Genomic DNA, 109,523 nt, shown 5'->3' on the forward strand with positions numbered 1-109,523 from the left:
TTCTCCCAGAATTCAAAACAGAGCAAACTGCTTGATTGTCACAAAAAAATGGATATTTTCAACCCCTGCCATTTCACAGACCACAACTTTAAAGCGACTACAACACTGATACACTCAAACTGAGCTATATTTGAGCACGCTTCAAGCACACATTTGGGAAACGTTTTATGAAAGAATTCACCACACTGATTGATAGCTCCACATCCAGAAAGACAAGCATCTGATGAGAACACTTGATCAACAGTAGACCATTGACTGGTTTTAATCATGGACACACCATTATAGATATGAACAAAACTGATCCACCACTTGATATCTTTCCTAAATTCATTACCCAACTTCACTTTTTGATCATTATTTTTCAAACCACGTAGCAGCACTAATATACGCGATATGAACACACGGCTTGGTTTCACACATTTGCCAATAAACTGAAGTTTTCCAAGAAGTAACTGCAAATCCCTTTTTGAGGCCGATCTCTTCTTCATCCATCTTGAAAGTAGAGAACGAATTTCCTCCAAGCGCTCCGGAGTAATCCGTAACTCCAAACGATCTGAATCCAGAAGTACACCGAGAAAAACCATGATGGGCGAGGGTTCACAGGCCTTCTTAACGTTCTCCTGCACACCAACACGGTGCAACGTATCCGACAAAGCACGGAAAGAGTGATGCGCACGAGAGGGTACGTCAGCACCACCGAAATCATCTAAATAATTAACACACAGTACATTTTGCAAAGATACAATATAACAGATCATGGATGTTACTCGCTGACATATAAAAGCTGCAGAACGTAATCCAAACGGAAGTGCACAGTCAATGTAAATCTTACCGCGCCAACTTATAGATAGAAAATGAATATCACCGGGGTCAACGCGAATCTGGCGATATGCACGTGATAAGTCTGTTTTAAACATCAAAGCACCAGGGCCCTGACACAAAATGATATCCACTAAGGAATCAACGGTTGGAAATGTAAGTTTTATGTCCTCTCCTAAGTACATGTTTTTTAATATTCCACTGTTTACTGAAGTAAATTCTGGCCAGCTCAAATCAACAATCACTCTGCGGCTCGATTCATCTTTCTCAACAGTATTCAACGGCGAAAAAGCAAAGTCACAGCAAAGAGGATTCTTTTGAAATGGACCAACCATAGCAAAATGGCCTAATTCAGTGTCAATGAATTTATCAACATCCAGCGGGAAATTGGTAGCTCCTTTGTGATTTATACTGTCCGATACTGGTGAAATGTCCTTACAATATCCAATAGGAAACCCATATTCAAGAAAATCACATATTTCATAATCATGATAATCTATTAGAACTGACTGCAAAAAGGAAATATTCCAGTTTGTCTTCAACAGTATCCTAACACCCTTGTAATTCGGTACACCTGAATTAAACACAATATCATGAAGCTTTAAAATATCTTGAAATTTATGGTTCACTGAACAATTGATATCGCCACGAACATTAAGATCACAAGCAACATTTACGTGAGAGTGCATAGACGAACATGATCTCTCAGGGACGCACGACGAAGACGTCGAAGACATACAATCGCTAGACGCAATGCGATTTGACTGTTCAACACACATATAATCCGGATATGACGAAAACGTATATGACGAAGCTGAGGACGGTTCACAACCCTGAACACGAAAAGGATTATGACATAGCTCAATACATTCAGTTCTTGATGTTTGATGAAACGGTAGTCAGGCTTGTTTATGGGGACATGACGCAGAGCTCTCTGGATGGTCTCGTAGTTCCCGATCCTTCAAAAAGCACGTGGCGCAAACGTGCTTCACTGTACGTATCTCCGAACCTATCCGCGCAGAGTGTGGGGATGTCTTGGAGCACTCGCCCTTTTGGAACTTAGAGCAAAACCATGTGCGTTTACCTGGCGTTACGTTCGAGGTTGATGATGATCCAGCCGTTGTTCGAAGACTAGCACTGGTACTACTTCGATCTAACAGGAGATTTAAGCTCTCTATGTCCGAAAAACTGTCATTCCAAGATCTATTGCCACGTTCTATATCAATAAGCACCTCTTGGTGAATGTTCAAAATACATGTCCACTGATACACATGAGCAAAACACATTAGAGATTTCAAATGTACCACTCTACGCTTGATTTCCGCGAGCGAATCCCTCGTGCCCGTGGTGAATAAATGTGAGATTATCGCACAATAGCCGGCTACAAACTGGGTCATAGAGAGATCATTATATTCAATTTCTGATTGTTGGCAAAGTTGACTCGGAACAAAGGAATGAGGCCAGAGTTGAGTTTTTTTAACTTGAATGTCTGCACATTTATTGACTTTACCAGACTTAATTATCTGAGTACTTTGCGTGTAGTTTGAAAGTATTAAAACGGAAACATAACAATTTTACAAAAACTGAAATTATACCCAAGTCAATGACTGTTATTTTTAATGTCGAGTCAAAGCTACTTTATTCTTCAAAATATGCTTTCATACACGAAATGAAATTGAGAAGTTATATTACTTATAACATTTAAACACGCACTGAAATTATGATATTAAAGTTGAAGTCACCGCTATATAATAAGCAAAAAAATACATCCAATAAAAAGTATATATAGAAGGGTTTGTCTCACCATTTGTCCCAGTCCTCGAGGTCCTCCAGCACCATGGTAACCCCGGGATCGGACCCCGTCATAAAACTCACGTTGTTCTTCATCGCTCAACGTGCATTCTAGCGCGCAAAAATACAAGAACATGCGCCACGTGCATGCTGGCAACAATGTCAATGGTCGTCCTCCAACTATTTATCAATCTCGACCGGCGTTTGCTTTCTTCCAGAAAAATGATAGATTTGGCATGAGGTTAATTAGACGAAGAAATTCTGCTCGTCTATTGTTATAGGCAATCTTGAACCCTTACATTCTCACTGTGGTTTGAAATTCAACGACTGCGATACTTTTAACTGTGTCTTCAATATAACCGAATGATAAATATTTGCATCACAAATGATCGTGGTCCCGGAGGCATCATGCCTTATTAAAAACATAGCACTTCGCCTAGCTCGACCAATACAACGTCTTATCCATTTCTAGAAAATTTTAACAGTAACTTGTGAATCTGTGTGTAACCCCTCTTCTATGAGGTTGTCCTATGTTCCGATGCGCCGCGATTTCTCCCACAAGTTATTGATAAGGCTGCCCCGCTCTCAAGCAACTGTTTACTACCGTCGAGTCTTTCAATTAAAACAGCTCTCGGGAGCAACACGTAGCCTTTGCCTTTGCTTTGTAGATCTCTGTAGGCATTTTTATATCCGCCTTCCGGTTAAGCACAACAGAAGCTCGCAGATCATGAATTGTGTCGGGGCCTCTCGGGCCAAACTCTGGGAAGGCTGACTTGCTGCTATCTGCTATGTCGACGTCATCAAGTTGGCGTCGTAGCTCCTCGATCTCTTTACGCAGTCTTCGAGTCTCAGCCGACTGACGACGGTCTTCAACCAGCTGTTGAAGCCGCGCACGCTCACGCAAAAGTTCATCACGTAAATTAACATCAGGAGAGGGTTTCTTTGGCGTCAGCTTTTGTAAGTCTGATTTCAAACGCACCTCTTCATTTTCAAGACCAACCAGCTGATCTTGAATGCTTGCAGTATGCTTTGATACTTTTTCTTTGGGACGAGCCCCAGTATCCGCCATTTTTGGCAACGAACAAAGAAAAATCACGTCCGAACCGGATTTAAACTAGAGAACAAGTCAAAAAACACACGTCCGAACCGGATTAAAACTAGAGAACAAGTGAGAAAGGCGCCAAAATAAAGAAGGGCGGACAATTAAACATTCGGCGCTAAGAAAGAGTTCCCTCCCTTGATAATTATTAAATTTTCTCAAAATTAGTTAAATTATTGCGCTCAGGAAAAACAAAGACAAATGTAAAATATAAATTTAATTTGGCCGAAATAATGGGCTGCTAGATTGTAAATGAAATTAACATAGATATAAAGTTTTGTCAAAAGCAGCCAAAAATCCTCCCAAACAACGGCCAAAACCTGAACTTAAATACCAGAATCTAAGTTAGGAAGCCAAAGCGACAAGCCGTGCCGCGTCAGTCATGCTAGAAAATGAAAATCTAAGGTAGCGTAGCTAACAGTCGGATTTCCAGTTACCAAACAATTGAATAAGTTCCCCCGGCACACCGCATTTAAAATAGAAGGAAGCTCCTCCGCGTCTGAATGAGTGCATGGTGTATTCGTGAGCGTGAGCAATCGGAAGTTGCGTCATAATACGTCGAAACATACGATCAACGCAGCTCGCGTCAAGCGGGATCACCTCCCCAACGGAAACTGTACCAAACAACGGTTCTGAGGGTGCCAAGGGAACTAACCTACACATGTTTTGAAACGCTTTTACTGGACATAAAGAAGAAGAGTCATTTTTACACAAAGGGAATAACTACGTTGTTGTCCCCGAATTGATTAGTTTTAGCATACTTAAGTAAAACAACAATGCCAAAATCTGTCACTGACACATCGTTTCTACACAGGTATTTAGACTTATCAAACTTAACACTAGAATCAGGAACTATGCTTGATTTCCTGCACATCATGTAAAATGCAAACAAAAATAAGCACCATATCGTAGCATGAAATGGAATAGCAAAATCTAGAACATAAATTTGCTTCAAAATATCTGGCGTTATGGGCGGAGCCTGCTTTGGGGAATGAAATAGTAACTTTCCTAGCCCTCTGTAAGTGAGTTGCAAAGAAATGTTGGAAATATCAGGGAAAACTTCTCCTCGCAAGACATGATAAATACGAGCCCCGTTAATATAGTTTTTAATACTTTGGAGAGATTTCATGCTACGGCTTAAAAATTGGGCATATAAACAAAGTGTTTCAATATTTACAGGACAGTCTTGCAAAGAATAAAATACACAAAATAACAGAAATGAGCGAATTTGAGTCTTTAAGTTCTTGTAGGTCCCGTGCGAATAAGCAGACCGTTGGGTATGAACTAACTGTTGGCGAAGAAGATTAAGCCCCATACTATTGTTCGATCCTTCATCTGTTAAAAGAAGAAACGCATCTTAAAAGCACGGCTTATTTATACAAATTTTAACAAACTAAGAGGTACCAAGGACAATTAAACCATTATAAGTCCGTGGAGGTATTAAGAAATAAAAATAAAGATGAATGTCGAAATGATCAAAATTCATGAAATAAACACTATTGAGAACACTTAGGCACATTAAATGTAGAATTACCAATACATGCATTCAAATGGTCAAATGGGTTACACACAGGTTAACAAAATTTACTCAAAAACAAAACCCATGTAGAAATATATGTTAATAATAGTGTATCGACCAATCAATGAATATCACGAAAGTATAACAATATGTTCACCAATCGTTTTCTAAGATAAACACTGAATCATCCACATTTATCTCCGTATATCCATTCAGAAGCGCCTCGTGCGCAAATAGTTCTGCGTAAGAACGATCTAAATGCCAGCGACTGAGTAAGTCTGCAAGTCTGTTGCTGGCCGAGGACAGATGCACTGCTCGAAGCTCGAACTCGCGAGAGCATGCCAAGTATGCTACCTCGCGAAGGCACTTCTGTAAGATTGGATCCTTGGTTCTCCCAGAATTCAAAACAGAGCAAACTGCTTGATTGTCACAAAATATGGATATTTTCAACCCCTGCCATTTCACAGACCACAACTTTAAAGCGACTACAACACTGATACACTCAAACTGAGCTATATTTGAGCACGCTTCAAGCACACATTTGGGAAACGTTTTATGAAAGAATTCACCACACTGATTAATAGCTCCACATCCAGAAAGACAAGCATCTGATGAGAACACTTGATCAACAGTAGACCATTGACTGGTTTTAATCATGGACACACCATTATAGATATGAACAAAACTTATCCACCACTTGATATCTTTCCTAAATTCATTACCCAACTTCACTTTTTGATCATTATTTTTCAAACCACGTAGCAGCACTAATATACGCGATATGAACACACGGCTTGGTTTCACACATTTGCCAATAAACTGAAGTTTTCCAAGAAGTAACTGCAAATCCCTTTTTGAGGCCGATCTCTTCTTCATCCATCTTGAAAGTAGAGAACGAATTTCCTCCAAGCGCTCCGGAGTAATCCGTAACTCCAAACGATCTGAATCCAGAAGTACACCGAGAAAAACCATGATGGGCGAGGGTTCACAGGCCTTCTTAACGTTCTCCTGCACACCAACACGGTGCAACGTATCCGACAAAGCACGGAAAGAGTGATGCGCACGAGAGGGTACGTCAGCACCACCGAAATCATCTAAATAATTTACACACAGTACATTTTGCAAAGATACAATATAACAGATCATGGATGTTACTCGCTGACATATAAAAGCTGCAGAACGTAATCCAAACGGAAGTGCACAGTCAATGTAAATCTTACCGCGCCAACTTATAGATAGAAAATGAATATCACCGGGGTCAACGCGAATCTGGCGATATGCACGTGATAAGTCTGTTTTAAACATCAAAGCACCAGGGCCCTGACACAAAATGATATCCACTAAGGAATCAACGGTTGGAAATGTAAGTTTTATGTCCTCTCCTAAGTACATGTTTTTTTAATATTCCACTGTTTACTGAAGTAAATTCTGGCCAGCTCAAATCAACAATCACTCTGCGGCTCGATTCATCTTTCTCAACAGTATTCAACGGCGAAAAAGCAAAGTCACAGCAAAGAGGATTCTTTTGAAATGGACCAACCATAGCAAAATGGCCTAATTCAGTGTCAATGAATTTATCAACATCCAGCGGGAAATTGGTAGCTCCTTTGTGATTTATACTGTCCGATACTGGTGAAATGTCCTTACAATATCCAATAGGAAACCCATATTCAAGAAAATCACATATTTCATAATCATGATAATCTATAAGAACTGACCGCAAAAAGGAAATATTCCAGTTTGTCTTCAACGGTATCCTAACACCTTTGTAATTCGGTACACCTGAATTAAACACAATATCATGAAGCTTTAAAATATCTTGAAATTTATGGTTCACTGAACAATTGATATCGCCACGAGCATTAAAATCACAAGCAACATTTACGTGAGAGTGCATAGACGAACATGATCTCTCAGGGACGAACGACTAAGACGTCGGAGACATACAATCGCTAGACGCAATGCGATTTGACTGTTCAACACACATATAATCCGGATATGACGAAAACGTATCTGACGAAGCTGAGGACGGTTCACAACCCTGAACACGAAAAGGATTATGACATAGCTCAATACATTCAGTTCTTGATGTTTGATGATACGGTAGTCAGGCTTGTTTATGGGGACATGACGCAGAGCTCTCTGGATGGTCTCGTAGTTCCCGATCCTTCAAAAAGCACGTGGCGCAAACGTGCTTCACTGTACGTATCTCCGAACCTATCCGCGCAGAGTGTGGGGATGTCTTGGAGCACTCGCCCTTTTGGAACTTAGAGCAAAACCATGTGCGTTTACCTGGCGTTACGTTCGAGGTTGATGATGATCCAGCCGTTGTTCGAAGACTAGCACTGGTACTACTTCGATCTAACAGGAGATTTAAGCTCTCTATGTCCGAAAAACTGTCATTCCAAGATCTATTGCCACGTTCTATATCAATAAGCACCTCTTGGTGAATGTTCAAAATACATGTCCACTGATACACATGAGCAAAACACATTAGAGATTTCAAATGTACCACTCTACGCTTGATTTCCGCGAGCGAATCCCTCGTGCCCGTGGTGAATAAATGTGAGATTATCGCACAATAGCCGGCTACAAACTGGGTCATAGAGAGATCATTATATTCAATTTCTGATTGTTGGCAAAGTTGACTCGGAACAAAGGAATGAGGCCAGAGTTGAGTTTTTTTAACTTGAATGTCTGCACATTTATTGACTTTACCAGACTTAATTTTCTGAGAACTTTGCGAATGATGGATACCTTCTAAGGAATCGCTGATCTCTGTAGGCATTTTTATATCCGCCTTCCGGTTAAGCACATCAGAAGCTCGCAGATCATTAATTGTGTCGGGGCCTCTCGGGCCAAACTCTGGGAAGGCTGACTTGCTGCTATCTGCTATGTCGACGTCATCAAGTTGGCGTCGTAGCTTCTCGATCTCTTTACGCAGTCTTCGAGTCTCAGCCGACTGACGACGGTCTTCAACCAGCTGTTGAAGCCGCGCACGCTCACGCAAAAGTTCATCACGTAAATTAACATCAGGAGAGGGTTTCTTTGGCGTCAGCTTTTGTAAGTCTGAGTTCAAACGCACCTCTTCATTTTCAAGACCAACCAGCTGATCTTGAATGCTTGCAGTATGCTTTGATACTTTTTCTTTGGGACGAGCCCCAGTATCCGCCATTTTTGGCAACGAACAAAGAAAACACACGTCCGAACCGGATTAAAACTAGAGAACAAGTGAGAAAGGCGCCAAAATGAAGAAGGGCGGACAATTAAACATTCGGCGCTAAGAAAGAGTTCCCTCCCTTGATAATTATTAAATTTTCTCAAAATTAGTTAAACAAATCATACCAATGAATGACCAACAAATGACAAATGAAGAACTAAGGAAATATTTCATGAATTATAAACAAATCATATCAATTTAATGCACAACAATTTTCATATAACAAATAACTTTCAAATCATACAAATAAATGACTTACAAATCGTATCAATAAATGATTAACAAATCATATCAATGATTACCTACCAAATCATGCAAATAACAGCATCAGGAGCATGTAGAATTAAAATACCAACGAATTAAATTGTAATAAGCTATTATAATTTAATTCGTTGGTATTTTAATTCTACATTAATAACTAATATATTTTTTGCTTATTGGAGACTATCTGGTGTCTAGTCCCTGTAAAGCATTACAACCGTCTAATAGATTTTTATTGTGAAAAATAGTATAAGAATATCAATTAAGGCTTGAAAATACTAATATATGGTCACTTGGTTAGAAATCAAACATGCAGTTTGCAGTTTGATTGCCTTGACAGGTTTATGAAGGTTCAGAAGATAAGATAAGATAAGATAAGATCGTGATAAGAAGGTTCAGCGTCTGTCGCGCGCTGCACATTTTTTTTATTTCAATTTTTATTGAAGAAAGGGGTGTCCGTTTTCAGTGAGTAGATTGCATAACCTAAAATTAAAAGAATTGGAACGCTTTTGTCCCCACTCAATGGTAATCTCTGACGGCTCAAAGAACCCATCCATCATTACAGAAGAGTAAAAATTATGCATCAATCAATTGTAACCTCGCCCCCCCCCCCCCACCCAGATCTCCGGGGGTATACCGGGGATAGCCGGGGAAATGGGCCGTCTTTTTACTTTCCCGGTGGCCCTGCAATGCCGGGTGAATGCGGTTGTTTTGTATTCGCGCCAAATTTAGCGGGGAATGTGCCTTACTTAGGGTACCTAGGGTTCGGGGGCATTTGGCGGGGATTTTACCATCAGTTCGTCCCCGCAGGGCGGGGGTTTTACCCGAGCTTGGCTAGACTGAAAGTCAAAGTCACCGCTATTCCCCGGACCTGGAGGGGCCGTGGTTACAATTCACTGGTGCATTATTAGATTATCTCCATTATTTTAGGAACTATGTTCTATTGATTAGGTCCGTTTGAAATTGATGAATTTTTGCACACGTTCACCTTATATATATATATATATATATATATATATATATATATATATATATATATATATATATATATATATACAAACTTTTTTTCATGAAAAAATGTGGAATATTTTTTTAAAAAGACATACATTCAATATCTTGACCAAAAAAATGTATATTAAAAATAACAACAGTGAAAATATCAATTTGATATTTTCACTCTAAAATAAGGAGTGAATATATCAACTTTCAGAACTACTTTTAAAATCCTTTGTAGTAACTTCCCCTTGATCAAAACAGAACACTTCACGTTGAACCAGAATATGTTTAAAATTTAAAGAAATATATATTTGGAAATTAACAACTTTATGACCGGTTATCCCATTTTTCAAACGTTTTCTTGATCTTGAAGCTGAATGTTTGAACATTTGCTTTCATACCAAACTAATTACGGTCAAAAACAACTGTTCGAACATAAATATAATTTTATATCATCGTTCAAATGTATTTTGAAGTGTTTGTCGTTGTAATACGTAAAACTTGCTTCCCGGAAAATTCAAACATTTTACAGATGATCTGATTTTTTTTACCTCACCCACGCCTCAAAATTTGTCAACAAACTACCGTGGCATTCACTCTATACCTGGAAAACAAACATGTTTTCAAGCGAAACAGACTGGTCTCTGACAGTAAGATGACTGAATATTCATGTATCATGAAACACAGTCTAAAACTAAGAAAAACTGTTTAAAATCCAGTGATTATCCGCATTTGTTTCGCTAACACGTTTGACCTTCCAAATTTTCATTCATTAAATAGCGGCGTAGTAATTTGGTTATATATTCATGCCCGGCTTAAAATATAAGTGTTTTCGTTATTTTTTGGAACATATGTGTACTTATAAAACTCCATTGATTACTGTTCATAAAAGCTTTGCACTAAAAAACGAGCGAATAATAAACTATAGGAATGAATACCAGGGGACTTTTTCTCAACAAACCGGAAATAGAAAAGTTGACAGCTATAATTTTGCGGGAGGGGCGCCCCATGGGTAGCGGCGCAAATAACACCCTTTTCAAAAAGGGGGCAATTAAGAAATAAATTAAAAAAAACTAATAAAACTCCGAAAATAAGCATAAAAGAAACAGAAAATTTGTTTATTTCAGTGTAAGATCGTATTTAATTTCACTCGTGACCATAGAAAAACTATATTTTCACTCGTTGCTTCGTCACTCGTGAAAATATGTGTTTCTATGGCACTCGTGAAATAAAATACAATCTTACACTGAAATAAACAAATATCCTCTATTTATCCAGGCAATGTGACGAGCACCTGAAGACCAACGTACAAAAAGGCTGACCAGGTTGGTCAGCCAAGTATCAGTCCACAATTTTTAGTTACACTTTGTGTTTTACTGGTCAGCAGTGTGCGACTAATGCGAAATTTATGCCAATTAAACAGGAGAACACTACCTTAAAACTATTATATTCTTCAATATAAAAATTATACAGTTTCATCCACCAGGTTGGTCAGTGAAGTATCAATGAATCAATTTATAGTTACACATTTTTTATAATTGAACGCTGAAAACGGCTTTAATTGTCACAATTATACTGCCGGGTGTTAGGGAGGGGTGCAGAATAGGTAAAACAAAACATATTTTGGTAGTTTTAAGTAACCCCGGGTTGACCCTTAAAGGACAGAGACCACTAAAAGTGTCATATATATTCTTTCAGGAGCGTAGCTAGGGCCTAAAAACTTGTAGGTCCGATGATTCCATGGGAGTTTGGGGACTTTAATATGCACATAAAACACACCCAAGTATATTTGCAATGATTACAATAAAATCAAGCAAGTTAAAATCAACAACAAACTGGCTTTGGTTCAAATAAAACAAACGTTTGTGTTGTTCAAAGTGTTTGAGTAGTTAGCTTTTATTGCTTTTTTGGTTATTTAAATTTTGTCATTTTTTCAAAAAAGTTGTAGGCCCAGGCCTACAAGGCCTTTATGTATCTACACCGCTGTATAGTCAATTGACCAATTTGCATGCGAGATAACGCTGTTTTATAGTGCTTCACGATCCCAACACCATGTATGGGAAGAAGGTTACACTTGTGTACTAAACATAAAACAACAATATATATATAGCAGTGACATATCCGGTGTAGGAGTACAAAACATGCGGTGAAATATGGAATGCCGTTAGGGCCATCGCCTATGAATGTGTTGATCTGAAACGCGATACTCGAAAGTACGATGATGAAAACGCGAAATCATGGAACTACGATGGTGAATACGGGACAGTACGATGAAATGCGATTCCTAGTGTTTCACAATCCCAAACATCATATATTGAAAGATAGTTCCACTTGTGTATACATACTAAACAACGTTAGGAAAATAGTTACACTTCTCTTAAAAAAAAATAAAAAAAATGGTTGTACGTAACCACCATGTATTTGATAAAGTGCCTACATCCGCAATTGGAACACCTCGGCCATTTCCATCGAAAGCAATTTCGGAGGTAAATGGACGGTTTACAATGTCAGCATTCTTTACATTTAACTACGCTGCAAGTAGATCGCGTATTAATTTCAATAAAGCAGTTAAACCTAGGAATTGACTCACAGGAAACTTAATTATTTATGCAATATTGCACTTCACTGGCAATCAATTTGAACAAAGTGATATAAATTACTCGTTAAAACACTAAAAAATAATTCATAATAGAATTTAAAATGTTACGAACTTCTTCTTTTGGTGTACTGGCATACACCCACGCAGAGGTCGTTTTCGATTGAAAATGGCCGAGGTGTCCCGAATGTCACATCCGGTTTAGGAGTACAAACAATGCGGTGAAAATATAAAAAAAAGGAAGTCAATGGTCTTAAATTTTATAACCATGCTTTGATTCACTGGCATGTGTTTTAAAAAAATGTAACACTACGTAGTCATCCGATTTTTGTGTAATAAGCCCACAATGGACGTGTTCTGGGAGTTAGAAAAAAACAAAAACAAACTTGTATCTCCAGTGTGGTTTAAGGAGTTTCTGACCTATAAGAAATGTTATTTAGGGCTGAGGGGGACCAGGAGATCCTCTAAATACTTTAAGGGTGTTTGAATATTGGAGAAAACACGTTTGGAAGTAGTTGTGCTGTTCGCGAGATTCGTCATCGTTTGGCCGCAAATCGTCGTCATCCGTAAAAAATTAGGAATTTTTTCAACCATTTTTCTGTTGGTGTAAAATATCAGTGGTGTTGTAGGAATTTTCCTTGTGTTTGGCCTGTTTTTGCTATTGTGTGAAAATGTGGTGAGTGAAAGGCGTTTGGGATTCGAACAATATATATCTCGGTCACCGAGAAAATATATTGATATTATAAATCCAAAAATACTTTTAATTAGCAACTGGAATGAATCTGATTCCTCCCAAAATATCATTGCTGGTGTAACGGCAATTCTATCAATTCATTATGACGGAAGTCTATAGTGTAGACTGTTGTGTACATGTAACTACATTTTCCCGTGCTAAAGAAGTTCAGTACTTTTATTTGGATTATGATAAGTATGATTTACAATGTATACTTCTTTCAATTTCATTTAAAGTTTAAGTCATACTTTGTCATATGATTTTATATTCAGAGTTTACTGTCTGCTGTCTAGTAATAACTGTATATGCAAATCTGGTTAGTTCCATTTTGTTCGTAAATGATTAATTGGGAAGTGTGTTTATTATTAAAATAAATATGAAATAGTTTTCTTTAATTAGCTTGTTTGGAATAAAGTATATCATTAAAATGTTTTATAATTAGCAACCTATAGGCTTGTTATAAAGTTGTTTAGCTTTGTCTTTTGGTTGATTTTATAACCAAATTAAACTATGCTACTTGTATTAATATTCATATTTTATAAACCATACTTGGATTTGTTTTCTTTCTATTTAAAGACTGACTGAATCAGTTTCATTAAGATATCTGTCCTCTGACGGTACCATCACCAGTTTTACATTCTTGGACTCTGTCAAGATAGTGGGTGGTTTCGCTGTGGGCCTCTCACATTTTTCATATAGGTTTTTCAATTTTAAACTTGATTATTGTAACTGAGATGTGAAAGTTCTTTGATTTTTGATAATTAACATAAATTACTTGGAGTTTAGCTCTTTAAACTGTGTTTCTCAATATTTGACACTCGATAGAATTGTTTTAACCTTACAACATAAAGTTGCATTATGGCTTGCCTGAGCAGCTAGGTGTAGCTAGGCATTTGTTAGTTTCATAGTTGTTTTTGTTTTACTGTGTTATTTCCATTTGAATTTAGTTATTACATGAACTTAAGTTCTTGAATAGATTGTATAAAAACATGAAAACATCTCAGTTGTTTTTCACGCCCAACCTCCCTGCCTTTGCCCTGTGTCGAACCTGAGGGTTTTTGTAACCCGTGCGGCTTACTACCACTCGTTGAGGTTCGGTTACACTGGTAAAGATACATTAAAGGTTACCATCCGAAACATGGTAAATGAAATCATATGTCAAGGAGCATCATTCCAAGTAGTCTTAAGTCTCAAGCCTTATCCCTATTTTCAAGAAAGATGACCCCCTTCTGGCGAAAGAATTAAAAAAAATCTTAATGATAACAAATATGTAGATGCAGTTCTAATGGACCTCCCAAAAGCATTTGACTGCCTGTCACAATATCTCATCTTAAACAAGCTGAATGCATAAATTGTTTCTCAACCCCAGAATGTTCACTAATTAAGGTACAGCTATCTTACAAACAGAAAACAACGGGTCAAACTTGGTCAAATTACCAGAGAGTGGGACTCCACCCTGAAGGGTGTGTCACAATTTTCAATATTAAGCGTGTATAATAATGAACATGACACTGCTTTTTCTGTGTGTGTTAATATCCTGATGTTGTTAAGTCTGTTGTAACTAGTTCATAAACAATATTGGAAAGCATGGAATAAAAGAATGTATAATAGCAGTATAATGTGTTCCGAATAAAGCTAGTTCAGCTCGAAAAGCTCCATAAATTAGACCCCACATAACCATAGGTATCAGCGTTTGGACGGTATTTGCTTGCCGATTATTGATGTGTAAACTATAAAGTACGTTCTACATTAAGTTATTACATTTTCTCTTTATTTCAACTAAAATCGTAATACGACTTATTTGCAATCTTTGTAGACCAAAAAAACTTGTAATATTTTGCGAAAAAAAAACTACTAAATGATTAACAAACTAATATGGGGAGACCATGTATCCAAAATTCACATATCGTTGGGCCGGATATCTTAAAAGCTCATCAAAAGTGGTGTTGCTTGTACATCATTTCCACGACGTTTAAACGTATTTCCCTAAAATTAAATTTACATATTCATACCTTAGGCTGGTCTGACGTTTCTTTTTACTGTTCTATAAACTAGTAAAAGTATTCTTAAATTTCAAGATTAGGAAGTAAGTGACTGCAAAATAGGATTAACACTTGATCCCTCTTATCCTTGCGGGTCAGTCGGGTTTATCGCCTTATCGTGTAACATTTCGATAAGCTGATAAGTATCATCTAAGGAAATGGATACCCAGTAAGGCTAAGTCTAATGCACCATGTACTGAAACTGATCAAAGAAAACTTGGAGGAATTTGTTATTTCGACGGACACATTTTAAGTCGAACAAGCAGGAATAGTAGTATCCATCCTAATTAAATCAAAGGAATATATTTAATTAAATTGACAGTTGAAATACAATAGTAAGAGGACAGCGCCGTCGCCGAAATCGTGTATTCATGCATTCAGTTTAAATACAATTTGCCGAGTTGTTACTAAAATTACAACATACTAATAACGAATGCGGTGAGCGGTAAATACATGAAACAGCTCGCCACTGAAACAGTTCACTGGAATCATTGTGGAGTTGTAAACCTGGGCTCCCCACTGAGGCTGGAAACTCCTTGCTTGATTTATCTTTCTCTTATCTCCATGGTTTAAGTTAATTATGACAGTTGTAGTTCAACACCATACAAACGTTGTGGCATTTTAATTGCCCTTTTACTCAGTTTTTGTTACGACTTTCGGTTGGCCAATGTGTTCACGGGAATTATCTTTCATGCTCATAAAACAACAGTGAAGCAGCGTTCTACCTTGATGTGTTAAAGGAAGTAATGCAGTGAGTTCACTAGCTAAGCGATTTGTACCTTGGAGGTTGTGTTGATATTTGGATATAAGTGTTAGGCCTATGGAAGACTCAGGGTCCGTATTTATGTAGCATGAAAAAAAATTGTGTAGTATTTCCACTATTACTTCCTCTTAAATGAAAATGGAACTAAATATATTATGGATTTTTCTTCTTTGTTTAATGCAACGTGGAGCGCATGCAGAATACAAAGTTGTTGGAGAGACCACAGGTAATCTTTGCAATATAATCTTAAAACGTTATGCTATGTATAGATACCTATCAATATACTACTGATACTATTGATGCAATTTATTTAAATAAATTGGTTATAATAGTTAAACCATGCCTTTTTTCAGAACATTTTTATCAGTGCCCTAGCTAGGCCTAAATAGCAGGATGGGGAACCCCGCTGCCCGCTGTCTTTTTACTGCACCCTCTATGCCCTTTTGTTTGACCGAGTCAAATTTCACAAATAAGAATGAAAATAATAAATATACATATATTTGACATTAAAATAAAGGTAAAAGCTCAGGTGTTCATGCTCAATAAGAACATTGCCCCTTGCAAGTGCCCCATTAAGGCTCATTCAATGCGCATTAAAATTGCCCTTTATGACCTAGCACCCTGCTCTTTTCATAAACTGGCTGGAACACTGTGTATACATACGGAACTCTCAATATGTAATGAGTTGTATCTATATGTATATTGTTATGGTAATTGATATTTGTCCAATATGTTGTGTTGATATGTGTTGATGAAGGAAAGTACGACCCACAGCACTCTGCGAATCAGCGTCCCCGTTGACCGTTCGTGTATATGATAATATATGAGTTGCTGGATCTTAAAAGTTTTGAGTCTCAAAAACTACTTGTTAATATTGATATAGATTGATAGGCAAGCTTTCTTTTCCAATGGTTGGCTAAATGAAAATGTTGAAGCTTGCGGGCATATTCATCGAGCATACGGATATTTCATTCTGCACATTCCACGTGTCTGGTCAATCTGTGCACAGGCCTGTGTATTCCTAATTTGATTTCCAGACATCCAAAGATATTCACTTCGAAACTAAACCATATGGCCCAAACGTTGATTAGTTTGGTTTCTATATTCAGATCTTACGAATTGTAGCACACATTGGCTCATGTAACTGACTTATTTTTATTTATTTTTAAAATATTTCTCTGTATTTGGACTCTATTATACTGAAAAATACGTGAAATTTTAAGTACCATCTCAAATTGCTTATAAAATGAAGAATTGAATAGATAATTGATTAAACCGACAACCATGTGTCAGTGAACGTTTAAAATATCAATATTCTATGGGTTGTTTCAGTTTACCATGGACCAGATTTATAGGTCCGTGAGTTTACTAAGTCTAATTTTACTGATCAGGTGACAGTCTAGTATTACGTAGCCTGGAGCAATAAGAGTTATGTACCTTAGTTTAATTTACGCCATAGTTTGACCAGTGTTTCGGTGTTTTGATGACTGATATCACGGACCTATAATATAAGCCATATAAATTTTATATCCCTGCTGTTATCTTAAATTTTAAACACTTCTCCCACATTGATCTTTTATGCCGACCAGGCACTCCTGCCTTTTACTACTGACACCAGTAAGGTTAGCTACAATAATAAGCGATACTTTTTATTCATTTTTTGACATTTCTTATGTATCCTAGTCTAAGATAATAGACGTGTTATACGGGATTCTTCCAATCCATTACGTGTAAACGGGTTTGCGCAAAAACCGGGGGGGGGGGGGAAAGAACATTGTATTTGGTGTGAAGTATTTTATGTTTGAAATGGATAATACTGGATGAGAAGCAGTTTCCGACGGAAAGAAGTTTCCGACAAATCGCTTTATGAAATCGCTTACCACAATGTGGTAACTAGGCAATCAAAAGTTGAAATTCTTACCGAGACACGTAAGTAACTTTATCATTATTTAATGTTTATTTTTCATTTTGTACACAAACTTGCACGTGGGGGATCGGCACGCGCCGCGTATTGCGCATGCGTGTGAACCTAATTTGCATATCTATGAATAGCTAAGGTTTTCCTTAATTGACTTATACAAACGATGATCATTGTGTATATATTTGTGAACACTGGTGTCATGCTTGTTTCGCACCTACATTCACTTAAATGTATACAAACAGGGTTCGAATTTAGACTCGCATACTCGCAAAATGCGAGCGACATTTGCAAATTGCGAGTGACTTTTATTCAAGCTCGCAAAATTCTGCGAGTGGCTTTTTCTAGACCACAAAATGTTAAAAGGAAAGTAAAATAAACATGAACTTAATTCCGCTATGTAGTCAAGTGTAAACAGCATATAAGTGGCATGTTTACACTACCGGTATAAAGAAGACAGTACGGAGTCACGCTCTAGTAGGTTTTCAAAAATAGAACAAATACGGAAAAGGCCGAGTTTTATCTCGAATCTTTCCGGGATGCTCCGAGGCGTGCATAATACAAAGTAAATACGAATGACGTAATCACCTAGCTCAATCATTGGCTAAATTTAGCGCTTTTGCGCACTATATGTAAACCCCATCATCCTTTGAATATAATTCCGCCCAACTGTCAAAATGAATAGACTTCGTTGATCGATATATTTCATGGTCCAAAGTATCCACGCTACATTTACTGTTGCTTTTTTTATTTTAAATTTATTATTTTATTGTTTTTAATACTTATAGACTTAATGAAATCTGTAGCGTGCTTGTCGAATGGGTATTAAATTACCCGATGGCGAGGGTAAATATACAAAGTGAACAATGTCAAATTATTGGACAGCTTTGTTATCAAAAAGCTGCCAGCATCAGACGAGTCTTTCCATACCCCCCAAATAGAATAAGCCATCAACAAGTTCTAGTAGTCGAGTCACTCAAGATTGATACTTTTCAATATTCATAATATGTCTTAGGTGTTAATTTCTACTTTAATTAGACAATATTATAAGGGAATAAAGCAAATAATAAAATTGCAAGTTGATTTGTCATTTTGCGAGTTGCCTCAAAATGCACTCACAAAATTTTGCGAGTGCTCCTCAAAGTTAAATTGGAACCCTGACAACACAAGTTTCCATCAGAAATGAATAAAAAAAATCATTGATATTCAGTCTCTGCCTGATTTCGAGTATGAATTGAATGTCGTCAATTTTAAGGTTTAAATTCTTCGTAAATGCTGAAGAATTAAATAACATTTCTCTTATTACAGTCTTATATCTAGTTTATTAAATAAACGGATAATAAAAACACACAACAGGCACCTTAAATGTGCCCTGCATTCAAATTGTTGGAATCTGCTTCTCATCACAAGCTAATCAGAACAATGTAAGTACCCTCTTTGCGCCCCTATTAGATACACTATATGTGACGTCACACATGTAAGAAATATATCGACAATAGCAGCTTGAGCTGTAGTTATATAAAATGTGAACAATTTTAGTAGATATTTAAACATGTATAAATAATTCAATAAAAACGTTTAAAAACTGTCGGAAACTGCTTCTCAACCAGTAAAGGTTTAAATTCATATTTTACCATGTAAGTGCAAAGCTATTTTGCACAAAACAAGCATTAAATGCATTAAAACACTTGATTTACCTTTCCATTTAAACGAAACTTGACTGACACAGACAACAATTATGCCAAACGGAACAAATAAACCCAATTGTAATAACTAGGCCACCTCCAACAAGCTTCAAGAGAGACCTCGTAAATACTTAACAACCCAGCCATGGCCGAAGTGTTCCTAATGTTGTAAAACTGTGAACTGCAGTCTTGCAAGTGTCCTTTATGTATATATCGTTACGTTTTGACAGAATCAAATGAAGAAAACCCCATCAAACTCATAATTATTCATTGGTTATTTATTTTTTGTGTATGGAACTAATATAAAATAACATTATCTAGTAATATTTCTTTATTTATAATATTTTATGGACCAAATATGCTTTAACCCGGAATCCTGATCGGAATAACTACCCACTTTTGGTACAAAATAATTTGTTTGTGAAGGATTTGCCTTATAAATCCAAAATTGAAATTTTTTTATTGGTGTAGTACAATTATTTGGACTATTATGTATTTCTGTCTCGAGTCTGCCATAGTAAAACAATCGTCAAAGACTCGTTGGCGGCCATTTCGGTGGAGTACCAGTAAGGTATATTTGGTAGAAAAACAGTGCCAGGTGTTTTCAATGTTGAAAATTGACGAGTGTTTCGGTGTTTCAATGACTGATATGATGAACAGTTATGTTGACAGGACCCAATTTAATGGTTAAAATAATCAGCTCAAATTTTTTACAGAAACCATTTTAAAGCTACAGAAAAAGAAACCCACATTAAACAACACTACATCTACATTAGTAGGCCTAATTTGAAAAAATGTACCAACTTTATTCTGACTAGTATCAGAAGAAATCAGCAGAGATATAACCCTAGACTAAGCAAATAATATAGTCATGTGTGTAGCTGACTATACGCAAATATGCACTTGCGTACTGAAATTTGGACAGGTCGAAGTTTTTGTCATACCAATTTGTCATGTCCAAAACCCCGAATTTGAAATAAAAACTGAATGGGGGGGTAAAGGGGGCATTGATCTGCGTAATCCAAAATTGGCCCCAGCTTTGTGCCTCATAGTGTCTAGTGTTTTCCGCTTGTGGCACACAGTTTACTAAAAATATTACTTACAATCCAAAAAAAGTTAATTGGCTGAAATGTACCACATGGTAATAAGATCCTTGCATGGGACTGGTGGGGTCAGTTTTCAAATTTAGGAAATGACCTGACTCAAGTTGGTGGAATCTTCACTATTGGTCTTAATTGGATCTAAGATTGATGTAGCCAATTGGATTGAGTTGTGTAAATAACCTATAACTACATAAAAAATTTAATAAACTTAATTAAGTATGACCATAGGATTGACTAAGTTTGATATTGAATACCACCTATGATCTTTTTCTAAAAGGGTCAAGTTTTCACACACCTGCACGGGCCTGCACAGCTTTTTCAGAAAGGTGTTTGGAATCATGGGTGTACATGTAGATTCACTAATTAACACATACTTTCTTCTTGGACCTGTACATCATTTTAAGAAAAGGTAAGATTTATCCTAGAACGCTTCTTTGGGATATATTTTCCTTAAAGAATAACCCCAAGGTCACGGAAGAATAACCCCCAGATTACATAAGCAGGATGGGCCATAACATCTAATTTGGCTTAGCTACACCCCTTGAAATGTTGGGGATAGTTTCATTAAATGAAAAAATACATGTTGATAAAATATTAGAATAAGCAAAATTCTTGGCAATCTCCCAGTGATCTTGAACACCAGCACCATTGCAAACACTAATGAAATAAAACAAAATGTTTTAGGTCAAGTTGAAAAAAGAATTTCAAAAGTTTAAATATCAAAACTTGATTATAAATATTATGATCAAGTTTATGATTTTTTTATCACTTAAAATGCAAATGGAGCATTTATATTTTAGGGTAATTTACATCATTAACCCAGAAATGATATATTGCATATCCAGTTCAGAGTGATGGCATCAGCTGAGTCTGAAGGGCTACACCTGATAATGTCTGTCATAACACCAATTTTGATAATCTTCTAACGGATAATGATTAACATGAAACATCTTAAGTGGCACTTACATAGCATGTACCTGTCATATTTTATTTATGGGTGATGAAGATTCTGATTTTTTTGTTACAAGCAATCATTCAAACCAATAGCTGAGTTCAAGAAATTTAACCTGTCTTTAAAAAGTATTGTATGATATCCATAACTAGGAAAAAAAACATGCTAGTTTTTTTTTGGTTTAAGGCATACATATGAATTATTGTGTACATAATATTAATGAAATCATTTTTATTTTTTTCAGATGTCGATTTGCTGAAGAAGTCACCTTATTCGCAGAAGGTACACATAAAGAATGGTCTACGATACAAAGTGTGGACATTTGATGAAAACAGTATTGAACCAACAGTGTTCAAAAACTTACATAAAGTATTTAACAAAAGAACTAGAGAATTGACATTAGAAGCTGCCGGCTTCTCAAATAAACAGTCATATTCTACGTTGTTTGGATTTTATTTAACATACAAACAACTGCCATTGCTTGAAGTAAATTTAGACATAAGAAAAAGAAAAGTTATATTACGTTACCAAGGAGCTACGTCTTTTCAACGGGTTACTTTGCCAGTTGAAGAGCTACGAGATTGGCGTTTATTGTCCTTCGCTGTGAACAGAACCCACTTCTCAGTAACTTCAGGGTGTGCAGTAGAAAGATCAGTGAGACTTAATCAGAAAGTTACGAAAATCCCTAAAAGAGCATTTCTAGTAATCGGAAGTGACAAATCTGGAGGGAACAGATTTGGTGTAAGTAAAAATCTTAAACTTTAAAGTTTATGAAACCAGGCAAGGATTGTTGTAGCTTTGATATTGTTGTTGTCATTGGTATCCTCAATCTTTTGTAGAATATGGAGCATTTACGAGAAGACCCCCGGAAATTTATGGGGATTTTTTTATTTATATCTATTCATAAAAACTGTAAAGATTTCTTATCTTTGAGTTTTGAAAGGTAAATCTTTGTAAATGAAGAAAAAAAGACTTTTCGATTTATTTTCTCACAAAACAAAGTTATTATTTTTATATCGACATATGAGATGTATCATCAGTGTTATTTATTGTTGATATCAATCATGCTAGATATATTTATGTCTGTGCACCAGGGATCACTCCTGAAGGCTGTATTGCACCCAAGGTACCTGCAGAAGACAGAACTCAGCTGTTTTAACCAAGGTAATTCATTCCGGTGTCAAGACCTATGAACATAATTAAAATATAATTCTAGACTTTAGTCAATTAATGGTACGATATTACTGTGGTGTCACAGTATTGTTCTAATTTTTAAATTTTATATATTGCGCAACATAAAATTTGTCAAAAGTATCCACTGACAGTTGCTCAATAATAAAACAAGGCTAATGTCATTTAATATACCCGTAATACTACAAAGAATAGGCAATTAAGGATCAGCTTTTTGATAAGTTTCTTGTCAAGTTATTTTTGAACCTAAACGAAATAAGAACACATTAAGGGAAATAATATAAGCACACCAAATGATATGTATGGATGAAGATTTTAATGAAGATTTTGAATTCTAGAAGAAAAAATTATATCAATTAAAAATTAAAACATGCAGTCAAGATCAGTAAAAAAGCTGAACCTACTAAATGAATGTTTCAGCATTTTCTGACATTACTGTAGGAGTCAATCCTGTTTCTCTTGTGTGTTATTAAATCTTGGTCATAAATTCTTACATCTGTTTTAAGTTACACATAAATTTGTAACTGTTACTCAAATATGAGTTAAGTATGCTTCACAAATCATAAAAAACTGCTCCCTGCTTAGTGGAGAATTAGAGGGTAATGATGTGGTTAGCCGCAGACCATTGAAGTAATCATCCTTGCTATAAAGCCAATCTCCAGGTAATACAGAACAGTACACAAACACAGGAAGGAAACAGGAATAAGATAATCAGTTTCTGCAGTCTTGATTTTGTACAGAAATGGCAAATTCGCTGGTTTTGTATTTTAAGCAAATGCTAGGACTTAGATGTTTTTTTATGTACTTGATACTTATTGTCGAAATTCTTGTGTTTCTATTTCCTGTTAAGGGTTGTTTTTGTCTGGCATTTTTTATTATTCAAGAATAACGACATAAGAACTAAATGTTGCTATTCTTTTATTCTAAATGGTAATTGTGCAGTTAAACTAGATTAACAATTCTATTTCCTTTAACAACAATGTTTCAACATTATTAAATGGTTTTTAAAAGTAAACTTTAATAAATAATAGTTTTAATACAAAATCTTGAATCTCTTTATTTCCTTTAAAATTTAAGCTTTCAGAAGAAAAGACAAGAAGCTCTTTAAAGAACCAAAAAAGATGGCTCAGGGATACAAAACCCTTATGCCAAACTGTAAAGGTTTTTTCAATACAATATTCCGAACTCAGTTCATTTGACTTAAATGTTCTTTGTTTCAATGTGCATGTGTATTACAGTTGAGGTGGGAGGTGGTTATGAGACTGGATACGTGAACGATGAGGCTGTACACGCGGACCGAATCCTTCTTCTCGAACAACAAATAACTCTCCTTAACAACCTTGTCAACAAACTCAAGGCACAGGTATACATTTGTCACGGTAACAGTCATGGATTGCAGTAGAAAAGTGATCTTTATCAGTAGATGTCTTCAATGGATCCTGTTTCCCAGAATGATAAAACTATTGATCATTGTTATCAACTATTTAGCACAGGACACATTTTAGAAGGAAATCATACATTGGAAGACCTAGTTAAATTTAGTAAAATATGAAACCATTCTTATCATTGTTGCAAATTACACTGTTAAATTGTCTCTGATGCACAGCACATCTAAAATAACTTAAAAATAAGAGATTAGTATATACACAATGTATTTTATAAAATAAAGGTTTCTTTCTCCCCACAGAATGTTGAGCTCACTGCCCAGGTCGGGGATCTTCAGGAACAGTGTGGAAGCGAAGATCCGTGTAATGGGGAGTGTGAGTGGGGAGGACGCGTATATGACCAAGGAGAAACATGGAGCCCAGACACCTGCACTGTGTGTGTTTGTAAGGTATGTAGGTGTTGAGTGGGTGTGGCAGGGCTGGATATATGACCAAGGAGATACATGGAGCCCAGACACCCGCACTGTCTGTGTTTGTAAGGTAGGTTTGGATGTGTGTGGCTAGGCTGGGTATATGACTTAAGGGAAACATGGAGTCCAGACACCTGCACTGTCTGTGTTTGTAAGGTAGGTTTGGATTTGTGTGGCTGGGCCGGGTATATGACCTAGGGGAAACATGGAGTCCAGACACCTGCACTGCCTGTGTTTGTAAGGTATGTTTGGATTTGTGTGGCTGGGCCGGGTATATGACCTAGGTTACATTTTAGTAGAAATGATGGTGCAGATTTTTACATATGATTGGTTTATGATTACATAATTGTACATTATAACTTTCTTTTCATTTAAAGATTTATCATATTTAAAAAAAAACAAACAGGATAGTTTAACGAGTATTACAACTTCTCTTTTCATTTAAAGATTTATCATATTTAAAATTTAATGAGTAAAGTATTTTATTCTTTTACAGAACCGTTTCCCAGACTGCTTGGTGAGAACTGATGTGCCATCATGTCAAAGTAAGTTTAAAGAGTTAGACCACATTGTAAGTTGTCATTTACTGACTCTATTAACTTTTATTATGTATTATATTGATTTGTATCCAGGGGCAGTTCCATGATTTTGTGTAAGTGGGGGTGCAACTTTGGCCATGTTCCACATCACCCAGAACCAAATAAAATCATTGTAAAACTTTTACACTAAAATATATATGTTTTTGCTACAGCCCTATTTGTGAACAGCATTACTACATATTTAGGTCAAACTAAGTTCATTTACTTCTGACAATGTTCTTAGTGTTAGTTCAGAACCTTCTTCGCTTCAAAATAATGTCTCCAAACATTGATATTAAACTCAAAAACAGCAGGAAACACTTCTGTTATAGTATTATGGGGTTTGTTCATTAGGTTCCAAATGACATATAAAACATAGGTAGAACTTTATGGTCCCTTCGTGTGCTAACCCCACAATTAAATGTTGTACCTTTGCAGCCCCATGTATGACCAGTCCATGTCAGAACTACGGTCAGTGTGTGTCCGTGAACCAGTCCAGTGTTGTTGCTGATGACTTCTTGTGTGTGTGTCCATCTCCGTATGACGGGCAGTACTGTGAGCAAAAGGAGAACCCATGTGTGTGGCCCCAGAACCCGGGTATCTGTGACCAGAACCTTCTCCGCTACTACTATGATATGGACCTGCAGGACTGCCTGCCCTTCAACTACACTGGTTAGTTGATAACTTAATAATTCTAGTGCCAGTTAGGCTTATTTTACGCTTTAAATGACAGACCTTAAAAACTTAATTTCAATATTTAAGACTTCCAATACATGGGGTATAACTTATAAAGGCTGTTGCTAAGTAAGAATAAAGTATATACATGTATGCACATATTGTGCAGAATGGCTGTGTCAAAGATTGGAATCAATGCGGCAATACAGTCCACAATTGAACATACGTCTATGATTCCCCAACAGGTTGTGGAGGTAATGTGAACAATTACGAGAGCCTGGAGGAGTGTCGGGCACTGACCCTGATTGGGGCGTGCTGTTTCCGTAGTTACTCCATCCGGACAGAGGATGTTCTCATCAGCTCTCAACAGGAAGTCTTCGGCTGCAAGGTAATTAAAACTAAATCACCTCATGGCCACTTTCTGTAGCATGTTTTTTATTTTTATTTTTTCTTTGGCATATTATTTAGTCATTTTCAAGCCAGGTTAAGATGTTGAATAGAAACACTTTCAAAAGTGTATGCCTGATAGTCTTTTGCCTATCAGGCAAATGGTTCAAAGTGGCTCCCTGATCATGGTAGTATTTTGCTCCCTCATAATAGACAAAAGTAAATGTAGTGGTTTCAACCCAGACCCATATCAAATAGGAGCTCTATTCACCATGGAGTTAATAGTTAACCACAACTTATTTATGAACTGATATATTTGTGACACTGTTCATTCATCGCTTTCAGGAGATAAGCCTATCCGAGTGTCAGATGACACACAGACAGCTGGTGGGAGACAAGAGGATCGAGGTGATCTCGTTCTTCCCAAACATCACATGCCAGACGGCCGGGTGTGGGCAGCGAGTGAGTGCTGAGTGTCGGATAGATGACCGCACATACAAGGTCGGGGAACGTGCGATTCTTGGCTGTCAGGAGTGCACTTGTGAGCGGTCAGGGCAGTTTGTTTGCAGGTAAGAACCTGACAATCACAAGGTCAATACCTAATAGTAGAATTTATTTTACTTAATTTATGTTAGACAGTGTTTAATAATTCATTTTGCCACTTAGGTGTCCTTTGTTGACTGATTGATCGAGTTTAAATGATTTTTTAGAGAGCCTCTTTTTTCTTTGCAATTATTTTTACCTTAAAGGCTGTCATTTTATGCACATAATTAATATGATACTAGTATCTGTAGAAGGACATGCATTAAATTTTATTTAATTGGTGAGCGTTACTGGAATGTATTTCATTAATTAATAAACGCAATGATTGCAGTCAATTCAGTGAGGTAACCGTTTCTTTTTCCAGCTGTGTACAGCGTGCAGTACGGAAGGAGATTCGATCGATGTCAGCTACAGAATTGGCACAGTTTCAAGCCGCGATCCAGGAGCTTCGTCTTGTTGGCCCTGACAACCCCTGGGACGAATTCCGTGATCTCTATATGCGGCACACCATGCACTCGAATGGTGGGCCTTACTTCCTGCCCTGGCACCGTCTGTTCCTGCGAAAACTTGAACAGAAGCTACAGCAGATTGATTGCAGTATTACTCTCCCGTATTTTGACTTCTCGACAGATGTGGGTAGTTTTGAAGAAGCAATTATTTGGCAACCAAATTACTTTGGAGGGAATGGTGTTATAGACAACTGCGTTCCAGATCATCAGTTTGGGTTGCCCGGTTCATGGAGACCTTGCATCAAGAGAAACTTCAACACAAAGGTCAAGTTACCATCTTTACTAGAGCTATCACTAGCTCTTGCCAGTGAGGATTACACTGAGATGAGCATGTGTCTGGAGTCGTACGTCTCGTACATTCACACATACATTGGAGGGGACATGTCGACAAGAGCCGCTCCTTACGATCCCATCTTCTACTCCATCCATGCATACATTGATATGCTGTACTGGCAGTGGCAGCAAAAGCCAGGAAACAAGTTCAAGTACCCTCCAGCATTTGGGAACATTCCCATGGTGCCCTTCAACGTGCCACCCAGTGCCATCTTTGACCTGGAAAACGACCTTTGTGTCACCTACCTCTGGCCGGGACAAGGTGGGTATAGTTTACCGGGTGCCTGTTCCACAGACATTTTGAAATTTAAATGACTTCAATTTAAAATATTTTATTTTTCCAATAAATAGCCATATTACTGTAGTCACTCAAAAGTTAATGAACATATTTTGTGTCAGTTGGCATCTTCTTTCTCTCTTTCTTGCCTTGTTTCTAATTAAAAAGTCTATTCCATCCAGTATGAAGTTGAATTGGCAATAAAAAAATGTCTGTTATGACAAATCAAAATGTTGAATTGTAAGATTTAGTTTTCAGCAATGATGTTAGGCAATTGTTACTTTTTAATGTTATCAAAATTCCTGACATTTTGTCCTCAACATATTTATCTCAGGTTCCCAGTGCAACTACACGAGTGACAGTGATGATGGGGACCGTGACAGAGGGGACGTTATTCCTGAGGGGGCCACAGACTTCACTGGAGGATTTAACTCCCTTGGTTACGATGCCAAGGGATATGACCGCAGAGAGTTTAATAAATATGGATACAAGAAAAATGGTAACTTATTTCCTTTTATATTCTGTATAAACATGTAGCTTATGTTCTTTTTCAGAAAATTATACTCGATGACAGGTCGTAGTGTAAGTGTTGTGACCAAATATTAATAATCAATGCCATTTTTTTTTAAATGTTACTGGTGGCCAAGAATATCTACATTTCATGCCCTTGTGCCAAATTATTGTAACTTGGTTTGTTTGAATCTAGCTGAACATTTTAAATCCTGCATTGTAATTTGCAAACTTTCCCACTCACGAATTGGTATTGATAATAAAGTATACTTTTTATTTATTTTTTATTCTATGTGTCAATTTTTACGTACTATATTTTATTCATGTATTAATCATCTGCTTCCCTTGCAGGATACAATCGTGATGGATATGATGTTGACGGTTATGACACTGATGGTTACAGCCGGTTTGGTTATGATCGTGATGGTTACAGTCGCTATGGTTACGACATAGAGGGTTGGAATAAGGATAACATGCAGGATTTGTCGGGAAGATATGACGCGTACGGTTACGATGTTGAATGCCTTGATATAAGAGGTAGAGTTGAATTGAATAAAATCAATGCTATAATGCATTGAATTTTAAATATAGAGTCATTCTTAAAAAAAAAAAATGGTTTTACCATCAAATTTCTTACGTTCCCCGGCAAGGGAAAAAATCCATTCAATTTTGATCCATCTCCATCCCCCGAATATTCTTACAACATACAGTCGAAACTCGATGGCTCGATATTCTAGGGACCGGCAAAAGTTTTTCGAGCCTCGAGAATATCGAGCCAAGCAGGATTGCTTACAGAATGTTATTTTTTCATTTGTTACATAAAGTCTTATTTACCTCGTTTGTTATTGGCTACGCAAGAGAAGGAAGAGTATTTATTGGGCATATTTACGCACCCTAAATTTCGTAATATGACTTATTCGATTATTAGAAAATATCATTTTATTTTTTTATTTATAATAAAAATACAGTTATGCGAAATAAGCAATTGGAAACAGTGGGTAACACAAACATAGCTCAAAATGCATAGTAATTTAGGGATGGATAACAATTAGAGACAGAACTTAAAGTGATGGCATGTTTATTCAAACTGTTAAACCATTTAAATTTGATAATAATTATAATATCAGTCAAGCAATTTTAATCGATTAGCGCCTTCTGCTAAATGAAGCCAATCAAACAAATCAAGGTGTGAGATTCTTAACTGAACCCGCGAAAATGACATAAGTAAATAAAAATCGGTCCTTTTGATTTGGTTCGAGCCAACGAGGATATCGAGCCATGAGATATCGAGCCAACGAGTTTCGACTGTATATATATATATATACTTTATACAGCGCTTTCAGACTAGTTTAGATAAAATGCTAAAAAAGTAGAATACTGAAAAAAATGCACACACAGGAGCATTTTATGACAATCTGAAAATCCCCCTGGTTGAGAACAAAATCGTCTGGTTTCCTGGGCCAAATCCCATTGGAAGCCTTCGAGAAATATCGTTTGGCATGTACGAAAAGTGATGAATTAAAATAAACAATTTAGATAGGCAATACTTTTATATTGATTTAGTAAAAACAAGCTCAAATAACAATACAAATCTGAAATAGAAATTGAATTAACATAATATAGACGTTAGAAATGTGTAAAACAGAATTCAAATAAAAATTGTGCTTGATAATAATTCCTGAATTAAAATTGATAACGCAAAAAAAGTGTGTTTAGTCTTTTTATCTGGCAGTACTAATTAACCAAGCCTGGATTATTTTGCAGGCTACACTAGGGCTGGTTATGACAGGTATGGGTTTAACAGTCTAGGGTATGACAGAGAGAGATGTAATATATTCTACAAGGGCCCGTTCGCCCCACTCCAGTCTCGGCAGATATGGGACATCCTGCTACGCCAACCCAAAGCCTTCCTGATGAGCCTGTCCCGCACTTGCCCCGGGCTCGAGCCTCTCCCCGTCAACTGGCTACAACAGTACTGGATCACTGATATCAAGGACGTCTCTGGTAAAAGGAAAAATAAGAATTAATTTAATAGCCCTTGTAATAACATAGATTGCTTTTATTTTACGAGGTTTGTTCTTGGTGATTTTTGGTTTGGGCCAATTTTACAAGGTTTTTAACTTCTTGATGCCATTATTTAATCAACTAGCTAGGTTTTACATTCGAGACGTAATTGATTCACAGAAAATCACTAAAACTAAACCTAAACGAATGTTCAACAATCTCTATTACCTAAAGCTAAAATATTGGCTATAACTTGGTTTAAGATATTTACGAATGGAGTCATATTAGCAAAAGACACAAGTTAAAAATGTTCACAGACAGTAGTCATGTTAGCAACAGACACTTGTTAAAAATGTTCACAGACAGTAGTCATGTTAGCAATAGAAACACATGTTAAAAATGTTCACAGACAGTAGGCATGTTAGCAATAGAAACACATGTTAAAAATGTTCACAGACAGTAGTCATGTAAGCAATAGACACACATGTTAAAAATGTTCACAGACAGTAGGCATGTTAGCAATAGACACACATGTTAAAAATGTTCACAGACAGTAGGCATGTTAGCAATAGACACACATGTTAAAAATGTTCACAAACAGTAGTCATGTAAGCAATAGAAACACATGTTAAAAATGTTCAGAGACAGTAGGCATGTTAGCAATAGAAACACATGTTAAAAATGTTCACAGGCAGTAGGCATGTTAGCAATAGAAACACATGTTAAAAATGTTCACAGACAGTAGGCATGTTAGCAATAGAAACACATGTTAAAAATGTTCACAGACAGTAGTCATGTTAGCAATAGAAACACATGTTAAAAATGTTCACAGGCAGTAGGCATGTTAGCAATAGATACACATGTTAAAAATGTTCACAGACAGTAGTCATGTTAGCAATAGAAACACATGTTAAAAATGTTCACAGACAGTAGTCATGTTAGCAACAGACACTTGTTAAAAATGTTCACAGAAAGTAGTCATGTTAGCAATAGAAACACATGTTAAAAATGTTCACAGACAGTAGGCATGTTAGCAATAGACACTTGTTAAAAATGTTCACAGACAGTAGTCATGTAAGCAATAGACACACATGTTAAAAATGTTCACAGACAGTAGGCATGTTAGCAATAGACACACATGTTAAAAATGTTCACAGACAGTAGTCATGTTAGCAATAGACACATGTTAAAAATGTTCACAGACAGTAGGCATGTTAGCAATAGACACTTGTTAAAAATGTTCACAGACAGTAGTCATGTTAGCAATAGACACACATGTTAAAAATGTTCACAGACAGTAGTCATGTAAGCAATAGACACATGTTAAAAATGTTCACAGACAGTAGTCATGTAAGCAATAGACACATGTTAAAAATGTTCACAGACAGTAGGCATGTTAGCAATAGAAACACATGTTAAAAATGTTCACAGACAGTAGTCATGTAAGCAATAGACACATGTTAAAAATGTTCACAGACAGTAGGCATGTTAGCAATAGAAACACATGTTAAAAATGTTCACAGACAGTAGTCATGTAAGCAATAGACACATGTTAAAAATGTTCACAGACAGTAGTCATGTTAGCAATAGAAACACATGTTAAAAATGTTCACAGACAGTAGTCATGTAAGCAATAGACACACATGTTAAAAATGTTCACAGACAGTAGGCATGTTAGCAATAGACACACATGTTAAAAATGTTCACAGACAGTAGGCATGTTAGCAATAGACACACATGTTAAAAATGTTCACAGACAGTAGTCATGTAAGCAATAGAAACACGTGTTAAAAATGTTCAGAGACAGTAGGCATGTTAGCAATAGAAACACATGTTAAAAATGTTCACAGGCAGTAGGCATGTTAGCAATAGAAACACATGTTAAAAATGTTCACAGACAGTAGGCATGTTAGCAATAGAAACACATGTTAAAAATGTTCACAGACAGTAGTCATGTTAGCAATAGAAACACATGTTAAAAATGTTCACAGGCAGTAGGCATGTTAGCAATAGACACACATGTTAAAAATGTTCACAGACAGTAGTCATGTTAGCGATAGACACACATGTTAAAAATGTTCACAGACAGTAGTCATGTTAGCAATAGAAACACATGTTAAAAATGTTCACAGACAGTAGTCATGTTAGCAATAGAAACACATGTTAAAAATGTTCACAGGCAGTAGGCATGTTAGCAATAGAAACACATGTTAAAAATGTTCACAGACAGTAGTCATGTAAGCAATAGACACATGTTAAAAATGTTCACAGACAGTAGGCATGTTAGCATTAGAAACACATGTTAAAAATGTTCACAGACAGTAGTCATGTTAGCAATAGAAACACATGTTAAAATGTTCACAGGCAGTAGTCATGTAAGCAATAGACACATGTTAAAAATGTTCACAGACAGTAGTCATGTAAGCAATAGACACATGTTAAAATGTTCACAGGCAGTAGGCATGTTAGCAATAGACACACATGTTAAAAATGTTTACAGACAGTAGTCATGTAAGCAATAGAAACACATGTTAAAAATGTTCACAGACAGTAGGCATGTTAGCAATAGAAACACATGTTAAAAATGTTCACAGACAGTAGTCATGTTAGCAATAGAAACACATGTTAAAAATGTTCACAGACAGTAGGCATGTTAGCAATAGAAACACATGTTAAAAATGTTCACAGACAGTAGTCATGTTAGCAATAGAAACACATGTTAAAAATGTTCACAGACAGTAGTCATGTAAGCAATAGACACACATGTTAAAAATGTTCACAGACAGTAGTCATGTTAGCAATAGACACACATGTTAAAAATGTTCACAGACAGTAGGCATGTTAGCAATAGACACACATGTTAAAAATGTTCACAGACAGTAGTCATGTAAGCAATAGAAACACATGTTAAAAATGTTCAGAGACAGTAGGCATGTTAGCAATAGAAACACATGTTAAAAATGTTCACAGGCAGTAGGCATGTTAGCAATAGACACACATGTTAAAAATGTTCACAGACAGTAGGCATGTTAGCAATAGAAACACATGTTAAAAATGTTCACAGACAGTAGTCATGTTAGCAATAGAAACACATGTTAAAAATGTTCACAGGCAGTAGGCATGTTAGCAATAGATACACATGTTAAAAATGTTCACAGACAGTAGTCATGTTAGCAATAGAAACACGTGTTAAAAATGTTCACAGACAGTAGGCATGTTAAAAATAGAAACACGTGTTAAAAATGTTCACAGACAGTAGTCATGTTAGCAATAGAAACACATGTTAAAAATGTTCACAGGCAGTAGGCATGTTAGCAATAGACACACATGTTAAAAATGTTCACAGACAGTAGGCATGTTAGCAATAGACACACATGTTAAAAATGTTCACAGACAGTAGGCATGTTAGCAATAGAAACACATGTTAAAAATGTTCACAGACAGTAGTCATGTTAGCAATAGAAACACATGTTAAAAATGTTCACAGGCAGTAGGCATGTTAGCAATAGACACACATGTTAAAAATGTTCACAGACAGTAGGCATGTTAGCAATAGACACACATGTTAAAAATGTTCACAGACAGTAGGCATGTTAGCAATAGAAACACATGTTAAAAATGTTCACAGACAGTAGTCATGTTAGCAATAGAAACACATGTTAAAAATGTTCACAGGCAGTAGGCATGTTAGCAATAGACACACATGTTAAAAATGTTCACAGACAGTAGTCATGTAAGCAATAGACACATGTTAAAAATGTTTACAGACAGTAGGCATGTTAGCAATAGAAACACATGTTAAAAATGTTCACAGACAGTAGGCATGTTAGCAATAGACACACATGTTAAAAATGTTCACAGACAGTAGGCATGTTAGCAATAGAAACACATGTTAAAAATGTTCACAGACAGTAGTCATGTTAGCAATAGAAACACATGTTAAAAATGTTCACAGGCAGTAGGCATGTTAGCAATAGACACACATGTTAAAAATGTTCACAGACAGTAGGCATGTTAGCAATAGACACACATGTTAAAAATGTTCACAGACAGTAGGCATGTTAGCAATAGAAACACATGTTAAAAATGTTCACAGACAGTAGTCATGTTAGCAATAGAAACACATGTTAAAAATGTTCACAGGCAGTAGGCATGTTAGCAATAGACACACATGTTAAAAATGTTCACAGACAGTAGTCATGTAAGCAATAGACACATGTTAAAAATGTTTACAGACAGTAGGCATGTTAGCAATAGAAACACATGTTAAAAATGTTCACAGACAGTAGTCATGTTAGCAATAGAAACACATGTTAAAAATGTTCACAGACAGTAGTCATGTTAGCAATAGAAACACATGTTAAAAATGTTCACAGACAGTAGTCATGTTAGCAATAGACACATGTTAAAAATGTCCACGGACAGAAGTCATGTTTGCAATGGACATACATTCTAAAAATGTCTCTTCTCTCTGGATACACAATTCTTTATTTATGCACCTTGATTAACAGAGTAAAAGAAATTATCATAATCGTCCATATGAGGTTCTTTTATCAACTGTTTTCTTTTAAACAGCAAATTCATTTCAAAAAACATTACATTGGACGACCTGTAAATAATTCTATGTTTTGCAGATATGGTGACAGAAGATCGTAGCTCCAGTCATGTCAAGAATTCTGCCAGGTTCTGTTTTGACATTGATGACTTTGTCACACCATGTCAGTGTGATGCCGACATAGGTGTGTGCACAGTAAACCCATGTCAGACAGAGACCTGCCCCTCGTACCCTGAAGCCTCGTGTAGACTTGACTTCTGTGGCTCATGCAGTGCTCGCTGGCTCGTCAACGGGAAATATGTGGACTGCTATGAAAAGAGAGGTATACCTTAATGCTGTCTTTAGTAATGCTACATGTAATCTGGTAATGTGTTTATGTTCCAATTTTGGGTTTTGCCTCTAAAATTTACTGAAAATTAACATTTGAAACGCCAATGGCTATAAATAAAACTGTTAAACAATCAGCAAAATGACATCCCACTTTTCATTGATCAGTTGCTGTCTGTGTGTATCGAAGATTTCTTTGTGCAAAGTTTTATGCATACTGTTTGTATTAAGTGACATACAATTCTGTCGGTTTTTTTTAGGTTTCTCTGTGTAAATTGGGGATAAATTCCAGCTGACAGTCAGTTACATGCCATTTGATTTAAATAATATATTTCTTTGATTGTTTTCTTAATGAAGATGAAGTTCACACAATTTAAACGGATTACAGATTTCTGTTTGCCGAACCCATGTGAGAATGGGGGTACATGTCAGCAGTCCATCTGGCCCTCAGAGCCCCAGCTGACTACGTGTCTATGCCCGCCCGGCTTTGACGGTCACTACTGCCAGTATACTGCCCTTGATGTCTGTGAACTGCCCCGCAGTACAGGTGGCCTACTTTAGAATGTTTGTTGTTGATGTTAAGATTTAGATTAGTTTAGTTTAATAAACACCATGAAATTCATACTTAACTAATTGTGATGACGGCAGATGTAAGCCATATATGATACTCAAGCCTCTTTTCTGAACAGTTGAGTCAAGGTCAAGATAGATATTATGAAAGAATACAGAAATTAATCTATGCTAATCTATGCTAAGCTAATTTTATGGTTTTAAGTTGATTTGTTAACATTTCTTTACAAAGATTACATTGTGTGTATTGCTTCAGTTTACAATAAGTTTTGATGAAGATTCCAATGCTAATAGATTTTACCCACTATCAGGGGACTGTTCTAAACAAGAGACCCGCTGGTTCTTTGACCGACAAACCCAGACATGCAAGTCCTTCATATACACGGGTTGCCGTGGCAATGCTAACAACTTCCGATCGAAGGGAGGGTGCGAGGCCCGATGCAGGATTGGGGCTTGTTGTTACCGGTACCCAAAACAAGATGGTGCCCTGATTGGCTATGATCTGGATGGATATGACATGTGAGTTACAATATGCAAAGTTGGTTGATTTTATTTTGAGTAATTTTTTTGTTAAATAGGATTTCTATTAAATAAGGCAGCCTTCCATTTATTCCTTGTGTAAAAATAATGGTATTTTGATAACATGTATGATGTATAAACTCGGTTTTAATTTGACCATCATTTTGTTTCATCTTGCGTTACTGATATTAGGTTAACCCTTAGTATTGGGCAAGTACTGTTGAAAAGCTTTTACTTAAAAATGCACTAAAAAAACGGTTGCTAAATATAAGGTTTTGGGTCAAGCTAGAGAGAAGATTAAATCATACATTTGAACATTTCCAAAGTTGCCTTTCATCTACGTTTTTGCAGGTACGGGTTTGACGTAGATGATCGGAACAGGCGTGGCGATGTGAGGCTTGAGTACACTGGAATCAAAACAGGGACAGGCAGATTTGGGTCTTCCAGATACGACTGGCTTGGTAGCAAACATTCACCTAAACTCTAGATACATTTAGCTTAAATCAGAATTTCTTATGATTGTACCTTATTTAGTTTTGTAGTTTCAATACTTTAGTTTTTCTTGGTACATTTTTACCTTCCTCAACAGAGAATTACACTTTTTGAAGACGAACATGGACTTTTTGTCGAAACTTGTTTCAACTGAACATTTTCCTGAAAAAAAAGATAAATGATTTAAAAGTATTACTGTAAGTCTTTACATATTTGCTCAAACACCACTATAATATATATTTAAAGGAGATTGCGTTGTTTTTCTGTACCAGGATTTGACCGTAATGGCTACGACATAGCAGGTTATGACCGTTGGGGACTAGACAAGGGAGGTTACTCAAGGGACGGGTATAACCTCACGGGGTATGATCAATCTGGGGAATATGACGGCATGGTTGACTATGACAAGAATAACTATGATGCGGAGGGCTACAATAGGTAAATACATGAACTATTTACAAGTTAAGATGGTGTTTTGCAACAGGAACTGTTATACTACTTTTTGCAAATAAGCTAAGCAAAATGTGATCACCATCTATTAAACAAAGCATGGTCTCCATTTGGCACCGAAGAAGTAGTTAACATGTACCTCCTCAATGGCGTCTAGGACAGTCAGTTTCATCTCTTCAAAGAATTTCATTTTTCACCTAGTTATTATTTTGAGTTTATTTAAAAGCCAATTTCTGGATAAATGCAAAGTGTACATGGATTTTTTGGTGGGTAACTGGCCCTTCTCTTCCCATAGTTAATGATTTGTGAAATAATACGCCAAATCCCTTATGGCAGCAGATGGTTTTTCTTTAATGTATGAAATCAATTGAGTGACCACGGTGCTTTTACCAGTAATTCTAAATTTACTTGGTGGTTTTTGGCGATGCAGAAGCCTCGATAAGTGAGCTTTAAATCCTTGAAAACCCAAGTTAATTTGCAGACAGTATTTAAGGCATGATATTCCAATCATTTGTATTAGAGTGACAAATAGTTCTGTTATTTGAGGCCATATTTATACATATATAAAAACATTATAATACGATGATCAGATCTAAGCTTTGTCCAAAGAGTTGGTAATAGAGGTTTTTACTGCACCTTCACTCATTCATTCCTGAGCTGAGCCCTGAGTGGATTTTTTTATGATGGTGACGTATGTTCCAATAGAACGTACCGTAGTTATTTCTTATTTTATTCATCAGTTTATGTATGTATATAATATGTTATATATATATATATATATATGTTATTTTATATTGTATAAAAAATTGTCTTTCATCATACAGGGCAGGTTATTCATGCTCCGGTTCTGACCGTTCAGGCCTGAATGCCTGGGGCGTGTACACAGAGTACACGTACCGGTGTCGGACAGCGACCTTGGCACAGTGCCAGGGTATAGAGGACGGGCGCACTAGAGTCATCAAGTTCTCCCGCGGGCAGCAGTGTGATGATGTAGCTTGTGAAGAGCAATGTGGCTGCTCATATAATGACAAAACATACAGGTAGGCAAAAAACATGCTTGGTTTCACCAAATATAAATCAAATGTGATATTTTATATTTTACATGTGACTATTATTACAGATGATGGGTCTGGACATATTTAATTTATTCATTCAAAGCCTTACGTAAGAAAATCAGGATGCAAAAGATGGTGTGTGCATGTCTTGAACAAAAATATTTGTGACCCTTAATAATCAATGCTTGTTAATCTAAGTTGTTTTTGGTTTGTTTTCTCTAGGTTTGGGGAGACGTTTATGGGCGGTTGCGAGCTTTGTAAATGTACATACTCAGGTAAGATATTCTCCAGATATACTTGTATGTTTGTGAGTTTGATGACCATGAAAGCGGTTCATAAAATTACATCTTTCTGTATAAGATAAAAGAAAATATATATTTTCTTCAGTCTCGAAGATGTGGACGGCAGTGGAGTCAATTTCTTTATTATTCAATCTTAAAGCGGCCACGTTAAAAATGTAAACAATTTTTGGTATGAAACATGTCCAAACTATGAGAAAATGCACATATATACCAAGTTTTATTACCGTATTCTGGCTAAGCTAATTAGTAAAACTGACTTGGAAAAATGATGACGTTAACAAAACAAAAGAATCTTGATTTTTTTTCTATGACTAGAACAAATATTTGCCATGTATCCATAAATTCATAACACTTAATATTGATAGGTGCAGTGGAATGCTCTTGTAGTGTTATAAACCGCAGAAAAGAGATACGGGACATGAGCAAAGAAGAGCTGAAGATGTACCAACACACCATCAGAGAACTGAACAAGATGGAATTACCCTCCAAGTGGTATACGTTCAGCCAGATGTATGCTGACTACAAAGCCCAGGCAGTAGGAAACTCCGCCTCACTTCTCTGGAACCGATTCTTCTTACGAGAGGTTGAGAGGAGGCTACAGGAGAATGGTGAATGTTCCATCAGAATACCGTATTATGATTGGACAGTGAATGCTGGAGATCAACAGAGGGCTCGGGTTTGGTCGGCAGAGATATTTGGCGGGAATGGACAAGGCATTAATGACTGTGTGCAGTACCATCCGTTCAAGGACTATTACCCACCTAGCTGGGTGCCCTGTCTGAGGAGGAAGTTTAACACCGATCAGCCTCTACCAGATACCATAGACATACAGAACGCTCTTAATGAGCCAGATTATGACAAGTTTAGGCTTAATATGGAACTGTTTCTGGCAATGTTTAAATCCTGGGTTGGCGGGCACATGGATTCAGACAGAAGCCCATATGATCCATTGTATTTGTCAGTGGCTGCTTTCATTGACAGATTATTCTGGGACTGGCAAAATAAACATGAAGGTGCGTTCCTTAACTACCCACAAAAGCTGAGGTATATTCCCATGATGCCCTTCAGAGTAACTCCAGATGATGTTATGGACAGTAAGAAACAGCTGTGTGTCACATACTTCCCATTGTCTGAGGGTGGTGCCTGTGAAATTACCCAGCCAAACCTTGGGTACAACTCTATGGGGTATGACAGGCACGGGTTTGATCGTGAAGGATACGATATTGAGGGCTATAATGTGTACGGAGTGAACAGAAATGGTGATCAGGACTCCAGGGGTATTTATAATGTGTATGGATTTGACAGGCAAGGTTACAGGAGAAATGGTTATGACTCAATGGGTCTTGATAAGTTTGGGTTTTCTGAAGATGACTACAACATTGATGGCTATGATTCCAATGGCTATGACAAATTTGGCTATGATAGATATGGATTTGATCGCTCTGGTGTGACTCCCTTTGGTTTTCACAGAAATGGGACACTTCTTGCATATAAACCACCGACAACTTTTGATAGCTATGGCTTCAATAGGTATGGCCTTGACCGATATGGACAGAATCGTTCGAGGTATGACATTTATGGATTTAACACAAGAGGCTATGATGGAAACAACTGTAATCGCTACTTCCTGGGGCCGATGTTGATCCTGATCAAGCGTTGGGCCGAACTGGAAGTGGATAAGGTGGATGATAAAACTATCCGTATAATCACAAGGATCTGTCCTGCACTCCAGAATCTGCCCGAATGGAGGTAAGTCTAAGATTTTCATGATTTCATAAACAATCTCAAAGTAAATCACCATATAAAGCCATTTTCCATGAACTAATCAGTTAAAATTTGCTAAGAAATAAAAATTATTTGTGTTTAGCGAATTCCACATGTATATATATGCATAGAAAATAAACATATAATGAAAACGGCTTTGCCTTACTGAAAGTAAACCAAGGGTTTGGAGTTTAGATATAGTGAAAACAAACCTCTTATATGTCTTGCAGACTTCTACTCTAATGCATATTGTTTGAACTAAAGTTTTAAGGAAGGAGACCAATTATCACACAGTTAAAGCTCCTTAACATTTGTTTTCTTCCAGGTACACTGTTAACTGGTTGCGGCGTGACTCCCAGCTTCCCCTGATTGAGGGGATTGTGGGACGGGCCCAGGAGCGGGCCCAGGGCAAGGTACCGGCCATGAGGGAAACCAGTGTGACCAGTGAAGGGCTCTGGCTGCCTCTTGCACCTGACAGGAGGTGGGTGGATAAGGGAGATTATAAATCAGTTAAAATTGCAAGATTTACTTTAAACAATGTTTGCTTGAAGCCCAATAGAAATGTAAAGATTTATTTCCGTTGCTCATGTTTAAATATTTATCACTGTGTGTTTTGATTGCCTCAATAAAGCAACAATTTTTTATTTTTTTTTTGTGGATGTGATGCCACCATGATGAAGTGTTTAATTAACAGTAAATATATTACGTTATTGCACTTATACTGTTTTAGCCTGTGTTTTGTGACATACTACTACACTGAGTGTCCATTCGGCGTGGCCCCAGTGGAATGTAGTGAGAAGCTCTGTCAGGACCGCAGGTGTCCAGGTATGGAATATACACTTAAAGTTAAGACTATTTATGAAACCATTACATTTTCAAATAGTCAAAAGTAGGGTACCAGGAATATTTTATCACAGATTTTTAATGAAATGCTTGTTACTTCCAAACATAATTTTTTTCATTTCAAACATAATTTTTTTCTTAAATGTATGTATTTACTGAGGCAAAACTATCATAATATATTAAATGGAAACATTGAGCTTAAAAGGTTTAACACTGGGTGAAGTATAAATTCCATATCCAGGTTTTTTCAAATGTTTTATCTTATACAGTATAGACCTATATTGACTATCATTCCCATCTCAGGGTTCCCCGATGCAGTGTGTCGCGTGAACCGATGTGGCGGATGTAAGCATGAGTGGTACAATGGGCTCACGGGAAATCTGGTCCCGTGTACAGGGTGTGTGGATCGTGCGGGTGTGGAGCGGCTCCAGGGAACAAGCTGGGCCTCCTCAGACTGTGAGACTTGCTCGTGCCAGGTATACAGTCATGAAGCTAGGACATGTGCTTATCTAAGGCTTATCATTGTAGAAAACTAATCTTTCTTTTGTACTACCGGTATATTATATGGAATAAGTATCTAGAGATGAGTGTTAAAGTAGTGTGTAATTCGTAAAAAAACTCACATTAGCTGGTGACTTTTTGGGTAAGCAAATTAACAAAAACATATTAATACTGACTTTTTTTTTAAATGATAGACATCAATAAAAGAGTGACTAAAATGGTTACCTTAATTGAAACTGGAAGTGTATGAAACTGTTGGACATTCAATTTTGCCTTACTGAAATTGTTGAGACACACAAATTGTTCATGATTGATGTTTACCTTTCAGGAAGGGCTCGTAACATGTGTGGAGACGAGCTGTCCTCCTGTCACCTGTAGCCACCCGGTCAAAATACCCGGCAGATGCTGTCTCCAGTGCAATGGTAGGCCTGCTTTCTACTGTCTGTAATGTTCCAGTTTATGTTCTTGTGTTAGAAGAGATCAAGTAAAACACTCCAAGAAACCTACCATTTACAAAATGTAGTTCAAAATTTATTCATTTGTCAACAATTGTGATGAAAGTTATATTAATTTATGCTAAGTCACTCTTGTTGGCACTATGTTGCATGAGTATGGTCTTGAGAAGTGGAAGAAATATGAGTGCTCAGAGAAAAATACTTGTTTGGCTTGGTGACCACCAACCAAACTCTCAAACTCCAAGGCTGCATACCTGGGACACCATGGTGAGAGGCTAGTGCACTAACCACTACACTATCAATACAACCTACCATATGATCTGGGACATTTGATCAATTCAACCCCTTATATTCTCTCAAACATTAACAAAATTTCAGCAGTAAAGAATGTTAAGAATGCATAGTATTTCAGGTTTGCACCCTGAATTAGTATTTTAATAATTTTGCTACTAATATTGTTATCTATTATTACTATTTCAGACTGTGAATATGATGGAATCCTTGTGCGAGATGCTCAGACATTCACCCCGAATGAAGCTATGTGTAACCGATGCACGTGCAGTGAGGGGTCAGTGACATGTGCGCACGTGGACTGTCCCAACCTGGGCACATGCTCCTCCCAGACGACCCTGGAGGGGGAGTGCTGCCCGACATGCCTCGACTGTGGGGATCGACAAAATGGGGACTCCTGGCGAGAAACTGCATGTCAGCAGTGCACATGTGTGGTATGTTTAATTTGTGTTTTTAATCAAAAAATATAATTAATTGTCATTCATTATTTGCTATCCAAGCAATAGGTTTATCATTAAATAAAGCTTAGTGTTTTCACATACATGTATTCTAGGATCAAATTTACTGCAATGCCACAATTTCTGACATGCTGTTACATTGACAAAATATTTGACAGGATTTGCCTGGTGACTTGACACAGGCTGTAACATATTAAATTTAAATTTGTTGACTTTTCTACCATTGTCAGTTTGGAAGTGTGGAATGTGAACGTATCCAGTGTATCCCGCCCGACTGCAGCCATCCACGCGTCCCGCCGGGAGAGTGCTGTGCCACATGTGATGGTATGCAGATAAAACAATCTCCTGTTACTTGCATATTGTAATATTGGAGAATACTAATTAAAAACTTTTCATTTATAAACGCAAGAAGATTGAATTATTTTTTTTCCAGGAGTATTATTTCAAAATGATACATTAAACACTAGCCTAATTCATCAAGATAACTGAAGTTTATTTAGTTTCCAAATGTGTCAGAGTCATTATTGTTGATTGTTACATTGAATAAGACCAAGACTTTAGAAATGCATTCATTTTATTTTACAACAGATTGTAGGGTAGATGGCCGTGACTTAATGGAGGATCAATCCTACATGCAGGACCAGTGTACTCAGTGCCTGTGTAGGGACGGAAATGTACGGTGTGACCCGACCCCCTGCCCGCGCTCCACATGTCTTAACCCCATTACACCCCCAGGGGAATGCTGCCCCAGATGTGATAATGGTTAGTGCTGGTAAAAGTGTAGTACTGGGGAAATGGTGTAAACAGTACATGTACTAGTTAAAACCTGGGAAGTTTTATCCCGTGTATCGGTGCTTTATACTGAGCACGTTTAAGAACAAAGCGGTTTCTTTTCAAAAAGCTAGGGTATCCCACCTGACTCTCTTGTATCTTAGTCTGATACCGTCCAGTATTTTTATATCTGGATTTGACAGGGAATTGCAGTCACTTCCATCTTGTGGCATTTAAACACAATTTAAATTGTGATGGCATCATGGCAGGGCCAAGCCATTATTCAGCCAATATGGGTAGGCAGACCTTGATAAACTCAATTAAACTAACAAGTATTGGCATTTTATTCTCTGTGCTTTGGTATCTTACGTGCTTGGATGCTGAAAATGGTGAAACTCCATGATGAAACATGAAATATTGTTTAATCATAGATCGGAATGTGTGCATGTTACTAATTTTAATAGCAATTTTACTGTGTTTTAAAAGCCACCTGTATTATATATTCTGATTCAGCATGCCAGTACCTGGGTAGGGTATACCAGCACAGTCAGTCATTCGAGTCTCCAGAGGATCGATGTATGACTTGCACGTGCGACAATACAGTGGTGCGCTGTGTGCCAGTCGCGTGTCTGCGGATGGACCTGCCCTGTCAACGTCCTATTACCCTCCCTGGCCAGTGCTGCCCCACACAGTGCCCCAGTAAGCAAGCCTCATTTAAAAAAACACCATATTATTAAGGTTTTAAATTCTTAAAGGGACTCATGGTTTGTAAAATGCACTTTATTTATTACGAATAAAGTGTGTCAAATCATTAGGGGTGTTAAAACTAAGATACTGACAGCTGAAACCCTGCAGCAAATGTTCATATTTGCTCAAATATCGTTTTTCAAGACCACAATTTTCAAATGCGTTACTCACAGCTTTCAGTGATTCATTGTTGCCTGATTGGTTGATTGACTTATCGGGATGTTATCAATGTATTGTAAAAAGGTCAAAATATCTTTTGCTGTTGTATTTAAGTCCTTGTAACCTAGTGGTTATGGCATTGGTTTTCTATTTATTCTTGGCATGGGTTCGCACCCCACTAAAACCAAAATATTTTTTTGTACTCTGTTGTATTTTTTCTGCAATTTCAATATCATGCAGTAAAATAATAATAAAATAAGTGTTTTTGAATGAATTATTCTGAAAGCTAACTTTTGGACCAAAAATATGAGCAAGTGCCTTTAAATTACTGTTTTTAAAGTTAAATATTTTACATTTGTTGATGGGTCAAAAACAGCTTTGGATAATAACTACTAGTATTCATGCTTTTAAAGTTTTAAATAAAACAGTTTGTTTGCCTAATTGATTTGCTGGAAATGTATGATACAGGTATTTGACTTTTCGCCACAGTTAATCAGGTCAGTGATGTGCCTTGAAATGTTTATTGCTGTAGTTTTGTACTGGTCACCTTGAGTGTTCCTGTCCTGGGTTTGATTATCAGAGTGTTTTCTCATTGACTCTGAAGAAGAATCAAAACATGTTTTACTTATAATGATAATAAATCCAAAACTTTTAATTCTGTATGTGTTTAAAGCATTAGTATCAGCATACATGTATAAGTATCATCGTAATAAAATTATGTAAGCGCAAAAACGTGTGTTTCTTGCAGCGTGTTTTGCTGAGGGTCGAGAATATGAGACTGGGGAGAGGTGGACATCATTGCTGGACCCGTGTGAGACGTGCTTGTGTGACGAGGGGGTCCCCTCCTGCACCCGCCAGGATCGTTGCCCTAGGGAGTGTCAGCACGGAATCACAATGCCTGGACAGTGCTGCTCTGACTGTACTGGTGAGGGAAATGTGATGTTATTTAACTATACTAAGGGGTTACTTCTTGACATAGATGTTATGATCTACCTACTCAAGCAGGTACTCTGTTAAGGTATTTTTTAAAAGACACATAGATTTGACTTTGCTTTAAGTTAGGAATGAACTGTGTGGTAATATTTCCCTTGTTACAATAAAACTGATAAAAATAAAAGTAATTCATATTCTCTTTTACTTTCAGACTGTATATATCTGGGGTTGAGTGTGCGGGATGGTCAGACATTTGTTCGCCCTGGGGACAACTGCCAGCAGTGCATGTGTAATGGGGGAGAGGTCATTATCTATAAATAATAATACGTTAATTGGCATGATTTTGATGAGAACTAACAGATTTACTGCATAAGAAAGTTTAAAATTAACCCAAACACTATGACTACAAGAAGCTACCACTAAATAGTACTTGGTTTAAATATATTCATGAAAATTTCATATTTCTTTCAATAAAGAATTTGAAAATACATAAAGCATTCACAGTAACAGCTATATCTGTTTGAAAACTATCATTAGTTTGCTTTCAATTTCAAAGAAAACGAGTCAACTCTTTCACAAATATGAAACCTTATAGGTGACATGTCGTTCCTTGGGGCCATGTCCCCGTCTCCCGTGCAGAGTAACAGAGACCCCTCCTGGAGCCTGTTGTGCACAGTGTGTTAGTAAGTACCATTTTCTCTTGTTTATCAGTTGCATGTTGGTATCAGATTCATAAGTTGCAGCTTTAAATAAGATACAGCATTACAGAAACCAGCCCCAAAACCTGTTTATTAACTCACTGATATAGGGAATAACTAAGTTAGTACATTGTATACAAGTTATTAATAAGGCTCTAGTATCCTTTTCAATTTGCTGATAATTACTATAATGATTTTTAGCCTGCAGTTACGAGGGACGTGGCTATCGCCATGGTGATGTTGTGTTCTCTGATGACTGTTCCACCTGTACATGCATGGACGGTGAGTTTTCATATTAAAAAAATTATGAGTATTGTTTCTGGGTGACCCCTATTTTGAAGGTTAAAGGTCAAGGTTATTGACAAATATTTGAGGGAAACCTCAAAAGGTTCTACAAAAGTTGTGTGTAGTTGGCATTATTTTCAAATGTTTGTTGTTTTAAGTTTCTTCCTTATAATATATAATTCAGTTCTTCACTGTTGTTGTTTTTTATAATTTTAATATGAATGTTTATTTTATGTCCGACATTCTAAGTCTCAATTCTTGATTTACGTTTTAAGGTTAGGAACTTCGGAAATATATTACCAAATGAACTTACCATCTTCCGCTAATGAGTTATGTAACACAGAAGAACTTTTAGCTTAGTCACTTATTAAAAATATATTTTCAAAAAAATTGAATGTAAATGTGTTACATATTATTTTAAATAGTTGTTTTATGTAAATGATTCATGTAGGTGAAGTTGACTGTGAACGTGTGCAGTGCCCAGCGGTTTCATGTCGTGCTCCTGTAAGTGTCCCGGGGGAGTGTTGCCCTGTGTGTCGCCAGTGTGACTACCGGGGGCGGAGCTACGAGGATGGAGAGAGGTTCACACCCTTCAGGGAACCATGTCTACAGTGTGTCTGTGAGGTAAATCGATGAAGACATTACAGGGGTGGAGGAAAGGGGGTGGTGCTAAACAGTAATAATTTTTAAATATAAAAATGAATCTAAAATCCATAAAAAAATTTTTTATATAATTTGTTGAAAATAGAGATTATGTGGGGCAAAAAAATTAAACCTTTGCAATGGGGAACAAACTTAACACATTTATAGATGTGGACATTGTTATATGCATAATTATTGCAGTAAAAGAGTCCTTTATGCTTCAAAATTTACTGAAATATCAGATTCTATGGAGTTTTATCCTTTAATGTTTAAATCATATGTTCTTCACTCGGAATAAAATCAGAGGGGTATTATTTGTTCACTTGCTGTGCCATTGTTAAGAGATGTTTTAATCTTTATATCCTTTCATTAATTGAAGGGCGGTGAGGTGAACTGCACCAGTCGAGAAAATGAGTGCCCCCTGTCACGATGCACACACCCACTCCGATCCTACACTGAGTGCTGCCCCAGCTGCAATGGGTGCACATACCTACGTAAACGCTTTCGTAACGGCCAGAAGTTTGTCCCACCAGGGAATGACAACTGTAAAGTGTGCAGATGCTTTGTAAGTCTGAATTTGTAAATCATTAGTCCCATCACTCAGGCTACAAGATTTCTTGAATTTTGTTCCTTTGTCGACTGAGCAAAAACAGACAAGCATTCTCTGTATCCTTCATAGCCAAGTTGAGCTTATCTGTTTTATAAATAATAAGAGTCAGGATATTGTGATAGCCTTGGTTTCATTGATGTCGGCGTCATTGTGCAAAAACAATAACATTGGCCCTATCTAAAAGGCTGTTCAGGATATTCAGCTCAAACTTGGTACACATGTTGCCAGAGATAGTATGCACAGCTTTATCAAGGCCAGTAACTCTAGTTTTAATAATTGTTGACTTATTCATCTTGTTTGAATGGGAAAAAGCACCAGACAAGTGTTGGCATTCACTCTGCAGCCCTTTTGTCAATGCCTACCTCACCAAGATTGTACTTGCAGGCCGGTTCAGTTGAGTGCAGCACAATGGGTTGCCCGCCGGTAAACTGTGATAATGCCGTGCTGGTAAAGGGCCAGTGTTGTCCAGTGTGCCCAATGGGATGTAACGTGATGGGTATCGAGTACAGGGATGGACAGACATTCAACGACTTCATGGACAGGTGTCAAGTCTGTACTTGCATGGTAGGTACTGCTTGTGTTATGTAATTCAACTTTTCATATTGTTAAATTAAACAGTTTAAGAAAATTTAAAATACACATTTACAAAGTATTACATGATTATACAAAATATTTAGATGAATATGATGATATATGGTATACACATAATATTTATGATGAATACAAAAATTATGAAACTGATGAAATTAGATAATTTCAGAGGCCTAAAAGCTCTAATGAATTTAAGGTTATTTATGTCATTCATTCCATGTATTGAATTGCAATAAATTATGTCAATAATTTCCCCATCTTCACCATTTAGATGGGGCAAATCCGGTGTATGGCCATGATGTCTTGTTCCCCTGTCACGTGCACCCATCCGGCCAACCGTCCTGGCAACTGTTGTCCATCCTGTACAATGTGCGAGTTGAACAGCGTGCAGTACAGGAACGGCGAGGTGTTCACGAGCCCACACAGCGTCTGTCAGGAGTGCACATGCAGGGTAAGCCAAACAAGAGGTTCTCTCTATGAATTTTGACATCAAGCATTTTAGATAACTTTAAGATAACTGTTTTTGATTGTCTAGGAAACATAATAAAGCAATTGAATAAAGCTTTTCAAACTGCTGGAACAAATTTTGGTCCAATTTTTATCAGAAAAGGAAACAATAAGAAAATATCATTGGTACCTTGAGGACAAAACATGTATATTTTCGTGCAATGTTGAAACAACTGTTTTTTATCGGTCATAAAATAAACCAGCAATTGATTTGATTTGAGAATCAATAAATGCCGTAAAAAGAAAATCCATCATTCAATACATTTACAGGATGGTTCAATCACAAGTGAGCGTAATCCATCGTTTAATACATTTACAGGATGGTTCAATCACATGTGAGCGTAAGCGTGTTCTGTGTGCAGAAGTGAACTGCCTCGATCCAGTTCTTGACCCGGACACCTGCTGTCCCCGTTGTCAGGCCCAGACCTGCATGTATGCTGGGCGCCAGTACGGGCAGGGGCAGGTGGTGCCCGCCTCCCGGAATGCGTGCGAGGAGTGTAGTTGTAGTGTTGGTGGGATGATTGACTGTGCCCGCAAGGAGTGCCTTCCTGTGACATGTAGAAACCCGGGCCGGGAAGCATGCTGTGAGACCTGCCAGTGTAAGTAGCTGTAAAAACAGTTATTCTTTTAGCATGATGTTGTTAATGTAACTTTATTTATTAACTCTGAGAATATTTCCAGTGACAAGCATTTGTTAACAATTGACAATTTACATGTAGATCTAGTAACATTTTCTTAAAAAACAATGTATATAAGCATAAAAGTGTTTACCCTATTTGGCAAACTAAAAACATGAATAACCCAAAAGTGTCAGGCCATGAGATTAGCACACAGATGTTACCTGGTTGTCTTGTGTTTGAATATGAATTTGTATTACGGTACATATCAGGTAGTTATAGCTAGTTTGTGGCTATGGTTCAAGTCATAAATCCAGCCAAAAAAACTCTGACAGAATTTATTGACTTAATGTTTGCTTTTACTTATTCACAGTCTGTGAGTACAACTCTATGCGGTTTGAGCTGGGTGAGCTGTTCCCGAGTCCGGCTGATGCGTGCGAGGATTGTGTTTGCCAGGCAGGCTCTGTTGAGTGTCTACGACGAGTGTGTGCCATCCCAAACTGTAGTAACCCCACCTACATGCCCGGGGAGTGCTGCCCAGTCTGCTTAGGTATGATTTTGATACATATTGAGCATCTTAATATTGCATGGGTGACATTTTGCATTTTTAAACACCATTTCATCATCATACCTCATCCTGTCAGGGATTGAACGCTTGGCCATCTAAACACCTTTACTGACCCATAACCATACCTTGCCATGTCTGGGATTGGACGCTTCATCATTTTAATACCTGAAGAAAACTCACTTGTCTGGTTTGGTCACACACACCTGGGCCTGGACTCGCACCGGTGACACCCTGGTTAAAAGTGAGTGTGTTGGACACTCATCATTATACCTTGCTCTATTTTCAGATTGCACATACCAGGGTTTGCAGTTTTCTGAGGGAGAAGATTTCTATAATCCCTCGCGACCCTGTGAGCGCTGCAATTGCATGTCGGGAAAAGTGGCCTGTGATGATCGGATGTGTCCATAGGCTAAAAACAATTCATCTGGAATGGTCATGATGCATTCATGCCATGCAGAAATGCAGCTCACTTTAGTAAATATGCACTGGTGGGAAAAATTTAAACTTATTAATTTTTACATGTTTCTTTAAAAAAGAAATCCCACTATAATGTGTTTTGAAATAATTTCTCATGTACATGAAAATATATTAAATATTGATGAAAAAAGACCATGTATTCTTATACCGTGCTCTTTCCATGTTAAAATAAACTATTAGACTTAAAAAGAACTCACATTTGTCAATAATGAATTACAAAATTCATGTATGCTATGTACGTTTTTTGTGTTTTAGATGAGTTTTGCGGATGATGCCTTTATTTTCACTGTTGTTATTATTATAACAAAGCAATGTTATCGAGAGTGAGACGTTTGCATATTAAGGGCCAGTTAACCATCATTACACACACACACAAAGAGGAGAATTCATCTATTATTTTTTATCATTAGTGTATGCAGATATACACCTATGTATTTTCTGTATCACTGTATTTGTATGCCCATATGTGTAACCTTGTGAATACTCATTGTCTGCATGTCATGGTATTGCTGTACATTTATCTAAGTTATGTTGTAAATTGTTGTTTGAACATAGATTCTGATTGTTGTTGTTTTTTTCAATGTAGCATAATTCATAAATGTATATATTAAATCATTTCAAATTTGATTGCAAGTTGCATGTAATTTTGGATTTGGTTCTTAACTTAATTAATATACCCTTGTTCTGTACCATATAGAAATAAACAAATAAATATTATTTGTAATAAAATAATTCATTCAATTTCATTATTTTATAAATCATCTGGCCCCAATTTCTCGAAACTTCTTAAGCTTGACAGGCTTAAGTAGCTTATTTCAATTAGATAAAATATATACTGAAATTGAATTTTGATAAATGAAAAATGGTTCATTAGATCATCATAAATATAACTCCTATGCGAAGAATAAAACCTCTTTAAGAAGTTAATATTATGCAAATTATTAAAGAACAAAAATAGTGAGTTTAGCTTAATCCTGTTATAATGGACTTAAGAAGTTTCGAGAAATTGGGGCCTGATCTGGGAGAAGGGTTGTTATTGGTCCCAGATTTGATTCATAAAAGAAATAAAGAAGTATGTTAGAACAGCACAAGTGCCAAAAAAAAATTGAAATAAATAGTTGATAGACTTCAAAGAGAAGGTATTCCATCCTTCATTAGGATGCCTTGTAGGGTTTCGCTTAAGCAATATGTGCGTTGAAAATAATAAGTACAAATAGTATGTGTATTTTATAAACTTTAGGTTTTTCCATTCCAGAGGAGAAAAAAATGACTTTTAATTGAATATATCAATATGCAGTTGCAATTATTGAGTGTTTAATATAACTTTGAGAATTTATCTACTTCTTTTACTTAAAAGAAGATTGATTTAATCTTAATCAGCAAACTAATCCTATTCCAATGATAACAATATCACATGGGGTTACCTGGCAACAGACTATATCATTGTAGTCAATGGGACTAGGAAAAGCATAGCTTAATGATGGATAGCGTACCTTTTCTTCCAATACAAGTCGTGTAATGTATGCATGAATTGAACTATGATGGAGTGTGACCAGTAACACTTGATACCTCATACATGTTTGTATTCCATATGTTTTGTACTTTTGTATTTTTGTATTCTATGTATTGTACATTTTAAAATAAACCTGTGGGAAGAATGTTGCATTCGTTGTTACATGCGATAAACCCCCACACAAACAGACATACCGACGTACATATTGACAGATGACGGACATACACACCGTCGGTCGGACGCTCTCGTACAGACAGACAGAAAACACTGGCTTGGACAAAAAAATGTCGCAACTGTAGACACATGGCCTGAGGCCCTAATACTCAGAAAAGTTGCAGCCATATACAAGTAGGATTGGCAGTCTGAATAATAATCAATTATTCTTTCCGCAAATCGTTACTAGCTTAATGTGAACACAATGTTTGTTTCAATGAAAAAGCATCATCAAAAGTTAAAATAAAAGCTATCAGATATTAAATCATATTAGGCCTGGATTTTTAAATATCTGTGAATGTGTATCTACCAGTTGCGGTTAGGTATTACTTCATAAAATAACGCAAAATAACTTGATATCAACGTAGTTTGAAAAAAAGTTGCAAACATTTCAAATGTGTTACGCAGTCCCCTTAAAATATATACAAAAAATGCCCAGCTAATGGCATTGCATAATAAATATTAATTGACAATTAGACGTTAAATATATATCAAAGTGCAGAGTAGGAAAAATAATTCCGGGCCTTTGAATTGACACAGTTGGTTGAGCATCTGACTTGCAAGTGTGTGTGTGGGGTTGGGGTGGGGGGGGGGGGGGGGTAGTGGCTTTTCACAGTGTGTGTTATGCACCAGTCAATTGTAACCACGCCCCCTCCCCCGGGAAATGGGCCTTGTTTTTTACCTCCCAGATGGCCCCACAGTCCCGGGTGAATGCGGTGGTTTTGTCGGTCTTCGCGCCAAAAATAGCGGGGAATGGGCTTTACCTAGGGTCGCTTTGGTGCGAGGGCATTTGGCGGGGAGATTTATCAGCAGTTCATTCCCGGGCTGGGCTAGTCCCCGCTATTCCAAGGACCTGGGGGTGGGGCGTGTATAACTGACTGGTGCATTAGGGACTGAGAGTTGGCCGGATGAGTCACATTGGTTATAAATTGTGCAAGGGTTGGGAATTCTTGGACGAATTCTAGTACGCGGGAGTTTATGGCACGGTGCTGATTCGCACACCTCAGATAGTATGTGAGCAATCCAGAGAAGGTTTAATAGCTCATCTGATGGAGCATCTGAGTTGAAAGCAGAGGTGTCCTGGGGTCGTTCATCGGACTGGTCGTAAACTTTTATGAACTGGTAACATAATTGTGTCCAATATGTGAAATGAAAATGAGCTTCAATTTATAACCTATGTTCAACTATTAAATTTAAGTAAGTCATAGGCATCTTCATTCAAGATCATTCCTGAAGAGTCACTCATAGTTGCATATTAAAAAGTTGTATTGTAATACTTTCAACCGGCACAGATAATTGCAATACCGTAATCGTCTTAATTTATGGGGCAAGGCTTAGGGTACTGTACCAGTATACTGTATCTTTATAGTCAGTCTGCGTTATTTTAATAAATGCTAGCAAAATATAATAGCCCAAAATCATTTCAATGGCAAGAATTTCCATTTTTATGTTTCGGTCAGTCTTTTTAAAACTGGTCAGCCTTTTCCCTCTATTTCTAGAGTCCGCCAGCTGGTCAGCCTTTTATAACATTCAACACGACCAAATTGACTGAACATACTGTATAGAATCCAATACAGTGCGTGTGGTTGTATGGAGAAGAACGTCAGAATAACTCGCAACTTTTTGTCGTACTTCAGCGTAATTTAAAACCATTTATTCGCACGATCTAATGATATGCACATCTGATATATGGATTAATTAATTTACGAAAGAATTGGTGCGAATCAGGAGTTACACGCATAAATGGTAATGTACATATATTTCGGAATACCTACTCGTTTCGGATACAGTACAGATGCGAACCGTACTGTAATTAAAATGCGGCGAATCGTTAGTCGTTGGGTCCATGGGCCGACATACCGGTATACACGGTATTTTGGTCTGTAAATAGCTGTTTTGGTCTGAATTATACGTAGCTGGGTATTGTACAAGTGTGTGTGGGTAACATCATTGACGCTTTTTTTTTTTTTTTTTTAGGGAACATAATGAATCTCCAAATGTTAAAAAAGTTATTTAACGTACTTTATTTTTGTCTAGGTAAAAACCAGCGTTTAGCTGTTTGCTCATTTCGTGGCGGTTGCGGGTTAAATTCCCACACGGGACCCACGTTTGCTCCCAAGTTTACTCTGGTGTCTAATTTAAAGTGACTCGCTCATGTTTTGGGACCGTTTTTGTCGGTAATGCATTTGAAAACACTTATTTTATCTATCTATCTTTGGATACTGCCGAACCCCTCTTTCGAGTATTACTGGCAGGTGCGCGTCGGACTGTTAGTAAAGTGAAAGAAAGAAATAAAAGATAACATTGTGAGACATGGAATAGAAAAACAAAATCCAGTCATGGTTAAAACATGTTAGTCGTGAGAACATTTTTAAAAAGTAAAATATGATAGTACGTAAAACTAATATTGTAAGCTTGACACTGCCTGTTTGAACCTATCAAGTTCTGTTGCTGGCAGAGTTGCTACATTGACGGGCAGGCTATTCCAAAGAACTATGCTATGGGGGTAAAAGGACCACTTGTGATAATCGGATTGGACTTGGATTTGCTGAAAGCTATGGGGATGAACGTGCCGGCTAAGTCTGACAGGCTTCTGGATATAGGGTGGAAGGTTAATGGCCACAATGTTGTGTAAGATTTTGAAGAACATGATGAGCCGCATGTCATTTCTGCGATATTCGAGTGACCGCCAGCCAAGGCTGTTTTGCATCTCAGTAACACTTGCAAGAGGGGAATAGTTGTATTTAACCCAGCGGATGGCTCTTCGCTGGACCATTTTGATTTTATTTTTATTTGACTGTGTGTAGGGGCTCCAGACTGTTGATGCATATTCAACTTGCGGGCGAACTAGGGTTTTGTAAGCCATAGCTTTCACAGATTCATTCCTTGTGGTAATGTTACGCTTAAGAAAGCCCAAGGTCTTATTGGCTGTTGCTGTTATTCTTGTAATGTGGGAGTTGTATGAAATATCTGATGAAAGGTCTAAGCCGAGATATTTTGCACAGGGGACAGATTGGAGTGTTTGACCATGGAGTATGTAATTGTGCTTAATGACTTTTTATGTCTCCCCCTCTCTGGGGGAGACATATTGTTTTTGCCCTGTCCGTCAGTCCGGTAGTCCGGTAGTCCGTCAGTCCGTCCGTACGTCACACTTCGTTTCCGATCGATAACTGGAAAACCGCATGACCTAGGATCACCAAACTTGGTAGGGAGGTTGGTCATGAGGTGTAGAAGATCCCTATTGTTTTTGGGGTCACTAGGTCAAAGGTCAAGGTCGCGGCGACCCCCAATGTAAAAAACATTTCCGCTCAATATCTTGACAATGGTTTGACCTAGGTTCACCAAACTTGGTAGGGAGGTTGGTCATGAGGTGTAGAAGATCCCTATTGTTTTTGGGGTCACTAGGTCAAAGGTCAAGGTCGCAGCGACCCCCAATGTAAAAAACATTTCCGCTCAATATCTTGACAATGGTTTGACCTAGGTTCACCAAACTTGGTAGGGAGGTTGGTCATGAGGTGTAGAAGATCCCTATTGTTTTTGGGGTCACTAGGTCAAAGGTCAAGGTCGCGGCGACCCCCAATGTAAAAAACATTTCCGCTCAATATCTTGAGAATGGTTTGACCTAGGTTCACCAAACTTGGTAGGGAGGTTGGTCGTGAGGTGTAAAGGATCCCTATTGTTTTTGGGGTCACTAGGTCAAAGGTCAAGGTCGCGGCGACCCCCAATGTAAAAAACATTTCCGCTCAATATCTTGAGAATGGTTTGACCTAGGTTCACCAAACTTGGTAGGGAGGTTGGTCGTGAGGTGTAGAGGATCCCTTTTGTTTTTGGGGTCACTAGGTCAAAGGTCAAGGTCGCGGCGACCCCCAATGTAAAAAACATTTCCGCTCAATATCTTGACAATGGTTTGACCTAGGTTCACCAAACTTGGTAGGGAGGTTGGTCGTGAGGTGTAGAGGATCCCTATTGTTTTTGGGGTCACTAGGTCAAAGGTCAAGGTCGCGGCGACCCCCAATATAAAAAACATTTCTGCTCAAAATCTTGAGAACGGTTTGACCTAGGTTCACCAAACTTGGTAGGGAGGTTGGTCATGAGGTGTAGAAGATCCCTATTGTTTTTGGGGTCACTAGGTCAAAGGTCAAGGTCGCGGCGACCCCCAATGTAAAAAACATTTCCGCTCAATATCTTGAGAATGGTTTGACCTAGGTTCACCAAACTTGGTAGGGAGGTTGATCATGAGGTTTAGAAAACTCCTATATTTTGGGGGGTCACAAGGTCAAAGGTCAACGTCGCTGTGACCTCTAATGTAAAAAAATATTTCCGTGCAATATCAGGAGAATGCTTTGATCTAGGTTCACCAAACTTTGAAGTGAGGTTGGTCATGATGTCTAGTTGATTTTGCAATCAGTTGGTCAAAGGTCAAGGTCACTGACCTTGAGGTGAAGAACCGGTTTCTGCTCAATAACTCAAGAACGTTTACACCCAGGAACTTCATACTTGGTATGCCAGTTAGTCATGACTAGTTGATGGCCCCTATTGATTTTGGGATCCATCATTGATTATTTCTCACCTACGACCACACAATGGGGGAGACATGCGCTTTTTCAAAAAAGCAATCTCTAGTTTGTTTTTGGTGATGTGGAGTACTTGACATTTAGAGGGGTTGAACTCCATGTCCCAATCTCTCTCCCATTGTTCCATACATGCCAGATCTTCCTGAAGCATTTGAGAGTCAGACAGTGAATTTATTGTAAGATAAACTGCCGTATCATCGGCAAAAAGTCGTATTTGGGATTGTACTGTAAGGGGAAGTGTATTTATATAGATCAGAAAGCAGAGGGGCCCAAGGACAGAGCCTTGGGGCACACCTGAAGTGACTGGTACTGCTCTAGATTGATCGCCCTCTAGGACAACTGTTTGGTTTCTACCAATAAGAAAAGATCTAGTCCAATTAAGAATCTGGGATGAAACACCATGTTCCTGAAGTGTATATAGAAGTTTAAGATGGTTAACTTTATCGAAAGCTTTCGAAAAGTCTAGCAATATCAGATCAGTCTGTTTCCCTTTTGCCAGATTATTAACAAGAAAGTCTGTCAATTGAAGAAGCTGCGTTTCACAAGAACGCCGTTCTCGGAACCCATGCTGGAGGTCGTAAAGAATTTTGTTTTCTGTAAAGTGAGAAGATAGGGCAGACGCAACTATATGTTCGAGAGTTTTGCATAAGATACAGGTCAAAGAAATTGGGCGGTAATTTGCTGGGTCAGTGATGTCTCCTTTCTTAAAAAGAGGGCAAACAAATGCAGAAGTCCAATCAGATGGGATTTTTCCAGAAGACAAGGACTTTTGGAATAAGACTGACACAACATCAGCAATTTCATGGCTTATTTCTTTTAAGACAACAGGTTTAAGGAGGTCAGGGCCAGAGGCCTTCCCAGTGTTATGGTTTTTGAGAAGTTTTAGAACCCCATTTTTGTCAACAACTATGTCCTTCATGGGGGTGTACTTACAAAACTGCAGGGGGTTTAGGCGACGGAGGTTTTGAAGACATAACTGTTTTAGAGTAATGGGGAAGCTGGAGAGAAAACAGATTGGAACTGTTTGTTGAGGATGTTAGCCTTGTCAGTGTTGTCTGTTTTCAAAGTGCCAGTTGTACTATCCATAAGTGGGGAAGATACTTGTGAGTCTTGCTTGGAGTTCTTTATTAGATTGTACAACTTTTTAGTAGAGAATTTGCTCTGAACTCCAGGTTCCAATTTTTCACAGTTTGAGATATCCAATATATTTTCAAGGTATCGGTCATATGACTGCTTAATTTGAATCTTTATAGTACATTTCAATTTCTTAAACTGTTTCCAACATTTTATCATTATTTTACTCTATGATATCGAAATTGTAGAAAAAAAATACAGTTATATATCATAAAAAAAGTATTTTGGTTTTAGTGGGGTTTGAACCCACGCCGGTAAAGTCAAGAATAAAGAAGAAAACATCCGTCTAGACCACACAGCCTGCGGGACTTTAAAGAAAGTGATCGATATGTTGACCTGTTAAGGATACATTGATAACATCACATGATAATGTCAATCAACCAATCACGCAACACCACAGCCGTAATTAATTTTCAATTGCGTTAATAACGCGATTGAAAATTGTGGTCTTCAAAGACAATATTTGAGCAAATATCAACATTTGTTGAAGGGTTCCAGCTTTTTGTATTTTTGTTTTAACACTCCTTATGATTTGCCACACTTTATTTCGTAATTAAAAAAAAATGCAATTTTACAAACCATGAGCGAGTTACTTAAAGTCAATAGTGTCTGGATCAGCCTGAAAGGTTTAGGGTGTCATTAGTGTAGTGTGTGATGGTAAGAACCAGCCACCCAGTTAACTCAGTTGATTAGAGCACTTTGCTAGTGTTCCAGCAGTCATGGTATCAAGCCCCACACCTTCAACACTTTTCATCCCATGTTAACTTAAGTATTGATGAAAAGATTTGGATTTATTAACCTAAAATCAGAATCAATGTTATATCACACATTTGTGCTGTACATGACCATGAGCTCTTTATAAATATTAAATCATTGTTACAGGACTCGACAGATATACCTTCTACCATACCAGTCAATGAAAACATTGTAAATGACAAACCAGTCTGCATCCACTGGTTCAGGCATGGTCTGCGTCTTCACGACAATCCCGCCCTTCTTGATGCAGTAGAGGACTGTGGCGAGTTGTATCCAATCTTCATTTTTGATGGTGAAGTGGCAGGTATAAAGTCTATGTGAAGCATATTTTTATAATAATGTGCATAAATTAGTTTAGTTATAAAAGATTAATTTTTATTTTGATAAACAAAGTAGGTAATTATTGAATGCAGTTGTAATCTGATTTATTTTCCTATCGATTGTCCTTAAATAAAATCAGCCAAATAACCACTTCAATAAGAAAAATGAATGTTTAAGCTAATTGTGAATCTTTTGTTAAGATATCATGAACCAAATGTGTATGGTATTGCGTTTGGTGATTCCAGTTTACTGAATCTTTGTCATGTCTGCAGGCACTCGTACAGCAGGTTATAACCGGATGCGTTTCCTATTGGAGAGCCTGCATGACCTGGATGACCACTTCAGCAATGAGGGTGGACGTCTGTTCGTCTTCACGGGAAATGTGCTAACAACACTATCTAATCTGTTCAAGGTGATTACTCTCTTTTTCTTCTTGAAATTTAACTTCACCTAAAAAAATCTGGATTCTCGCTTGAACTTTACAAAGTCAATTAATAAAGCATTAGTCCAGCCTGCTTTGTAACCAAGATATAAAACAACATGAATACCAACGCTGGTCAGCTTTTCAGGCAAAACAAGGGGCATAACTCTAAAAATTAGTAAAGTCAGAGTTATGGGCCTGGCCTTCCTAAGGTTGTGCATATTGTCTTTAGCAACATGCAACAATTTCATTTGAATTTCTTGAATGGGTTTTGAGCTATGGACAAGGTTAAAAAAATGCACATCGATGATACCACTGACATAGCCTTGGCGGCTATGACAACACCTCAACATTTTTTCTTCCAAAAATGGACAAGCTAAAAATGACAGATGATATCCGATTTGTTAATTTAAAACTTCAATTGAACATTAGCCATTTCCACTGATCAACAACTGACAACTGAATAATCTGATAATTGCCCGTTAAAGCTGAATTGTATTACCAATACTTACAGGAATGGTCAGTTTCAAAGCTGACGTTTGATGCGGACGTGGAAGCGATCTGGCACGAGAGGGACACACAAGTGCGGCGTCTCTGTGAGAAGTACAATGTTGAATGTGTCGAGAAGGTCTCTCATGTACTCTGGGATCCTGAAGAGTAAGCAAAAAGATAAAGTTCCTACCCAGTAAAAAAAATACAGTGAAAGCTACCATTACTCATTACTATATTCAATATCAGTCTGTTTTAGAACTAAACATTTGCCATTTACCCTAGTTTGAATCTTTGTAATGAATATGAAGTATCTGATACTCAGTTATGTATATTTTGGTTGCCTGTTGACCAAATATTATTTTGGTATCATTTAAAAAAATTGCAAATTGAGCCCTTGGAAGTACAGAACTTCCATTGTTTTGTACATAACTACCTAAGGTTCTCTTTTTCATAATCTTAAGAGATTTTTGTCTGACAATTCAGATGTTTCAGAAATTGCCTTTTGTAGTCTATGATATTTACATTTTTTTATCATAAATTAAAGATGGTGAACATTCTGTTAAAATAGTTCTGTTAATTATACATGTATTAAAAACTCTGGAATAACCGGTTATTGCATCTCTTGATATATATTTTTATAAGACTAAATATTCTATTTCTGACATTGAAATATCCATAAAAATGTTAAACTTTTGCATTATGTTTGTATCAGCCTTTGTGGCCATCTTCTCCATCCTAACCTTGAATATCAAAGTAACAGTTTATGAAAAGAAGTGCAAATAATTAGAGACACTGTTGGCTCGGCTATGTCATGGACACACATCAAGGTTTTGCAACAGCATTGTGACATTTCAGGAAAAAAATCTCAATATTTTTGCAAGATGAAAATTTCAAGAGGTTCTTCAGCCCAAAAACGAATTGTTCATTATGAATTGGTTATAGTTTAAAATATGGATGCGTAAATGATGTGTCTCAGACACTACAACAGAACTGTTGGTGATGTTAAAAGATGGATAAATTATAGATATATTTATTGTGTATACACTGACTATATTTTTCCTTTGTACAAATTCATTATAATCTGAAAGAAGTACTATCTTAGAAAGTATATAAAATATATAAGTCTCTACTTGATTTCTCATATTTTCTGAATTTTGTGGTAAACACACTTTTACAATCATTTTTCAGCAAAAAATTTGCTACATAGAAATGTTTATTTTGACTTATTGTCTGATAACCAGAGATATGTTTCTTGCATGAGTTTTTAAACTCTTTTTTTTCGAGCACAACAGCATAATGTTGAAAATACCATCTTTTTTGGGTACTAACCAAGCAGATGGAAACAAATAATATCAGAATGCAATATACCATATTATAAGATAAGTTAGAACATCGCCTGGGCCTATGATCAAAACCATTTAAACATAAACTTGAGATATACTTCTGTAAAACATGATGGAAATCAATAAATGGCTCAAAATACTGTGAAAATGGTGACAAGCATGTTAATATATTTCATGTTATAAGCAGAGTTAACTTGAGTATGAGCATGCTAGAGGTAAACACTTACATAAAGGCGGAAGACTTCATGAGGAATTAAGTACAATTTTTCCTGCAAACTGTGAACTGGACATCTTTATTTCCTCCATCACTGGAGGTATTCATCATTGATTATTTCTCTCGACCACACAGGGAGACTAGAGCTTCAAAAGTACTATCTCAAGTTTTTGATTGAGATGAAGGAAATGAAAAGTATATACAATGTTAATGTTGATCTTTGAGAAATCATAAAATGTTTTTTATTCAGAATTTTAAAGAACAACGGCGGCACTCCCCCACTGACCTACTCCCTGTTCAATCTAGTAGCGACGGCGGTAGGTGACCCCCCGAGGCCGGTAGATGCCCCTGACCTATCAAAAGTCACTTTCAACGTTAAAAGCGACCATGAAAAATTGTTTGGCATTCCTGATTCCGCCTCACTTGGTAAGTAATAAGACAACATGTATAATACAACTGATTTTAATTATGTCTCCGACGGTGGACCTTTTTAAATTGCACCGTCCATCAGTGCGTCCATCTTAATTTTTTGTGTCCGGACTGTAACGCTCTCTTGTATGGTCAGATTTTACAAAAACTTGCTACATGTGTTAACATACCAAGATGATGTGTTGCGTGCAAGACCCGTGTCCCTACCTCTATGGTTAAGGTGTTTGTTATCTATGGAATGTTGCATATAATGACAAAGAGTATAGGGGGTTGTGTCTGTGCTGTAATTTTCTCTTTTATGGACAGATTTTGAAATAACGTACTACATGTGTTCGACATACCAAGACAATGTGTAGGGTGCATGACCCATGTCCTGACCTCTAAAGTCAAGGTCAAATTCGTTCAATTCACTTAACACTTCACACAGTAGTTCATGTCCATCCTGTATCATAAATACAAATTATGGCCCTTATTAATTGCCTTAGGAACTTAGATTTACCCGGTAGTGCACATTGTGTCCGGTTAAAGTTTTGGAGTAAGTTAAGATTTTTATTAATAACTTCTACTAGTATATCTTTTATTCATTTAATACTTCACACAATTATTGACAACCATCTTACAATCATTGAACAATTATTGAACATGACTCCATATTAACACTATATACAAATAATGGCCCTTGATTGACCCCTTTTTTTAGTTTTTTTTTAAACTTTTTTTTGACATGCAATTTTTTATATTTTTAACCAAGTTTTCACAAAGTGAGACCTGCTTATTGGAATGACGTGGGAGAATGACTTATTTGGATGTGCCAGCGGGAGGGCAACGTCAAACACACCTATGGTATCTTTTTTAGTTAGGTTTGACATATAGTGACCAAACTTGGTATATAGGAAGAGTTTATGGATACCTTTCATGGGATGGTGTTTGGGACCCCTGGGGTCAAAGGTCACTATTACTAGAATAAGTTTAACATATTGTGACCAAACTTGGTATATAGGACTAGTTTATGGAGACCTTTCATGGGATTGTATTTGGGGCTCCATATGGACAAGGTCACTGTTCCTAAAAATAGATAACAATTTTGTAATGAATATGTAAAGTTATTGTTGACAAATTGTGAGCAGACTTGGTATGTAGGAAGATTTTATGGGGGACTTTCATGGAATTGCATTTGGGGTCCATAGGGTCAAAATCAGTCTCTGTAGCTAGAAACAGAAAAACAAATGAAACTGAATTTGACAACAAAGGCTTAAGTACTTCTGTCAATTATTGAAAAGATGATAATTGTGCATTGTGGCGTTTCTTGTTTACTTTTTAATTCATTTTTTTTATTGCTTTTGACAGGCACATATTACATCATTATTGTACATATTTCTCAGACAAAGCAGCATAAAGTTGAGTGTGCTGTCCTTCAACAGCTCTTGTTTACTGTAGGCTTGACTGTTTTTGTTATTTCCTGAAGGCCTGACTTTCTAACTTATTTCGTATAGGTGTGTTTGCTGAGAGTGAAGAACAGAATCAGCGCTTTAATATCTGGACAGGTGGTGAGTCAAAGGCTCTGGAACTGTTCCAGTACAGAATGAAGGTTGAGGAGATGGTGAGTGTATACAAAGGTGTGTAAATGATGCATGTGTTCATCTCTGACTCGTGCATTACTGGGGTGGTGGTTACGGGATCTGCTACTTAAGTATGTGAATATTTGATGCCTGGTGACCCCATATTATTTTTAAAGGCCTATTTTTAGGAATGTTTGGCGTGATAATCCTCTGCTGTGCATCTTCTGCTAATTGCACTGGTGTCACAGTAGGGGCCAATTTCCTGTGTATTCGTTTGGCTCACGGCCATTTAGGGTCCATTTTTATAATAAAACCTCCCAAACTGCACAGCAGGATACTCAGATCAGAGATCTGATAAGAGAGATCAAGGCAAGTAGATTAAGATCAATACACAGAGGTCATGTACTGTACACAGATTTGGGTGGGGGGGTGTCACTTATAGAAGGCTTAAACTAGGCATTTAAGTGAAATGCAGTTTTGAGATTTATCTTCTTAGCAGAGCTTATAAATACAAAATTAATTTCTAAAGTGTTATTTCGGATGAATACATGGATGAAAGTGCATTTAATAGCTCAATATGTTTTTCTATAATGATTAGTACTTAACACATTATGAAAAGACATTACAATAGGCAGAACATTTTCCATTGCAGGCGTTCAGTTGTGGTAATGTGATGCCGAATCAGGCATTTCCAAACATTGCAGGGCCTCCACTCAGTATGAGTGCCCATCTGAGGTTCGGATGTCTCTCCATACGTAAATTATACTGGGGCCTCAGGGATGCTTATCTGAAGGTAATTTACCAGTTGATCTATGAATCATTGACAAATGCATATATTTTATATTGTCATTAAAAGTAACTAGTTGTTCAGCAGGGATTCCATTGTCAATTTAATGGTGCAAAATATAGGTCGATACATGAAAAGTAAGACTAATGATAAAAAAAAGTGTATGATTTTGTGTATAGATAAAATAATATTAAAGATAAGATATGTTTGCAATTTTTTTAACTATGGAATTTGTGGCCACGTAGCTGCTAATTTAAAACAAACAAAAAACATTTATAAAGGCTAATATTTTTTATCTGTACACAATCACACACTTTTCTTGAACACAACTGGCCAAAATTCTTAAAATTGTGAATATTTTAATGCTGGTTTGTCATTCTGTATTCAATAGACTAAATATCTGGCATGGAATATATTTATTTAAGTTACCAGAGCAAAAATAAGATAAGTCCATTTAAATTTTGCTCCCCTCTTGTACATAAAAAAAGTTTAAATCACAAAAGTTTGGATGCCAACCATTAGTATCGAACATGAGAAATTTTTTTGGTGTTGACTGCAAATTCATGACCAGCACATATGTTTTATCCTGCATAATTAGCTGCTTATCAGCCACACACTTTCGTTAAGTTAGATAGGCTGCCTTTTTTAGTAATAAGTCTGTTTAATTATTTAATCTATCAGCTAAACCCAGGGAAGGCATTCACAGTATCTGCGATCGGTCAGCTGATGTGGCGGGAGTACTTCTACATGATGTCTGTGAACAACAAGAACTACGACAAGATGGAAAGCAACCCAATCTGCCTGAACATTCCCTGGTATGAGGATAAGGAAAAACTGAGGAGATGGGAACAGGTACATTACTAGCTTGTCTGCTGTTTGCTTTAGGTTTTGCTTTCAAAAAAACAACAACACCCCCATGACTGTCAAAGCCTCAAGTTGAGAAATCTGAGACTTTGTAATTGTGTTAACACTTTGAGGCCATACAAAATCGTTTCTATGTTTAGCCTCCCGATCAAGGCTTTTTGGTTTCCCAATCGAAAAAACCCCATCACATTTTAAATGATCAACGATCTTCCCAAACGTTTTAATTTCCTTTTACTATTATTCTGAGTACAGAACACAAGTGCAAACAACGTGCTTCATATTTTGTACTAGTATTCTTGGCATTTGATATCAGAAAATGATGTGTTCTGTGTGATTCCAATGATCACTACACTTTAATAAAGATTTTTTGGGGCTCATTTTTGCGCAGGAAATCTATCTTACAAATGAGAATGGTCCAAAATGGACGAAAGCATCTTTGGTGTCTATATTTCATGGAGGATGTCCCACAATTTTAACAGGCAAACCAAGGACATCCATGGTTTTTACTAATAGATGTTACCAGGTACTATAACAAAAATAACCAAACACATTCTGTTCCAGGGAGAGACAGGTTACCCATGGATTGATGCGATCATGAAGCAGCTGAAAAACGAGGGCTGGATTCACCATGTGTGTCGTCACGCGACATCCACGTTCCTAACCCGCGGGGATCTCGGACTCTCTTGGGAGGATGGACTAAAGGTGGGTACTACATATGTTATAGAGTTTTTCTGTGCTATGTAGTATTTCCTGTGTTATATGCTGTAAATCACTGTGTCCTGGACACTAGTATAGGTATGACGCAGGCAAAAAAATACAATTAAAATTTGGGGAGAATCGAAGGCAAAAAAAGGCAAAGGTTATTCTAAACCATGCAATTTTAAATAGGTAGTGCTCAAAGCATGTTTCTTGCTTGATTACAGCTAGCTTTTCTTGTTGTGTACATGGAAGGACTTTCTCCATTGTAGGAAACAGGTAAGGTAGGCACTAAAATGTACCTAGAATGACTGTTTTTTCATGGTGTACCATGATAACCTCTTGAGAATGGTATGATTTGTTAAGCAAAATCCTTTTTTTGTACGTGTTTATTCTCAACATGTTAACTCCTTCAGCGAAGTATTAATGATGTGGCAAAAAAGTGTGAAAAAAAACAATCCTATCATTGCAACAGTTTGTGCTATTGGTATGTTTCTCTGCTTTAAAGGCAGAGGGCGTTTTTCACACCATTGACAGTGCACAATGATGCTACTTCACAGTATTCATGTTTATTTATTATTTTAATACTGAATAATATTACATAAATGATCTCATACAATAACAAAACTGTAATATTATTACCATTTTTTGCCAAAACAACTCAATTGAGGCCATGTGAGTTATGTCCCATTATAATTTAAAGTCAACAAACTAATATTTTTTTCCACTTATTTGTCTGAAGAGCCTGAAATAATCATCAAAATAAATTGTCTGAAGCCTCATACTATACCGTAGATCTGACACAGGCATTATTTATGGGAATATTTAGGGAAAAAATGTGTCTTATACACAGTGATTTCCGGTAGTACTTCCTGTGTTGTACATACGTTAGTGTTGACACATGACATACACTTGAGTCATCCTCACTAGCATGGAGCTCTGGGTCTCCTAGGAGGAGTAGGCGTCTTACTCAATTAAATTTTGAAGACAAACTGTCTGGGTTTTGCCACTGCCATAGACAAGCTGTTCATGGCACAGTCTAGCAAAAATGCTTTCATGGCCTAGCTGTCAATAGGCCTGTCCTAACAATTTGTCAGAATTCTGCACAACGTCTGACAAAATGAATTTAAAACAAAATATGCTTTGTTTATGTTCAAACTTATAGAGTATCAGGGGAGCTTTCCACCATTTCTTATGATGGCTTATCCGTATCAATTTGTTGTTACAAATTTATTGTTTTTAATGTACATTTTGAACATATTTTATGCGTTCTGTACATTTAGGTGTTTGACAAGTACCTGATTGATGCTGATTGGTCAGTTAATGCTGGAAACTGGATGTGGATGTCTAGTTCCGCATTTGAGAAAGTTCTCCAGTGTCCAAAGTGTTTTTGCCCTGTGCGGTATGGACGCAAGATGGACTCTAATGGCGTCTATGTCAGGTGGGTGAGTTTTCAAATGCTTGTTTTGATCAGGTCATGCAAGTTTTACAGTCACCTGCTACTGCAATTCATTCATTTTATGTTTGCCACTCTGATAGGATTTGCTTTGTTTTTTAATTCTTTTGCCGGAAAAATGTGTCATCATTTCATCAGTTAAATAAGGCTCTGGGTTATCTTATTAATTGTATGATAAAAATGTGTGTTTTTTTATTATATGATTAAGATCAATTTTCTACTGTTTTCACAACATGTTTATATCAACACATAGCTAACTTCGGGAAAACTTACTTAAAGTTAATTGATGGTGCCGTTTGTTTGGGGGGATAGGGGGGGAGTGTCAGGGTGGACAGGATTGGACAGACTGAGATTTCATAATTTAAGCAACCCTGGCCATTTTGTTTTATGAAAATATCCTCATAATTAAATTTTATTATAATTAAATGACATGGATGGCTGATAAGTCAGCCTTCAGCTTACATGTAAAATAATGGTAATAAAAATCCTCGACATGCTCGTTGTGATGGTTTTGTCCATTTATTACCTTTTTGAGCCTTGGATGGCTTCCAAATCATTTGTAGTATTAAACATTTTAATGATAATAACATTTCCTGCTAGATGTAACTTGCTAGTAGTTAATATCCTAATTTAGTCATATTTCCCTACAGACGTTACCTGCCAGTGTTGAAGGACATGCCCATACGTTACCTTTTTGAGCCTTGGAAGGCCCCAAGGTCGGTCCAGGAGAAGGCTGGCTGTATTATTGGCGTAGACTACCCGGAGCCCATGGTGGACCACAGAAAGGCTTCCAAGGATTGCTACAACATGATGAGCGAGGTCAAGATGAAACTGGCAGCCTCAGGCAAAGGTACTGCTAATTCATACATGCATATCCGCATATCCCCCAGTTGGGTGTGGGGGAAATCCCCATGAATTTCAAACTGTCCCCCTTCCTCCCGGTGGGAGATAAAAATCCCCTGGATATAAACTAAATACGCATATATATAAAAAAAATTAAGAGGCAATAATGACATAGTCACACCACAGTATGTGAGTGCTGCTGAATGTTAACAGACAAAGGAGAAATGACTTTATAAATTCCATTGAATTGTTTATAATAGGTTTGATAAATGCCAAAAGGAAACTTTTACAAGAAGTGATTGTGTAGTAATGATCAAAGGCAAAGAAATATTACAATTTGGGAAATGGAAGAAATTAATCATATTTATTCCATTCTCTTATTGTCTGAACGTCATCATAGCTGTGCAGAGTTTTTTAAGGAAGGAAGGTAAACCAATTAAATTGTCTTGAAAACATAATTTTCTATGAATTTTTTTGTTCTGCAAGTGCATTACAGAATGACATGACCGTGTATGGTAAGAATATGATAAAATATGATATATAAAAATGTTACAGTTTAAGGTTTTCATAGCAATAAATATATGTGAATACATTTCGTATTTACATTTATAATTACTTTTGAAATTTGCCAACTTAGACCAGCAAAAAAAAAATCCGCCTGAATTTTTAGCCTTTTTGAAAAAACAAACAGAATGGTCTCCAGAAATACAGTATATATGCTAATTTCAATATTTTCTGATCATCTACACTGGTTTAAGTCACAAAAAGTAAGTTTACGTTTACATTAAAAGGTGTATTTAAATGAAATATCCAATACAGAATATGAAATATATTAGAGAAAAGGTTCATTATTTTTAGGCAACCATTTATCGTAATTCTATTTGGATAGTCACCCACTTGTCTTTTAACATACGTCTGTCAAGGATGCTATCTTTTGGGCCCTTATCACATAATGTGATGGCTCTACTTGTATTCATCTTTTTAGAACTATTGGAGCCCAACCTCCATCGTAATACTAAGAAGACTGACATTATTGACATCTGAAATACGTTTTGCAGAATTAGAGCACTGTGGTCCAGCCAACTCTGACGAGGTTAGCAAGTTTGTCTGGCTGCCCGGGACACACAAAGGAAACTGCTCCTCGGGCAATGAGGAGCTAAGCGAAGCAATACTCTGTGACGGACTCATGGGAATGAGCCCACAGATGAAACGGGGGCCTGGCAGGTGTGGCGGGGATGATTCCAACTAAATAGAGGTTACCTGTATTGCTACTGCAGTGAGCTCCGGAATGTTGAGAGAGAATTGCTGGGTGTTTAAGGATATGATGGAGGTTGCGATGGAGAGTTTTTAAAAACAGAATTGGATTAAGTTGTGAAATTAGGGTGCAAATATTTTTAAAATGATGTTTAATGCAGACAACATTTCATGATCTCTCTTTAATTATTACTCAGGGAAAATATCTGTACATCTCCTTTAGTTAACTCTTTATTGACATTTCCGTCTTCTGGTGATTGGCAACATATTTGGCTATCTTTTACATTTTCACTTCATTTCCAGTATGACATCATTCCATCATTATACATCTATCCAATGTCTTAACATTTTACATTAGAACTCTTTTATTCGAATTTTGAAAAATCCTCTTTGTTGAAACATTAATTAACTGAGTTAACTGCAGAATTTGGATAAATAATCTATTTTAGTTTATTATAATTTACTTATTCCTAATTGTGATAAACTTAGTGAATGCAATCATGCAAATTTTCTTGGGTTTGAAAGCTAGCCGTATAGTTTTCATACAGCATGAAGCAACGAAAAATGTGATAGTTACATAAGTATTATATCTTCTGTTTAAACGATTATTGCTCTTTTCATTTTTATTTTGTATGTTGTTGTTGTTTTGAATTAAAGTGGAGATATTGTCATGGAAAGGGGATATTGTCACCTTGTCAACATGTGCGCAGCCATAGAATCTCTTGGTCATATTGTTATAGAATTATCATCCCTATGCCTATACTATAGATTTTGTAATTCAATCTTGATTATATTTCAGTTTTTGAAGACACAGCTTCAAAAACAACAATTGTTTCATAAATATGCTTTATGATAATTATGTATCAGTTATCATTAATATTTTGAATTTTATGTGATATTTCATATGCAAGCTTATTAAATTTTTTACAGTTTTACCTATTTTGTCACATAATTATGCAATGCTGCTGAGTTTGGTCAAATGACCACGGGAAAATATAGTAATACGTATTTCTCAATAGCAAGGTGATTTGGCCTTTTATGATCTTTTTTTTTAAATTTCAAACACATGAAATTGGTGAACGGAAGAAAACATAAAATATTATTGCAACAAAATATAATTTCATTTTCTTACATCTTATTAAATCTGATGGGGCATTCTGCAATATTTCATTTCACTGATGATATCACGCTTCTTTACATATTTCGAAAGCATTTATTATTTTTTAACCCATAATGTAGGGTGTAATTTAAAATTATATTGTTATGTACTATATGTATATTCTTTGTTGTACACGTGCCTTGGCCGGTATTGAATAAAATTGAAACTGTTATCTATTATCATATTAGCTTAACTATTCCAAGAATAAGGAGAGCTAAACTACTCACCCTGGCGTCGGCATCACACCTTGGTTAAGGTTTTGCATGTAAGCACCTTTAAGTCATTATCTCAGTAAATACATCAGTTATTGCATTGAAACTTTGGATATGTATTGCCAACTATCTTACATACTAAATTAATGAAGTTAGATAACAATTATTTGAATATAATGCAAATAATATGCCTATTAGACCTAGAAATTCTGGTTAAGGTTTTGCGTGTAAGCACACATCTCAGCAACTACTTGAGGTATTGCATTGATACTTACAATGGTACTCAACCATCCAACCTACTATTAAGTTAGATAACTCAAATTGGCATTTAATGCAAAATAATTGCCCTTTATTATTCGACATAGAAATTCGCAAGTAAATCACATTATAATGTGACTGTGATATCAGCAAGCCATATTGTGATGTAAAATGTTTGCAGCCGCCGGTTGGCCAGGCAACATAGGTGGAGAATTTTACCAGTCGCAGCAATTACAGATACAAATATAAGATCCCACCGACCAAACAAAGTTTTGAACAGTGGTTGAATTTGACCTTTTCTAGCCCAGCATTTGATAGTGCTAGTCAAGTACGACACACCAGCACTGCCGAATACAGGGTGATTTCCAGTCAGATTATCTATTCTTAATTCAAAGTGTTCCAAGCTTCGGAGAACCGATATTTATTTGGCTAGCTGCTACAAACGCTTCACGTCATGAACGGTTAGCAATATGACGAAGGCACTGTTGTTTCTTGCAAGCACAGAATTGTGCTAGCGATCATTCATACCAGCACAACCAAGTACCCACTAGCAACCCCAGCAAAGTTTGAATGCATGTTACATTAGCAAATATGAAAGCGCTATTGTTTCGTGCAAGCACAGTTGGCTAGTATATATACCAACATAACCAAGTACCCGCCGGAAACTCAGCCATGGTGATGTAATGCTTTTTACAGCACGACGACGGTGCTGCTGTTATATGCAAGCACATGATTGTGCTAGTGGTCAAATATACAAGCACAACCAAGTACTCACTAGCAACCGCAGCAAAGATGGCATCGACGATGGCGCTGTCGTTTCTTGCAAGCACATGCTTGTGCTAGTGGTAAATTTCATACCAGCACAACCAAGTACCCACTAGCTACCACAGCCATGATAGAAGTAAGGCTTTTATATAGACTTCGCAACGACGAGGGCGCTGTGGTTTTGTGCAAGCACATGCTTGTGCTAGTGGTAAATTGCATACCAGCACAACCAAGTACCCACTAGCTACCACAGCCATGATAGAAGTAATGTTTGTATATAGACTTTGCAACGACGAGGGCGCTGTGGTTTTGTGCAAGCACATGCTTGTGCTAGTGGTAAATTGCATACCAGCACAACCAAGTACCCACTAGCTACCACAGCCATGATAGAAGTAATGTTTGTATATAGACTTTGCAACGACGAGGGCGCTGTGGTTTTGTGCAAGCACATGAATGTGCTAGTGGTAAATTTCATACCAGCACAACCAAGTACCCACTAGCTACCATAGCCATGATAGAAGTAATGCTTTTATATAGACTTAGCAACGACGAGGGCGCTGTGGTTTTGTGCAAGCACATGCTTGTGCTAGTGGTTAATTGCATACCAGCACAACCAAGTACCCACCAGAAGCCAGAGCCATGATAGGTGTTACGTTTTTTTATGTACTCGACGATGGCGCTGTTGTTTCATGCAAGCACATAATTGTGCTAGTGATAAATTTCATACAAGCACAACCAAGTACAAACTAGAAACTGCAGATATAGCAGCATTAATGTTACTGACTAGGCAACGACGTGGGTGATGTTGATCCTTGCAAGCACAGGATTGTGCTAGTGTTGTTTTTTCATACCAGCACAAACAAGTACCCACAAGTTACACACTAATTACATTCCCTAATTATTTGTCATATTTTGTCATTCATTAATTAAATAGCCTAGTTTAAATATATTTCATTTCATGTACGAGCATTGTACGATATTAAACACATCGCTCTCCATAGGTGATTCGGGATCCTCGGATAAATAGAGCATGTGTTCATACTCATTGCAAGCACTGGATTGTGCTGTTTTAAACACCAGAACAAGCACAACTCGGTACCAGCAACGAAAGTGAACAAAGTTATATATTGCTGTTCTAAAATGCCAATATCCCAGCATCAAAAAGTGCTAGTAGATGAAAAACAGATGCCCATAATAATACTGGTAAATCGGCATTTTCGAATCGACAACCCCCGCGTCCGGAGAAATCTGAAGTATAGAAAGACTTGCTGTACTAAAATACCAATATCCCTGCATCAAAAAGTGCTAGTAGCAGTAATACACTAGCCCATGATGATACCGGGAAATTGGCATTTTATTTTTTACTTCGTTTTGACAATTCCAAATCGGTGTCATGGCATTCTTTAGAGGAGATTTTTGTAAAAAAATGTGTCTATCCCAGCATCAAAAAGTGCTAGTAGCAGTACAACACTAGCCCATGATAATACTGGGAAACCTACATTTTATTTTTATTTTTCTGTTAAAACTTGACCTCATATTTTAAATCAAATCCATTATGTCCTTTGAAGATATAAAATGTCCCTGTCCCAGCATCAAAAAGTGCTAGTAGCAGAGAATACCAGCGCATGATGATACTGGGAAACCGGCATTCTCTTTTTCTGCTACACCGTATTAATAATAAATCCAGGTCCGTATTTTGTTTAATAAATACTTCAGATATAAAATGCCACTCTCCCAGCATCAAAAAGTGCTAGTAACAGATAACACTAGCCCATAATGATACTGGGGGTCTTGCATTTATTTTTTTAAATATTTCTGAAACCGTGGTCTTGAAAATCCCATCTCCATATTTAGATGATAATAGTATCCACATTAGTGTCAGAAAAGACTTGGTGCAGGGACTCTCTCGCCCCGCACCAGGACGTTTCCCGACCAACGAAGGTACTGTTAAAGACAACATTCCTTAAAGATGAATTAAGGCACTTTCCTGCAAGCACATGCTTGTGCTGGTTATAAATCCAACTAGCATCAAACAAGTACCCGCAAAAACGGTGACACATGTTAAAAGATTGTATTTCCTTTAGTCGAATGTTCCTATTCCCTGCAAGCACATGATTGTGCTAGTACAAATTTAAGACCAGCACAACCAAGTACATACAGACAATTAAAACCGAGTTTGAGTCCGCAAACGCAAACAAATAAATGAAACCAGTATAAATATTTTTCTTTCCTTTTTTTAAATCCATTAGATAATCTTTGTATCCCGAAACAACAAGTCCGATAAAGCACGGCAGCTGAGAACTTTACGTTACTTAGATAATATATTATAATCCACTAAAGCAGCCATTTGAGCGATTTGATAAGGTCCGAGATTTCTTGGGTTTATATACACATCTCAAACATGTCGCAGTACTGACAGTTGACAGGTTTCTGAGTTCCTACTCAGACCCAATACCCTTAACACAGGAAAAAGGTAGCAACTGCCAATTTGTGCGCTATTGTTTGCTTGTTAATTGTCAATTAAGGGGCCATTGTCTCCCAATATACATATCGCACACAGCGGACAAACTGTCAAGACCCGGGATGTGAATTCGAAGGGCCTGACCAATTCTCAAGTTAATTGTCACACCATAACGAGTATTAGGGGTCATAAAGGGCCATTTTTGACCCCTGTAAGAGTGGTGTTTATTGTTTTCTCAGGACATGTGGGAAATTGCTTATATGTTAATTGATTGCTTAATTGACATGTAGTTAATTGGTCAGATGAACATTTTAATGGAGAATAAAACTTTTTTAAATCTGTTAAAACCTTCCGGTTTATTTTTTTTCTTACGGTCTTCTTAAACGACATCGAAATATTTTCACTAGAATTATATTTTACTATTAACGCTTAAATTGGTTCTAAATATATCAATTTGATTTTAGCAGGAATATTAAAGTTTCAATAACATCTTTTATTGAAGGTGTTTTATAACTTATTATATTTAAAGAAACAAACATCAAACTATATTCATTCATGCAGTTTTAAAGAAAATGTGCAAGGTATTTCGAATATTATATAATTGTTTAATACACTGCTTATTTGTGTTTAAACATAAAGTTTTGCTATATCTCATTCCTAATTGTTTTAATTTGAATACTTTCTAAAACTGAGGACATCCCTTTGTTGTTGATTTAGTTATAATTATCGTTAAGATGACAAAATATTAGGAAGACGTCAAACCCACAACAAAACCCGCATTGAACAACTTGAAAAGTCCCCCCCATTCAATACGCCCGACGTAAGCAAACTCAGAAAAAAAACTTCAACATAAATTTGAAAATTAAAAATAACAACACTTTTGACGTTTGTGACTTGTATATGAATAACGGATTGTTGATGTAACGACAGAGATAATTTTTACGTTACGGGCCCATTAAGTTTAAATACAGTCGAACCCCGTTGGCTCGAATTTGCTTGGCTCGACTTTCTCGTTGGCTCGAGCTGGATATAAAGGACGGATTTCTTTTTACTCAAACAAAGCATTTCCGCATGGCTCGATTTTTTCTCGAGGTTTCAGGTATTCTCGCCGATCCCTCAGAAGATAATCGTCCAAACCAGGGCCTCGAGCTCTCAGATGAATTAATTTTGGAGTTTCCATCTTTGCAAAACTTGGTAGTGGGTAATTTGTCCTATATTCAAAATATTTCGACCCCGGCAGGACTCGAAACTGCAATTTTCTGATTCGAAGTCTTATCCATTAGGCCACGAGGCCGGTTCATGATATCCGATATCAAGTGAGTTCCTTAACTTTCGGTAGTAAAACACCCAGTCGACACTCGCATGTGATAGCAAATAAAAGGCACACGCTTTTGATATTAAATTAATTCGCGCACAGTAAATGCATGGATAAGTGGTAGCAAATATGCGCGCATGACAGTATTGGTATAGTGTGTCATGTATCGATATCGATTAGATAACAAATTATATTGTCATGTAACGTAAATTGTATCACGAATAAAGTTCAAAATCAAATAGTGCTACAGGTGTTTGAGGCTGAAATCCCCCCCATACGTTTTTTAACCTTTTTTGTCACTTTCGACGGTTATCTATCACAAAGGTCTTATATCTTGTATACTATGCACTTTTACGCTCTAAATTCATCAACCATACAAAAAATAGACTAAATGCGGAAGGAGTTTGTCCATCTTTGCAAAACTTGGTTGTGGGTCATTTGTCCTATATTCAAAATATTTCGACCTAGGCAGGACTCGAACCTGCAATCTTTTGATTCGAAGTCAGACGCCTTATCCATTAGGCCACGAGGCCCGTTCATGATTCGATATCAAGTGAGTTCCTTAACTTTCGGTAGTAAAACACCCAGTCGACACTCGCATGTGATAGCAAATAAAAGGCACACGCTTTTGATATTAAATTAATTCGCGCACAGTAAATGCATGGATAAGTGGTAGCAGATATGCGCGCATGACTGTATTGGTATAGTGTGTCTTGAAAGTATTAGTGGAAAGTAAAGGAACACACAAAACGACCCCAAAAGATTAAGCGCCCAACGAGGGACTCGAACCCTCGACCCTCAGATGTCTGAGTTTAATTCAAACGTAAAAGTCTGATGCTCTACCGACTGAGCTAGCCGGGCTCTATAAAATCGGTATCGATTAGATAACAAATTATATTGTCACGTAACGTAAATTGTATCACGAATAAAGTTCAAAATCAAATAGTGTTACAGGTGTTTGAGGCTGAAATCCCCCCATACGTTTTTTAACCTTTTTTGTCACTTTCGACAGTTATCTAGCACAAAGGTCGTATATCTTGTATACTATGTACTTTTGCGCTCTAAATTCATCAACCATAAAAAAATAGACAAAATGCGCAAGGAGTTTGTCCATCTTTGCAAAACTTGGTTGTGGGTAATTTGTCCTATATTCAAAATATTTCGACCCCGGCAGGACTCGAACCTGCAATCTTCTGATTCGAAGTCAGACGCCTTATCCATTAGCCCACGAGGCCGGTTCATGATATCCGATATCAAGTGAGTTCCTTAACTTTCGGTAGTAAAACACCCCTGTCGACACTCGCATGTGATAGCAAATAAAAGGCACACGCTTTTGATATTAAATTAATTCGCGCACAGTAAATGCATGGATAAGTGGTAGCAAATATGCGCGCATGACTGTATTGGTATAGTGTGTCTTGAAAGTATTAGTGGAAAGTAAAGGAACACACAAAACGACCCCAAAAGATTAAGCGCCCAACGAGGGACTCGAACCCTCGACCCTCAGATGTCTGAGTTTAATTCAAACGCAATAGTCTGATGATCTACCGACTGAGCTAGCCGGGCTCTATAAAATCGGTATCGATTAGATAACAAATTATATTGTCACGTAACGTAAATTGTATCACCAATAAAGTTCAAAATCAAATAGTGTTACAGGTGTTTGAGGCTGAAATCCCCCCATACGTTTTTAAACCTTTTTTGTCACTTTCGACGGTTATCTAGCACAAAGGTCTTATATCTTGTATACTATGCACTTTTACGCTCTAAATTCATCAACCATACAAAAAATAGACTAAATGCGCAAGGAGTTTGTCCATCTTTGCAAAACTTGGTTGTGGATAATTTGTCCTATATTCAAAATATTTCGACTCCGGCAGGACTCGAACCTGCAATCTTCTGATTCGAAGTCAGACGCCTTATCCATTAGGCCACGAGGCCGGTTCATGATATCCGATATCAAGTGAGTTCCTTAACTTTCGGTAGTAAAACACCCAGTCGACACTCGCATGTGATAGCAAATAAAAGGCACACGCTTTTGATATTAAATTAATTCGCGCACAGTAAATGCATGGATAAGTGGTAGCAAATATGCGCGCATGACTGTATTGGTATAGTGTGTCTTGAAAGTATTAGTGGAAAGTAAAGGAACACACAAAACGACCCCAAAAGATTAAGCGCCCAACGAGGGACTCGAACCCTCGACCCTCAGATGTCTGAGTTTAATTCAAACGTAAAAGTCTGATGCTCTACCGACTGAGCTAGCCGGGCTCTATAAAATCGGTATCGATTAGATAACAAATTATATTGTCACGTAACGTAAATTGTATCACGAATAAAGTTCAAAATCAAATAGTGTTACATGTGTTTGAGGCTGAAATCCCCCCATACGTTTTTTAACCTTTTTTGTCACTTTCGACGGTTATCTAGCACAAAGGTCGTATATCTTGTATACTATGTACTTTTGCGCTCTAAATTCATCAACCATAAAAAAATAGACTAAATGCGCAAGGAGTTTGTCCATCTTTGCAAAACTTGGTTGTGGGTAATTTGTCCTATATTCAAAATATTTCGACCCCGGCAGGACTCGAACCTGCAATCTTCTGATTCGAAGTCAGACGCCTTATCCATTAGGCCACGAGGCCGGTTCATGATATCCGATATCAAGTGAGTTCCTTAACTTTCGGTAGTAAAACACCCAGTCGACACTCGCATGTGATAGCAAATAAAAGGCACACGCTTTTGATATTAAATTAATTCGCGCACAGTAAATGCATGGATAAGTGGTAGCAAATATGCGCGCATGACTGTATTGGTATAGTGTGTCTTGAAAGTATTAGTGGAAAGTAAAGGAACACACAAAACGACCCCAAAAGATTAAGCGCCCAACGAGGGACTCGAACCCTCGACCCTCAGATGTCTGAGTTTAATTCAAACGTAAAAGTCTGATGCTCTACCGACTGAGCTAGCCGGGCTCTACAAAATCGGTATCGATTAGATAACAAATTATATTGTCACTTAACGTAAATTGTATCACGAATAAAGTTCAAAATCAAATAGTGTTACAGGTGTTTGAGGCTGAAATCCCCCCATACGTTTTTTAACCTTTTTTTGTCACTTTCGACGGTTATCTAGCACAAAGGTCGTATATCTTGTATACTATGTACTTTTGCGCTCTAAATTCATCAACCATAAAAAAATAGACTAAATGCGCAAGGAGTTTGTCCATCTTTGCAAAACTTGGTTGTGGGTAATTTGTCCTATATTCAAAATATTTCGACCCCGGCAGGACTCGAACATGCAATCTTCTGATTCGAAGTCAGACGCCTTATCCATTAGGCCACGAGGCCGGTTCATGATATCCGATATCAAGTGAGTTCCTTAACTTTCGGTAGTAAAACACCCAGTCGACACTCGCATGTGATAGCAAATAAAAGGCACACGCTTTTGATATTAAATTAATTCGCGCACAGTAAATGCATGGATAAGTGGTAGCAAATATGCGCGCATGACTGTATTGGTATAGTGTGTCTTGAAAGTATTAGTGGAAAGTAAAGGAACACACAAAACGACCCCAAAAGATTAAGCGCCCAACGAGGGACTCGAACCCGCGACCCTCAGATGTCTGAGTTTAATTCAAACGTAAAAGTCTGATGCTCTACCGACTGAGCTAGCCGGGCTCTATAAAATCGGTATCGATTAGATAACAAATTACTAGTATATTGTCACTTAACGTAAATTGTATCACGAATAAAGTTCAAAATCAAACAGTGTTCCAGGTGTTTGAGGCTGAAATCCCCCCATACGTTTGTTAACCTTGTTTGTCACTTTCGACGGTTATCTAGCACAAAGGTCGTATATCTTGTATACTATGTACTTTTGCGCTCTTAATTCATCAACCATAAAAAATAGACTAAATGCGCAAGGAGTTTGTCCATCTTTGCAAAACTTGGTTGTGGGTAATTTGTCCTATATTCAAAATATTTCGACCCCGGCAGGACTCGAACCTGCAATCTTCTGATTCGAAGTCAGACGCCTTATCCATTAGGCCACGAGGCCGGTTCATGATATCCGATATCAAGTGAGTTCCTTAACTTTCGGTAGTAAAACACCCAGTCGACACTCGCATGTGATAGCAAATAAAAGGCACACGCTTTTGATATTAAATTAATTCGCGCACAGTAAATGCATGGATAAGTGGTAGCAAATATGCGCGCATGACTGTATTGGTATAGTGTGTCTTGAAAGTATTAGTGGAAAGTAAAGGAACACACAAAACGACCCCAAAAGATTAAGCGTCCAACGAGGGACTCGAACCCTCGACCCTCAGATGTCTGAGTTTAATTCAAACGTAAAAGTCTGATGCTCTACCGACTGAGCTAGCCGGGATCTATTAAATCGGTATCGATTAGATAACAAATGATATTGTCACGTAACGTAAATTGTATCACGAATAAAGTTCAAAATCAAATAGTGTTACAGGTGTTTGAGGCTGAAATCCCCCCATACGTTTTTTAACCTTTTTTGTCACTTTCGACGGTTATCTAGCACAAAGGTCGTATATCTTGTATACTATGTACTTTTGCGCTCTAAATTCATCAACCATAAAAAAATAGACTAAATGCGCAAGGAGTTTGTCCATCTTTGCAAAACTTGGTTGTGGGTAATTTGTCCTATTTTCAAAATATTTCGACCCCGGCAGGACTCGAACCTGCAATCTTCTGATTCGAAGTCAGACGCCTTATCCATTAGGCCACGAGGCCGGTTCATGATATCCGATATCAAGTGAGTTCCTTAACTTTCGGTAGTAAAACACCCAGTCGACACTCGCATGTGATAGCAAATAAAAGGCACACGCTTTTGATATTAAATTAATTCGCGCACAGTAAATGCATGGATAAGTGGTAGCAATTATGCGCGCATGACTGTATTGGTATAGTGTGTCTTGAAAGTATTAGTGGAAAGTAAAGGAACACACAAAACGACCCCAAAAGATTAAGCGCCCAACGAGGGACTCGAACCCTCGACCCTCAGATGTCTGAGTTTAATTCAAACGTAAAGTCTGAGGCTCTACCGACTGAGTTAGCCGGGCTCTACAAAATCGGTATCGATTAGATAACAAATCATATTGTCACGTAACGTAAATTGTATCACGAATAAAGTTCAAAATCAAATAGTGTTACAGGTGTTTGAGGCTGAAATCCCCCCATACGTTTTTTAACCTTTTTTGTCACTTTCGACGGTTATCTAGCACAAAGGTCTTATATCTTGTATACTATGCACTTTTACGCTCTAAATTCATCAACCATACAAAAAATAGACTAAATGCGCAAGGAGTTTGTCCATCTTTGCAAAACTTGGTTGTGGGTAATTTGTCCTATATTCAAAATATTTCGACCCCGGCAGGACTCGAACCTGCAATCTTCTGATTCGAAGTCAGACGCCTTATCCATTAGGACACGAGGCCGGTTCATGATATCCGATATCAAGTGAGTTCCTTAACATTCGGTAGTAAAACACCCAGTCGACACTCGCATGTGATAGCAAATAAAAGGCACACGCTTTTGATATTAAATTAATTCGCGCACAGTAAATGCATGGATAAGTGGTAGCAAATATGCGCGCATGACTGTATTGGTATAGTGTGTCTTGAAAGTATTAGTGGAAAGTAAAGGAACACACAAAACGACTCCAAAAGATTAAGCGCCCAACGAGGGACTCGAACCCTCGACCCTCAGATGTCTGAGTTTAATTCAAACGTAAAAGTCTGATGCTCTACCGACTGAGCTAGCCGGGCTCTATAAAATCGGTATCGATTAGATAACAAATTATATTGTCACGTAACGTAAATTGTATCACGAATAAAGTTCAAAATCAAATAGTGTTACAGGTGTTTGAGGCTGAAATCCCCCCATACGTTTTTTAACCTTTTTTGTCACTTTCGACGGTTATCTAGCACAAAGGTCTTATATCTTGTATACTATGCACTTTTACGCTCTAAATTCATCAACCATACAAAAAATAGACTAAATGCGCAAGGAGTTTGTCCATCTTTGCAAAACTTGGTTGTGGGTAATTTGTCCTATATTCAAAATATTTCGACCCCGGCAGGACTCGAACCTGCAATCTTCTGATTCGAAGTCAGACGCCTTATCCATTAGGCCACGAGGCCGGTTCATGATATCCGATATTAAGTGAGTTCATTAACTTTCGGTAGTAAAACACCCAGTCGACACTCGCATGTGATAGCAAATAAAAGGCACACGCTTTTGATATTAAATTAATTCGCGCACAGTAAATGCATGGATAAGTGGTAGCAAATATGCGCGCATGACTGTATTGGTATAGTGTGTCTTGAAAGTATTAGTGGAAAGTAAAGGAACACACAAAACGACCCCAAAAGATTGAGCGCCCAACGAGGGACTCGAACCCTCGACCCTCAGATGTCTGAGTTTAATTCAAACGTAAAAGTCTGATGCTCTACCGACTGAGCTAGCCGGGCTCTATAAAATCGGTATCGATTAGATAACAAATTTCTAGTATATTGTCACGTGACGTAAATTGTATCACGAATAAAGTTCAAAATCAAATAGTGTTACAGGTGTTTGAGGCTGAAATCCCCCCATACGTTTTTTAACCTTTTTTGTCACTTTCGACGGTTATCTAGCACAAAGGTCGTATATCTTGTATACTATGTACTTTTGCGCTCTAAATTCATCAACCATAAAAAAATAGACTAAATGCGCAAGGAGTTTGTCCATCTTTGCAAAACTTGGTTGTGGGTAATTTGTCCTATTTTCAAAATATTTCGACCCCGGCAGGACTCGAACCCGCAATCTTCTGATTCGAAGTCAGACGCCTTATCCATAAGGCCACGAGGCCGGTTCATGATATCCGATATCAAGTGAGTTCCTTAACTTTCGGTAGTAAAACACCCAGTCGACACTCGCATGTGATAGCAAATAAAAGGCACACGCTTTTGATATTAAATTAATTCGCGCACAGTAAATGCATGGATAAGTGGTAGCAAATATGCGCGCATGACTGTATTGGTATAGTGTGTCTTGAAAGTATTAGTGGAACGTAAAGGAACACACAAAACGACCCCAAAAGATTGAGCGCCCAACGAGGGACTCGAACCCTCGACCCTCAGATATCTGAGTTTAATTCAAACGTAAAAGTCTGATGCTCTACCGACTGAGCTAGCCGGGCTCTATAAAATCGGTATCGATTAGATAACAAATTATATTGTCACGTAACGTAAATTGTATCACGAATAAAGTTCAAAATCAAAAAGTGTTACAGGTGTTTGAGGCTGAAATCCCCCCATACGTTTTTTAACCTTTTTTTGTCACTTTCGACGGTTATCTAGCACAAAGGTCTTATATCTTGTATACTATGCACTTTTACGCTCTAAATTCATCAACCATACAAAAAATAGACTAAATGCGCAAGGAGTTTGTCCATCTTTGCAAAACTTGGTTGTGGGTAATTTGTCCTATATTCAAAATATTTCAACCCCGGCAGGACTCGAACCTGCAATCTTCTGATTCGAAGTCAGACGCCTTATCCATTAGGCCACGAGGCCGGTTCATGATATACGATATCAAGTGAGTTCCTTAACTTTCGGTAGTAAAACACCCAGTCGACACTCGCATGTGATAGCAAATAAAAGGCACACGCTTTTGATATTAAATTAATTCGCGCACAGTAAATGCATGGATAAGTGGTAGCAAATATGCGCGCATGACTGTATTGGTATAGTATGTCTTGAAAGTATTAGTGGAAAGTAAAGGAACACACAAAACGACCCCAAAAGATTGAGCGCCCAACGAGGGACTCGAACCCTCGACCCTCAGATATCTGAGTTTAATTCAAACGTAAAAGTCTGATGCTCTACCGACTGAGCTAGCCGGGCTCTATAAAATCGGTATCGATTAGATAACAAATTACTAGTATATTGTCACGTAACGTAAATTGTATCACCAATAAAGTTCAAAATCAAATAGTGTTACAGGTGTTTGAGGCTGAAATCCCCCCATACGTTTTTTAACCTTTTTTTGTCACTTTCGACGGTTATCTAGCACAAAGGTCGTAAATCTTGTATACTATGCACTTTTACGCTCTAAATTCATCAACCATACAAAAAATAGACTAAATGCGCAAGGAGTTTGTCCATCTTTGCAAAACTTGGTTGTGGGTAATTTGTCCTATATTCAAAATATTTCGACCCCGGCAGGACTCGAACCTGCAATCTTCTGATTCGAAGTCAGACGCCTTATCCATTAGGCCACGAGGCCGGTTCATGATATCCGATATCAAGTGAGTTCCTTAACTTTCGGTAGTAAAACACCCAGTCGACACTCGCATGTGATAGCAAATAAAAGGCACACGCTTTTGATATTAAATTAATTCGCGCACAGTAAATGCATGGATAAGTGGTAGCAAATATGCGCGCATGACTGTATTGGTATAGTGTGTCTTGAAAGTATTAGTGGAAAGTAAAGGAACACACAAAACGACCCCAAAAGATTGAGCGCCCAACGAGGGACTCGAACCCTCGACCCTCAGATGTCTGAGTTTAATTCAAACGTAAAAGTCTGATGCTCTACCGACTGAGCTAGCCGGGCTCTATAAAATCGGTATCGATTAGATAACAAATTATATTGTCACGTAACGTAAATTGTATCACGAATAAAGTTCAAAATCAAAAAGTGTTACAGGTGTTTGAGGCTGAAATCCCCCCATACGTTTTTTAACCTTTTTTTGTCACTTTCGACGGTTATCTAGCACAAAGGTCTTATATCTTGTATACTATGCACTTTTACGCTCTAAATTCATCAACCATACAAAAAATAGACTAAATGCGCAAGGAGTTTGTCCATCTTTGCAAAACTTGGTTGTGGGTAATTTGTCCTATATTCAAAATATTTCAACCCCGGCAGGACTCGAACCTGCAATCTTCTGATTCGAAGTCAGACGCCTTATCCATTAGGCCACGAGGCCGGTTCATGATATACGATATCAAGTGAGTTCCTTAACTTTCGGTAGTAAAACACCCAGTCGACACTCGCATGTGATAGCAAATAAAAGGCACACGCTTTTGATATTAAATTAATTCGCGCACAGTAAATGCATGGATAAGTGGTAGCAAATATGCGCGCATGACTGTATTGGTATAGTATGTCTTGAAAGTATTAGTGGAAAGTAAAGGAACACACAAAACGACCCCAAAAGATTGAGCGCCCAACGAGGGACTCGAACCCTCGACCCTCAGATATCTGAGTTTAATTCAAACGTAAAAGTCTGATGCTCTACCGACTGAGCTAGCCGGGCTCTATAAAATCGGTATCGATTAGATAACAAATTACTAGTATATTGTCACGTAACGTAAATTGTATCACCAATAAAGTTCAAAATCAAATAGTGTTACAGGTGTTTGAGGCTGAAATCCCCCCATACGTTTTTTAACCTTTTTTTGTCACTTTCGACGGTTATCTAGCACAAAGGTCGTAAATCTTGTATACTATGCACTTTTACGCTCTAAATTCATCAACCATACAAAAAATAGACTAAATGCGCAAGGAGTTTGTCCATCTTTGCAAAACTTGGTTGTGGGTAATTTGTCCTATATTCAAAATATTTCGACCCCGGCAGGACTCGAACCTGCAATCTTCTGATTCGAAGTCAGACGCCTTATCCATTAGGCCACGAGGCCGGTTCATGATATCCGATATCAAGTGAGTTCCTTAACTTTCGGTAGTAAAACACCCAGTCGACACTCGCATGTGATAGCAAATAAAAGGCACACGCTTTTGATATTAAATTAATTCGCGCACAGTAAATGCATGGATAAGTGGTAGCAAATATGCGCGCATGACTGTATTGGTATAGTGTGTCTTGAAAGTATTAGTGGAAAGTAAAGGAACACACAAAACGACCCCAAAAGATTGAGCGCCCAACGAGGGACTCGAACCCTCGACCCTCAGATGTCTGAGTTTAATTCAAACGTAAAAGTCTGATGCTCTACCGACTGAGCTAGCCGGGCTCTATAAAATCGGTATCGATTAGATAACAAATTATATTGTCACGTAACGTAAATTGTATCACGAATAAAGTTCAAAATCAAATAGTGTTACAGGTGTTTGAGGCTGAAATCCCCCCATACGTTTTTTAACCTTTTTTTGTCACTTTCGACGGTTATCTAGCACAAAGGTCGTATATCTTGTATACTATGTACTTTTGCGCTCTAAATTCATCAACCATAAAAAAATACACTAAATGCGCAAGGAGTTTGTCCATCTTTGCAATACTTGGTTGTGGGTAATTTGTCCTATATTCAAAATATTTCGACCCCGGCAGGACTCGAACCTGCAATCTTCTGATTCGAAGTCAGACGCCTTATCCATTAGGCCACGAGGCCGGTTCATGATATCCGATATCAAGTGAGTTCCTTAACTTTCGGTAGTAAAACACCCAGTCGACACTCGCATGTGATAGCAAATAAAAGGCACACGCTTTTGATATTAAATTAATTCGCGCACAGTAAATGCATGGATAAGTGGTAGCAAATATGCGCGCATGACTGTTTTGGTATAGTGTGTCTTGAAAGTATTAGTGGAAAGTAAACGAACACACAAAACGACCCCAAAAGATTAAGCGCCCAACGAGGGACTCGAACCCTCGACCCTCAGATGTCTGAGTTTAATTCAAACGTAAAAGTCTGATGCTCTACCGACTGAGCTAGCCGGGCTCTATTAAGTCGGTATCGATTAGATAACAAATTATATTGTCACGTAACGTAAATTGTATCACGAATAAAGTTCAAAATCAAATAGTGTTACAGGTGTTTGAGGCTGAAATCCCCCCATACGTTTTATAACCTTTTTTTGTCACTTTCGACGGTTATCTAGCACAAAGGTCGTATATCTTGTATACTATGTACTTTTGCGCTCTAAATTCATCAACCATAAAAAAATACACTAAATGCGCAAGGAGTTTGTCCATCTTTGCAATACTTGGTTGTGGGTAATTTGTCCTATATTCAAAATATTTCGACCCCGGCAGGACTCGAACCTGCAATCTTCTGATTCGAAGTCAGACGCCTTATCCATTAGGCCACGAGGCCGGTTCATGATATCCGATAGCAAGTGAGTTCCTTAACTTTCGGTAGTAAAACACCCAGTCGACACTCGCATGTGATAGCAAATAAAAGGCACACGCTTTTGATATTAAATTAATTCGCGCACAGTAAATGCATGGATAAGTGGTAGCAAATATGCGCGCATGACTGTATTGGTATAGTGTGTCTTGAAAGTATTAGTGGAAAGTAAACGAACACACAAAACGACCCCAAAAGATTAAGCGCCCAACGAGGGACTCGAACCCTCGACCCTCAGATGTCTGAGTTTAATTCAAACGTAAAAGTCTGATGCTCTACCGACTGAGCTAGCCGGGCTCTATTATGTCGGTATCGATTAGATAACAAATTATATTGTCACGTAACGTAAATTGTATCACGAATAAAGTTCAAAATCAAATAGTGTTACAGGTGTTTGAGGCTGAAATCCCCCCATACGTTTTTTAACCTTTTTTTGTCACTTTCGACGGTTATCTAGCACAAAGGTCGTATATCTTGTATACTATGTACTTTTGCGCTCTAAATTCATCAACCATAAAAAAATACACTAAATGCGCAAGGAGTTTGTCCATCTTTGCAATACTTGGTTGTGGGTAATTTGTCCTATATTCAAAATATTTCGACCCCGGTAGGACTCGAACCTGCAATCTTCTGATTCGAAGTCAGACGCCTTATCCATTAGGCCACGAGGCCGGTTCATGATATCCGATATCAAGTGAGTTCCTTAACTTTCGGTAGTAAAACACCCAGTCGACACTCGCATGTGATAGCAAATAAAAGGCACACGCTTTTGATATTAAATTAATTCGCGCACAGTAAATGCATGGATAAGTGGTAGCAAATATGCGCGCATGACTGTATTGGTATAGTGTGTCTTGAAAGTATTAGTGGAAAGTAAAGGAGCACACAAAACGACCCCAAAATATTCAGCGCCCAACGAGGGACTCGAACCCTCGACCCTCAGATGTCTGAGTTTAATTCAAACGTAAAAGTCTGATGCTCTACCGACTGAGCTAGCCGGGCTCTATAAAATCGGTATCGATAAGATAACAAATTATATTGTCACGTAACGTAAATTGTATCACGAATAAAGTTCAAAATCAAATAGTGTTACAGGTGTTTGAGGCTGAAATCCCCCCATACGTTTTTTAACCTTTTTTGTCACTTTCGACGGTTATCTAGCACAAAGGTAGTATATCTTGTATACTATGCACTTTTACGCTCTAAATTCATCAACCATACAAAAAATAGACTAAATGCGCAAGGAGTTTGTCCATCTTTGCAAAACTTGGTTGTGGGTAATTTGTCCTATATTCAAAATATTTCAACCCCGGCAGAACTCGAACCTGCAATCTTCTGATTCGAAGTCAGACGCCTTATCCATTAGGCCACGAGGCCGGTTCATGATATCCGATATCAAGTGAGTTCCTTAACTTTCGGTAGTAAAACACCCAGTCGACACTCGCATGTGATAGCAAATAAAAGGCACACGCTTTTGATATTAAATTAATTCGCGCACAGTAAATGCATGGATAAGTGGTAGCAAATATGCGCGCATGACTGTATTGGTTTAGTGTGACTTGAAAGTATTAGTGGAAAGTAAAGGAACACACAAATCGACCCCAACAGATTGAGCGCCCAACGAGGGTCTCGAACCCTCGACCCTCAGATGTCTGAGTTTAATTCAAACGTAAAAGTCTGATGCTCTACCGACTGAGCTAGCCGGGCTCTATAAAATCGGTATCGATTAGATAATAAATTATATTGTCACGTAACGTAAATTGTATCACGAATAAAGTTCAAAATCAAATAGTGTTACAGGTGTTTGAGGCTGAAATCCCCCATTCGTTTTTTAACCTTTTTTGTCACTTTCGACGGTTATCTAGCACAAAGGTCGTATATCTTACTATGTACTATGTACTTTTGCGCTCTAAATTCATCAACCATAAAAAAATAGACTAAATGCGCAAGGAGTTTGTCCATCTTTGCAAAACTTGGTTGTGGGTCATTTGTCCTATATTCAAAATATTTCGACCCCGTCAGGACTCGAACCTGCAATCTTCTGATTCGAAGTCAGACGCCTTATCCATTAGGCCACGAGGCCGGTTCATGATATCCGATATCAAGTGAGTTCCTTAACTTTCGGTAGTAAAACACCCAGTCGACACTCGCATGTGATAGCAAATAAAAGGCACACGCTTTTGATATTAAATCAATTCGCGCACAGTAATTGCATGGATAAGTGGTAGCAAATATGCGCGCATGACTGTATTGGTATAGTGTGTCTTGAAAGTATTAGTGGAAAGTAAAGGAACACACAAAACGACCCCAAAAGATTGAGCGCCCAACGAGGGACTCGAACCCTCGACCCTCAGATGCCTGAGTTTAATTCAAACGTAAAAGTCTGATGCTCTACCGACTGAGCTAGCTGGTCTCTATTAAATCGGTATCGATTAGATAACAAATTATATTGTCACGTAACGTAACTTGTATCACGAATAAAGTTCAAAATCAAATAGTGTTACAGGTGTTTGAGGCTGAAATCCCCCCATACGTTTTTAAACCTTTTTTGTCACTTTCGACGGTTATCTAGCACAAAGGTCGTAAATCTTGTATACTATGTACTTTTGCGCTCTAAATTCATCAACCATAAAAAATAGACTAAATGCGCAAGGAGTTTGTCCATCTTTGCAAAACTTGGTTGTGGGTCATTTGTCCTATATTCAAAATATTTCGACCCCGGCAGGACTCGAACCTGCAATCTTCTGATTCGAAGTCAGACGCCTTATCCATTAGGCCACGAGGCCGGTTCATGATATCCGATATCAAGTGAGTTCTTTAACTTTCGGTAGTAAAACACCCAGTCGACACTCGCATGTGATAGCAAAAAAAGGCACACGCTTTTGATATTGAATTAATTCGCGCACAGTAAATGCATGGATAAGTGGTAGCAAATATGCGCGCATGACTGTATTGGTATAGTGTGTCTTGAAAGTATTAGTGGAAAGTAAAGGAACACACAAAACGACCCCAAAAGATTGAGCGCCCAACGAGGGACTCGAACCCTCGACCCTCAGATGTCTGAGTTTAATTCAAACGTAAAAGTCTGATGCTCTACCGACTGAGCTAGCCGGGCTCTATTAAATCGATATCGATTAGATAACAAATTATATTGTCACGTAACGTAAATTGTATCACCAATAAAGTTCAAAATCAAATAGTGTTACAGGTGTTTGAGGCTGAAATCCCCCCATACGTTTTTTAACCTTTTTTTGTCACTTTCGACGGTTATCTAGCACAAAGGTCTTATATCTTGTATACTATGCACTTTTACGCTCTAAATTCATCAACCATACAAAAAATAGACTAAATGCGCAAGGAGTTTGTCCATCTTTGCAAAACTTGGTAGTGGGTAATTTGTCATATATTCAAAATATTTCGACCCCGGCAGGACTCGAACCTGCAATCTTCTGATTCGAAGTCAGACGCCTTATCCATTAGGCCACGAGGCCGGTTCATGATATCCGATATCAAGTGAGTTCCTTAACTTTCGGTAGTAAAACACCCAGTCGACACTCGCATGTGATAGCAAATAAAAGGCACATGCTTTTGATGTTAAATTAATTCGCGCACAGTAAATGCGTGGATAAGTGCTGTCAAATACGCGCGCATGACAGTATTGGTATAGTGTGTCTTGAAAGTATTAGTGGAAAGTAAACGAACACACAAAACGACCCCAAAATATTCAGCGCCTAACGAGGGACTCGAACCCTCGACCCTCAGATGTCTGAGTTTATTTCAAACGTAAAAGTCTGATGCTCTACCGACTGAGCTAGCCGGGCTCCATAAAATCGGTATCGATTAGATAACAAATTATTTTGTCACGTAAATTGTATCACGAATAAAGTTCAAAATCAAACAGTGTTACAGGTGTTTGATGCTGAAATCACCCCATACGTTATTCAACCTTTTTTTGTCACTTTCGACGGTTATCTAGCACAAAAGTCGTATATCTTGTGTACTATGCACTTTTGCGCTCTAAATTCATCAACCATAAAAAAATAGACTAAATGCGCAAGGAGTTTGTCCATCTTTGCAAAACTTGGTTGTGGGTAATTTGTCATATATTCAAAATATTTCGACCCCGGCAGGACTCGAACCTGCAATCTTCTGATTCGAAGTCAGACGCCTTATCCATTAGACAATGAGGCGGGTTCATCCGATATCAAGTGAGTTCCTTAACTTTCGGTAGTAAAACACCCAGTCGACACTCGCACGTGATAGCAAATAAAAGGCACATGCTTTTGATGTTAAATTAATTCGCGCACAGTAAATGCATGGATAAGTGCTAGCAAATATGCGCGCATGACAGTATTGGTATAGTGTGTCTTGAAAGTATTAGTGGAAAGTAAACGAACACACAAAACGACCCCTAAATATTCAGCGCCCAAAAGGGACTCGAACCCTCGACCCTAAGATGTCTGAGTTTATTTCAAACGTAAAAGTCTGATGCTCTACCGACTGAGCTAGCCGGGCTCCATAAAATCGGGATCGATTAGATAACAAATTATATTGTCACGTCACGTAAATTGTATCACGAATAAAGTTCTAAATCAAATAGTGTTTGAGGCTGAAATCCCCCCATACGTTTGTTAACCTTTTTTTGTCACTTTCGACGGTTATCTAGCACAAAGGTCGTATATCTTGTATACTATGTACTTTTGCGCTCTAAATTCATCAACCATACAAAAAATAGACTAAATGCGCAAGGAGTTTGTCCATCTTTGCAAAACTTGGTAGTGGGTAATTTGTCATATATTCAAAATATTTCGACCCCGGCAGGACTCGAACCTGCAATCTTCTGATTCGAAGTCAGACGCCTTATCCATTAGACAACGAGGCCGGTTCATGATATCCGATATCAAGTGAGTTCCTTAACTTTCGGTAGTAAAACACACAGTCGACACTCGCATGTGATAGCAAATAAAAGGCACATGCTTTTGATGTTAAATTAATTCCCTTCGCGCACAGTAAATGCGTGGATAAGTGCTAGCAAATACGCGCGCATGACAGTATTGGTATAGTGTGTCTTGAAAGTATTAGTGGAAAGTAAAGGAACACACAAAACGACCCCAAAATATTCAGCGCCCAACGAGGGACTCGAACCCTCGACCCTCAGATGTCTGAGTTTATTTCAAACGTAAAAGTCTGATGCTCTACCGACTGAGCTAGCCGGGCTCTATAAAATCGGGATCGATTAGATAACAAATTATATTGTCACGTCACGTAAATTGTATCACGAATAAAGTTCAAAATCAAATAGTGTTGGATGCTGAAATCCCCCTATACGTTATTCAACCTTTTTTGTCACTTTCGACGGTTATCTAGCATAAAGGTAGTATATCTTGTGCACTATGCACTTTTACGCTCTAAATTCATAAACCATACAAAAAATAGACTAAATGCGCAAGGAGTTTGTCTATCTTTGCAAAACTTGGTAGTGGGAAATTTGTCCTATATTCAAAATATTTCGACCCCGGCAGAACTCGAACCTGCAATCTTCTGATTCGAAGTCAGACGCCTTATCCATTAGGCCACGAGGCCGGTTCATGATATCCGATATCAAGTGAGTTCCTTAACTTCGGTAGTAAAACACCCAGTCGACACTCGCATGTGATAGCAAATAAAAGGCACATGCTTTTGATGTTAAATTAATTCGCGCACAGTAAATGCGTGGATAAGTGCTGGCAAATACGCGCGCATGACAGTATTGGTATAGTGTGTCTTGAAAGTATTAGTGGAAAGTAAACGAACACACAAAACAACCCCAAAATATTCAGCGCCCAACGAGGGACTCGAACCCTCGACCCTCAGATGTCTGAGTTTATTTCAAACGTAAAAGTCTGATGCTCTACCGACTGAGCTAGCCGGGCTCCATAAAATCGGTATCGATTAGATAACAAATTATTTTGTCACGTAAATTGTATCACGAATAAAGTTCAAAATCAAACAGTGTTACATGTGTTTGAGGCTGAAATCCCCCCATACGTTATTCAACCTTTTTTGTCACTTTCGACGGTTATCTAGCACAAAGGTCGTATATCTTGTGTACTATGCACTTTTGCGCTCTAAATTCATCAACCATAAAAAAATAGACTAAATGCGCAAGGAGTTTGTCCATCTTTGCAAAACGTGGTAGTGGGTAATTTGTCATATATTCAAAATATTTCGACCCCGGCAGGACTCGAACCTGCAATCTTCTGATTCGAAGTCAGACGCCTTATCCATTAGACAACGAGGCGGGTTTATCCGATATCAAGTGAGTTCCTTAACTTTCGGTAGTAAAACACCCAGCCGACACTCGCATGTGATAGCAAATGAAAGGCACTGTATGCTTTTGATATTAAATAAATTCGCGCACAGTAAATGCATGGATAAGTGCTAGCAAATATGCGCGCATGACAGTTTTGGTATAGTGTGTCTTGAAAGTATTAGTGGAAAGTAAACGAACACACAAAACGACCTCAAAATATTCAGCGCTCAGATGTCTGAGTTTATTTCAAACGTCAAAGTCTGATGCTCTAGCGACTGAGCTAGCCGGGCTCTATAAAATCGGGATCGATTAGATAACAAATTATATTGTCACCGCTATCATGTTATGTACAGATGGACGAAATCCCCTGAGCATTTATCTTTTATATTGTTTGAATATAATGTATTACCGTGATATATCACCCGTGCGTTAGCGTGCCTGAAATGGTAATGCGCGTGCAGGCGATTGTAAGTCATATGGGTACGCGCAGGTCGAAGTAAATATATGCTTATGATTAAACACAGTAAAATATAGTGTGTTAATATAAACTCAGTAGACGCTTTAAAGGGAAGGAACTGTAATACTAGAAGTAAGTTTGTACGGATCAAACAAATATAGCTATTGAACTATCGATTGACTTAAGCAAACTGAACAGCATTATACTGACTCAAACTTATCTGATATCTACATGGAAGTTAAATTAATCACATGTATATATATGTTAAATTTAAAAAAAAAACGGGGATTTTAAAACGGAATTAAGGTATATATAACTTGCTTTTAAGACGAAAGATTATTCAAGATACATGTACAATTTTACCCGTATCTCACGGTAAAACTGTGCTATATATCGGCCTGATAAATGTTCTGTTTAAAAGAATGCATGCAATTAATGTTCTAATTTTCCAAATGAAAACATAAGACATGCCATTTGACAATTTGAAACAGGTTTTTAAAGAAAACAGATATTAATACATGAGATAATATGAAGAAAAACAACAACATTTGCATTGATATTAAATCGTGTTATATGAAGAACAATAAAAAATATATGTTGTGTCATAGTTATATATGAATGTTTTTGCCTTTTTAATACGGCGAGGAGAATAGTTATTCTTTAACTTTTCTCCATGCAGATATAAAGTAACATGCCACCAAAACCAAGCCTAAGGCCGGACAGCGGGAAAACTAATGGGTAAGAGTGACTTTAGCATATTAAAGCAGCATTCCGCCTGGTTCGTTAGCAGTAAACAATTCACAAAATACACAAAATAATCTGGAGGTTGTATACAGTTTTGTTTATATTTAGTTTCAATGCATTTCCTTTTAGCTCGATTGTGACGAAAGCTAAAAGCTTATAGAATCATTTTCGAGTCCGTTTACTTATGTCCATTTCGAGAGGTTATGAAAAATTTACACCCGGTGTCGATCGAACCCACAACCAACACATGAAACACAAAACCACTCCCACCCTGATGGGGATCGAACCAAAAACCTCTTGGGTGAAGGCGGGCACCTATACCACTTGACTACTCTCACACTGATGGGGATTGAACCCATTACATCTTGGGTGAGAGGCGGACACATTTACCACAAGATCACTTTCTCCCTAAGGGGAATCGAACCCACTACATCTTGGGTGAGAGGCTGACACATATACAATAAGACCATTCTCATATCTATTGTTTATATTAAAATCATAACTTTGATATAAGCTCATACATATACATAATACATTTTGTACGCACATTTTTAATGAGTAAACGAACTATGACTAAATTAGAGAGATTTGTTTTAAATATCGACTCGGCTACTTTCTGTTACCAAACTGTTGAGTTAACCACTCATTTAAGATATGTATGTGATGTTTTTTTTCTTCTATTTTTAATGCTGTCAAATACTTCTGAATGAAATAGTTACAAACTATTACTTTGCTTAAAAGATTAACCTATTTATTCATTTCTTAATGCCGGTTAGTATGCTCTTTATGGGCTTAACAGGATTAGTTTACAAATGTTTCGTATAAGTATCTTACATTAATAACTGTCACCGGTTACATTGATGTATGTTAAAGTGGTGTTAAAATTGGCTATTACCCATGATAATTGATCATGATTTCGAAAAGTCAACAGTCTGCCTTTTAATTTAAGACTGCAAGTCTTGATGTAATTATTATTACCCGAAACAGACAATCATCAATATCTATTTATTACAGTCACTGTAAATATCTTAAGCTTATCATAGTTTTTGATAACATGCACAGCGTTTGTTGGTACAGACGACCAGTATCGTGTTATCTATAACCAAATCAGGAGCGTAGCTAGCCCTCTATTCATGTGGATTCATAATTGTGCTGGGGTGTCCGGGGGCATGCCCCCCTCGAAAAGAAATGAAAAAATGGTGCAATCTTGTGCATTCTGTGCGTTCTGATGTGCTTTATTTAGCAGTGGAAAATGGACAGTTTTAAGGTCATGCAGTCAAGAACGCACACTGCAACTTGGGCTGATTGATTTTTAACTTTTGTATTTGTCAGAATCATGTATATTCAGCCGCGTACTCGCTACGCGCCCGCAAATGAGACAAACTATCATGTGAAAAGTACCAGTCAGTATAACCGATTGGTGGACGCAATGCCTATAATCAAGTTTGTATTTGAAAATAACAGTTCAATCCGTTGTAGCTCGAAGCCCCGGGCATTGAAAGGGCCGACCCAGGAAGAGTATGAAGGACTCCGGAAGCAGCTGGTTGCCAGGGACGCCAACATAGAATACCTGCGGAACAACCTGGATCCGTGAGCATTCTATTTTGTTTACGATTTAAGTGATGATTCTTTAATTTAAAGGGTTTTTTTAATATAAAATTAATATCACAGTGATGTTGGTAAGCTTTTATTCGGCACTAATGATATATGGCAAGTTTAACTGGCAACGCGTCGTGCAGTGTGAACGTTTACAAAACCAAGCCCGAAATTGCAGAAAATTTCATCAGCTTTAACTTTCTGGACGCTTTTGTCTATATACTCGATTACTTGATACTATACACTTGATTAAAAAAAATACGGCTGACCACTGATCTACTTAAATAAATGTATTGGAAACTTGAGAAATACTCCCTTCTTACTGCAAAATATAATGGTGACCACTTAAGTAAGAACGTCAAAAAAGGTGTCTTAAAATAATTCTGATTTCAGACAGGCGTTCGCAAGCTGTCCAGGTGTTCAAGACTACACTGTGCAAGTAATAGTTGACGAGAGCATTCGAAAGTACGCACAACTTATGCACGCAGTTATCTTTTTAATAGTTTGGTGCATTTTTGGCTCGGTAGATCCATAACATGGGGTCATTAGCTTTCACAAGAGACTTATCATTGTCTAATATATACGTATTTCTGTGAAAGGCATACTATCTAATGATATTTCGGTTACATTATTGTTGTTAATTTGCGTTCACTTCGGGTGCGAAAATACCCGGGTTCAATCCCCGATCGCGTGATACCAACAGGCGTTAGCACATTTGGTACCAGTATCTTCTTTGCCGGGCATTCGGCTTTAATGGGGTGGCATTGATTTTGGGACAAGTATGAGGTTGTACGCACATTAACTAGATTATACGCCCCAGTGGTCTTGTATTCCAGAGAACACGTCTTTTACTGACCTTTCCAAGGCGGTAACCCCAACAGTTACTGATAATTCTAATGTGGTACATGTGTGGCCTGTCTGTGTAGTATGTACGTTTTGTGTTCCGCGTTCAATGTCTTTTGGGCTCTAACCATGGGCCTCTTAACATCGATTTTGATGAATTATTTCACTAGTGGGCTTCGCTATGTAGTTTAAGATTAAACTTATTAATCACTCTCGTTGGAACGATGTTAAGCAAGAGAGTGGTCTTGTGTGTGTGGGGGGGGGGGGGGGCGAGGTTCCCGAAAGAAACCAAGTTGACCGCCTTGGTGACCACAAACCAAATGCGCCCGGGCCTGGAATCAAACCCGGGACGAGTTAATGAGTAGCGAGTGCGCGAACCTTTGCGCTAACCAGACAACCATAATTGTTCAATTGTTTTCTTTGTATTATTAAATGACATTAATTATTGTTTGTGTTTCAGAGCAGAGGAGGTTATATTCAAACTCAAAAAAGGACTCCCTGTAGACAATAGGTACACAATTACTCCTTTCTATTACGTAAAACAAGTGTCGTTGTTTATAGTTCTGTAGCCCGCATGTCTCGAGCATGACTACACAAACGTTTTCTTTCTTTCTTTTTTATTTAACTCCGCAGTACTAAATTCTTAATGTTTTTTTTTTATTTACAGCAGTGAAGAACTAAAGAAAATGAAAAAAGAGATAGAAAGTTTGCAGAGTAAGATGCAATCAAGGTAACGTTAAATCATCTTACTGATTGGTTTACTTAATTGAGGCTCAATTGTAATACTCATAATATAACACACATATTTCGGTTAGGATTTAAATTGTGTCTACATATGTTTTGCTCTAAATCGACTTCCGTATTTTTTTCTGATCTACATGATATCATTTAACCAAACAACATTATTCCTGTTAAAAGATCTGGCTTAATTCATACACAAGATGCTTGTATTATTTACAGTGAATATCTGCAAGGTTCTCTCCGCAGTAAATGTAAGGAGCAGGCGCACGAGATAGAAGAGCTGAGACAGCGACTGGCAGGCACAGAGGAAGAGCTACGGTAATAGGGACCTTGGGTTTTAATGACAGATTACACACATTGAACACGTCCAAAGAGCATATTAATTGGTTACATCACATTGGCAACCTCACAATAACAAAACAAAATAAATCTTGTATAACATATCTAAATAACAAATTGCTTGCAAACAGCTGTTACTTAGCTCCCTTGAACTTATCCTGCATAAACGTACACTAATGGCCAAAAGTCTTGTCCGGTCTACAAAAACTACAATATCCAAAAGTCTTGTCCGGTCTACAAAAACTACAATATCTGTTTTGTTTTATATCGTACACTCATATATTTGGTATTGATGGAAAGAGGACATTAATATGCATTCAATGAAAAAAAGAATTTTGGAATTTAAGCCAGAACTGCCGGAACAGTAATGTGTTCAAAATTGGCATACCGGACACGACTTTTGGCCATAAGTATATACAAAAGGGAGATAAGCACATTTTTAATCATCAATTTGAGTTGTCTTTGGTGTGATGAAGCTTACATAAAATTAACGTCTTCATCCATCTAATATCTAAAATTTAATCATTTCATTAATAATTGTCCAATCGCAAATTCGTCTGATGGACATAATTGTCTTATAGTTCTGTTGATAGGGTGCTGTGAATTTTAGGTACAGGAGAGTTATTTTTTTGTAGGATGGAACGTTCAACAAAACATGAAGAAATGAAAGCTTTGAAGACTGACGTGCATCTCCTGAGGTACCATGACTATTGAAACATATATGTACATTAGTCTATGTCCGTTGCTGTACGGTTTAGTTATTTGTATTGGACAAGGGCGAGGATAAACAAACACAATCTGTTCAAATCAACATCGGATTCACTCATGGGACTGACTATATAACATCAGCATCATAAATTAGAGAATGATTATTTTTTTTATTTTACCCGTTTTCTTTTACGTTACAGATAGATATATAAAGCTATTAAATTCATTTCAGGGAGGAAAAGTCTGTTCTGGAAGAAAGAAACAAACAGCTTGAAGAGGATATAAAGTAAGAAGATATAGATCATGCAACATTTCAATTGACCGTATGGAAATTGTATTTATGGGTTGTGTATTACGGTTAAATAGAATTTCTTAATATTAAAGGGTAGACGATAACTGTTCATGTAGCTTCTTTATTGCAGGCGGTGGAAATCTGAACTTAATGGACGTGGTGTTGCATTGAAAGCGGAGAATACAAAATTAGAGTAAGGCACATTTTTATTTGCTAACCATTGACCGTTGATTGACACCTCTTGCACGGTGTATGAATCTAATGTAGCAGTACGATTGTTCCTTATCTTTCATCGTTTTACTCATGAGCCTGCCTTATTTTCAGATCAAACTATAGCCAAGCTTTGTCAGAATTAAACGCTGTTGATGAAGAACTAAACGAAATGAGGTCAGTTTTCATTTTTAGTTCGTTGATAATAAAACATAGTCGGATTGTCCAATTTAACTTCAACTAAAGGCCTAGTTTAAGAAATATTAGGTTAGCTATGCATCCCTGTTTATAGACCTGGTGTCACAATAGGTTGCCGAATTTCAAGTGTATTGTGTATGTGCTAACAACCGTTTAGGACTGTACTCAGAGAAAAAGGATGCACAGGTTATTTTTTTACATATAGATATTCATTTGTTCGTATATATGATCGATGATAACAGATATTAGAGTGCAATATACTTTAAGACCAACAAACAACCTTGTGTAAATACCTCGGATTTGGTTTGGGGTCACTAAAAGGAGACGTACACTTAGCCTTTAACACGTTGGCGATCAACTTCAAACATAATTATATTTCAGAAAACAGGCAGAGGAAAATAAAGATCTTGCAAATCGAAACAGATTTGAAACAAAAGAAAGGTACAGTTACAAGTTCGGCAATGCATTGCCTACACAGTGACATTTGAGTTATGTCTTGAATCTTAAATCCGATGCACTATTTTAGTAAGATTGCATAGAATATAATTAAAGACGCACAGAAACACAAGAACGACAAAACTGGTTGTATTTAAAGGTTATTCTAGTTTATTTATAATCATCAAGTTGGTAGTTTTGAAGTGTTGTATTTGATACTGCTTTAGCTAATATTGTTTTGACAGATACGAGTTAGAGATCAAAGTCGAACGAGTTACACTCGAAAATGGTGAATTAAAATGCAGAATAGAGGACTGTAGAAGGTACACCATTATTATATAGGATTTTAGTTTTAAGAGCTCTGGCAGGCCGCTGCACCCTATTCTTTTGGTAGCACCCTACTGCCCTCATGATGACTAGCATGGGCGCCCTTCTGCCTTCGTGTAATTAAATGCTTAAGACGGTGAAATGTTCTTTTTATTTTGATAAAAACTGATAATGTGATAAATGTAAATGTAATAACAAACAAACTTATATTTGAGAGTTGAAACCTTATATTATTTCAGTAAAACACAATCCCTATCATTTTCTGTCAAATTCATAATATTCAAGCTCTTAACAATTTTATACAATGTGCACTTTTTTCACTTAGCACCCTGTCCATCTTCTGCAGCACCCTGTCCATCTTCTGCAGCACCATGTCCATCTTCTGCAGCACCCTGTCCATCTTCTGCAGCACCATGTCCATCTTCTGCAGCACCCTGTCTATCTTCTGCAGCAACCTGTCCATCTTCTGCAGCACCATGTCCATCTTCTACAGCACCCTGTCCATCTTCTGCAGCACCCTGTCCATCTTCTGCAATACCCTGTCCATCTTCTGCAGCACCCTGTCCATCTTCTGCAGCACCCTGTCCATCTTCTGCAGCACCCTGTCCATCTTCTGCAGCTCCCTGTCCATCTTCTGAAGCACCCTGTCCATCTTCTGCAGCACCATGTCCATCTTCTGCAGCACCCTCTCCATCTTCGGTAGCACCCTGTCCATCTTCTGCAGCACCATGTCCATCTTCTGCAGCACTATGTCCTTTTTTAAAAATGGTTAAAACACTAATTATAATTTCATAAAAGGAAACGGCATAAAAAATATTTAAGAAATATCAAATGTTTATGTCCATTATATACATATTATTTGTAATATTACGCTTACAATTTCAGAGAACAAAACAAATTGGAGTGCAAAGTAGCCGAATTGAAAATGTGAGTGGATTTGCCAACATATGATAATCATATTCACTGGTGTAAATTAAGTTTTCGAACTTTAAAACATTCTTTTTATTGAAGTACAGAATAACTTTTTACGATTTCAACTATAGAAATGTCAAATAACCTTCGAAATTGTTATGAACACAATTGGGTGACAATTTTTTCTGCCGATGCAAAACTTGAGAGAGGGGGTGGGAGGGTGGGGGTCACTCGAAGAAGGCTTAAACGTACTCTAAATCTGGCGAGAGGTTCCGTCCCCTTAAGTACACATTTATTTTACAGTAACAACTTTATTTCAGTAATTGTCATGAAGCATTTACAAAGCTAGAAGACAAAGACAGAGAACTGAAGAAGAAGGAATGTGATTACAAGCAGCTTATAGAACGGAAAGAGGAGTAAGTACCTGTCTAAAATGTGTGGAATAGAATCACATTCAATGGACAATGAACAAGACTTCGGTGTCAGATAACGGTTAATCATAACTGTATCCATACAGAACTCATTAGAAACTCACACAGATACTCGTTTTATAGAATTTACTCTCTCCATTAATTCCTCTTGGTTTACTGGGAATCAATTTAAAAAATATAACAACCTTATTAAGGTACGTTTCGATGCGTGTGGTTTTGTAACTCTATGTGTGTTCATAACACACAAGCTTTAGCCGCAGACCAGACACTATGAGATCTTACCAACTACGGTGCACACAGAAGGAAAACTCTGCGAGCGTTCTACAACCATTGAAAAGAGATCAACTAGTGATTGTACTAGTTGTTTATTTCATTCTAGGACAATTAATAAACTACGCCGGGAAAGTAGAACGGTTGATCCAGCTGGTGATGCGGTACAGTTACAGCTAAAGGAGGCACAAAAAGAGATTGCAGAACTGAGAACAAGGCCAGTATAATGACTATTTATACGATATATATAAGGGATGAATCATTTACGAAGACAGATGCAAATACCTGAGTTGCGAGTAGTGACTGGAATTAACTCCTTACACTTATATCCTCTTTTAGCATATATGCATACCAGAATGTGTCTGAAATAGGTTTGTTAGGAGTTGCCAGGGCTTTAGCTTTCTGTAAGTCATGCAAGCCACGGCCTACACGTTCTTTCAGAAAAATCGAAAACATGCGAGACAAGTGGTATGCATGTACTTGAAAATAGATTTTTTTTCCAATAGAAAATATACGAAAAAGGTACCACCAACAATCTAGCTAAAATAAATATAGTAGACAAAGCCACATAGAAATCAGCCTTAACTTTAATTTAGCCGAACTACACTTCTTCTATTCAGTTTAATCTTATTGATATGTTTTTGTTTCAGATTTTCTGGGGTTGTTTCTGCAGCTGTTAAAGATGTTGAAATTGAAGACTTAAAGAGTAAACTGGAAAATATGAAAAGGTAATTAAGGTCTTGTTACTAAATTAAATTAAATGATGAATACACCAACATTCTCGTCAATAAAATATTTCATAAAGAATATTTACCTTTAATTTTTCTTTTATATTAACAGGGAAAAGGACAGATTAGAAGACAAGGTAGCAGATTTAAGACAGTAAGTTTCGTTTTTAAACACGGGAATCACAACTACTAGTATCTGAAATAGTAAATATGTCAAAGTTTGCTGATACCAGTGATGTGTGTATCCTTTAACGACTGAACATACAAATATATAGTTAAAGAGTGTCAGTTGAGCGAACTCGATTCTCACCAAGGCATTCTGGGTTCGAGTCTTGGCCCGGGCGTAAAAGTGTTTGGTGTTTGATCACCAAGTCTTAAAATACAAGTGGAGTTTAACGCAGGGTATTCGGTTCCCCCACACAACAAAATCACAGTATTGCGCAGTATCGTGCCAACAAGACTAACTTAGTAGTATAAATGAATGTAACTTTCTTTTGTCACTGTGAAATAAATAAAGCTTGACCTGAACAAGAGTATCTCCATTCTCTGTAATAGTGAAAACTAGTATTTCGTTTTGGGTTTGATTGCAGTACCTGCCATGAAGCGTTTACAAAGCTGGAGGCGAAAGACAAAGAAACGAAGAAGAAGGAGGAGGAATACAAGAAGCTCATTGAACGGAAGGAAGAGTAAGTGAATACTCGTGCCATATAAGATGCGGTGTATATTTGTGCTGCAATGGGTTGAATTTGACTGTTGATATACTTTGAATTGTTAAAAACATAAATATTCCATTGCCCTAGTCTTTTTCTACATGTTAGCATTACGACGTAAAAATCGCGCCCGAGCGATCGTACTGCATGACCGAATTAAACATGAGGATCAAATCTTAAATGAATATTTCTGGTGAAAACTTCCAGGTGCAGATCCAAGATTTGTCGTTAGATGATTTTTAACTTAAAGGGCATAACCTTTCGACTTGTGCCCCTCCCTCGCAATCGAATTTGTATTTGGTTTAAAGTGTTGGCATGGTGTTGGGGGGTCCTGTCCCAAGAAAAATTATCAAGTTGTAGTCCAAAAGGGTGAATTTTGGGCGTATTTTATTACTTATTTCTCCTATATTGAAACAAAAAGTAATTTAGACAACTTTAGAGGTCGCCATGTTCGCCCCCTCACACCCCTCCTGGGTCCGCTAGTAGTTACTAACGTGTGGCAAGGAAACACGTTTTTTTTTATCTTACATCTACTTAAATGCCGAAGTCAATAAGATAATTATGGAAAACGTTATCATTATGAGGAATGCAACAGTGCTATGGAGGTAATTGTCTCATCCCTCTCTCTCTCTCTCTCTCTCTCTCTCTCAACATTTCAGGACAATCAACAAGCTGCGGAGGGAAAATAGGATGGCAAATGTGTCCTAGATGGAGGAAATGGATTCTATGGATTGTACTTAAACTGTGCTGTTTAATAAAACGATCTTACAAGACAGTCACTGATGTATCGATATCTGGGTGTGAAAATAAACTCATTTGGCAAATCGAAGTAACAAAATGCCACATATTTGTGGGTGTCTCGTGTAAGGTGCATGACTGTCGGTCATAGGCAAAGGTCACAAACGAAGGTCACTCTTCTATATTGCTAGGACTTTGGTTTGTCTGAGCTGTAATGTTACTAGGGAATGCATCTGTGGAAAAATAAAATTACTGTGGTAATTTGTCACATTTACTTGTTGTTGTTAATTTGGCTTGTTTTGACATCACTGTCATATAGAGCCATCAAGTTTCATCCAGAAACATTACAGGTCAAATAACCATGTTTTTAATCCTAGTCATATTTGCAAGGTAACATCATTAGATGTGTGTATTATTGATGTGTGTACTTTGAATTAAAACTATTAATTCAGATTTCAAAGAAACTAGGTATCATAGACTGACTATTTACCATACCCTTCCATACCGAATGGAAATATTTACTGTACCCATCCATTCCGAATGGTAAAATTTACCATACCCATCCATACCGAATGGTAATATTTACCGTATCCATCCATACCGAATAGTAATATTTACCGTACCCATCCATACCGAATGGTAATATTTACCATACCCATCCATACCGAATGGTAATATTTACCGTACCCATCCATACCGAATGGAAATATTTACCGCACCCATCCATACCGAATGGTAATATTTACCGTACCCATCCATACCGAATGGTAATATTTTTCATACCCATCCATACCGAATGGTAATATTTTCCATACCCATCCATACCGAATGGAAATATTTACCATACCCAGGGGCGGATCCAGGAATTAAGATTAGAAGGGACGTAACTTAGTGGCTTACGTTTTCACTTGCGCCCCTCCGTCAGAACCGAAATTTATTTGGTTTAAGTGTGGGTACTCCCCAAGGAATTTTCAACAATTTATGGTTATTACTTTTTTCACCTATATTGAAATAAAAGAAAACTTAGGCGATTTAAGGAATGGGAGCGCCAGGTGCGAACCCAGCCCCCCTCCCATCCGCTTGTGATACCCATAATGAGAGGACATATTTACCATACCCATCCAAAGTGAACGGATATATTTTGACATTATCATCTAAGCACTCCACACTGAATGGATAAGAAAATTATTTCACCATACTCGTCTATACATGAATACATTTTAAAATACCCATTCATATGGACAGCCTCACACTATTGTTGTTACAAAAACGATTTATTGACATTAATTTGTTTTATCATTGATGTTCTCTACTGTTTGGTGCTTTTTGAGTCAGACGCAGTTGACATAAGTATAAGTCTGGTTCATGATATTGAATATTATTAAATTGGATCTTTAATAACCCAGAAGTTGGTAGTGCTGGCCAATAACTGCACTTGTGGGCGTGCACTTAATAATACATCCTGGACGTTACAAATAACTGCCATAAAATGTCGTATGGGCTATTCACACAAAATATTTTGGAGACTGATAAATTACAAGGGATAAATGCCGCCCTTCCTAATTTTGGCATGAGTTGAAAGAAAAATTCCCATGTGATATTCAAAAATATGTAATTTTAATACATTGATAATCATAAATAATATGAAAGACAGTCTAAATGCATGAACATTTTGTCCATCAATGGATTACTTGGCAGGCGGTCATTTGTCATATATTCAAAATATTCCGACCCCAGCAAAACTCGAGCCTGCAGTCTTCTGATTCGAAGTTAGACGCTTTATCCTATAGGCCACGAGGCCCGTTCATGGTAACAAATATCAAGTTTCGTGAGTTTCTTAACTTTCGGTAGTAAAATACTCACCCAACACTCGCATGTGGTGTCAAATATAAGGCACATCCTTTTGATATAATTAATTTTCCCACAGTCAATGACTGGGTAAGAGGTAGCTTATATGCGTGCACATAATGCTATAAAGTGTCTTCAAAGAATTTGTGGAAATTAAAGGAATTCACAAAAAAAAATGAAAAAAATAAGCACCAATGAGTACCCCAAAGTCTCGATTGTATTAAAAATGTGGTTACACGCAAAACTTAAACCAGAATTTCTAAGTCGAATTATAAAGGGCCATTATTTGAATTCTATTAAAAAATATTTATCTAACTTCAAGTAGGTTAGATGGTTAAGTATTAAACATTGTGTACAGTCTCAATGCAATACATCAAGTATTTGCTGAGATATTAACCTATGTGCGCTTACATGAAAAACTGTAACCAGAATCATTAGTCGAATAATAAATTTAGACTTTAGACTAAGCCAAGATTTTGTGGTCATAAACAATGTGTCCAAGTTTCTGGTTCAGAAATGTGAATGCTAGAAAGGTCAAACAAGAATCTTAGATGATGGACAAAAGGCGATTACAAATTCTCTACTTTGGCCACTTCATGGTCAGGTGAGCTAAAAATCAAATCACCAGAATAGGGAATGTCCCTGTAATTAAACCATCATCCATGGAAATACTGAAGAATCAGAGACTAGACCATTATTAAATACTTTATATTTTGTGTCTTAGCAATACAGTATAATTAAAGATAAAAATGCAACTATCAAAATGCTAAAATACATTTCATAAACAGTTTATGGTACAAACAGTAAAATATTTCAATTTTCATATCTCAAATGCCAAGTATCCCAATATAGGAAGTGTATAAAACACGTAATAAAATTGTAAACGTCTATATAGAAAAAGAATAAAACCAAGCTAAACTATGTATGCCTTCTTTCATTGGTGTTGGCGCAGATGTCTCTTTAACATATCGTTTCTTCTAAAAGCTTCACCACATGTCTCACATTTGTATGGCTTTTCTCCTGTGTGAAGCCTCATGTGAACCCGTAAATGAGACCTTTGAGAAAAATCAGTACCACAAATCGGACACTTGTACGGCTTTTCTCCAGTGTGCATTCGGATATGCGCCTTTAAATGAAACTTATGTGTAAAAGCAGCACCACATGTCTCACACTTGTACGGCCTCTCTCCTGTGTGTAGTCTCATGTGTCCTGCTACATGAGTTCTACGTGAAAAAGCTGCGCCACATATCTCACACTTGTGTGGCTTCTCTCCAGTGTGAATCAGCAAATGGTCCTTTAAGTGGGATTTATTTGAAAAAGCTGCATCGCATGTCTCACACTTATGCGGCTTCTCTCCAGTGTGTATTCTCATGTGTCCTTTTAAATTAGACTTTTGGGTAAAAGCAGCACCACATGACTCACACTTGAATGGCTTCTCCCCTGTGTGTAGTCTTTTGTGTTGATTTAAATTAGATCCATCTGCAAAAGTCGCAGAGCAGATATCACATTTGTATGGTTTCTCTCCTGTGTGTATTCGCATGTGGATTTGCAAGTAACATTTTTGGGAAAAAGTAGCATTACATGTTTCACACACTAATGATTTTTCTCTAGTGTGCTTTTTCATGTGGCTCAGTAAATGCTTGCTATCCATAAAATCAATGGAACATATTCCACACCTGAATGGGTTCGCTTCATTGTTCATTTCCTGTGACATTATACCGGTAAGTATTTTATATCTTGGTTCACTAGTACAAGGATTTCATATATATGTTTATAAGTGGCTTCTCTCTTATTTACACACCATGTGTCTTTGAACAGTAATCCTTCATGTTACAGAGATGCCACATGTCCAACTGTTCCTTTTCACCGCATAATCAATTTCAGATTTGCGCCCTGTAAGATCAGTGCTATATGCCCAACACTTATATTGCTTCTCTGCAAAGGGTTTTCTCACATAACCTGAAAAAAATCAACAACAAATTAAATCAAAATCAAGTTTATTGCATCAGGGAATGGTCTTGAAAACAAATTGAAAGAAGGGCAGGATTTTCTGACAACATGACGATTACACAAAAGTTTTCAGATTTTCAGAAGAATGTGTCAAAGCAGGAAACAGTTCAGACATGGATGTGCAAAACCTGTGCAAACATCTCAGTGGTCAAAGCATTTCATAAAAGTAGGAATAGATTACATAACATGTTGACCTTGTTAAAGAAGAGTTGCATTCCCAAAGTAATATTGCATCACCATGAATTAAAGCATGAAAGGATGTACCAGGTATTTCAGTTACTTTATCAGTAAATTTTTCTGATTTTGCATTTTCTCATATTTAAAATATTTAATAAAAAAAGCAAGACAAAACACATGGATGAGATGTTCTGGTTTCACCATAAACATTTTGGGATCCAGAGTAGCAGATAAGGTGCATATTTGTGTAAATATGCAATTAAAAACATAGAAAACACAATTTTTCTAAAAAGCAAAAAGGCATAATCACTCAGTCAATGAAGTAAAATGAGTGCATAATCATAAAAAATAATAATTGGAAATTCAATTCGTCTAATGCGGTGAACTAGATTCAGTAGATTCATTTAACCTCAGTTAAAAATTGACCATCTTTCCGTGATTGGCCAATCATATTCTAAAAGCAAACCAAAACGAAATGGATACCTTGGTGTTTGACTATAAAAGTTTTTTTAGTTCTCAAGTAAACACGATGCTATACGATCAAGGATGGATGCAGGGTTCGAATTTAACTTTGAGGAGCACTCGCAAAATTTTGCGAGTGCATTTTGAGGCAACTCGCAAAATGACAAATCAACTTGCAATTTTATTATTTGCTTTATTCCCTTATAATATTGTCTAATTTAAGTAGAAATTAACACCTATTACATATTATGAATATTAAAAAGTATCAATCTTGAGTGACTCGACTACTCGAACTTGTTGATGGCTTATTCTATTTGGGGGGTATGGAAAGACTCGTCTGATGCTGGCAGCTTTTTGATAACAAAGCTGTCCAATAATTTGACATTGTTCACTTTGTATATTTACCCTCGCCATCGGGTAATTTAATACCCATTCGACAAGCACGCTACAGATTTCATTAAGTCTATAAGTATTAAAAACAATAAAATAATAAATTTAAAATAAAAAAGCAACAGTAAATGTAGCGTGGATACTTTGGACCATGAAATATATCGATCAACGAAGTCTATTCATTAGCCAATGATTGAGCTAGGTGATAATTACGTCATTCGTATTTACTTTGTATTATGCACGCCTCGGAGCATCCCGGAAAGATTCCAGATAAAACTCGGCCTTTTCCGTATTTGTTCTATTTTTGAAAACCTACTAGAGCGTGACTCCGTACTGTCTTCTTTATACCGGTAGTGTAAACATGCCACTTATAGGCTGTTTACACTCGACTACATAGCGGAATTAAGTTCATGTTTATTCTACTTTCCTTTTAACGTTTTGCGGTCTAGAAAAAGCCACTCGCAGAATTTTGCGAGCTTGAATAAAAGTCACTCGCAATTTCCAAATGTTGCTCGCATTTTGCAAGTATGGGAGTCTAAATTCGAACCCTGGGATGCAGGCAGAAAATGCAAGCTTTCCCACAAAAATGTCAAAGATGGCAGTGATTTTTTCTGGAATTATTTTCATCACCTGTGCCTTGCAAATTGGGAAAAAAAGTTGACTTTGGGAAAAATACAAAACCGGGCCAAAATAGCTTATTATTGTGTTTATTTTGCAAGACATTCATTGGTTTTTTTTATTCAATTAAGTAATCTGCATTGATCAAATTGGGGGAAAAATATAATTTTGGAGGAAAAATGAGCATTTTTCACAAGGGGAAACACCCTTTAGTAAATTGTACCAAAAAAATCTGGATGGGTCAGAAAACATTGTTTTCAATTTCTTATTAAAAATCTCACTAAATTTAAATTATTTCACC

At 37.4% G+C, this 109,523-nt stretch overlaps 3 protein-coding genes and 45 non-coding genes across 48 annotated transcripts; 3 read left to right on the top strand and 45 right to left on the bottom strand.

Moving 5' to 3' along the window:
- Positions 1–17,634: 17,634 nt before the first annotated feature.
- LOC128239356 (uncharacterized) lies at positions 17,635–52,208 on the top strand. Its single transcript, XM_052955976.1, has 40 exons — positions 17,635–17,768; positions 21,742–22,238; positions 22,592–22,661; positions 23,927–24,051; positions 24,376–24,522; positions 25,040–25,088; positions 25,560–25,793; positions 26,042–26,184; positions 26,529–26,752; positions 27,091–27,830; positions 28,180–28,344; positions 28,707–28,892; positions 30,120–30,359; positions 34,994–35,236; positions 35,630–35,788; positions 36,123–36,330; positions 36,682–36,791; positions 37,095–37,260; positions 38,097–38,312; positions 38,550–38,602; positions 38,995–40,378; positions 40,719–40,874; positions 41,124–41,218; positions 41,540–41,712; positions 42,066–42,159; positions 42,673–42,917; positions 43,172–43,265; positions 43,530–43,703; positions 44,226–44,411; positions 45,367–45,543; positions 45,763–45,854; positions 46,147–46,234; positions 46,451–46,531; positions 46,986–47,158; positions 47,556–47,741; positions 48,171–48,350; positions 48,649–48,828; positions 49,204–49,483; positions 49,875–50,051; positions 50,356–52,208. The coding sequence occupies exons 1-40, from the start codon at positions 17,660–17,662 to the stop codon at positions 50,475–50,477; spliced, it is 8,421 nt and encodes a 2,806-aa protein (XP_052811936.1). The 5' UTR covers positions 17,635–17,659; the 3' UTR covers positions 50,478–52,208.
- Positions 52,209–53,846: 1,638 nt separating this feature from the next.
- On the top strand, positions 53,847–70,734 carry LOC128236740 (cryptochrome-1-like). The gene is made up of 12 exons (XM_052951824.1): positions 53,847–54,018; positions 58,863–59,040; positions 59,330–59,469; positions 59,993–60,135; positions 61,778–61,953; positions 63,450–63,556; positions 64,168–64,308; positions 64,984–65,154; positions 65,728–65,868; positions 67,146–67,303; positions 67,969–68,168; positions 69,220–70,734. Exons 1-12 carry the CDS (start codon positions 54,016–54,018, stop codon positions 69,408–69,410), a joined length of 1,749 nt encoding a protein of 582 aa, XP_052807784.1. The 5' UTR covers positions 53,847–54,015; the 3' UTR covers positions 69,411–70,734.
- A 5,311-nt stretch (positions 70,735–76,045) lies between these two features.
- Trnar-ucg (transfer RNA arginine (anticodon UCG)) lies at positions 76,046–76,118 on the bottom strand. The gene has a single exon. It is a non-coding gene; the product is annotated as a tRNA-Arg (tRNA).
- A 235-nt stretch (positions 76,119–76,353) lies between these two features.
- On the bottom strand, positions 76,354–76,446 carry Trnak-uuu (transfer RNA lysine (anticodon UUU)). The gene is made up of 2 exons: positions 76,410–76,446; positions 76,354–76,389 (listed from the first exon to the last, which is right to left on the bottom strand). It is a non-coding gene; the product is annotated as a tRNA-Lys (tRNA).
- Positions 76,447–76,747: 301 nt separating this feature from the next.
- Trnar-ucg (transfer RNA arginine (anticodon UCG)) lies at positions 76,748–76,820 on the bottom strand. Its single transcript has one exon. It is a non-coding gene; the product is annotated as a tRNA-Arg (tRNA).
- A 238-nt stretch (positions 76,821–77,058) lies between these two features.
- On the bottom strand, positions 77,059–77,151 carry Trnan-auu (transfer RNA asparagine (anticodon AUU)). Its single transcript has 2 exons — positions 77,115–77,151; positions 77,059–77,094 (listed from the first exon to the last, which is right to left on the bottom strand). It is a non-coding gene; the product is annotated as a tRNA-Asn (tRNA).
- A 302-nt stretch (positions 77,152–77,453) lies between these two features.
- On the bottom strand, positions 77,454–77,526 carry Trnar-ucg (transfer RNA arginine (anticodon UCG)). The gene has a single exon. It is a non-coding gene; the product is annotated as a tRNA-Arg (tRNA).
- A 237-nt stretch (positions 77,527–77,763) lies between these two features.
- Trnak-uuu (transfer RNA lysine (anticodon UUU)) lies at positions 77,764–77,856 on the bottom strand. Its single transcript has 2 exons — positions 77,820–77,856; positions 77,764–77,799 (listed from the first exon to the last, which is right to left on the bottom strand). It is a non-coding gene; the product is annotated as a tRNA-Lys (tRNA).
- A 301-nt stretch (positions 77,857–78,157) lies between these two features.
- Trnar-ucg (transfer RNA arginine (anticodon UCG)) lies at positions 78,158–78,230 on the bottom strand. Its single transcript has one exon. It is a non-coding gene; the product is annotated as a tRNA-Arg (tRNA).
- Positions 78,231–78,467: 237 nt separating this feature from the next.
- On the bottom strand, positions 78,468–78,560 carry Trnak-uuu (transfer RNA lysine (anticodon UUU)). The gene is made up of 2 exons: positions 78,524–78,560; positions 78,468–78,503 (listed from the first exon to the last, which is right to left on the bottom strand). It is a non-coding gene; the product is annotated as a tRNA-Lys (tRNA).
- A 302-nt stretch (positions 78,561–78,862) lies between these two features.
- Trnar-ucg (transfer RNA arginine (anticodon UCG)) lies at positions 78,863–78,935 on the bottom strand. The gene has a single exon. It is a non-coding gene; the product is annotated as a tRNA-Arg (tRNA).
- A 237-nt stretch (positions 78,936–79,172) lies between these two features.
- On the bottom strand, positions 79,173–79,265 carry Trnak-uuu (transfer RNA lysine (anticodon UUU)). The gene is made up of 2 exons: positions 79,229–79,265; positions 79,173–79,208 (listed from the first exon to the last, which is right to left on the bottom strand). It is a non-coding gene; the product is annotated as a tRNA-Lys (tRNA).
- A 306-nt stretch (positions 79,266–79,571) lies between these two features.
- On the bottom strand, positions 79,572–79,644 carry Trnar-ucg (transfer RNA arginine (anticodon UCG)). Its single transcript has one exon. It is a non-coding gene; the product is annotated as a tRNA-Arg (tRNA).
- A 237-nt stretch (positions 79,645–79,881) lies between these two features.
- Trnak-uuu (transfer RNA lysine (anticodon UUU)) lies at positions 79,882–79,974 on the bottom strand. The gene is made up of 2 exons: positions 79,938–79,974; positions 79,882–79,917 (listed from the first exon to the last, which is right to left on the bottom strand). It is a non-coding gene; the product is annotated as a tRNA-Lys (tRNA).
- A 301-nt stretch (positions 79,975–80,275) lies between these two features.
- On the bottom strand, positions 80,276–80,348 carry Trnar-ucg (transfer RNA arginine (anticodon UCG)). The gene has a single exon. It is a non-coding gene; the product is annotated as a tRNA-Arg (tRNA).
- A 631-nt stretch (positions 80,349–80,979) lies between these two features.
- Trnar-ucg (transfer RNA arginine (anticodon UCG)) lies at positions 80,980–81,052 on the bottom strand. Its single transcript has one exon. It is a non-coding gene; the product is annotated as a tRNA-Arg (tRNA).
- A 237-nt stretch (positions 81,053–81,289) lies between these two features.
- Trnak-uuu (transfer RNA lysine (anticodon UUU)) lies at positions 81,290–81,382 on the bottom strand. Its single transcript has 2 exons — positions 81,346–81,382; positions 81,290–81,325 (listed from the first exon to the last, which is right to left on the bottom strand). It is a non-coding gene; the product is annotated as a tRNA-Lys (tRNA).
- Positions 81,383–81,684: 302 nt separating this feature from the next.
- Positions 81,685–81,757, bottom strand: Trnar-ucg (transfer RNA arginine (anticodon UCG)). Its single transcript has one exon. It is a non-coding gene; the product is annotated as a tRNA-Arg (tRNA).
- Positions 81,758–81,994: 237 nt separating this feature from the next.
- Positions 81,995–82,087, bottom strand: Trnak-uuu (transfer RNA lysine (anticodon UUU)). The gene is made up of 2 exons: positions 82,051–82,087; positions 81,995–82,030 (listed from the first exon to the last, which is right to left on the bottom strand). It is a non-coding gene; the product is annotated as a tRNA-Lys (tRNA).
- Positions 82,088–82,394: 307 nt separating this feature from the next.
- Positions 82,395–82,467, bottom strand: Trnar-ucg (transfer RNA arginine (anticodon UCG)). Its single transcript has one exon. It is a non-coding gene; the product is annotated as a tRNA-Arg (tRNA).
- A 237-nt stretch (positions 82,468–82,704) lies between these two features.
- On the bottom strand, positions 82,705–82,797 carry Trnak-uuu (transfer RNA lysine (anticodon UUU)). The gene is made up of 2 exons: positions 82,761–82,797; positions 82,705–82,740 (listed from the first exon to the last, which is right to left on the bottom strand). It is a non-coding gene; the product is annotated as a tRNA-Lys (tRNA).
- Positions 82,798–83,100: 303 nt separating this feature from the next.
- Positions 83,101–83,173, bottom strand: Trnar-ucg (transfer RNA arginine (anticodon UCG)). Its single transcript has one exon. It is a non-coding gene; the product is annotated as a tRNA-Arg (tRNA).
- A 237-nt stretch (positions 83,174–83,410) lies between these two features.
- Trnak-uuu (transfer RNA lysine (anticodon UUU)) lies at positions 83,411–83,503 on the bottom strand. The gene is made up of 2 exons: positions 83,467–83,503; positions 83,411–83,446 (listed from the first exon to the last, which is right to left on the bottom strand). It is a non-coding gene; the product is annotated as a tRNA-Lys (tRNA).
- A 309-nt stretch (positions 83,504–83,812) lies between these two features.
- Trnar-ucg (transfer RNA arginine (anticodon UCG)) lies at positions 83,813–83,885 on the bottom strand. Its single transcript has one exon. It is a non-coding gene; the product is annotated as a tRNA-Arg (tRNA).
- A 237-nt stretch (positions 83,886–84,122) lies between these two features.
- Positions 84,123–84,215, bottom strand: Trnak-uuu (transfer RNA lysine (anticodon UUU)). The gene is made up of 2 exons: positions 84,179–84,215; positions 84,123–84,158 (listed from the first exon to the last, which is right to left on the bottom strand). It is a non-coding gene; the product is annotated as a tRNA-Lys (tRNA).
- Positions 84,216–84,518: 303 nt separating this feature from the next.
- On the bottom strand, positions 84,519–84,591 carry Trnar-ucg (transfer RNA arginine (anticodon UCG)). The gene has a single exon. It is a non-coding gene; the product is annotated as a tRNA-Arg (tRNA).
- Positions 84,592–84,828: 237 nt separating this feature from the next.
- Positions 84,829–84,921, bottom strand: Trnak-uuu (transfer RNA lysine (anticodon UUU)). Its single transcript has 2 exons — positions 84,885–84,921; positions 84,829–84,864 (listed from the first exon to the last, which is right to left on the bottom strand). It is a non-coding gene; the product is annotated as a tRNA-Lys (tRNA).
- Positions 84,922–85,230: 309 nt separating this feature from the next.
- On the bottom strand, positions 85,231–85,303 carry Trnar-ucg (transfer RNA arginine (anticodon UCG)). Its single transcript has one exon. It is a non-coding gene; the product is annotated as a tRNA-Arg (tRNA).
- Positions 85,304–85,540: 237 nt separating this feature from the next.
- Positions 85,541–85,633, bottom strand: Trnak-uuu (transfer RNA lysine (anticodon UUU)). Its single transcript has 2 exons — positions 85,597–85,633; positions 85,541–85,576 (listed from the first exon to the last, which is right to left on the bottom strand). It is a non-coding gene; the product is annotated as a tRNA-Lys (tRNA).
- Positions 85,634–85,935: 302 nt separating this feature from the next.
- Positions 85,936–86,008, bottom strand: Trnar-ucg (transfer RNA arginine (anticodon UCG)). The gene has a single exon. It is a non-coding gene; the product is annotated as a tRNA-Arg (tRNA).
- A 237-nt stretch (positions 86,009–86,245) lies between these two features.
- Trnak-uuu (transfer RNA lysine (anticodon UUU)) lies at positions 86,246–86,338 on the bottom strand. The gene is made up of 2 exons: positions 86,302–86,338; positions 86,246–86,281 (listed from the first exon to the last, which is right to left on the bottom strand). It is a non-coding gene; the product is annotated as a tRNA-Lys (tRNA).
- Positions 86,339–86,640: 302 nt separating this feature from the next.
- On the bottom strand, positions 86,641–86,713 carry Trnar-ucg (transfer RNA arginine (anticodon UCG)). Its single transcript has one exon. It is a non-coding gene; the product is annotated as a tRNA-Arg (tRNA).
- Positions 86,714–86,950: 237 nt separating this feature from the next.
- On the bottom strand, positions 86,951–87,043 carry Trnak-uuu (transfer RNA lysine (anticodon UUU)). Its single transcript has 2 exons — positions 87,007–87,043; positions 86,951–86,986 (listed from the first exon to the last, which is right to left on the bottom strand). It is a non-coding gene; the product is annotated as a tRNA-Lys (tRNA).
- Positions 87,044–87,345: 302 nt separating this feature from the next.
- On the bottom strand, positions 87,346–87,418 carry Trnar-ucg (transfer RNA arginine (anticodon UCG)). Its single transcript has one exon. It is a non-coding gene; the product is annotated as a tRNA-Arg (tRNA).
- A 237-nt stretch (positions 87,419–87,655) lies between these two features.
- Trnak-uuu (transfer RNA lysine (anticodon UUU)) lies at positions 87,656–87,748 on the bottom strand. The gene is made up of 2 exons: positions 87,712–87,748; positions 87,656–87,691 (listed from the first exon to the last, which is right to left on the bottom strand). It is a non-coding gene; the product is annotated as a tRNA-Lys (tRNA).
- A 302-nt stretch (positions 87,749–88,050) lies between these two features.
- Trnar-ucg (transfer RNA arginine (anticodon UCG)) lies at positions 88,051–88,123 on the bottom strand. Its single transcript has one exon. It is a non-coding gene; the product is annotated as a tRNA-Arg (tRNA).
- Positions 88,124–88,360: 237 nt separating this feature from the next.
- Trnak-uuu (transfer RNA lysine (anticodon UUU)) lies at positions 88,361–88,453 on the bottom strand. Its single transcript has 2 exons — positions 88,417–88,453; positions 88,361–88,396 (listed from the first exon to the last, which is right to left on the bottom strand). It is a non-coding gene; the product is annotated as a tRNA-Lys (tRNA).
- A 303-nt stretch (positions 88,454–88,756) lies between these two features.
- On the bottom strand, positions 88,757–88,829 carry Trnar-ucg (transfer RNA arginine (anticodon UCG)). Its single transcript has one exon. It is a non-coding gene; the product is annotated as a tRNA-Arg (tRNA).
- Positions 88,830–89,066: 237 nt separating this feature from the next.
- Trnak-uuu (transfer RNA lysine (anticodon UUU)) lies at positions 89,067–89,159 on the bottom strand. The gene is made up of 2 exons: positions 89,123–89,159; positions 89,067–89,102 (listed from the first exon to the last, which is right to left on the bottom strand). It is a non-coding gene; the product is annotated as a tRNA-Lys (tRNA).
- Positions 89,160–89,459: 300 nt separating this feature from the next.
- Positions 89,460–89,532, bottom strand: Trnar-ucg (transfer RNA arginine (anticodon UCG)). The gene has a single exon. It is a non-coding gene; the product is annotated as a tRNA-Arg (tRNA).
- Positions 89,533–89,768: 236 nt separating this feature from the next.
- On the bottom strand, positions 89,769–89,861 carry Trnak-uuu (transfer RNA lysine (anticodon UUU)). The gene is made up of 2 exons: positions 89,825–89,861; positions 89,769–89,804 (listed from the first exon to the last, which is right to left on the bottom strand). It is a non-coding gene; the product is annotated as a tRNA-Lys (tRNA).
- Positions 89,862–90,164: 303 nt separating this feature from the next.
- On the bottom strand, positions 90,165–90,237 carry Trnar-ucg (transfer RNA arginine (anticodon UCG)). The gene has a single exon. It is a non-coding gene; the product is annotated as a tRNA-Arg (tRNA).
- A 237-nt stretch (positions 90,238–90,474) lies between these two features.
- Positions 90,475–90,567, bottom strand: Trnak-uuu (transfer RNA lysine (anticodon UUU)). The gene is made up of 2 exons: positions 90,531–90,567; positions 90,475–90,510 (listed from the first exon to the last, which is right to left on the bottom strand). It is a non-coding gene; the product is annotated as a tRNA-Lys (tRNA).
- Positions 90,568–91,555: 988 nt separating this feature from the next.
- Trnar-ucg (transfer RNA arginine (anticodon UCG)) lies at positions 91,556–91,628 on the bottom strand. Its single transcript has one exon. It is a non-coding gene; the product is annotated as a tRNA-Arg (tRNA).
- A 242-nt stretch (positions 91,629–91,870) lies between these two features.
- On the bottom strand, positions 91,871–91,963 carry Trnak-uuu (transfer RNA lysine (anticodon UUU)). Its single transcript has 2 exons — positions 91,927–91,963; positions 91,871–91,906 (listed from the first exon to the last, which is right to left on the bottom strand). It is a non-coding gene; the product is annotated as a tRNA-Lys (tRNA).
- Positions 91,964–92,256: 293 nt separating this feature from the next.
- Trnar-ucg (transfer RNA arginine (anticodon UCG)) lies at positions 92,257–92,329 on the bottom strand. Its single transcript has one exon. It is a non-coding gene; the product is annotated as a tRNA-Arg (tRNA).
- A 236-nt stretch (positions 92,330–92,565) lies between these two features.
- On the bottom strand, positions 92,566–92,658 carry Trnak-uuu (transfer RNA lysine (anticodon UUU)). Its single transcript has 2 exons — positions 92,622–92,658; positions 92,566–92,601 (listed from the first exon to the last, which is right to left on the bottom strand). It is a non-coding gene; the product is annotated as a tRNA-Lys (tRNA).
- Positions 92,659–93,665: 1,007 nt separating this feature from the next.
- On the top strand, positions 93,666–104,121 carry LOC128239163 (centrosomal protein of 131 kDa-like). The gene is made up of 20 exons (XM_052955664.1): positions 93,666–93,801; positions 94,175–94,233; positions 95,719–95,829; positions 96,229–96,300; positions 97,139–97,189; positions 97,346–97,408; positions 97,639–97,737; positions 98,394–98,456; positions 98,699–98,752; positions 98,889–98,951; positions 99,083–99,145; positions 99,548–99,607; positions 99,847–99,924; positions 100,814–100,855; positions 101,161–101,256; positions 101,651–101,758; positions 102,192–102,269; positions 102,382–102,423; positions 102,860–102,955; positions 103,639–104,121. The coding sequence occupies exons 2-20, from the start codon at positions 94,187–94,189 to the stop codon at positions 103,685–103,687; spliced, it is 1,335 nt and encodes a 444-aa protein (XP_052811624.1). The 5' UTR covers positions 93,666–93,801; positions 94,175–94,186; the 3' UTR covers positions 103,688–104,121.
- Positions 104,122–109,523: the final 5,402 nt, after the last annotated feature.

This window comes from Mya arenaria, chromosome 6, assembly GCF_026914265.1.
Source record: "Mya arenaria isolate MELC-2E11 chromosome 6, ASM2691426v1".
NCBI classification, from domain to species: domain Eukaryota; kingdom Metazoa; phylum Mollusca; class Bivalvia; order Myida; family Myidae; genus Mya; species Mya arenaria.

Coding starts and splice junctions, on each gene's coding strand:
- LOC128239356 (XM_052955976.1), top strand. CDS start 17,660: ATGAGAAGCAGTTTCCGACGGAAAGAAGTTTCCGACAAATCGCTTTAT. Junction 24,052..24,375: donor TCAACAAACTCAAGGCACAG/GTATACATTTGT, acceptor TTCTCCCCACAG/AATGTTGAGCTCACTGCCCA. Junction 28,345..28,706: donor ATATGGATACAAGAAAAATG/GTAACTTATTTC, acceptor CTTCCCTTGCAG/GATACAATCGTGATGGATAT.
- LOC128236740 (XM_052951824.1), top strand. Junction 60,136..61,777: donor GTACTCTGGGATCCTGAAGA/GTAAGCAAAAAG, acceptor TTTTTTATTCAG/AATTTTAAAGAACAACGGCG. Junction 63,557..64,167: donor GAATGAAGGTTGAGGAGATG/GTGAGTGTATAC, acceptor TTTCCATTGCAG/GCGTTCAGTTGTGGTAATGT.
- LOC128239163 (XM_052955664.1), top strand. CDS start 94,187: ATGCCACCAAAACCAAGCCTAAGGCCGGACAGCGGGAAAACTAATGG. Junction 98,457..98,698: donor ACTGACGTGCATCTCCTGAG/GTACCATGACTA, acceptor AATTCATTTCAG/GGAGGAAAAGTCTGTTCTGG. Junction 98,952..99,082: donor GCGGAGAATACAAAATTAGA/GTAAGGCACATT, acceptor CCTTATTTTCAG/ATCAAACTATAGCCAAGCTT.